The following is a 144,179-nucleotide window of genomic DNA, read 5'->3' as shown; positions in this document are numbered from 1 at the left end:
ACAATGATGTTGGCTTGAATGAATGATTGAGAAGATTCACAAATAGATGAATGCTAGGAAAAGCAGGAAAGTATTGTGGAGTTGTGGATTATAGGGTTGGAATTGGAAGTGCAGGTTAAGATGCAAAGAATAGGGCCTGGTGGATAGTGCAGTTGGAGTTGAAGCAATTGAAGGTGGATAGTGCAGCTGGGTTCTGCCTGAAAGTAGAGCTGTTTTTATGTAGAGCTGTGTTACAAGAGATGATGCTGTAAACTAGAGTAGAAATGAAGCTTAAATGAAGTGCAGCTACTGATGAATTCTGATGAAACCAATTATGGTTTCATCGTATTTATTATGAAACCATAATCGGTTTCATCGTATTTATGATGAAACCAAAATTGGTTTCATCTAATTTTTGGTCAGTGGTGGTGGTGGTCGTCGGCGGGTGTTGGCGATGTTGCTGGTTTTAGTCGGTGGTGGTCGGCGGTGGTCGGCAGTGGTGGTGCTGGCAGTTGATAATATGTGTTTGTAGCATAGAGCATGGATCTGTGTTGTTGTGATGTTGTTGTATCCAAGACAACTGCAACATAAGATCCTTGTTGAATTTTTCTTGTAGTTGAATTCTGATGAAACCAATTAAGGTTTCATCTTATTTTATGATGAAACCAAAATCAGTTTCATCGGATTTGTGATGTAACCAAAATCGGTTTCATCTAAATTGGTCAGTAGTGGTGGTGGTGGTGGTCGGTGGCGGCGGTGGCGGTGGTGGTCGGAGGTGGCGGTGGTGGTCGGTAGCGGTGGTGGTCGGAGCGGGGTGGTGGTCGGAGGCGGCGGGGTCGGTGAGGTGGTGGTGGTGGCGATGGTTGGCGGTGGTGGTCGGTGGCGGCGACGACGGTGGTGGTCGGTGGCGGTGGTAGAAGGTGGCGTTGCTTGTTGATGGTGACAATATAATAAGAATTAAAGTGGGGTTGATTTTTGTTTTTGTTGGGGTGATTTAAATTAAGAGGATAATATAGACCAATTATATTAAATGGGGTTTTTGTGAACAATTTGTTTTGTTGGAGTTTTTGTGTATGGATAGTGACACCTTTGGGGTTTTAACTCGCGAACCGTTTAGTACATGTTAAATATTTCAAAACTTCACTTATTTACTTATTAATCAACAATTTAGATTAACTCCATAAAAAAAACCTTATTTTCCTTTGGGGATTTGGTAATATCCTCCAGAAATGTATTACCCAAGATGTAGGCATAGTTTTAAGAAATAGTCAATCCACTTATCATCACATCTCATATTCGCTACCTTATAAGAGTGCATCAAAACAGCACCATTCACAGCAGAAAAGATTATAGAAACATTACCTCTAAGCATGGAGATTCTTCCTTGTAACTTCCTTCTACTTCTTCCTCTTATTCTCCTTCCTCTATATTTTCTCATTACCTCCAAAACCAGAAAAAGTTATGATCAAAACAAACCCAACTTTCCACCTGGTCCTCGTAAGCTTCCAATCATTGGCAACTTACATCAACTTGCAAAACCGCCTCATGAATCACTATCACAACTATCTAAGATATATGGTCCAGTCATGCTTCTACAATTTGGCAGTGTGCCAACAGTCGTAATCTCCTCCGCTGAAGCTGCCGAACAAGTCATGAAGCCTCTCGATCTTGAGTTTTGTACTAGACCTCCACTTGCTGGACCGAAACGTCTTTCGTATAATTACTTAGACATTGCATTTGTACCTTATGGAGAATACTGGAGGGAGATTCGTAAAATATGTGTGCTTGAACTTTTGGGCGTGAAAAGGGTGCAATCTTTTAAGGTAGTCAGGGCTGAGGAAATCGATATTTTGATTGATTCCATATCATCTTCTTCTTCTAATATTAGTCCTGTTGATGTTTTTGAAAAGTTATCAAGTTTTACACATAAAACAATTTGTAGAGTTGCTTTTGGTAGCTCTACCAGTCTAAGTACGTTTGATGGAAGACTTACAAAAATCCTTTATGAGATCTTGTCTGTATTGAATGGTTTCTCTGCCACGGATTACATTCCTAAGGTAGGTTGGATTATTGATAGGATCAGTGGCAGTCATGGAAGAATTGAAAAATCTTTTCATGATTTGGATGAATTGTTTCAAAGAATGATAGACGAACATCTAAATCCGGTGAGACGAACAATATCAAAGCAATTCTTCTGGTAAGTAACTTTTTTTTCTTTTCATCTTGTTATTTCCAAAATAATCTTCGTCTACTTGAGCTGCATAAACTAATAAGATTTCATGTATCAAACTAAACAATCAGGATATATTTGCTGCTGGAGTAGACACAACAGCTGTAACAATGAGTTGGGCAATGACAGAACTGGCTAAAAATCCAGAAGCAATGAAGAAAGTTCAAGAAGAGATACGAAACCATGTGGGATCAAAAGGAAAGGTAGAAGAATCAGACCTTGATCATTTCCCCTACTTAAAAATGGTAGTTAAAGAGACTCTAAGGTTACACCCAGTAAATCCTTTGATTCTTAGAGAAAGCATGAAAAACAGTAAGATCGATGGGTACGATGTATATCCAAAAACAACGGTCCTAATAAATGCATGGGCAATCGGGAGAAATCCTAAGTATTGGCGAAATCCAGAAGAATTCTTGCCAGAGAGGTTCAAAGATGATAGCTCTATCGATCATTTCGTCACCAGTAATCAAAAATTTGCATACCTACCTTTTGGGGGAGGTCGAAGGGGCTGTCCCGGAATTAACATGGCACTTTTGTTAACAGAACTCGTCCTTGCCAATGTATTGTATGCTTTCGACTGGGAGTTACCAAAAGGACTCAAGAAGGAAGACATAAACATGGAGGTATCATCAGGGATTAGTGTCCATAAGAAAATTCCACTTGAGCTTGTACCCAGCAAGCATATATATGGTTAGGAAATTTGATTGAGAGAAAATAAGAATTGTGTGCTAAACATATGTATATGCATGTAATTTTCTGTGTGCTTATTTTTCTTTTGTTTTTTCTTTGAAAGATTGTAAAGGTGATTTTGTGCTAGGCGTATCTTCCCCTTAAAGGCCTTGACAAATAAAACACTCGAACCTTTAAAGTTTGAATTTGACTAGAAGGGTTGCAAAATCAAGGAGCAAGAAAGAGGTGTATAAAATAAGAACCTAAGCTACAGCAAGAGGACATCATGGACTACACACCAACTACTCGAACTAATTCCCAAGAGGTGAGCTTTGCTCCCCTCCAAAAGCTATAGTAGCAGCTGTTATTCAGTTGGCAGTCACCATCTTTTGTACTACAGCCATCACCACCCCATCCAAGAACCAAGAACCAAATCTCTTTTCCAGTAACAAGTACCGGATCGAGAAGAGATAAACCGCATAACGATCTTATTTTCAGAGATGCAGCTAAAGTTTTTACATTCGCTGTCTGCTGGCCTGGACGCAACTTACCCAAAGGCAAGCCATCACCACCCCATCCATCACTAGGGAATTAAAAAAAAAGAAAAGAAGATTAGTAACTTAAAGATCTATCCAATTCACGAGACTTAATTAGTCTGTTGGTATTGCATGTCATAAATTTTGGTGTTTGTTTAATTTTGTATAACATGAACGGGGAAGTGCAACATCTGTTAGGTTGAGGACTTTATTGTTTGTCTATGAGATGTTATTCAATTTTGAAACATATAAGGAATTTTCGATTAGGTAGTTGCTGTGGACACACGAACTACGTGGGCGTCCGAATGCACACAATCAATCATTAACGTCTAAAGAGATTACGATGATGATACCCTGATGTGGATTCATTGGCTTAAAACCTTCGGGTTTATCATGGCCTCCTCCAACTTCCCCGTGCGTGGCGATCATGCATGGGATACAAGTATTAAAGGAAAACAAAACATATAAGCAAATACGTGCGGAGCTAAATGAATGTAAAGTGCTGAAATGTAAATAAGACCAAGGTTTACGTGGTTCAGCACTAAGGCCTACATCCACGGGGTTTGTTGTTCTACTATATTATTCACGGTTACACGAATAGTTGAATGACTTTGGGTTTACATGTTTCTCTCCACTAAGGGATTAACTTACCCTTACTATTCTCTCTCTCTCTCTCCTTCTCTCCTGATCTTTTTTCCATCCCCTTTCCTCTTTGTGGAGATTGGGTATTTATAAGGTTGGAACGTGGGACCCATCTCTGAAGACCGTTGGAACCTTATCTTCTCGTGTCCTTGCGTCCATCACGCGGAGGTCTGCGTTTCCCCCTCGATCCCGCGGAGGCATCTTCGTTCGTTCCACAGGTTGGTCGACACGTGCACTGCTCAGAGTGTTTGATGCGGGTAGTTGAGGGGTCTGCTCGTGTCAGACAAGTGTCTTCTGCCCCTGTCAGTCCGTGTCAGCTAACTTTCTCTCCACCGTTGATCTTAGCCCCTCTTCTGGGGATGAGATAAAGCAACTCCTCGGGTTTTATTTGGTGCTTCGTGACGCATCATGTTTTGATGTTTTGGCTTGCATGCTTTCCACGTACCTTTCTGTATACACGTGTCCGATAGTGAGATATATGTGTACACAATTTGCCCCTTTTCTTCGGGCTTAAATGGCTAATGGGTGCCTTGAAGAAAAACTATCGTCGCACATTCTTCTCACTCCTAATAACTTCTCCTAGATACTTGGGAACTTCTTTTATTCGTGCATTAACTGCTTATGTAACGGGCACGTTTTCCTATTTCTCCCTTAATTTCCTCTTTTCTTTCGGGTATTTTAAGGATAGAGAGGAAATTTAATTTCATTCTTCCTAAACACTCTCTCAGTTCATTCTTCCTTTAAATTTCCTGCCTGCCTTCATTGAACCTGTGACCTTAAATTCTTTGTCAGTCTTCATTGCACCTGTGATCTTAAATTCTGTCAGTCTTCATTGCACCTGTGATCTTAAATTCTGTCAGTCTTCATTGCACCTGTGATCTTAAATTCTCTCTTCATTGCACCTGTGATCTTCCCCTGTTCGTTTCTTCTACTTGCTGTTTTTGCCGGTGAGTTTTTCTTTTCTTTATTTCACTGTTTTATGCCGTGTTGATTTGTGAATTTTCTGCTACTGTTGTTCCTTGTTTGTGATGAAGAACTTTTTCTGATGCTTGCATACTAGTTTGCCCCTGTTCTTCATCTTAAATTAAGGAAGCCATTACTTCGAGGGTGAAATATTGAGCATGTATCCTAATTTTAGGGTTGCTATGTTATCGTGGTTGTATTGCTATGGATGTGTTTTTTGATTTTTGGTTATCGTGTGTAACTTGTTCTTGATTTTATTCTTTCCGCAGCCATGTCTGACCGTCCGCGGCCTACTTATGAGACTCATGATTCTAGGTTGTCGAGATCTCCTCAGCGTCGAGAGTCTCAAGATGATGTTCGTCGGAGTCGAGTTTCTTCTGGAGCGAAAGCCTCGTCCTCTCGGGAAGAGATTCCTTCGATAATTCCGTCTGGTTCACGAAGAGTCTTTAATCACTCAATGGTGCGTCCTCGTGAAGATACTAGGAGTACGCAGGCTCCGCCCCGCGCTGTTGCTTTTGACGTTCCTCCTTTACGTTCGTTAGTGCCCGAGCATCATCTACGGTCTTCTCCAACTTTTAAAGGGAAGAATACAAAGGGCGTAGCTCCTAGGGTTGAATCTTCAAAGAATCCCCCCGTGAAGAGAAAAGCGTCTGAAGCGTTTGTTAGTTCGTCCGGCCCCGCCGAGGAGGATGAGGCGGCTCCCTTGATACGCAGTGTCTCTGTTAGCAGCAAAAAAGTAACCTTCAAGCATATCGATCTTGAAATATTCAAGGAAAAGCATGAGCTTCAAGCCTTCGGGGTTCGTTTCTATGCCCCGAGGATGATATTACGTATGAGCTTATCTCCAAGTACGAATTCGATGAATTTCATTTGTTAACGACGGTTGGGGCATTCGAGGCTGGTCTGATGCTGCCTTTACAAATCGGTGATTCCTTCTACTACGACGTGCTCGCTAGTCGTGAGGGTTCTTCCACCAATACTCATAGCCGTTCCGTATCCCAACTATCGGGGAATTATCTCGCGCCCTGAAGGAATGCTATCTGCGGAGTAAGGGGGAAACGTCGATGACTTCTACGTCCCCAATCCCTGGAGAAGGAATGGTATACTCCTGAGAATTTCAATAACTCCTTCGGTGATTACGTCAATAGTAGGAATCGCAAGCCGTGGAGTGTCAGCCTTCGGAATCTCCCTGCTCCTCGAGGCGAGATTCGTCTGTTAAATGAGGTCAGCGATGCCAAGCTGAAGTATGTTCCTGGCACGGAGGCGTCCAGTCGTCGGAAACTCTTCCCCGCGAGAAGGATCAAGCGCGATCATGATACGAGTGGCACGCCACCGTTATCGAGATAGTTGGTCCGTGGGCTTACGGTTGGATTCCTGGTCCCCGCGGTTGGCGGCCTACCGAGAATAGTAAGCCGCGCGAATCTCCTCCTGTTCGCTATGGAGATTTCTGCCCCTGGCGTCTGAACTTTGCGGGCATGAATTTTCCTTATGCCCTGGATGTCGTAGAGGGAGACGAGGAGGATGGTTCCGGTGCTATACCCCACCGAAGAATATCTCAGCTGCTCAGGTACGCAGATTCTAGCTGCGCTTCGTTTTTATAACTTCCATCAGACGGGAAAATAATTCTTTTGTGTGGTTTGGTATTGAAGAAGAAAAAGATTAGGCCGAAGCAGTCTTCTACTACGGTGATGGGCGAGGTTGAGGCCCAAGAAGAAGTTACTAGTCCAGTGAACGAAGAGTTTGCTGAGGACGAGATTACAGATGGGGAGGAACGTACTGGTACCTCCCCTATCAATGTCGAAGAAGAGGTCTTCGCTGGTCACGCTGGATGAAGGAAGGAACAAAATGTGGTGGCGATGATTGTCATCGGGGATGTTTCCGTCCCTGCTGGTGATGTCGCGGATACCCTTCCCACTTCTCAAGAATTTTCTTTCGATCGGATGTATTCCACGGGGGAGTTCTTTGACGAAGCCCTCGATTTTCCCGAGGACTTCTCTTTACTTTCCCCAATGATGATTGGGATGTTCTTGGTGGTGATGGTAATGGGGATGCTACTGTAGAAGATGTTGGTGCGGAGGAGCCTGCTGTGCATGTAGGCGCGGAGGAGCATGCCAACATTCATGCTGAGGGGGTCGAGTCAGAGAAAGGAAAATCTGTTGTTGACGCGCCCGCCGATAGTCTTCCCCAGTCGCCGACGTCTGAGGGTGAGGACGCCATCATGGATTGGTTTAAGGAAAGAATCTTCTGTTTGTCTCTCATCCCGCTCCTGTGGTTGTGGGGAAAAGGAATCAACCGCGTATACCCGTCGCATGATGGAGATGTCTTCGAAGGCGCAGGTGTCTGAAGCCTGGGGAAAAAGGTTGACTGTTCCCGAAGCTACCCTCGTGCCGGAGCCTCCTACTTCCGTTGCCGATATGATGGCTATCGCCGACGGGTATCAATATGGCTTTCCGCAGCAGTGTGCTGGAGGTAAATTTTCGTACATGCTTGTACGTGAGATCGACGCTTCGGTGAATAATGTTTTGTCATCTTGATGTGTAGATGATGAGGAGCGAGCATTGTAACCACGTGCTGTATCAGTTCTTCAAAGCGAAATCTCTGAAGCTCGAGGCTAAGCTTCGTCACCGAAAAGGAATTATCTGCGGCTGAGGTGGAAATAGAAGAGCTGAAGAAAAGCCTTAAGGAGAAAGAAAAGCTGGGTGAAGCAGAGGCTGATCTTCGTTCAGAACTTGTTGCAGTGCGCGCTGAGTTAGAGCAAACTCGTAGCCAAGTTTCCACTTTCACAGGTTTGGTTCTTTTCCCTCGCCGTATGTCGTCATTCTTTTATCTCTTAGTTGTTCTGTCTGAGTCTCCCCACCCTATCTCCAGTGGGTGGCATCCCCGAGCTGATATGGCTTCGAAACGAAAGAGCTCGGCAAAAATCTCGTATTAGAGATTTGGTTGAGATTAAGAGTGAGCTAAGAAATGGGATGCTCGGGCTGAGGTATGGCGCGCGCGGCATGTTCAGATGGTCGACATGCAAAATCTGTACAACCATGATCGTGCTTTATTTAATGGCACACTGCTGTGGACCCGTGATAATCTGCGGGAAGCCCGTGAGCGTACTTCCTTGTTGGAATCTAGGATTCAGCTATTGGAAGAAGAATTACAGACGGCTCGATCCATTCCTCTTTCAGGGGTCCAGATAATATGCTCGTCTTGCCAGGAAAGAGATGATGCTCGTGCTGAAGTCTACGCTCTCAGCAATGCTCTTTCCGCGTCTCGTGCCGACGTAGCTCGTCATGCTGAGTCTGAGAGGAATCTTGAAGTGTGCATGTACAGACTCAGCAAAGGGGTCTCAGAGATAAATAAAGAGGTCGACCACCTTCGTCATATGGACTCGATGAAGCAGGTAGAATTAGATGCCTGTCAATTTACTCTCACCAACCTTCAACTAGACTATAAGAAATTATCCGCGGAATATGATCATCTTGATGAAGCGCGAGATGCGGTTGTTAATGAGTATGAAGAGGCTTCGGCTTGTGTCGAAGGTATAATCCCATTCATCGAGTGTGACTTGTTTTTTTCTACGCTAACTCCGTGGTGTTGTCTTTTTCAGAGCTCGAGGGACGCCTTCGCGTCACAAATGAAAAACTTGAAAAGGCTCAATCTTCCTTAGCACAGCAAGAAACAACCAATCACTTCAAGAATTTAGCAGCACCCGCGAGGAGGCCGTTGGTGCTGCTTCCAGAGAAGTGAATCGGCTATCTTCGTTATTATCCCAAGCCCAACAGCGGACAACAGTTATTAAACAAAGGCTCGTTGTCAATTGGCTGAGGAGACGAACAAGATGCTGGAGAGGATAGAACTTGGCCTAAGGAATGAACATGGTCTCGTGAAGAACTATCCTCGTCGTCCCGTTCCTTCTGCCTTGCCCAGCTCCTCGGGCCCCTCTTCTGGTGGGAGCGTCCCATCAAGTCTTCGGAATAATCCTGCACGGGGCCGCCACTAGGTAGAGATCGCAGCGTTGTAGGGTCCGCGGCATATTATACTTTTTGTAATCATGTAACAAGGATATTTTTTGCTGATGATCCTGTAAAAGGAATTTTTTTGATTGTGTATCCTTGACTTTGGCCTTCACTTCTTGTAATCACCCTTTATGAAATGAATCCTCTTCTTGATATACCTACAATGTTGTTTTGTTTTTATTTTAAGTTTGTGAAAAATCAAAACAAAAGTTTTAAGTGTTTTTGAGTGCGATACTGAAGGAAGGTACCTTCGTGATCGTCTTGAGACCTGTCACCCCGCTGGCAAATCCTGGGCCAGAGGATTCCCAGACGGTGGGGGCCGGGGCAACGTTCTAGGATATGGGATTAAAATATTTACGCACCCATTCCGTCGACCCGTTGCCTTAAGATTGGTTGGGTATCTCTTTCTGCTGGGTGCCTTCCCCCTGGTCCTACACTTATGGACACTGATGGGGGAGCCCTGAGAGATTGTAGATTAACTACTTTCCCCAATATTGTAGGTAGATTCCACTGACTTGATAATTTGAAAGCTTGTTTGATTGATAAGTTGAGGTCTGCAATTCCTCTTCCAGAGATAGAAACATGTGGGCGGTCAGGCTCCTTCTTCTTCTGGTACACTCCAAGCAGATTCAAATCTGCGTTGCTTCTATGGGAAGTATGGTTTGAGCCATTTAGCATTCCAAGGATGCCGGAGGACCTCGCCTTTTAGATTACGAAGGTAGTAGGAACCATTACCCGCAATGTCGTGGATCATAAAGGTCCTCCCCATGTAGGTGCTAACTTTCCCCATTTCTTTTCTTGCTGATACCGTGGGATTGTTCTCAACACATACTGTCCCTCTACAAAATTCGTAGCTTTACCTTTTTGTTGTACTCCCTTGCTAGTCTTCGTTGATAATTTTCCATCTTTTGCAATGCTACTTCCCTTCTTCCTTCCAAGTCGTCCAACCTTTCTAACATCATATCTGTTGTGAGGTTTTTCTCCCAGCTTCGGTCTTCGTGGTTGGCATGAGGATTTCCGTAGGTATGACTGCTTCAGCTCCATAAGTAGAAGAAACGGGGATTCCCCGGTAGCGGATCTTCGTGTTGTCCTGTATGCCCATAAGACATTGTGCAGTTGTTCGCACCATCTTCCCTTATGCTCGTCTAATTGTTTTTTGAGTATAAGGGCGAGGGTCTTGTTGGTAGCTTCCGCTTGTCCGTTGCTTTGAGGGTATAAGGGGGTGGACTTGTTCTTTCTTATTTTGAAGGTGTCGAAGAGCATGTCTATATTTTTTCCCTGTAATTGCTTGCCGTTATCAGATACAATTTCAGCAGGTATACCAAATCTGCAAATGATGTTCTGGAATATGAAAGTGAACACATCCGCGTCTCTGATCCTGGCCAAGGCCTTAGCCTCCACCCATTTACTGAAGTAGTCCGTGGCTACTATCAAAAATCGTCTCTTCCTGATCCTTCGATGAAAGGCCCGACGATGTCTACGCCCCATTTTGCAAATGGCCACGGGCTATCGACAGAGTTTAACATTGTTGCCGGCGCGTGGATTTTTTTCGCGAAGCGCTGACATTCTTCACATCGTCGGGACATCCTCGCAGCATCTTGTATCATGGTCGGCCAGTAATATCCTTGCGTTTTTGCCTTGTCAGCTAGTGATCTCATGCCGCTATGATTCCCCGTCACCATAATGGATATCATTTAGAATTCGATGCCCCTCTTTCCGGGACAAGCAGCGTAGTAATGGTCCAGGAAGGATTTTCTATACAGGACCCCCTCCCGAAGATCATATCTTCCCACTTTGGAGAGCATCTTCCTAGCTTTTCCGATCCGCAGGTAGCTTCCTTTTCGAGAAGGCATGTATTGTCACCCTCCAGTCATCTTCGTTGCTGAAGTCTTCGTCTTGATTTGCTTTGACAGATGTCTTCTTCATCAAAGTCATTATGGATGTCTTCTCCTACCTGGTCTTCGATATTTCTTCCATCATCTTGATTGGTAGCGAAGGAGAATTGAGATGCAATCGAAGGCTCGTATACCCTTGCTATTTTAATACCTTCGGCATTTTTATCCCTCAGCATGGATGATATATGCTAGGGCATCCGCGTGCCTGAGGTCCCTTCTGCATAAGTGCCGGAACTTAATGTTCGGGATTTGTGATGCCAATGTTTGGACCAAGCCATGTAAGCTGAAAGGGTCATCGTACACATTATATCGAGCCCAATTTGCCGTATGACAAGCTGCGAATCACTTGTCAGCCTTACATCGGTTACCCCCATCTCTATTATTATACGTAGGGCATGTACGACAGCTTCGTATTCAACAATGTTATTGGTATGCTCTTTGAATTCCAATCTAAGTGCCTGTATACCTTTCTCCAGTTGGGGTGATAATGACAATACCTATTCCTGCTCCTTCCTTATTTTTAGATCCGTCGACAAGACTTCCCATTGTCTATGACTCGCAGGTTCGAGGATATCCATTGGATCCTTGATTTCTTCCTCGGCTTCTGGTATTCCCTTAATCTCTTCGTCGTTGTCTAAGGGAGGTCTGCTAAGAAATCTGCCAGAACTTGGGACTTCTGAGAATGTTGAATTTCATGAATGATGTTGAATTGGTCCAGATGGGTGTTCCATTTGGCTATTCGGCCCACTTTTCCCGTGCTTTTGAGGACTGCTTCCAATGGTGCTTTGCATGGTACCCTGACGAGTGAGTTAGGAAGTAGGTTCTCAGTTTTTGGGTAGCCCATACCAGTGCGAGGATGAGTTGTTCAATCTTAGTATAATTTCTTTCCGCGGAATTGAGTGTCTTGCTGACGTAATAGATAGGCTGTTCTATCTTTGTATTGGTTTGACTAATACCGCGCTGACTGCGTCCTCCGTTGCTGCTATGTACAGTGCCAAAACTTCATCAGGGTCTGGCTTCTGCAGGATGGGATTGAAGCTAGATGTTCTTTGATTTTTGGAATGCTTCCTCGCATTCGGCGCCATTCGAACCTGCTCCCTTTTTTAAGAATATTGAAGAAATGTTTGCATTGTCCGAAGACCGTGCAATAAATCTGCCCAACGCTGCTATGGACCCATTGAGCTTCTGCACTTCCTTCAGATTCTTTGGTGACGGCATCTCTACTATGGCTTGAATCTTAGCTGGGTCTACCTCGATGCCCCTTTTCGTCACCAGATACCGAGGAACTTCCCCGAGGTGACACCGAAAGTACATTTCTCCGGATTCACTTTCATGTGATGCTGTCTCATTGCTTCGAAGATATTCCTCAGGTCCTGGTGGTGATTTTTACGCAGCTTGCTTTTGACGAGCATGTCGTCCACGTAGACTTCTAGGGTTCCTCCAATCCATGGTTGAAGATAGCATCGACCATCCTTTGGTATGTTGCCCCTGCGTTTCGGAGCCCGAAAGGCATTCTGGTATAGCAATAAAGGCCATGTGTATAGAATGCTGTGTGTGGCTGATCTTCTTCTGCCAGGGCTACTTGGTTGTAACCAGAGTATCCGTCCATAAACGACAGCTCTCGTATCCTTCAACTGCTTCAACCAGTTGATCTATGCTCGGCAGGGGATAGCTGTCCTTTGGACATGCCTTGTTGAGATTAGTAAAGTCGATGCATATTCTAACCCCTCCATTTTTCTTAGGAACAATGACCATGTTGGATCCAGGTAGGGTACTTGACTTCCTTGATAAATCCTGCATCTAGTAGCTTCCGAAGTTCTGTTTCTACCGCCTCATGATATTCTGGAGCCACTTTTCGTATTTTCTGCCTGAACGGGGGCGTGCCCGTTTGATGCGTAGTTCATGTTGGATTACTTTTGGGTCAATCCCCGGCATATCTCCTAACTTCCAGGCGAACACATCCGCATATTCCTTAAGTAATTTGGTTAAGGAATGTTCTCTCCTTCGCCATGATGGTCCCAATTTTGACCATCTTCGGGTCTTCTTCCGTTCCTATGTTGATTTCCTTTGGGTTCCACTGGTGTGAACACAGGCTTCGGGTTTCCGAGGACTGGGGCGCTCTTTAATTGCTATTTGCGTGTTTCTTCTCTTGTGGTTGTTGAGGTACTTGTTTCCGAGCCTTGGACATTACCCTTTCGTCAAGCCTTTTCCTGTAGTTTCCTTAAGGAATAGGTCTACGGCTTTCTCTTTCGCGGTTTCTTGATTTCTTACTCTTCGGATTTTTCGCTGTCTTCTTGCTCATTGTTGATATGATCCTGAGTGGCCTGGCATTCTCGCGTAGCGATTCGATCTCCCTTGATCTCCATTATTCCCTCAGGTGTTGGAAATCTGAGGTATGGTGGTATGTTGCCGCAACTCCTTTGAGCTTGTGTACCCATTGTCGTCCAATAATGGCGTTGTAGGGGGAAGGGGTATCCACCACACTGAATCGGGTATCCAGTTTCATGGGCCCTGCGTTAACCTGTAACACATGTCTCCCAAGGGCTTCGTGGCCGCTCCATTGAATCCGTAGATGGTGTGATAAGAGGTCATCAATGTTCATCATGGAGCTTCATCCGTTGAATGCATCATAGAATAGGACATTTACAGAGCTTCCCCCGTCTATGAGGATCTTTTTGAGGTTACATCCAGCTATGGTAATGTTAGGACCAAGGGATCGTTATGGTCTTCCATATCTTCTTCGATATCCTCGGCATCGAAGATGACAGGAATTCCATCCATTTTCGTGTTCGTCCACCGTATCCCATCGACCTTATATAACTCGCAGCGGTCTTCGAATTGCTTCCGTAACCTTTTTCCAATCTGTGCTGTGAGTGAGGGTCCTGTGGCTTCGGAACACGAGATGGTGTTGATTGTTCGGTTTTCTTCCGGAAGTTGGACTGGTTTGGTTCGTTTGGATCTGTCCTCGGTAACCTCCTTCGTATGTAATGTTTGAGCTCTCCCGCATCAATTAATTTTTGGATCATTATTTTAAGGTTCTTGCATTTTTCGGTCTGGTGTCCGTTGAAACAGTGATACTCACAGTAATCTTTAGACTTCTCGGATCTCGGGGGTGCTTTCCCTTAGACCATGGCCATCTAAGTTTTCCCTCCCTTTGATCTCTCGTAGGATACGAGCATAGCTAGCGTTGAGTTTCGTGTAAACTTGATCTTCGAATTTTCGGTCGCCTGTTCTTCGTTCATCCCTCCGTTCCTTCTATCTTCGTGAGGTCTCTCATCTGAGCAACCCCTTTTGGCCCCATTGGTTTGTTCCGCTGAATTGGTGCGGTGAGACCTCTGCGGATATGCCCTCGGGTTTTCCCGTTGAATTTCTTCAAGTCGAGCGTGCTTCTCGATAATTATTCGGAGATCTCCTTCTGTCTTGGGCACGCTCCCGTGAATTTCAACAAATAGGGGACTCATTCGGTCTAAGCCCCATTTATAGCAGTTGATGCTTACCACTGGGTCCACGCTCCTATGGCTTGGCAGATCTATGCCATCTGTTTGTGTATTCCCTCGTGGTTTCCTTGTAGCCAATTGCTAGTGAAAAGAGCTTATCCATCCCGGTGTTTACAGTCTTGTTGTACATGTATGTTCTTAAGAATTTCTCTGCGAGTTGGTCGTATGAGTGGATGGAGTTTGGTGGCAGATTATCAAACCATGATAACGCCGATCCCTTCAAGCTTGACGGGAAGTATCTACAGAGTACGGCGTCGTTCTGACCCCATCTAGCTAAGACACGGTTGTAGTACCGAACATGTGCAGCAGGGTCGCTGGACCATCATAGCATTCGAACGTCGGGACAGGGCATTTCAGGGAATAGGGGTGTTGGCCAAGCGATGCGTTAGGGCGTGGAGTTAGCTTCTCTCATGACCTCTTCTAACCTTCCCCCACCTTGTTTTTTTTTAATTGCCTGATCTCTGCCATCATCTCATCTCGTAGTTCCTCCATTGCGCGTTGGTGCTCTAAATTCTTCAGCTCATTTCCGTCTGACTCTCCATCGTCATAATCCGGGTCGGATACGCTACGTCTCCTTGTCGCGTCTTCATTAGCCGCTAGGACGACTCTACAGTCTTGGTTTGGCTCTGGTGCTTTGGAGCTTGCTTCATCAAGTTGTTGGCTGGTCTTCGTGCTTAGAGCAATCCGCTCCTTTAAATCTTGATTTTCTCTGGCCAACAGAGCTACAGCTTCTGCGTAAACCTGTTGGTTCCCTCAGTTCCTCAGCTCAGCCATTAGTTGGTGTGATTGGTTGGACCCCTGATTGGGAGTCCCCGCGCGTTCCGCTACAGCCGTGGCGCCACCCTCCTCCATGGTCTGTACTAAAGGTGGCAGGGGTTCAGCTTCTGTTGCTGGTGTTTCCAAATTGGAGTGAGCGCCCCTCTGCGGTGCCAGAGCCGCCGGTATGGTTTGATTCTGGTTATTTGTTAGCGGTATTCCAAAGGTTAGCAGATGCGCGGGTTGGAATGTTCTGGATTCATCCACCCTTTCCCTTGGTTGGTTAAGTTGACTCATGGCGAAGGTATTGCTAGCCTCCGCAGCCTTCGGGACTACCGCAGCTTCCCCGTATTTTATCGTTGCTGCTCTGAGAGCCGCCACTGCAACAGAATTAGCGTTCATGGGTGAAGTGATTTCTGCGGTATCCTGCCTTCGATTGGTCATTTTAGTTTTGTCTCCTTTCTGCTTGCTTCGGGTGATGATCGGGGTTGTCCTGGGTGTTTCTTTTGACAAAGCTTTGGATTTTCCTGCTTCCTGCGTCTTCTCCATCACGTGCCCTTTTGTTGATAACGAAATCGCGTAAACTTGCCTTCTTTACTCACAACACGTTCTCTCTGTATAAATTATTTCAAACAGAAACGGGAATATCCGCGTGAAGCGGGTTAGTTGGCGAAATACAATTTTTCAAGAGGGAATTAATACCCGCAGGCTATAAAATACGGGTTAAAGTTTTATTAAAGGCGATCCTTAGTATAAAAAAAAACTACGAAAATTGTAAATCCGACGGATTAGGACAATAACCCCTGCTTGGGACAATAACTCTTATCGAAGGCAAAAGGTGGGTTTTTGAACATAATACAGTTGACGAATGATCTATACGGTCCGAGCTGATAAAATCGGAGCAATCATATGCCAAATTAGAATGAAATCACAGGACAAGATAAATCTTTTACCGGGACGAAGTCCCTGTTTCTAGCGCCAAATTGTGGACACACGAACTACGTGGGCGTCCGAATGCACACAATCAATCATTAACGTCTAAAGAGATTACGATGATGATACCCTGATGTGGATTCATTGGCTCAAAACCTTCGGGTTTATCATGGCCTCCTCCAACTTCCCCGTGCGTGGCGATCATGCATGGGATACAAGTATTAAAGGAAAACAAAACATATAAGCAAATACGTGCGGAGCTAAATGAATGTAAAGTGCTGAAATGTAAATAAGACCAAGGTTTACGTGGTTCAGCACTAAGGCCTACATCCACGGGGTTTGTTGTTCTACTATATTATTCACGGTTACACGAATAGTTGAATGACTTTGGGTTTACATGTTTCTCTCCACTAAGGGATTAACTTACCCTTACTATTCTCTCTCTCTCTCTCCTTCTCTCCTGATCTTTTTTCCATCCCCTTTCCTCTTTGTGGAGATTGGGTATTTATAAGGTTGGAACGTGGGACCCATCTCTGAAGACCGTTGGAACCTTATCTTCTCGTGTCCTTGCGTCCATCACGCGGAGGTCTGCGTTTCCCCCTCGATCCCGCGGAGGCATCTTCGTTCGTTCCACAGGTTGGTCGACACGTGCACTGCTCAGAGTGTTTGATGCGGGTAGTTGAGGGGTCTGCTCGTGTCAGACAAGTGTCTTCTGCCCCTGTCAGTCCGTGTCAGCTAACTTTCTCTCCACCGTTGATCTTAGCCCCTCTTCTGGGGATGAGATAAAGCAACTCCTCGGGTTTTATTTGGTTCTTCGTGACGCATCATGTTTTGATGTTTTGGCTTGCATGCTTTCCACGTACCTTTCTGTATACACGTGTCCGATAGTGAGATATATGTGTACACAGTTGCTGTTTTATTACTTGGGGAAAGATATGTCCGAGATTCATAAGTAACAAGTTGTCATGTGGTAGATCTTTGCATAAAGTTTTGTTGATGTTGTTGTTTCTATAAGGCTTATCAATAGTTTGTGTTCATGTACTTTAATTGTAGTGCTACATGTGATTCAAAATGCAGTCTTCAGATTGCTTTAAACTTATGAGTTTGACGATCTATCCAAGAATTTACTTAATTATTTTGTATGAATGACTGTGTGATATTAGTTTATGAGTTTAACCAGTACTCACTATGTATACTTTTAACCTTTTCCAACTATCTTTTCAGGTCATTGGGCTCATGGTGGTATGATTGTGGTCGAACTGAATTTTTGTACCGAGATTTTGAAACTGCTAAGGTATTTAACATTGTATTTTAATACAGATTTTAGTTGTCAAGATAATATAATAAACCACCCATATCTACATTTCAATATTGCAATGGTGCACTGCATGTTTCGTGTAAAAAGTTTAGGTGAAACTGGAACATGTATTTTAATCACATGTTTGCATTTAATTTATGTATGCGATGGTTAATATTAATGACAATTTCTGTTACCTGACGCCAATGAACTGGATGCTGACATGATGCACATACCTCCTTTCTAGCTCCATATCTATCTACTTTGGTTCAAGATATCACTGTAAAAAAATAGGTATTTGAATAAGGAATGATGCTAGAATGAGGAGATTGTTAAGAACGCATTCTAGGAAATTTATCCTCCCTCGTGCTGCTATATTGACAACTACGTCGTACTATTGGAACACCAAATCAAAAATGCATGGTAAGGCCAAATCCAAAACGCATCGTCACGGGGCGGGGCTAAACCCGGCGCACACCAAATCGAAAATATGATTAAAAGGAATAAAAAAAATGCCTGATGCGTAGCACGGGCACAAATCTAGCACTGATAAATATGAGATGATTGTTAGTTTTTTATTTAATTTTTTTATCTCTGTACAAGCTAATTAATATGCGAACTCCCCTTAATATATACTTGTTGCAAGTTCTTCATCAAATAGGCTCTCACCATCTTTTTGACAAGTTTTTCATTAATATGCGAACAGCATGCTCATAGATTCTCAACTCATGTCTTTCTTTGACAATTTCATTTAACAAATGCTTGTGCAATTATTATCATAATCATTTATATGTAAAATGATTAGTTGTGATTCTGTTAGAACAAAAATGCTGGATCGGCGGACGGGCATTCCATTCAAGGAGTTAGGCACTGTCATGGACTGTGCTTTGACAATATCATCACTCAGGACAAAAGGGCAAACCATGTTTTTCGTCTTCTAAATGTCAAACAGACACAAAAGCTGTCATAAAATATTTATGCGATTTGGTCGATACTAAATAACATATCTGCACGTCTTATGTTCGGCGATAACGAAGTTGTTATTACTAATTAAGATTCTACAGTCTGGTGTATATGTGAGATATATTTGATTAATTAAGACATAAGACTTGGCAAATATGCCATTGTTAGTGGCAGTAGAGACGAGGAGAAACAAAAGCTGGCATAAAATATGGCTTATGTAATTTGGTGATGTAATACTTTCACTTTTTCCTGAAATGAGGGAGTGTATGTAGTTGCAAGAAATCTCACAACTACACCCTTAATAAAATCTATAGAACAATCTAAGAAACCATAATAAGAATTTCAAGAATTTTTATTAAAATCTTAGAACAAGTACAAAAATACGAGAAAATCCTAACTTGGAAAGCAAATATATCTTTCTCTCTTCTAAATTTCTTGTCTAAGCCCTCTAAAAAGATCTCTCCCTTTTACAAAGACGCTCGGTTCCTTATATAGGAGTTTACATAGTGGATGACAGGTAATAAAGCCCCTTATTTCGGATCTGACGTGCGTCACTGTCGCATAAGTATTTACCATTGCCGCACGGTTTATATACTAACGCATAGATTTTCACACCTTATTCGTGATTAGGTGACGTCATTTGGTTCGTCATCTTGAATATGTTGTATGTTATCGTATTCGCTTAACATTTAAGGAGTTACTTCGCATGTTAAATGAGTGTGCGGTATTTTGTACCAACATTTTACCTCTTCTCATATCGTTCTTTTAGTAAAGAGAGCGGTATGAGAAATTCTAATTTATTTTTCCGCACCCATTCATCTTTTCATATTCTTATCAGTTAACCTTTTTCCGAGTTCTCGATATGGTAGTCCACACGTGTTTTCTTCACCATTCATCATCGGACACGTCTTTAAGAACCGCCTCTTCTTATCCACTCATTAATGTTCTTATTGGAAGGAATCTCTCGGGGGTTGGGATGGAAATCCTTTATTTACTTCCACATGTCTCCTCTTTTCTCCTTTTACCTTCTCTCTCCATTTTTTTTCTGTAACTTTCTTCTTTGTCATCACTTTTTCTCCGCATTTTCTTCCAATCGTTTTTCTCCTCTCAAGTTCTTATTCTTTATCATCATCTTGATCATTCTGATCTTGATTAACTCGATTATCTCAGTTAAATTATCACCTTCCATTCCCATTCTAAAATAAACCTGACTGGAAAAACACAAGAGAATTCAACAGGTTAAAAGATGAGTTTGGACGTAGGGGTTTCACATTATCAGTCCCTCATGGATCTAAACCCACTTCTGCGATTAGACCTGAGTGGTTTTTGCCTGATGATCAATGGGATAATGATAGAGTTATTTTTTCTCTTGGCCAACTTTCTGCGGGACTTCCTATTCCTCTATATAATCCTCAAATTCCCCTCTTCTACGAACTACTTTCCCATGAAAATTTAGACGGGCCGTGTTTCAATTGAGCGGCGATTGCATAAGAATAATGGTCGAATACTCTCGTCGTGTGGCCGGAATAGAATCTGCTTATCCAGAGGATGTAAGGAATCCAAATTTCACACAGAAATTATTTCTGCGGAATATACGGTTGAGAACTTCTTTCTTCACTACGATATTGTTATTATGAAGAATGAATCCTTCCGTTGGGGTATTCGCTTAAGTAAAAAAGATGGTGTCGCAGAGGACCAAAGGATCATGCGGTATGTTGACTTTCATGACTCTTCCAATAAAACCTCTCGTAAATCAAAGGATACTCATTGGATGGAGTATCTTATTGTTGTTGAAGGTTCTTATATTACTGGCAAGGATGCTGATGGGTCCGACCTCCCTCTCCCAGAGAAATTTGTCGCTTGCAGACATTGGGAATTTGTATGGCCCGAGGAGAGAGATATGGTGCGTTTCATTGTAACCTTATTAGTTACTTTTCTTCTTTTATTCTTCGTCTCCCTTAATGATTCCTCTAATCTCAGGTTGTGAACCAGAAGAAGAAGGCTAAAAATACGTATTATGCGTCACATTCGCGTGATAATGAAGTAGAAATATTCTTTGTTTAATTTTAACAATATTGTTGCCTCTGTTTCTTATCTCTCATTATGCGTGTAGGTGAGAGCTGGAGACGCTAAAGGTAAGAGTAAGAAAACCGCCTCTAAGTCCGCTTCCAAGGATCCTTCTAGGAAGCGAAAGGCGTCTTCTCCCTCTCCTTCTCATTCTGAAGATAACCCGGGTCCGAGTCTTCGATGGGGCAGCTGTCAAGCATTTTCTCCGACACATTATGCGGTGTTGATAATGTCTCACTAGGTCGTGCGTGTGAGGTGGTAGTAAAAATATGTGACGCCCCTTCTTTTAGTCATGACTCCCTTCACGGTGTTGCCTCTGCCTTAACTCCAAAATTTCAGTTTGCATTTGGATCTTTGGTGAGTTTTCTTCTTGTGCGTCAGTCTTCATTGTGAGTCTGCGTCTTTTTCTGAATTTTTCACTTAATCTTTATTAATGCAGAACGCTCGTATATCTCATGTTGTTACTTCAGATCTCCAAAAAAACTTTATTCTTTTGAGGCGGGCAATATTAAACTTGAAGTTGAGGTTTCCACTTATAAAAATGATGTTACTGAGCTTCGTAAGAGGAATGATCAATTGATTGGTGCGTAACTCTTTGTTGCTTCTGTTTTTGCACTGATGCGTCCTTCTCGCCCCCTTTTAATTGTTTGTCTCTGCAGAGATCTATCACTTAACAGATGAGGAAATTCATTATCCCGTTGATGACGATATTCTTCTAGAGCATCTTAATTCTTCCTTGAATAACCTCTCAGATGATAAATTAAGAACTTTAAATATGGAGGAACCTAGGTCGAAATATAAACTTATTGACCATGATCATAGGAGCGCGTTATATGTTAGTAGTAGTTTTAGACGTCGTTTTTGTGAGTTCAAGGAAAGGATTCAGGTTTTGGAAGCGAAAAATAACGCTCTTACTACTGAGAAGGATCAAGTTTCTCTCAAGGGTGCGAAAGATTTAAAGGAATTTCATGAGGTTAATATCCAGGCTCAAGTGGAGAGACATCTAGCTATAACCGAAAAGAACGCACTGATTGAGCGAGAAAATATGATTCGTTCTCGACTTCTTATAGAAAATGATGCTGAATTTGAGTGGGCTGCTAGGGTTATTGATAATGCTAGGAATGATCAAATGTTAGCTTAGAGTCTGACCATGTTGAATTGGTTAGATCTATTATTTCTGAAAAAGAAGGTTGTTTATAATTCTATGTTGTCTTCACTTTTGTGTTGTTTTCTGCATTTCACTCGCTTGCGGCTTTAATCTTTTTATTTCTTTCAGCTACGGAAAAGAAGAATCTTGATGAGATTGAGAATTTGAAGAAGGATCTTTCCTATAGAAATGATAAATGTCGCAGGCTTAAGAAAAAGTTGGTGACTACTGTGTCCAATTTAACTAAGGATGCGGTCTGTATTCGGGATGCGGTCATTAAGGAGATCTGCACTGATAACAACATCCCCATACTAGATTATAATTTCGCTGAAGTCTCAGATAATGAAGATGGCTCTGAGATCTCTGATAGCGAGGCACGGTATGAGGAATATGAAGAAATTGAAGATTCTAGAGCTGAAGAAAGAGGTGAAGATGATATGGGCAGGAAATAGCCGCATTTTCTGAAATTTGTTTTGCTTTCTCTTTCTCCGCTTGTAAATCCCTACTCTTTGTATCATGTTCTCTTTTTTCATCCTTTGTACACCGGTTTCCTTGTGACTTTTAAAATTTGGATGTACATTCTTTTTTTCTCAATGTATAATTTTTTTTCTGCTTCCATTCTCGCGTACTTTAATCCTACAATTTGTTATTAATCGAAAGCAAAGTGTTCTTGCACAGATAATAGCATATAACACATGTGTTAGAAAGAATAAATTCCAGATAGGAGAGATGGTGTTGAGACAAGAACCACCATTCTAGAAAAATGGAAAAGGAAAATCAAAAGACATGTGGAATATAAATAGGATACTAGTAGATCCTGGCAGTTCAGTTGATATACTGTTTTATCACACTTACAAGACTATGAATAATTTTAAACTTGTTTTTAAAGAAATTCACCAGCAGGGTAGATCAAGGAAAAATTACTTTCTAAGGAATTGAAATCTTTACCAAGAAAATCGTTTTTCTGAGATAAAATCTTCAGTCGAAACTTTTAGTTCTAAATTTCCAAAACTCTCAAAGACTTTTAATGCAGCAATGAAAGACTATAAATTGAAATCATTCCGAGCTGTTTTCTAGCGCCAAAATGTAGTTGCGAGAAATATCACAACTACACCCTTAATAAAATCTATAGAACAATCTAAGAAACCATCATAAGAATCTCAAGAACTATCATTAAATTCATAGAACAAGTACAAAGATATGAGATAACTCTAACTTGGGAAGCATATAATTTTTCTCTATCCTAAATTTCATATCTAAGCCCTCTAAAAAGATCTCTCCCTTTTACAAAGGCGCTCGGTTCCTTATATAGGAGTTTACATAGTGGATGACAGGTAACAATGCCCCTTATTTCGGATCTGACGTGCGTCATTGTCGCATAGGTATTTACCATTGCCGCATGGTTTCTATTCTACCACATAAATCTTCACACCTTATTCGTGATTAGGTGACGTCATCTGGTTAGTCATCTTGAATATGTTGTAATGCTATCGTATTCGCTTAACATTTAAGGAGTTACTTCGCATGCTAAATGAGTGTGCGCTGTTTTGTACCCACAGTGTATATATATGTTTTTTTTATACGTGAATACTGCAAACTTTTCGTTTTTAATGTCTTCTTTTATAATGCTTGCAACAATAATCCTTGAACCAAAAATGAAAAATAAAAATTGTGTTATGAGTTATGATAATCCATACGGTGGACGCCAAAGTTTGTGTTGACAGCATGTATATACATTACACTAGTACGATACATACCTACCTACATATCAGTTGTTCAAAGTTAATGCCTCGTAATGTGGTGGTTTGCTAATCTGCAAAAAAGATTTGCTCTAGAAGCACCGACGCCAAACACTTGGCATTTTATGAGGTCATCAACCTATAGTTGAAACCGCAGTTATATCCATGGTTTAAGAAAAATTGAAGATCTGTTAAATACACTTATTAGCCATATAAATTTACGTTCATCTTCTTTTTCTCAGCAGAAAACCATTAATCCGAAAATTAAGATTAAGAAGTATTATGCGAGTTCTTCTCATAGGCAAAGACTAAATTATCCTTCAACGATTACACCGAAATAGCTGAAAAAATAGAAGGAACTAATTTGCATCAAGCACCAAAGGAATCACACGAGCCCTCATATACTCCCTCTGTCCCAAATAAATTTACGTCCCAAATTGATTTTAAATTTTAATTGAGCTATCTCACTAATCAATGGGGTATTTCTAAAACTATCTTTTCAATTAATTATTGTTTCTATAAGAAATATGTATAATTTGATAGCCATTTTTATATTCGTTAAGTAGGTTTTTTAAAATGCTTTTCAACGGTATAAAGTTTACGAAAAACCGTAGTATAGTTTGAGAGATAAATCATTTCTAAGTTTTACTAATCATTATCCATAAGGGTATAATTGTAAAAAATACTTAAACATACTCATCTTTTCTCCTTGCCTTAATAATTTTACGAACTACAAATAACTCAGTTAATTTGGGACGGAGGGAATAAAAGTTTTTCTGGACTACATAAGATTCGATTACACTCGAATAGATATGTAAGAGCAACTACAGCGTTGAGGTTCTATATTGCCAAATTGCTCTCATATATGACATTTGGTTTGGAAATTTCGTTGGGCGGCGTAGTGACGCAGCAAATTCTCATAACCAACGTAGTTTAAAAATGCGTGTGTATATAAACGTAATCATTAACCCATTGTGACTTAAAAGCGTTATAATTGAACACAATTTAAAATTTCGTGTGCGAGTGGACGTGATTTAATAATACGTCTAGAGGTGAGACGTAGTTTATAAAAGCATTTAACTAAAACACATTTTAAAGGTCGTGTTTCCGAGACGTGTTTTTAAATTGCTTTTTGAAGAGGACACAGTTTATAATAGCGTTTAGAGAAACGTAGTTAATAACTATTTCTTGACTTGACGCAGTTAATAACTACTTCTAGACGCAGTTTATGATTGCGTTTCAATATAAACGGATTTATAAAATGAATTTTAATATGAACGGATTTATAAAATGAGTTTCAATATGAAATGTGTTTTAATATGAAAAGGTTTATAAAATGAGTTTTAACCTGAAAGTAGTTATAACGGATTTATAAAATTTGTTGCACGAAACGTAATTTATAATTATGTTCGAGTTAACCGTTTACACTCAAACGGATTTTATATCTACGTTTATTTGAAAGCAATTTTAAATGTCGTCCCACTTTAACGCATTTATAAATCCCTTGTACCGTCAGACGCATTTTTTAATTGCATTTTCTTAGACGCAATTTTAAAAAATTTCTTCATCACACGCGTTTTTAAATGCCTTGTAGTTTTGAATCGAAGTTAAAAAAATGCGTTTTGTGATAGACTTAATTTTAAAAATAAGTTTCAGTGTAAACGGTTTTTATAAGAACGTGATGCTATATTTGAGAATTGCCAAATACAGTTCTCAAATATGGAAATTTGGTTTGGCAATTTGAGATTTTGGCTACGAATATCATTTTTGACAAACAAGAATGCACTTTGTTTTGTTACCAAATATAGTTTTTGGCAACAACGCTGCGGGTGCTCTAACAAAGCCATGGTTATGGCGTCCATATCTATTTGGATGACCTTTTATTGTTAGACTTTTTTTTTTTTTTTTTGAGACCTTTTATTGTTAGAACTGATCAGCGCAGTTTTAAGTGTTCTTTTTTTTTCTTTTTTTTTTGCTAGTGATGTCATGACATACTTGTATGTATAGTTTATGTATGTTTATCTAGAATATCATGTAATAGCTAGATATCATGTAAATTTTTCCAACTTCAAAACTACAGTGAATCATTTAAAGTGCATGTTCCCTAAAATTAACTAGATTCTAGGAATCATTAAAAAAATTTAGTTGTGAACGCCCATACTCTTAAGTCTGAGAACACTGGAATCAATCTATACCCATCTTCTCATGCTTACAACCTAACCATCATCAATTTGTTTTGATAATCTTCTTGCAATTTTACACGACGATCACAGTATCAACAATGGAGATAGAAAAGATTGTTGTATGGCTATTAGGGAAGCTAACACATATGCAGAACAACCTTTAAAAATCAATGCAACAAACAATTGGCCGGGGGTAACCATGCTTCAATCAGTAGTTTGCTGACATCATGAGATGCCAAATGGTAGGCATTGGTGCTGCTAGATCAATTATGATCTAGTAAATCCAGTCTGCCATATGTTAGAATCCAGTAGATAATAGGGATTAAGATCCAAATTAAGTAACGACAGATAGAAGAAGTAAAAAAATTAATATCTACTTGTGGATTTTTGTGCCCCTAGTTTTTTTTTTCTATCTAGTTTGTTACTCGTTGGTTGAATCCAGTGTTATTAGTAATAACTTACTAGAACACCATTGCCACGGTGGTGAGAGCCGACCGAACAGAAGACAAATAGGCCAAATTAAAAAAGTGAAAGTATCATTATTTTTTTTTGAAACAAAGGGAATACATCGTTTTATTGGTTGCAACGCAAAATTAGTTGATGCATAAATCAAAATATGGTTGCATAATGTGTTATGCATCCTTTGTGGTGGTTATCATAATGGTTATGTATTCAATCTACAAAAATTGTGCTTAAAAGGATAAACAGCTCCGAATTTTTCGTAAAAATTTTAAATTTGATATAGTTGCTTGTACTCGTTGTGCAGGTCTTTTTAAAAGCTTCCCAACGAGATAAAATTTGATATAGTTCTTTGTACTCATTGTGTAGATCTTATGTAGATCTTTTTAAAGGCAAAGATTTTTAGATATGTTATATATTTAAGTTTGCTTTCCAATTATACCCCTGAAAATAAAGAGTTAAAATAATTAGACTAAAAGGAGGGACAATTGTGTCAAGTGAAAAAGTAACCATGGACACTAAAGATTTCCAATCTTTTTATCAACCTGCACATTTGCATGAGGTTTCATTTTACAAAAAAGTGATCATAAAAGGGACTCCCTTCCTTCAGGCCCTCTGGTCGATCCGCCCAATTACCTCAGGCTCAGGTATTTTTACTTCATATCAACCCTATAAAAAGGTAAAAAAACTGTGTAAAAATACAGTACATGTAGTAGACCTGCAAAACTACAACCATGACCTTGCTCTGAAATCCAATGTGGGGTTGAGAATCTAACGGGGTTGTGGGAAGTGGGGGCAATCCTCTTTAGATGCCAATGGGCACTTTGATGCTAATGGCCGGGACCAGCTATCCGCCTATCTGATAGCACAATAATCGTAACTGTATTCACCAAGGAAAAAATCACATCATAACCAGCTTTTTCTCCCTACTTTCCTCTCTTATTCCCAAATCCTTGCTCAGTTTTCCCATGGTTTATAGCTGCTCCTCTATTCCTCCCTCTCTGTGACCTATTCTCACCATTTTACAGCCGTCTGGACTCTGGAGTCATATTTAGAACGAAACAGGAACGGACAGAGGTATGTATTAAGAAGTTTCAAGCATGCGCATTTATACATGTACCACCTTCCATTCCTGCAGACAAGAGTACAAATACTATGGTAACCAGGAACCATGTGAAATAACACCAACACACCGCTTTTTGATCTGATCTTCTGAGCGACTTAAATTGATACTAATAAACAAAATATTACATCATGAACTACATTAATTGGTTGTTGATGCTGCTACAAATTTCTGTCATGTCCAAATTCTTGGAGCAGAGAATAAACGTCTTCAGTAAAGTTGATGCTTTCAGTACTTTTTCTGTATACACGCAGTTCATATTTATCTCGAGCTGCTGAATATTGCAGGCGATACTTGATTCTGCTTAAAGAATAACAAGCCAAGCTCCATATATTTTGCTGCAAAATAACGAAAGAGAAGATAGATAATTCGCACCGAGGATTGCAAGTTCACTAAACACCAACAACGTGTCTACACTTCGATCAATACAAAAGTGTTCAAATAGATGAACAAATAGATAGAAAACCAATTATACATAATACCTACATGATGCCATAAGCTTTCTATCCAAGTCTAAGAATCCTCCGTAGAGAATTCCTCTTGTAACTCCATTTTGAATATTGAATACTCCCTTTCGAATATTAAAAACTCCTGGGAGAAATTGAATGTCAGTCCCACAACAGTTCTTGGTTAATTATCTGCAAACTTCAGAAGAAGACTGTTTCTCCTTTCTTAACCCGAACATCCATTGAGCCACCCATATCTTAGGGTATTGGCAAAGAGTACAAGTGACAACTCTCAGTGTCAAGAAAATAATATGATATATATAAGTAACAGTGGTATTTGTAGCTCATTCTCTTTTGGCTTTACTCAATTACGGTTATCTACATACATATAGTATTGAACAAGATTAGGATTGAGTATGAGGTACCTGCAACTGTTGTTGACTAAACAGATGGAGCAAACCGGATTCGTCGGAAGCAACTAATTCAATCAGCTCATCATGGTTCTCTGGTATACTACCGGAGTCCGCGAGGGAAACAGAAACCTGCCATATTATTTTGCATAATTAGCAATTCTGCATCTCGATTACTGAGAGATAATTTTGCCTCTGAAAAACGTAAGACTACCTGCATACAACGGAGAACAATTTCAGGAAGACAGCATCGGCGACAAAGGCCATGCAAAACATATGTTGCTGGGCCTTCGACAGATCCCTCCTTGGTTGAAAACCAAGCATCCAATCGAGATATCTCCATAGTAACTCCGGCTTGAAATCGGCCTAATTCACCTGCTTCAACCATTAAGCACATTTGTTACAATAAACAAAGAACATTTAAGGCCTGATTTGTTAATTTCCAATAAACTTATTATATGCCAAAGACTATTATGCTGCTTCTTTGTACAATAACAACGAAGAAACAAATTTATCCCCACGTTTATTCCTTATAATAGTTGTCCATTCATAGGAAACAAATGAAGCCTGAGTTCGCGTTCATACCTTTGAAGCCTGCTGCCATGACAGTAGCAAGAACACCACCATCGTTATTCTCATGCCGACCAATTCCATCACCTTCCATTTCCAAACAACGAAGCACTATCTCAATAGAATAGTTGTCTTTAGGGGAGATGGAAACATTAATCTGCCCACAGACATCAGGAAGAGAAGCATCACCAACTTGGAAAGAAAAAAAAATTAAATGCGTCCAAAATCACAGAAAGGAATTAGCCTAAATAAATATTCAAAATTTGGAATTCATTAAACTTAAAAATATATATATACTGATATATATTCAACAATAGGAACAATAGTTACAGATTCTGATCCTTGAGGGCTAAGCTAGAAAAAATTCAGTATACCAGATCTTTCATAGGAACTACAGTAACAAATGGGATCACTGGTTGGATCTTAGATGACCTTGGATTTCTGGATGCATTTGCCATTTAGTGCAAAAGGGGAGAGGACGAATCTAAGCTTCAATAATCAACATCATATAGGGAGATTAGCACATACCATCAGCTGACGTTTTAAAACATCTTCTTCACTAACGGAAGAATAAAGAGCGCTCGCCAATGTCGTGCAGGAAGTGGCATCTGGACGCATACATTCTCCAGTAGGCAAAGATAACATGGCCGTTGCATGTAATTCGAGGTATACAGGCTCCAACAATTCGGTTATGTGATTTTCAGAGGAAGTCAACCATGGTTCTCTTCCTATTCAGAGAAGAAAAAAATCGCAATCAGAATAAACAGAGGTCACATAAATCATACTCCCTCCGTTTCAGGAATAGTGATACTTTCACTTTTTCAATTTGGCCTATTTTTAGAGGAAAATGAAAAAGTGCAAGTATCACTTTTCTGAAAGGAGGTAGTACGTATTTTAAGCTAGCCTAAGAAAATTATGAGAGTTACATCCATAATTTCAAACACACAAAAAAAAAATTAGAGTTGGTTCCTTCAACTCACTTAGTAGCAATGCTAATGATGAGTCTATCGTTTCTTTTCCCGCTGCAATTGCTCTCTCTCTTTCTTCAGAAGAAAGATTATCTGGAGGAATCTCCGCATTTTCCAAGTCTATTTTAAGCCAATTCCTGTATGTTGCATCACAAGAATAGTACTCCCTCTGTTCAAGTGAACAACAGAAATTGAATGGTTTGCAATCTCCGAGTAAAATAATTAAAAACACAGGGATAGAACAATTTGAAGACGGTTTGGAATGCATACCCAGTCTTGAAATTCTAGTAAGTTCTCAGAAGCATTATGGTCTTCAAGCGAATGGAGATTCTCTGTAGGCTGTTTCAAAGGTTCAGCAAGGAAGCTGAGTAGCATGTGCGCTCCAATGGGCATTTTAGGAACTCTCCACATAGAAATCAGAGCAAATTCCCTGAACAGTGTGTTACTACAAAAGTACCAAAGAATTAGTGTTCTCGAAGACAAAAGAATGACACGCCATGGTAGTCGTTAATATATATGAAATGATAAAAGGAGTATAATAAGGTCAACACACTGAGTCCTTCTCTGAAGTTAAAGAATCGATAAATCACTTATCATCAATTAAACTTTACAGAATGTTTCGTAACCTATCTACCGGGTTGGTGCCAGTAATAGAGGTAGTGTGTGGAGATACGATAAACTATTAAATAAATGAGAAGCATCAAGGTGTAGGATTCTTTACCTATGTATCAAAGCTCTTAAAAGAAGTTTCGCCGTGATAACCTCAGCATCAATGATGTGTGACGGAGGCGTGAAACAGAGCCACTGAATTGCCATAGCTTTTTGATGACTCTGCAACCTGTGCTGCTCAGCAACATCTGATGTTTCCTCGTCATATTTACCAGCTTTGATTTCTCGAGACCTCATCAAAACCCTGTTGCCAGTAAATTTAAACTCTACAGTCTACATAGATCTAACGTAATCTCCGGCCCAGAGAAGAAAAATGGCAACAGAATAAATTTATGTACCTATCAATTATCTCCTCAAAACTTCCTTTCGTATCATCAGGAGAAAATGGTAAATGCTCCATTGCAGTGAGAAAGATTTTATATTTGACGTCAACCCTGTAACAGTAACAAAATGCATCTAAAATTGTAAGGATTAATGGCTTTAATAATGGAGATGTCTAAAAATGAGCTAGACTGAAAAATCATAATCATCTTTTAAACTGTGATTGTCTCGAAGAAATGCAGCAAAAGTGTACAGATTAAACAAGAGCACAAGAAGTCGGCTCAAATTCATGAGAAGTCCTCTTGTTATACATCACATAATTCAGGAGCAAAACCATAGTGTTCTAGATATCACATTCAATAAGTTTAGTCTAGGATAAAAAAACCACCTTCTGTTCAGTCGGGCTTCCATCATCTCCACAAAAAGATCAATACAATGGTGGCGTGCAAGCTGAGAAGCATAAACCCCTACCAACTCCTCATGCTGCATCGAAAACAGATACATGGCATACCTGTATTTGCCATCAAGAGACACGTAAAAAAAAATACTTCCTACGTGTCCGTGTTTATGTTTGCCTAGGGTTTAAGACACCAGAAAAGCTTTTCCTTTATTTATATGCTTACTGAAGTCCATATTAACGAAAAGAAAGTAGTAATTGGCTAGCAATAATTTATGAATTTTGGCGTTAAAATCAATAGCAAATCAGCAATACCACATAACCCAGAACCCAATAATACTCACATCTGGAGAATGATGTCACCTACAGTCCTAAGCTTCTCTCTGAAAGTATCCCTCATTTCGCCAGCCAACAGATATCTAAGAACAAGCACTAGATGTGCACCAAAGCGAATCATCTGAGGATCACCATGAGGCCTGAAAACGAAATTGATGCATTAAATGGCGGCCAACTTAAAGTTTCAAAGATGAAAATATAGTTGTTTAAAAACAGGGGACAAGATTTACGGAGGAACACAAAAGTTCCAAACCAAGGTTTTTGTACTTTCACTTCCAACATGATGGTAAGATCCTAAACGAAGATCAATTTCAAATAATATGCCCATGGAAGGTCCTTCTGAAGCACACTTTAAGGGACAGCTACCGGTGCGTAGCTTTTTGACAACAAAATATTTGGTTCCTTGAATTCAGAACATATCTAATTACCTGAATCCGGAATGATCATCATCTGAAGATGATATCCATGACCACAGAAGGTCCAGAACATGCGGAATATCTCCAACCATGAGATTCATCTGTTCCAGTTAGATATTGTCAGGTATGAGAATCATGAAAAAGAGGAACGCAATGGAAGACCAACATGAGTTTTAGGACATACAGTGTCATAGATTCAACCCAGAAAATGACTGATATTTAAATAGAACAAAAAAGTGTGAATTTATCAGGAGATTCGAAATCGTATATATTAGTTAGAAAAGAACATAATATCACCCAGAATTGCAGGATATCAAGATCACAACTGAAATAAGTTTGATAACAACCAAAATTCCAAACCCAGAACTATAATAAGAGGTTGAGGTTATTAGTTACTACCTCAATTTGCCGATGCTGCTCTTTGCATCCTCGAGAGACGGCTTCATGTACCAAATCACTGCACTTGGAAAGTTATGAAATCAGATACTGAACAATATCAAGGTGTTAGGGTAGTAAAAGTGGTCCAAATATTTCAGATAGAGTGCACACCTTGAATGGAGTTTCTGAAGAAGGGCAGGAAGATCTCGTGGTTGCTGTGTGAGAACATGGCATGGCCAGCTTTCTGTACCAAGTGAAGGGGCCTTATATCCCTGTCCTGCATTTTCGTCTATTTCATCCCCATATCTTCTCAGTTGTTCCAGTCTGCCAGGTTCTAATCGGGCTAGCTCTAAATCTACTAAAACATCAAGCCATGACTTTGACATTGCCCAGCATGCCGACTACAAAGCCAGGAGATCAAAAGGACTTCCAACATTAAAAGCATAAAATAAATATAAAGACGAAAAAAAAAAAATACATGACAACGTATGAGAGGAAATGAAAAGAGAAAAGAGAATGGTTCAAATTTGTTTAAATATGGTAGTAGTGTGTAACTGTCTGATGCCAGACACCTCAAGTCACGTTTTGAATTAATCTGTATCAACGTAAACAGATAAGAACTGTTTCATGAGTTAATCCTAATTTACAGAACCATAGGATTCATGAAGTGGCCTTTGGCAGCCACATCAAAGTAAGACTTCACCAGGCATCATCTCACAAGTATCTAACAAAAGAAGAAACTGCTACTTCTCACAGATCGTTACTTGATCTTTGGGTATAGCCTGATCTGAATTAACTTTTCGGTTTCCTCCCACTTCTCAGGATACAGATTTACTTAACACAGTGAAATATTTAATCATAAGGTAGATTGAGGTCCACTAATAATCAACCAATAAAAATATACCTCCCAGTCCGTGCATATAGGAAGCAAGCGCTTCAAGTTACTGCACTGGGCCGCATATATAGCTGCCTCATATTTCCCGACATCTTGGTCCGCCATCTTCTGCATGAGCATATGATATACTAGAATGAGTAAGAATGATAATTAAAAAAAAAATATCACAAAAATTCATTAATCCTGTTTACGCAAGACATGAAATATGGAAAGAACATGGATGTGTTGATAATACTGAAATGCATGGATAACGAAACATGAAGGTTCAAGTGTCAATAAAAGGTGAAAGAACTTATTCATGAAAAACTTGACTCATACCTCAGAGGCACAATAAGAAGCCCATTTCCATAGACGCCATTGGTGACCAACACGACTTTCCAACTCAATGGCTTGCAAAGTTCGATTCTTCCCATTCTTCATCAAAGCTTCAATTGAGGGGAATAAGTCCAATCCTCCAAATGGACATAGAGTTGCAGCTCTCCACGGCTGTCACATCAGGTGGAAGAGTTCAACCTTGCATGGAGAAAGAAAAGGGTCGTAATTCAATTAGCTGAGACTTGTACATACTCCATACCTGCCCAGCAGATCGGCAAAGCTCACATGCCTCCTCCAGTCTACCTGCTCGTAATAAAGTCCAGACATCTTCTAGAAGTGATTCATCTTGTTTCTGATTAATGTAAGCAATAAAAAAATCAGCTTTCGCAGAATGATAAATCTAAAGAGATGGGACTAACATAAACTTTAAAATACTTTGTCATCAGGCATTAGTTGAGCCATTTCACGTGTTGGAGCATCAAAATCCAAGTGCTGAATAATGGAAGTATCAGCAAGCCTCTTCTTTAGACACCTTTGAGTTTGATGCCAAACTCCAGAGCTTGGCAGATGGGTACCAACATGACATCCTTTGACCTGCAAACATAATGATTTTGTCGTATATTACTTCTGAAGATATGACTTCTAAATATGTTATGGTTTCTTCGTGTTTTTTGTTGTTTTGTTTTAATGAAACGTATCAAGAATGTTGTAGTTGAGTATGAAATAATATACTTTAATCAAATCGTTCCCCTAACATGCACTATCAGACTCAGATAACTGATCTTATTTCCATTGACTAGATTTGTTTTTTGCTTTGCTTATGGGTCATAGACTTGCATCAACAACAAAAAGAAAAAGAGCACCAAATTATTACCTTATTTTCTAAATCCAGCGCTTTAGAGGCCAACTCTTCAAGCCATTGGACAATTCGAAGGCATGATTGTGCTTCATGGTCTACCAAGACAAACTGGCATGCCGCCAGGTGTGAAGTTGTTGGAGACTGTCATAAGACAGATAAATCGTTACACCTGATGCTTAACCAGATAAAAAACATGTTGGAAAGAATTTTGAAATGCTACCAAGAGAAATTTACCAGAATCAAGTCTTGTGGAAGCTCTTCATTCCCTGCAAGATGGCCAAAAGTAATTTCAGAGAAACTCAAACAAAAAGGATGAAAGACGTGAAGCAACCAAGAGCAAGAAGCTTCTGTCAAACATATTTCAAGAAAAAAGTTAATTACAAAATACATAGATCCAAAAATAATTAAATGGATAGAGATTATTTCCTTTTCCATATAGATACCACAGAAGAGACCAAGAAGCAGCTTCATCAAGCAGCAAACGAGCCTTTTGCCTTATCAACTTATCTTCTACAACTCGATGCCTTCCGCTCGATCCATACCTACAAGTAGTGCAGAAAATGGAACCAAATAATGATAAAAGCAGACTGCATTTAGATACTTAATCATAACAGTCGGGTAAGAAAAACAAGCATGCCCGGATATGACATTAAAAGACACACTGTGGAGACAAAGAATATCTGTGTTAAAAATAAATAAAAAAAAAGCAACTCGAATGTGTAAGCTCTTCTTCAAACAAGTTCAACAATGTATGTTCTCCGCTAAGGGAAACATCAACTAAACAAGCATACTCCAAAAGTCGTACAAAATGTTATAGTAGTGTTTATGGTAACAGATCATGGTTTTTAAAAAGATTTTAATGAAATCATATCAACTCGTACCACCTGACCTGCTTTTTAACAGTTAGGCATAGAATACACACCTAAGAGACTCTGACACATTTCGACATGTCTCCTCGAAACGCAATATAAGGTCAGGGAAAGGCATCAATCCTGCAATACGAGATACATCGGTTATAAATGAACCTTCTCAATCTAAATAGTATTAAGACAAAGTCGGATCATCCAAGCAGGTAGAGTAAGGATTTCAATAACTGCAAATGGCACATGCTATATCCTTGATAGATCAATTACAAATTCACATGTAATTTGATTTCCAAGTGTGTGGGTCCAATCACATATGACGCTACCTTAAATAATCAGCATCTCTTCTTGATATGTGCAAAAGGGCACGCACTAACAGCTTACCGTTCCATTCCTCTTTCTACTTCAAGTTACTTCTGAGCGATTCACTTTTTCATATAACAGATACAAAAGCGTTTATATTTAATTGAAAGTAAATTGGATAATCAGGGAAAGGCCAGAAAGTATTATTTCATCAGTAGATCCTAAAACGTATGCTACGTCTACTTAAAAATCTCATGATAACTAGTAGTACTTGCCACTTACACAAACTTTCAAGGCTCCAACAGATTGGTAACACTATAATAAGGGAAACCGACAAACTGATAGAGTTCAAAATTGATACCCCAACTCCGAAATACCACTGCATGGGATTCTAAAAGTATAATATGTCGCCGGACCTATTAGACCAACACATCTGGGTCGATCACAACCCCTATTTTTTCTTGTCGTCCCACACCATCCTAAGAACAACTAACAGGTATACTTTCAGTTCCTTATGTTTTATTTGCAGCTCTAGTTTATCATACAGTTCTTTCGTGCCTTTTCCTAATAGTAAAATCTCCAACATTATCAGTATCTACACTCTTATCTAAAGAAATGAAATCTAAAATGCTTATCGAACTAAAACAAGTAAATATATACAAACAGACAAAAAATAAACCTCAATTTTCTCAAATTAAGCAGAGAATGTGAAACACCACCTTGAATCGCAGGATCAAGTAACGAAGCAAACACGGCATAAGTCGATGATTCTCCACTATCAACACCAAACACATCACCAATAACAACATCCTCATTCTTAATTCGTCTAACCCCACCAACATCGTCATCATCATCAACACTACCCAATCGTCTTTTAAACGGTGTCATCCCCATTCTTCCATCAAACCTATTATAATAATCCCCTCCTCCTTCCTCAATTTCTTGTTTAATTTCATCAAGAAGTAATGCCCCATTAGGTCTACTCTCTTGGTACGGAGAAAAATTCCTTTTCCTAAACAAAATCAATGAAAATTTTAGGGTTTCTTTTGGCTATTAATTAGGGTTTTATGCATCAAAATTGGAAAAATAAAATAAAATTACTTACCCGTATCGACGGAATGTATCTCTGGAACTAAGATCTTCTGGATCGAAATAACTTGGAGAAGTCTCCATTTCCGTATCCATTCTGAAGATTAAGATGAGAACAAGTTGAAGGTTCAGTTGATTTTTTATTCTAGTTTGGATTTGAGTGGGTAGATTCAGAAACTTAAAACCCCCTTTTGGACTAAGAAGGGAGGAGAAGAACTAAAACCCTAGAGGGCGGGAATTAGTATAGAAGATTGTAAATATCACTCCGTGTTTAGACTTTAGGTTTTTAACTCGTGGACCGAATCGGGACTCATTTTTCGTCTGCAAGAGACAATTTGTATATACTGAATCGTGAACCGAAGATTTATGGTCGATTTTTGAATCATATCAGTTTTACAAAAACAAATGGTTTTTGTCTCATCCAACGGTTGTGGAAGAACGTATTATTGCAATCCATGGCCATCATTTGCTCTCAAAATTAAAAAACAAATCTGAGAAACAACCCAAGCTTAACGCTCACATCCAGCCACTCAGATCATCGTCTTCGTCGGTTATCAAATCATTTTAATCCACATTAAATCAGCACCGATTAGGGGCATAAATATGCGCTCCTCTAATCTTCCGTTTCAATTTATCTCTTCTCATGTCTTTTTTTTCGACCAGATCTCTTCTCATATCGCTCCTTTCATCTGTTCTAATGGAAAAAAAAAAATCTTTAAAGACACGGTAATAATTCCTCATACATTACATGCAAAAGTATCCCTTTCAAAAAAAAAAATCCCGCTACATAAACCCTAGACGAGGTCATGTTTCAGTCGCATTTTTTCTCGTTCAGTGATACCCTAGGTAAGTACCAGTTATTTTTAATTTGATTCGTCAGTGATAGTTTCATTTTTCAATTTTAGTTCCTAATAAGGTTACTGTTGTATTGTAGGATACGATTGTTTAATTCAGAAAATCATCAGAGTTCCAAAAATCTTAGGTAATTCTATTTCAATTGACTGTGTTTATTACTCTATTGGTGGTTATCTGAATTGGGGTTCTCCTAATTTTCGGCTCTGAATAATCAAGCATTCCTCATTTTGTCATTTTCTTAATTCATCATATTGTTTTGGTAATTCTTTTATGACTATGTTCGTGGTTATCTGAAATTGGGGTTCTCCTAATTTTCGGTTTTGAATACAAGCATTCCTGATATTGTCTATTGTTTTTTAAGACTAATAAAGTCATGTTTTACATTCATCATATCGTTGTGTTCATGAGAATTTACTTTTGTTCTGTAATTAATTATAATTTTGTGCAGTCCATTCTCTTTAAAAAAATTTCAAATAGGTTCCCAGATTGTCATCAACCCTTCCAAATGTCCCTCAACCACCTATAAAAATTTCTCGAAGTAGGCAGAAAATGGATGACCGGCGTTCAAAATCAATTGCAGGACGTCTTCATGCTCCGATGGTAATGTAAGCACACGAAATTGTATCTGAATATTGGGTCATCCGTCACTTATTTGTTGTGTATTTTCAGATATTCAGAAAATGTTGTTAGCATAATCAGAATTTACTTGATTCATTTTTATGATTTTATTGGTACATGGTTCTTACATTTGTATTTTGGTAAACCACAATTACCAAAGCATTGCAGGGATAAATGTTGTTGTTTACGTGTTCGACAAAATGTTTCATCCAAAAATCATTTTTACTTTTCAAAAATCGTTATCTGCTGCTTAGTGACATGTATCATTGCTTTTGTATCTGTATTTTCAGAGTTTGTATATATGATTTTAGTTGATATCTTTTGATGGTTAAAGAATCCACCAAAAAGATAGGTATGTGTTGTATGTGCATACCTTATGTTCAAGGAATTCTAATTTGCGTTAAATTGTTTGTGTTTTTGTTTTGTTTATTGAAAGTAGATCCATATCATGCTGATGAGTGCCAAATATTGTATATATTTATCCCTTTTTGTTGGCAATTTAACTCATCTTTTATGCATTAATTCTACATTTTATCCCATATTCTGTATTTTCATTGTTTTCAAGAATAAATATTTTTATTAATTAATTTTGCATTTTTAGGTAGTAAATAAAGTTCGGATGAGTCGCGGAGCGAAAAGAGCAGAAAAGTAGTGAAAAGCCGGGAGAAATTACGCAAGGAAGCCGCGAAGAATGGTGCGCACAACCTCATTTTCTACACACAAAAGCGCCTCCGTTCTCAGCCGTCAGATCAGTTCCCAGAAGCATCCGACGGTCGCTCCTTGCTGAGCATCAAAATCTGATGTCTCTGCCAAGCACCACAGCGCTGAAATTCTAAGCCTTCAGATTAGATGGTAGTTGAATCCAACGGTCGCTCCCTTGCTGTGCATCAAAGTTTGATATCTCCGCCTAACACTACAGTACCTAACTCCATCAAGTACCGTTCATTTTGTTGTATCATATAACCAACGGTCGCTCATCGCTTGCCTCCACATCACCGTCCGATCTACCTACCAGCTTCGCATCCAATGACTCAGCGTTGCAGAACATCAAATTCGATGAACCCACCTAACACCCTAGCGACCGAGCACCTACACCCCAACCAAACGGACCCTTCTCCCATTCTATCGCACCCATCTCCACCACCACCCACCCCTCTGCAGAACCATCACCCTGCTGCAAACCATGTCCGCCACCGTACCACCACCTTCTCCACCTCTGTCACCACCTACTCCCTAACCACCTAACCACCCCTACACAGCTAAACCCATCATCATTATCGAGTTATACTTCTCCATCAACAACCAATTTCTTCTCCTCTCACGCCACTGCCCTAGGTGTGAAGTAGGTGAAATAGGTTGATGAGAATGAGAAATTGAAGGCATGGAAAGGAGCAGGAGAGCCATACAAAGCATGGGTCGACATCAAACGGGAGTTGTTGTGTCAAATTGGGTGAGTAATCTCAAACCCTAGCCTCAACTGTTTTGGGGGAAATTGGGGGAAAATGTGTAGAACTATAAATTGAGCGCTGGGGTGTTGTGGAAAACTTTATGTTGGGATTAGCCCACATCCAGGACTCTCATGTCCTGTTAACTGTTAATTTTCAATTTTCAATTTACAAGCTCATTTCAGTTCATGTTGTTCTCAATATTGTTTCTTGTTAATTGCTGTGCTCTTGTTATGTTTGTGATGTTGTGTTATTCACTGTTAATGTGTTAAGTATCATGTTAGGTTAAATTAATTCTTGTTAGTATTTCAGTTCTGCTCCTGTTAGTTGTGCTTATGTTCATGTTTGTTTATATGTTTATCCTCATTGTTGTGTCATGTTTAATTCACTGTCATTTGAAGGAATGTTAGGCTAGATACATTTGAAGCAATGAACTGATTGTGTAATGGAAGAAATCAGTGCTTAAAGCAAGCTGATTTTCTTGCCATTCCCTGTGTATGCTTGTATGCAATGTGCTGATTGTGCATTGGGGGAAATTAGTGCTCACTAGTGACAATGAGCAAGCTAATTTTCCTCCCATTCTTTTAGTTTGCCTGTATTCTGCCTAGCCTTGCTTCATTTCAGTTTCTTTATCGCCCCTGCCCTTGGCTTAGGCCTTGGTTCATCTTGTGTTGTTTTCTGTTGCTGTTGTGTCTTCCCTGTTGCTGCCCTGTTAGTTACCCACTACTTGTTTTCTTGTTGCTTCCCCTACTGCTGTTGTTTCCTTGGCCTTGCTGTGCATTTGCCTCTGTCTTGCTGTTCTTGCTGCTACTTGCATTGTCTTGTGCTGCAATACTGCTTTCTTTTCTTGGCCATGTGTACAGCTGCTGCATTGCCTTCTATGCCTCCCTCTGCAGCTGCTGTTGCTTTTGCTCTGCAGTTGCTGTTTCTCTTGCACTTGCCCTGCAGCACTTCTGTTGCTGCTGCCAAGCTGCTGCCTTCTTTTTCCTGCCTGCTGCTGCTGAGCCCAAAGCTCAGTTCACTGCCAAAGCCAGCTGAGCCCAATCTGGTCCACTATCAAGTCCAAAGCTCAATTCAAACTGAAGCCCAATTCAGTCAACTGTGGGCTTAACCAAAGCCCAGTTGTTTAAGACCAAAGCCCAAATTCATTAAGGCCCAATCCAATTCAGGCTTAATCAAAAGCCTAAGTTTAAGGCCTAAGCCCATTTGCACTTCAAAGACCAAACTGAGCCCATGCTCAGTTCCTTTTATTGTGAACAAACCCATTAGCACTCAAAGCCCAATTTAAGCCAAAAGGCTTCAAAACCCAACAACAATTTAGGAACCCAATTAGCTAAAACACTTCCAAAACACACCCGATCTCTGTGGATCGACCCGTACTTGCACGAGCTACAACTGACGACCGTGCACTTGCGGTATTACTGTAGGCCCCCGTTTTTATTTGCGCTCAATTTCTATACCCTTTCGAGGCCTGCCAAGTTTTTGGCGCCGTTGCCGGGGAGCTGGCTGCCTTATCTGTGAAGTTTTCAAGGTCTGCTGTTGGTGTGCAAGTGCTGGTGCTGTTGCAGTGCTGCCAACTTGCTGCTGCTGGTGTAGAGCTGCTGCTGCCAAGTCTGCTGTTGCCAACTGAAGAGCTGCTGCCAAGCTTGCTGCCAACTGCTGCTGCTGCTCTGCTGGTGCTGCTGCTGCCAAGCTGTTGTTGTTGCCAAGCTTGCTGCCATTTGAAGCTGCCAGGCCTGCTGCCAATCTCTGCTGCTGGGCTTGTGCAACTTCCTCTGAACTGGGCTTGAATCAACTTCTGCTGGGCTTGAATCAACTTCTGCTGGGCTTGTGCAACTTCTGCTCTTGGGCTTGCAACTTCAGCTGGGCTCCTTCGCTGCTTCTGCTGGGCTCTGCTACACTTGCTGCTGCTGGGCTTGGACGTGAGCTGCTAGGACGATCCTAAAGCCCAACTGGGCCTTGCAACTAAAAGGGGACTAAAAGCCTATTTTTGGGCTTCCCTCCAAAAACAAGTAAGCCTAACCCATGAGTTAACCCACTTGGGCCTCATTTAAATTCAAATTTGGGCTTGTAATAATTTATTTAATTATTTATTTTGGGATTGTAATAATTTTTATTTTCTTTTTCTTTTTTTTTATTTGGGATTGTAATAATTTTTTTTTATTTTCTTTTTTGTTTTTCTTTATTTTTCTTTTATTTTTCTTTCTTCTTTTATGGGTTTGTTTAAATTATTATTATTGTTTTTATTTTCTTTTATGAGTTGTGATAATTTATGCTAGGTTTAGTTCAAAAATTTTCAAAAACCCAAAATTTTTAAACCAAAAACAAAACCCCTTCTTTAAACCAAAACCCATTCAAAAACCAAATCTTCATAATCCTTGGGCCAAATTGTTTCCGATTGCTCTGTCTGACCAACATGTTAGTTAAGGTACCTACTAGGACATGATTGTGACCTACAGAGACCAGACAAACAGACTTGTTAGAATTAACCCAGACGAACCTATCGAAATTCTAAGTTCTGAGGGAGACAATCCAGATCAACCAGAAACAATGGGAGAACCCCGTACCCTCAAGGATTATATGTACCCAACTAGAGCCAGTCAACCTTCTTGTATTGTGCTACCCGAGGCTAATGGCCATTATGAGCTGAAATCAAGCACAATACAGATGCTTCCTATTTTTAGAGGTGTTGAGAATGAAAACCCTTACCACCACGTGAGAGAATTCGAGGAAATTTGTGGAACTCTGCGTTTCACTCAAATGTCCGACGAAACCCTAAAGTTAAGGCTTTTTCCTTTCTCCCTGAAAGATAAGGCAAAGGCCTGGCTTTATGCTTTACAGCCTCAATCCATCATGACATGGGATGACCTCATAAAGGAGTTTTTCAAAAAGTTTTTCCCGAATCACAAGACTGCGACAATTCGTCAAAGTCTGAATAGCTTTGTGCAATTAGAGAGTGAGACCTTAGCTAGATACTTGGAGAGATTCAATGAATTATTGCTCCAATGTCCCCATCATGGTTTTGAAAAATGGAGACTTGTGCAAATTTTGTATGAAGGTCTAGATGTGTCCACCCGAACAACGGTTGAGTCGATGTGTAATGGTCTATTCGTAGACAAAACTGCTGATGCTTCTTGGGACTTCTTAATTGAAGTAGCTGAAAAGACGCAACAGTGGGAATCCATCCGTGAAACCAGAAAGACTACATCCGAAGCAAAGGCTTTTAGGATTGAAGCGGATTTTGAGGGTAGAGCAAACATGGCATCAATAGTTAGGAGATTAGAAGAGTTAGAACTACATAAAAATTCAAAACCTTCCACCACTACTCTCCGAGAACATGTCGCTTCATCTATTTGTGCTGCTTGTAACGACCCCAACCATCAATTCCAAAATTGTCCAGATTTGCTTGCAATCCAGGAGTCTAGGCTTGAACAGGCACATGCCATGTTTCAGAAACCAGAGCATAACCCTTACTCTCAGACCTACAATCCAGGATGGAGAAACCACCCTAACTTTTCATGGTCAAAAGGGCCCACTCAAGGAGGACCATCTCAACCCAATCAGAGCTATCAGAACAATCAGGGATATCAGAACAATCAAGGTTATCAACACCCGAGAAACCCCCAACAACAATCAAACTCTCAACAACAATCATATCCTCAGCACAATACAGACAAGAGATTATCCACCTTAGAGGAAATGTTTCAGAGTTTGATGCAAAGTCAGAAAAATCTAGATCAGAAGATGGATCAAATATGTGAGAGAGAAAAGGGTAAACTTCCGAGCCAACCCCAACAAAATCCAAAGAGGATATTTCAAACAGGCACAACATCCTGCACTGAAACCTCACCTGATCAAATCCATGCCATTACCACCCTCCGAAGTGGTAAAGTCATCGAGAACAACGTAGGCGAACCTAATGAGTCTGATACAAATTCCACGTTGTCTCCACAACCCCAGAAAACCAAAGAATCTGAGCAAGTTGGAAAATCTGACAATTCTACTGCTGTGAATGTCCCTTTGCCAACTCATCTTCCTGTTGCTCCATTTCCTCAAGATTGATCTATCAACAGAAAATACCCATTACAATGAGATGTTAGATCTGTTCAAGAGAGTCAACATCAACATTCCTTTTCTTGAAGCAATCAAGCAAATCCCTGCTTATGCCAAATTCCTCAAAGACTTGTGTACTCAAAAGCGCAAGCTCAATGTGCAAAAACGTGCTTTCTTAGCTGAGCAGGTGAGTTCCATCATTCTGAACAAACTCCACCCAAGTTTAGGGATCCAGGATGTCCAACAATTTCTTGCACTATAGGAGAACACACGGTCAATAAAGCGTTATTAGACCTAGGTGCAAGTGTTAACCTACTGCCATATTCTGTTTATGAGCAGTTAGGTCTTGGGGAGTTGAAACCAACATCTATCACTCTACAACTGGCAGACCGATCTGTCAAGATTCCTCGTGGAGTGGTGGAAGATGTTTTGATCAAGGTTGACAAATTCTATTTTCCTAGACTTCATTGTCTTAGACACTCAACCTGTACAAAACCCAGACTGTCACATTCCTGTCATCTTAGGACGTCCTTTCTTGGCTACGTCCAACGCGATCATCAACTGTCGGAATGGAGTGTTAAAACTGTCTTTTGGTAACATGACGGTAGAATTGAATGTGTTCGATATTAGTCAACAACCTGTGAATCTTGATGATGATGATGATGCATGAAGTTAATATGATTGAAGGATTAATGCAAGATTCGTTGACTAACATTCTATCCGTTGACCCCTTTCAAGCATGTATGGAGAACTTTAACCCTGATTTCTATGATGATGCATACTGTAGTGACGTCCTATCTCTGCTCGAATCTGTACCTCAAATGGACGTCACGAAAGGAAATATGAAGTGGAACAACCCCTATTCTCTGATTCCAAGCTTCCATCCATTGTTGAGCCACCCAAGCTTGAATTGAAAACATTGCCTAGTACGTTGAAGTACGCATTCCTAGGTTCTTCTGATACTTTACCTGTCATTATTTCATCATGTTTAGACACGGAACAGGAAAGTAAGCTTTTAGAAGTACTTAAGGAACACAAAGAGGCCTTAGGATGGACCATCTCAGATCTCAAAGGAATTAGTCCCACCATTTGCATGCACCACATTAACCTTGAAGAGAATGCCAAACCATCGAGGGAAATGCAAAGGAGACTTAATCCTAACATGAGAGATGTAGTCAAAGGAGAGATCCTGAAACTACTTGATGCGGGTATCATATACCCAATTCCCGATAGCAAATGGGTTAGTCCCATTCAAGTTGTGCCTAAGAAGTCAGGCATTACTGTTGTTCAGAACGACAAGAATGAATTAGTCCCTACTCGTACAACCACAGGATGGCGAGTATGCATCGACTACAGGAAGTTGAACACAGTAACAAGGAAGGATCACTTCCCGCTCCCTTTCATTGACCAAATGCTAGAACGTGTGTCTGGACACAGTCACTACTGTTTTCTAGATGGCTTTTCCGGTTATAACCAAATTCACATTGCTCCGGAAGATCAGGAAAAAACTACATTCACGTGTCCATTTGGGACGTTTGCTTATAGACGTATGCCCTTCGGGTTGTGTAATGCACCTGCTACTTTTCAGCGTTGCATGATGAGCATTTTTTCTGACATGATAGATAGTTTTCTCGAGATCTTTATGGATGATTTCTCTGTTTTTGGTTCCTCGTTTGACGATGTTTGAAGCATCTTGCCCTCGTGATATCCAGATGTAAAGAAAAGAACCTTGTTCTAAATTGGGAAAAATGCCATTTTATGGTGAATTCAGGAATAGTTCTAGGACACATCATCTCAGAAAAAGGAATTGAAGTGGATAAAGCTAAAGTTGACCTCATTCAACATCTACCACAACCTTGCTCTGTGAAGGAGATCAGATCATTTCTAGGTCATGCTGGTTTTTACCGGCGATTCATCAAAGATTTCAGCAAAATCTCCAGACCTCTGTGCAGTCTTCTCTCCAAAGATGTTGCCTTCAATTTCGATGCTGCCTGTGTAAGGCATGGGAGGAATTAAAAACCCTTCTCACCACCGCTCCTATAGTCCGACCACCCGATTGGAAGCTTCCGTTCGAACTTATGTGTGATGCCTCTGATTATGCTGTTGGTGCTGTTTTAGGACAGCGAGTTGATAGACTACCATATGTGATATACTATGCTAGCAAAACCCTTAATGATGCCCAACTCAATTATTCAACTACCGAGAAGGAATTGCTTGCCGTCGTTTTCGCATTAGACAAGTTTAGATCTTATCTGATAGGGTCTAAGATCATCATATACACAGACCATGCGGCTTTGAAGTATCTTCTTTCCAAGAAGGATGCTAAAGCTCGCCTTATTCGATGGATACTCTTATTACAGGAATTCGATCTCGAAATCCGTGATAAGAAAGGTTGTGAGAATGTGGTTGCTGATCATTTGTCTAGATTAACTTTAGAGTCTATTGATGATGTGAGCTGATTAGAGAATCATTCCCAGATGAACAGCTGATGTCTATCTCAGACCTTCCTTGGTTTGCTGATATTGTTAACTACCTCGCTACAGGTAGGATGCCCTCACGTTGGTCGAGACAAGACCGCTCTAAATTCCTGGCTGAAGTCAAACATTTCCTTTGGGATGACCCATATTTGTTCAAGTACTGTCCAGACCAAATCATTAGGAGATGTGTCCCCAACACTGAACAGAAAGATGTGATATCTTTCTGTCATGACCAAGCATGTGGAGGCCATTTCAGTGCCAAGAAAACTGCAAAGATCTTGCAGTGTGGATTCTATTGGCCATCATTGTTCAAGGATTGCCATGATTATTTGTGTTGCTTGTGAACGCTTGTCAAAAGCTAGGAAGCATTTCGAGGAGAAACATGATGCCATTGAACCCCATTTTGATTGTGGAGATTTTTGATGTTTGGGGGATAGACTTCATGGGTCCATTTCCCATGTCTGACAGCAAGTTGTACATCCTAGTCGCAGTTGATTACGTTTCTAAGTGGGTAGAAGCCATAGCAACCAGAACAAATGACCACAAGGTGGTACTTTCATTTCTAAAGGAGAACATATTTCACGTTTTGGTACCCCTAGAGCTATCATCAGTGACGGCGGTTCACATTTTCGTAACAAGTACTTTGAGTCTTTAGTACGCAAGTATGGCATAACTCACAAGGTTGCTACTCCGTACCACCCTCAGACTAGTGGACAAGTGGAAGTGTCTAATAGGGAAATTAAGCACATTCTGGAGAAGACGGTCAACCCGTCCAGGAAAGATTGGTCATTGAGATTGAATGATGCTTTGTGGGCCTATAGAACAGCTTATAAGACACCAATTGGCATGTCCCCCTATCGTCTAGTGTATGGAAAGCCGTGCCATCTACCTGTGGAATTAGAACATCGTGCCTACTGGGCAATCAAAGAGCTGAACTTTTCTCTGGACGAAGCTGGAATTCAAAGGAAACTTCAACTCAACGAGTTGGAAGAATTGAGAAATGAGGCTTATGACAGTGCCAAGCTGTACAAGCAGAAGATGAAGATGTTTCATGATAAGCGTATTCTGCGCAAATCCTTCACTCCTGGTCAGAAAGTCTTGCTGTATGACTCCCGATTACATTTTTCCAGGAAAACTGCGTTCCAGATGGAAGGGTCCGTACCTAGTACGCACAGTTTTTCCTCATGGAGCTGTAGAGCTGGAGGATGTCTCCAACAAGAACGTTTTCAAAGTCAACGGGCAGAGATTAAAGCCATTCCTTGAGCCATTTCCACCCGACATTGAAACAACCAACCTGGAGGACCCAGTCTATGTGGACTAAACTGGTCCACTCTTTCCCTAAATAACCAAAAGTTTTCCAAATGTTTCCCTAAAAACCAAAATTTTCTTTTTCCCAACAAAACCAAATTTTCCAAAAAGTCCAATCCCATTAAAAACCAAATTTTCTTGTAGATAATGTGTTAGTTAAATTTCCTTTTGTATATTTTGTGCTCATCCATTGTGACTCCTAATATGATGGATTTTTGCCTTGAATAACGGAGTTTTAATCGAGCTCCACCGTACAATCGGGTATTCTCTCTCCTTTTACTCTACTCAGCATGTTCCTCTTCATATATTGTTTTATAATTCTTTCCATATTTTGAAACATTGAGGACAATGTTTAGTTTAGGTTTGGGGGTATAGAGTAGATACCACGATAATATGCCATAATTGAAAAAACTCCTTCTTCTTTTTGAAAAAAATTAAAAAAAAAAAATTCAAAAAAAATTAAAAAATAAAAAAAAATCATAAAAATGGAGCTCATTTACCTTGAAATGTTGACTCTTGTGCAAATATGTATTTTATTAGGAGTCTTAGTCTAGATATTTAGGCACCCTGATTCTAGCACAATTCACATAGTGATAAGAAATTTGCACGCGCACGATCTACCAATACATGTATGGCCTCGATCTTCAAGGTGTTGATAGGAAGTTACGATTGCCAATCACTTTAGAATACTGAACGAAACTTGACTAGCTTGTTCTTTGGTTGGTTGGGATAGAAGGTGGAGGTTACATTAAGAAAGACAACCATCGAATTTAACTGGGTGCATCAAAAAGGGCTACCTCTTGCAAAGTGTCATGTAATCTTTTGTTTCCTTTTGTTATGTATCAAAAGTTTCTTGTTAAAAAAAAAAAAAAAAAAAAAAAAAAAAAAAAATACAAAAAAAATCAAGTATTTATCAATTCCATCTCTCTTGTTCCAAAAATAAAAGAGATAGTCAATGTAAATAAGAGTCATGTAAAGAGTCATCTTTGTTGTTTCGTTGTAATAAGCAAGGAGGGTGTATGCCATTGATGTACAACGCGAGTAATTGTGAAATACCTCCAACTCATTCACAATTCTCGTAAAGTCCGGACAGCTAGCTAGATTTCGACCTCAGTTCTTAGCCTGAGAAACTATCTCTTGGTGATTAGTAGTCATAACTTCAGATCTTTCTTTACACATGTGTAGATACACTTTACACTCTTATCACATGTCTTTTTTGTTATCAGTGCTAGGATTGTGCCTTCGATAGCTAGATTGACATCTCCATTTTGCTGTGAGCTTAAACTGTTTTGCACATGTCACATTTGATGGAATCTGAGCTTATATTTTGACCTAGAACTTTGTAGGTACGTTCTAAGCAAACCTTCACGAGACTTCAACTCGTCCACTAGGGACACTTAGTGGTTTAAAAGGCTTAGTGCATACGCTAAATGCATTCGAGAGACCAGCGACAGTGGTATAGTTAGGATTTCCTTAGTTTTGTTTTACTTGAGGACAAGTAAAATTCAGGTTTGGGGGTATTTGATGAGTGCCAAATATTGTATATATTTATCCCTTTTTGTTGGCATTTAACTCATCTTTATGCATTAATTCTACATTTTATCCCATATTCTGTATTTTCATTGTTTTCAAGAATAAATATTTTTATTAATTAATTTTGCATTTTTAGGTAGTAAATAAAGTTCGGATGAGTCGCGGAGCGAAAAGAGCAGAAAAGTAGTGAAAAGCCGGGGAGAAATTACGCAAGGAAGCCGCGAAGAATGGTGCGCACAACCTCATTTTCTACACACAAAAGCGCCTCCGTTCTCAGCCATCAGATCAGTTCTCAGAAGCATCCGACGGTCGCTCCTTCTGAGCATCAAAATCTGAGTCTCTGCCAAGCACCACAGCGCTGAAATTCAAGCCTTCAGATTAGATGGTAGTTGAATCCAACGGTCGCTCCCTTGCTGTGCATCAAAGTTTGATATCTCCGCCTACACTACAGTACCTAACTCCATCAAGTACCGTTCATTTTGTTGTATCATAACCAACGGTCGCTCATCGCTTGCCTCCACATCACCGTCCGATCTACCTACCAGCTTCGCATCCAATGACTCAGCGTTGCAGAACATCAAATTCGATGAACCACCTAACACCCTAGCGACCGAGCACCTACACCCCAACCAAACGGACCCTTCTCCCATTCTATCGCACCCATCTCCACCACCACCCACCCCTCTGCAGAACCATCACCCTGCTGCAAACCATGTCCGCCACCGTACCACCACCTTCTCCACCTCTGTCACCACCTACTCCCTAACCACCTAACCACCCCTACACAGCTAAACCCATCATCATTATCGAGTTATACTTCTCCATCAACAACCAATTTCTTCTCCTCTCACGCCACTGCCCTAGGTGTGAAGTAGGTGAAATAGGTTGATGAGAATGAGAAATTGAAGGCATGGAAAGGAGCAGGAGAGCCATACAAAGCATGGGTCGACATCAAACGGGAGTTGTTGTGTCAAATTGGGTGAGTAATCTCAAACCCTAGCCTCAACTGTTTTGGGGGAAATTGGGGGAAAATGTGTAGAACTATAAATTGAGCGCTGGGGTGTTGTGGAAAACTTTATGTTGGGATTAGCCCACATCCAGGACTCTCATGTCCTGTTAACTGTTAATTTTCAATTTTCAATTTACAAGCTCATTTCAGTTCATGTTGTTCTCAATATTGTTTCTTGTTAATTGCTGTGCTCTTGTTATGTTTGTGATGTTGTGTTATTCACTGTTAATGTGTTAAGTATCATGTTAGGTTAAATTAATTCCTGTTAGTATTTCAGTTCTGCTCCTGTTAGTTGTGCTTATGTTCATGTTTGTTTATATGTTTATCCTCATTGTTGTGTCATGTTTAATTCACTGTCATTTGAAGGAATGTTAGGCTAGATACATTTGAAGCAATGAACTGATTGTGTAATGGAAGAAATCAGTGCTTAAAGCAAGCTGATTTTCTTGCCATTCCCTGTGTATGCTTGTATGCAATGTGCTGATTGTGCATTGGGGGAAATTAGTGCTCACTAGTGACAATGAGCAAGCTAATTTCCTCCCATTCTTTTAGTTTGCATGTATTCTGCTAGCCTTGCTTCATTTCAGTTTCTTTATCACCCCTGCCCTTGGCTTAGGCCTTGGTTCATCTTGTGTTGTTTTCTGTTGCTGTTGTGTCTTCCCTGTTGCTGCCCTGTTAGTTACCCACTACTTGTTTTCTTGTTGCTTCCCCTACTGCTGTTGTTTCCTTGGCCTTGCTGTGCATTTGCCTCTGTCTTGCTGTTCTTGCTGCTACTTGCATTGTCTTGTGCTGCAATACTGCTTTCTTTCTTGGCCATGTGTACAGCTGCTGCATTGCCTTCTATGCCTCCTCTGCAGCTGCTGTTGTTTTGCTCTGCAGTTGCTGTTTCTCTTGCACTTGCCCTGCAGCACTTCTGTTGCTGCTGCCAGCTGCTGCCTTCTTTTTCCTGCCTGCTGCTGATAGCCCAAAGCTCAGTCACTGCCAAAGCCAGCTGAGCCCAATCTGGTCCACTATCAAGTCCAAAGCTCAATTCAAACTGAAGCCCAATTCAGTCAACTGTGGGCTTAACCAAAGCCCAGTTGTTTAAGACCAAAGCCCAAATTCATTAAGGCCCAATCCAATTCAGGCTTAATCAAAAGCCTAAGTTTAAGGCCTAAGCCCATTTGCACTTCAAAGACCAAACTGAGCCCATGCTCAGTTCCTTTTATTGTGAACAAACCCATTAGCACTCAAAGCCCAATTTAAGCCAAAAGGCTTCAAAACCCAACAACAATTTAGGAACCCAATTAGCTAAAACACTTCCAAAACACACCCGATCTCTGTGGATCGACCCGTACTTGCACGAGCTACAACTGACGACCGTGCACTTGCGGTATTACTGTAGGCCCCCGTTTTTATTTGCGCTCAATTTCTATACCCTTTCGAGGCCTGCCACATGCCACTCTATATGGCGTCCCGGTTTAGATGGCATGCTTGGTACAAAAAGTAGGTTTATCTGCCACACAAGAGAGCTTCATGGGGTTACAGGCCTTCGAAGAAGGTCAATCAAACGTCTTTACATATTATAGGTTGTGCAAAGTAGGGTATCTTGAATATGGTTGTGACTAACCTTTTATGCGATTATTACAGGGAAATTAACCTTATTTTTACACCGATGCTACAAGGTGTACCCCAATATAGACATATATTCACAGATGTTAAATAGACACGTGAAAGGTTAGTATGTACCTTTTTCTCCTATTCACCATATCTAATATGGATTGTACTTTAGAGAAATACTTTGAGAAACAACCATGATAGCTTATATATTGATGAGTAGTGCCTTCCTTTTTCTCCATTCTCATATCATGTAGTGTTGTTTTGCATATTATTTAACTACTACATTCCTAGCTGAGTAGCTTGCTAAATTTTTAGGACAAGAAAATCTCCGATTGTTGAAACCAAAACAGAAAGGAATTACCTTTCTAAAATGTGTGATTTAGGTCCAGAGGATTTTATATACTTCCTTTTATTTCAATACCAAATTTCTTTTGCACATTGTTCATAGGGGATTCAAATACTGACCCAATGCTTTATGTAGGTACCTTCTTCACTTTGAGGCGACAGATCATACCTGCAACACCATATTTGCTGCGATGGATAGTGAAATCTAGCGGATTTTCTTTGCCACTGCCTTGGACGTAATTAGGATGTGAGAGGTATACCATTGCATCCTTGAGTTAGTTAAAACAAATTCCATACCATTCACACTGGAGTCCCAAAGTACCCAATTTTGTGCTGATGCCTGACCAGGAAGAGAAAAAATGTAAGGTAGTTGCAGTTTTTTAATGTTGAAATAGAATACCAAATAATCTTAACTGCATTTAGCGCCAAGAAGCAAAGCACTCCCAGTTACACGGTTACAAGGTTTCCTTTCCCAGCGGAAGCCCCAACAACCCCTCCCTCGAGTCATAACTGCCAGAGATCAATTTGACCTAACGCGAATGATGAAAAACCAAGCAAAAAGACCCCACTATAGCATAATAAATCTACCTCCACTGTGATTTTCAATGGTGGTGAATGAATGGCGAGACTTTTGGCGGCAGTAGGCGCATCATGAACCATATGAATAACATAGATGTGTTTTTGCTCTTTTTATTTGATATCCTCAAGTTTTTCTGTTTCTGCAGTTTATGTTTGTATATGTTAGCAATTGTAGTTTGGGCCTACAAAAAACTAAAGAACTGTTGTTTCTCCAGGTTCTTCAACAATCAAGAGTCTGTAATCCTACATCTATAAGACAACTTAACTTTGCAGGCTAGAACTTTCAAGATCAAAGTATTGTATCTACAAGATGTTCCATGAATCCCACTTTCTTATTTTAACTTTGAGCCTCATGATTTCAGATCAAAGTGTTCAATTAATGAAGCAAAACAGATCAATGTTATATTGATGACTTAGAGAACGACGTACGTGCAAAAGATTGTAGTTTTATGTTAGTTGCCCATTAAATGTGGATTTACTAAAAATGATCCCCTTTATGCCCTTTTATGCAAAGATTACTGGGGCTGGTGAGGCTGTATTTACTCTTATAACAGTTTGATTGTAAAAATATTATAACTAGCAAGGAATTCTCATGTGTACAACAGTTTGATTGTAAAAATACTATAGCCAACAAATTCCAAATTTTTATGCCCATCTTAGTAAGCACCATCTGCCAACAACAAGAGAAAAAGAGAGTCTGCCAACAACAAGAAAAAAAAGAGAGTAGGTGTTTTAACTATGCACAACACAAGCAAAACTTCAACAGTCAGTTATTACTGACAACACTTAATATCCCGGGCCGTTACGGAACTGGTCATATTCTAGTATCATTAGTACAAAACAAAGCTAGGCTAAGTTAGCCTGTGTTAGTGATGGTCAGGATTTGTCCAGACAAAGATAAATCAAGGGTTGTGGTTCTCCTGACCACCCCCTACAACTCGCACGTGTGGCATTAAATCCAATATTATGAATGAAAAATGAATACTCAAGTCAAGATATGGATTTTCAAAAATTATAATATGGAGGTTTGGACTCATGACCTATTGTGTCATAAGAGTGGCCTCTAACCAGTGTTCCACCTTGGTTGGAATTAATTGAAAAGATAAATCAATGGTGGTGGTCAAAGCTAGGCTAAGTTAGCCTGTGTTAGTGGTGGTCGGGATTTGTCCAGACAAAGATAAATCAAGGGTTGTGGTTCTCCTGACCACCCCTACAACTCGCACGCGTGGCATTAATTCCTATATTATGAATGAAAAATGAATACTCAAGTCAAGATATGGATTTTCAAAAATTATAACGGGGAAGTTCGAACTCATAATTTGTTGTGTCATAAGAGTGGCCTCTAACCAGTGTTCCACCTTGGTTGGAATTAATAGAAAAGATAAATCAATGGTGGTGGTTTGTTCAACTTAAATATCGTAATTGCTTTATTAATTAGTGTTTCACTAATTGCATATAACAAATAATCTATTCATTATAAAGTGTTTTCACTACAAAACAAAAGGGCTCTTGGGATGGTCAGAAAACCGTCCCAAGAGGCAAAAATCCGTCCCAAAAAGGTATTAGGGACGATTTTGTTAGCGTCCCCAGATCCACCGTCACTAATACTTCTGGGGACGGTGTGGAGTTTTAGGGACGGATAAATAAAAGCCTCACTAATACTTTTTGGGACGGATGTGGGGATGTAGGGACGGTTTCATAGTCCGTCCCAAATATATTTCTAACGGTCATATAATGACTATTAGCAACATCTGAAAGGCGTTGCTAAATTTTGAAATATTCTAAGTTTTCTTTTCAGTTTCTTTGGCAGGATGCCTATCCCTTTACCCTGTTAAACATTCATTCAGATTGCATTTTATCCCAAAATAGATTCTCATTCATGAAATCATGTTGTTGACAAAAAAGATACAGTCATTTACACTACCAAGTCTCATACAAAAAAAACAATCTGAAAAACAACCTAAAGGTGATAGTTTCAGACTACAAAAGTTAATCCATGCTGAGATGAGTTGACAAGAAACCACCAGTATGCAGGTTCCTTTGCAATGTGCACAAGAGATTTAAGGCATTGGTCGAAATTCTGCAACAAACCAAAGTTAGTAAAAATGTCATTGATCGATGTAAAGAGGACAAAGAAAGCAAAGTATTAACCAAACAAATTGCATCTTAACTTATATACTTGGTTCATGTTTACTCTTAAAATAAAGTGGAAATGAATAAACCAAATAGGGCAATGTTGTGTGCATTACCACGCTTAATTGCTTGGTGTATCTCTTCCCGAGGAGGGTCCTGGAGTTCAAAATACAAACATACCAAGTTAGTTTGTCGGTATATGGCTAAGGTCAATCAATCTAACCAACGACGTCCATGAAGATGTAACCAATTTGAAATATTGAATGATGCAGTGTACTGTAATTCACTCTCATGCCTCCACCAAAGAACTTCGCATTTCCTACACAGAGGGTTGTCACTTGAGGAATTAATTCCCAGTCGTCCCCATTGGCCTAGAATGTTTAAAGCATTTAATACATTTGTTAACATCTTACAGCCTAAACATTGGCATTTAGATCACCTTCCATGTGTAAATAGCTAATTTTAGAGCATCATATACTGACCTTGATTCTGAGATCCCGATTACTGTGCCCCATGAAGCTCTTCAATGCACCAGTAACATAGCAAAGGTTCCTAAATTGTTTGTACTTCGATGCGTAATATCCAGCCTTTGCACTCCTATAGACTTCCACAAAACACTAGGGTGAGCTGTTCAGTAAATACTAAATGTAGCTTTCTCAACTTGATCAAGGAAGATGGCCTTACAGGTGAACATCAGCAACATTAAAAGAGTAATGAGGTTCTCCACTTTCACCACTAGCATCCCCAATATCTATTCTAGTCCTTAAACCTAGAAACACAGAATTGTAGATGTTAAAAAAGAAAAACAATATACACGTAACGATTCTTTAGCAAAGCTTGTGCCATATTTTGCCTGGTCAAGAATGAAAGCACATAATTTCTCAAACTATTAGAACAGAGAAGATAAAAGGTGTAACACCTTTAGATATATGTTGTACGGCTTCATGTGGGTCATTTTTCCTGATAAAAGAAACCATAAGGATTCATATCATTCGACGAACAAGGGCTAATTGTCAATTATTCAAAGTAGGAGAAGCAGCAACCAACCAGCCAAACGTTCTGGCAAAATCAGATCCAGTACCTAGTGGAATAACCTACAAAACACATGTCTATAACAGCTGCTTAGGATGCTTATGAAGAGTACCATCGCCTTCAACAGCAACCACATCATCAGCTCCCTCCCGTTTAGCCTGCATAAAATGCGAAGCAACAAAATGAAAAAATGTAAAAAAGATAAAACAATTTTGCGGCTCATTCAAATCCTAGTATCCCAAATCATAGCTCAAAGAATAAAGAAAAGAATTCTCACCTCCCTTGTAATGTCAATGGCATGAGAAGAAGCTGAGGTCAAACACTCAAACAAGTACATATTTCTGAAAGTGTTAAAACAAAATTGTTACCCAATTCAAGTAGCCTAATTATGACTTCTCCATTAACCACCAATTTCACTGGAAGCATACTAGTGCAATGAGCTTCATCAAATGAATTAGCTTTAACAAAGAAGGCAATACAACAAAACCAGAATCAAATGAATTCTAAGAAATGAAAACCAAAAATTTCTTCAAATTTTCAACCCTTGAATCCTAGCAAAACTCTACCCTAGATTCAATAAATCCTGCATTATAACAGATTCAATTCAAACTTATCAAACTCAATCATTAAAACGCTCCAATTGAACAAAAAAATAACAGATTCAACTCAAATTTTTTTAAAATCAATCAATAAAATTCTCCAATTGAACAAACGAATAACATATTCAACTCAAAATCGAGCAAATGAGTCGATAATACACTGCGATTTACCGAAAACAACCTTAAATTCTTCGCTTCAAATAACATATCGAAAAAAATTCAAAGGGAAGGAGAAGGAGAATGAGATTTTTACCCAAGTTTGCATAATGAGTCCGCTAGATGTGAACGACCTCGCGGAGATGGAGATGAAAGTGAAGATCGATTTCACAAAAAGAGATCTGGAATTGAGAAGTTTCTAAAGAAAAGTCTAGGTTTAATTTTAGGGATTTCAAAACTGGTTTCAGAAGAAGAGAAAGAAGATGAAATTATAACCATGAGAGAGAATTGGTAGAAAAATTGTCGAAAACTAGTGGACCAGTAATGGCGCTCAGATACAAACCGTCCCAACTAATGGAACAATAGGGATGATTTGTGCTTACCGTCCCAAATACACGTCACTTGGGACGGCTACAATGTGGTTGTCCCAACTACTACTTTCTAGGGACGGTTTTTCAGAAATGGCCGTCCCTAGAAGCCTTGTGTTTTGTAGTGTTTATTAACTAGTGTTTCACTAATTGCTCATAATAAATGACAAATCATTTGTTAATTATAAATATTTTCTTAATTAATTATAATATTTATTTCTATTAATAAGTAATTCTGATAAATAATATCAATAGACATTTTTAGCGACAATGAGTAGTAGAAGAGGTGGAGGCCGAAAGATTAGTGGTGGTTAAGGGCGGCGCCAAGCACAATTATATTTATTTTTGTTCTTTTATCATAAAATGGGATACAAAGTCCATTTTTCACATGTATCCAACTTTCCAAGAGTTTTTTCTCCCTCTTTCCTCAAAATCCTGGCTCTGCCCCTGGTTTGTGGTGGAAGAAGTAGTGATGGTGAATAATGGTGAGTAGTGATGGACAATATTAATTTTATGTTGTCGTTACAACATCGATAACATCGTAGTGTGGAATATGTGGTTGGTTGTTTTTTACATTTTTGATAAAGGAAGGTACCATATATTTCAGGGATGATATCATACGAGATAATATTTTCATGATCGTAGTTGGATCACCCAAATGGTACCCCTGTTATCTTTGGTACTATATCGTATAAATCATGATTTTTTAATGATAAAATAAAATTGATTGCAATACAAAAAAGAATATATACACGGAAAAAAAAATGAAACTAATCAATTGACGACATTTTGTTCAATCAAAACCTCATACATGGCAATTGTGATTGAAAATTAGAATTGCTTCCAACAACCTACATGGGGTGGGCGGCAGTGGTGATTGACATTGAGGAGGCCTACTTTTAAAAAAAAAAAAACATGTGAACTTTGGTGGACTGAACCATAAATATATATAGACAAAGTACTATTTATAAAATAAACTAAAACATTTATGTAGTTATTAAAAATTTAAGGGGTTAGAACCAGGTTAGTCAACCCTTGGCTCTGCCACTAGGTGGTGGTGGATAAAAAAATAGATTCATATGGTTTTATGGTGGTGGCGGGTATTAGTGAACAAAAACATATTATGCTAATTTCGTAACGCCACAAAATATGTAACGTTATATTATAAAGTATAAAACGTGGTTGATCATTCTAATGTTAAAATAAACTCGATAAAACACATGTCCATTTTAAAAAATTGGTGCAATCAATTGCCTTGTTATATAATAACTAAACGAACGACACGAATCAAGATCAGAACATATGAAATTATTTATTATCTATTTGTCTATGTAAAGAATGGTCAGGATTTGTCCTTGACAAAGATAAATTTATCGTTGGGGTTTGTTTAACTTTACCATTTTTAAATGTTTTATTAATTAGTGTCTCATTGATTGTTCATAATGATTAATTAAATTTCTATTATAAATGTCCTTTTAATAATCTAACATAAATACATAGTTTTATTAATAAATAATCGTAATAAAAGTTATATTAATTCTAGTGGTGGTAGTGGAAGTAGGGTTAATATAAACGGTGGCGGGTGTTTGTAAATGGTGGAGGCGGTAACATTACTATTGGTGGAAGAAATAGTGGCGGTGGGTGTTGGTAATAGTAGTGGATAATAATAGTTTTGCTTTTTCGTGAGTTTTATTGACCGAGTAAAAAAAAAATTCGCAAAACATGCAACATTGTATTGTGAAAGATGTAATTGGTTGTTTTTAGCACTATTGATAAGGACAAAAATCAAATATTTCAAGGATGACACCGGAATGTATAAGACAATATGATCATGATTGTTGGATCACCGAAACAGTATCCGTATTATATAAAGGCAATTGGTGTACCCGCGTAAGAGAACATTATCGCTCTCTCAAGTACTATTACATTTTTTTTATCTTGAAAGACCACCAATGTCGAGTTGTTTCGCGACAACTACCTACAAAGACAACAACTTTCACTCAATTCCCGATATAAAACATTATTGACCGGGAAAATGTATTTGCATTCTAAAATATTTGTTTGAAAATTATGTTTGTTCATCAAAATCATCATAAAAAACTCTAAATCATAAATCTAAATTTCGCCTCCGATGTTTATAGAATATTTTTTATATTTTACATTCTCAAATCATGCGACCTCTTGATTACAAATCAACAATATCAAATTACGAACCAATATGTATAGGTTTCATTCACTGGGTTAGAAGGTAGAGTAGATACAGATTGGTAGATCACACAAAGCAGAACATGACTGAGAATACTTCAATAATTTGGTCAAGAAATAAGGTCAAAAATTTAATATTAACTTTCTTCTATTTCTGTTTTCGGTTCTCATCATATTTTATTTGTTGAAAATTGATGTAGTTCATAGTCCACATACTTGAGTTTCTATTTTTCTATTGGAAAACCCCCGCGATTCATGAGATTTAAGGTATATCTCTCTGTTAGAGCACTGTTCGGTTTAACCACCAAGCGTTGGTATGTCAAATTTGGTTGTCATATTTTAGTGAACCAAAACTCATTTAAAGAGTCGCTTGATTATTTACTAGATTCAACTTCCAAGATTGAGGCAGAGAGCGACATTATGTTTATCATCCTATCAATATGTGCCAACTAACAGAGGCAAGAATGGGAATGCAAACATAAAAAGAATGTTATTTGCCCATTTGATAGTCTCATGCACATGCGAGAAAGAATGAAATTTTGCTATTTTTCGAATACAAATGTAAATCAAAGGGAACTTATATTAAAGGAGAAAAAATTAATACTTAAAAGGTGTACATTGAAGAATAAATTCCAAAATACATGAAAATATACAAGAGGAAGAAAAAGAATTTACAGCAAGCGAAAAATGATTAATTTTTGCCTGAATTATCTTCATCATTTCGCTCAGCCTCAGAATCACTTATTTCTTCTTCATATTCTTCATATTCTTCTTCACTATCAGAAATATCAGGAACAACTTCGTTGGGAGGAACGTCTGCGAATGTATACTTTGAGAGAGGAATGTCATTATCAACAGAGACTTTCTTAACAGCTGCATCACGAGCACGGGTGGCATCCTTACCATTATTCAAAACAGTGAGGATGTAATTCTTCTTTAACTTCTGATACTTGGAGTTACGAGCAGATAACTCCTTTGATAACTTTTCGTCTTCCTCAAGACGTTTCTTCTCTTTAGCAACTAATTGTGTCTTTAATTCTTCAATTTTCTCAAGATGGTTCTTCTCTTTCTCTGTGAAATATAAATGAGCAGGTTAGAGTTAAAAAAGATATCATCCTCGAGAAATGACAAGTACGAAAGAGCAACAAATGACCTTCATGATTGGAAATAATGTCTTTAACCAGTGCAGAATGTTCAGATTGAAGGCTCACGTTTACGGCTAAACCCTTCCTAGCATCATTCAGAACTCTAGCAGCCCAACTAAATTCAGTTTCACTTTCAATGAGAAGTTGAGAACGGATTAAATTTGTTTCCTCAACAAGTGCGTTCTTTTCGTTCAAAGCTAAGTCACGTTCAACTTGAACTTTAAGGACAGTTTCTTAGAATTTTTCTAGTGCTTTCGCACCCTTGAGAGCAACCTCATCTTTTTCACTAATGAGTTTGTTCTTCTTTGCTTCCAGAACCTGAATTATCTCTTTATTCTCATGAAGACGACGTTTGAAGTTATTAAGTGTAGTCAACAGGGGTCTATGATCCATTCTAAGAGCAGCATACTTCAATCTTATTTCCTCTAGATTAATATTCTCAAATCCTTTGGTAGGACAATTGTTTAAAAAAGAATTAAGGTGTTCTAAAATAATTTCCTCGTCAGGGAAGTTAGATGCCTCATCAGAAAGGTTATAAATGTCTGCAAATATGAAAAAGTAAGAAGTGTGAATTATCACATAAAGCAAAGAGAATGAGAAATTTCAAGATTACGTACCAATAAGTTCATCATTCCTTTCTCGGACCTTGCGAATCAATTCAAAGTTGGTAGAATTTTCAGCTTTAAGTTTGGTATTTTCTTTCCACAACTTGAGAAGTTTCCTTTGGTAATCTGAGGAAACCGCATAGGATAAGCGAGATACCTGCAAAAATATAAGGAAAGCATTATGTAATGAAAAGAAAGAATAGAAATAATATTAAAGATAATACGAATATATGAATATTACCAAAGAGCCAATTGCATATTGGAAACTTGGATTTATTACAGAAGCAGCTCCGCGAAGAGATGGATCATTCAAAATGGGAGCATCGCATACTTTTGAGACCATTACAAAAGTGTGTTGTAATTCATCATTATTAATAGCCGACATTGTATCAGAGAAAAGGGTGGATAAATCTTTCAGCGAAGAGGAGATTGATGGATCTTCGAAAGCGAGAATATCATCATCACTAGATTCAGGACTTGAAGAAGGGTATAAATCTTTACGCTTCTTGGAAAGGTCCGAAAAAGACGTTTTAGACGAAGATTTAGATACAAGTCTTCGAGTTAGACAAATCTTGACCACTCTTTACATAGGAAGAGTTAGCCAAACTATGTTTTGAAAATGTCTTACGTGGAAATTATTATTAATCCATATTTTAGTCGGCTCTTATGTTTGTTTAACTTAACCATTTTTAAATATTTTATTAATTAGTGTCTCATTGAATGTTCATAATGATTAATTAAATTTCTATTATAAATGTCCCTTTAATAATCTAACATAAATACATAGTTTTATTAATAAATAATCGTACTAAAAGTTATATTAATTCTAATGGTGGTAGTGGAAGTAGGGTTAGTATAAACGGTGGCGGGTGTTTGTGAACGGTGGAGGCGGTAACATTACTATTTGTGGAAAAAATAGTGGCGGTGGGTGTTGGTAATAGTAGTGGATAATAATAGTTTTTGCTTTTTCGTGAGTTTTATTGACAGAGTAAAGAAAAAATCTTCACAAAACATGCAACATTGTATTGTGAAAGATGTAATTGGTTGTTTTTAGCACCATTGATAAGGACAAAATCAAATATTTTGAGGATGATACCAGAATGTATAAGACAATATGATCATGATTGTTGGATCACCGAAACAGTATCTGTATTATATAAATGCAATTGGTGTACCCGCGTAAGAGAATATTATCGCTATCTCAAGTACTATTACATTTTTTTTATCTTGAAAGACCACCAATGTCGAGTTGTTTCGCGACAACTACCTACAAAGACAACAACTTTCACTCAATTCCCGATATAAAACATTATTGACCGGAAAAATATATTTGCATTCTAAAATATTTGTTTGAAAATTATGTTTGTTCACCAAAATCATCATAAAAAACTCTAAATCATAAATCTAATTTCGCCTCCGATGTTTATAAAATATTTTTTATATTTTACATTCTCAAATCATGCGACCTCTTGATTACAAATCAACAATATCAAATTACGAATCAATATGTATAGGTTTGATTCATTGGGTTAGAAGGTAGAGTAGATACAGATGGGTAGATCACACAAAGCAGAACATGACTGAGAATACTTCAATAATTTGGTCAAAAAATAAGGTCAAAAATTTAATATTAACTTTCTATAGGACTAATTAGATTGGCTTCGATAGAAGCCGACTAAAATATGGATTAATAGTAATTTCCACTGTAAGAAAATTTCAAAACATAGTTTGGCTAACTCTGCCTATGTAAAGAGTGGTGAAGATTTGTCCTTCCTCAATTGCTATGTTATGTGAGAAGAAGGTGATATCTAAGATTGAGGTACAATTCAAATCTATTAGATTCATACCATTTACAACTGGACGCCTTGAAAAAAATTGACATGTTGTTATTATTATTACAGGTAAGGGATACATTGACCACACTTGCGCAAATAGATCACTTTGCAAATGATTGTTGTTGCATGTACTGTCTAGAATGCAACGATGAATTTGAGGAAACAAGGCACCAGAAGCAGTGTCCGAAGTATTTTGGATATAGTAACTTAGACCCGATGCAATACTTATGTTCTTTTCTTCTTTTTTTTAAGTTTTTCCACAATCTATTTATTTAAGAAAAATGAACATTGCAAATACATAACATCGACAAAAATTAGAAAGATTGTGTTTGATAATAATGGCCACCGATGGTCCGGAAACGGCAAAAGAAGTGAATTGTTGTAAAATAATTGTTGGGATATACGACAGATTACTTGATACGAATGAAAGAGGTATAACTATTTCGATTCTGAAATCACATAAAGTTCACAGTAGAAGGTGACATCAAGTTTAAAGTTAGTAACAAACATAATATGGATAACTAAAATGTTAAAAACAAACATGAAATATAAACTTAGAAAGCCGTGGGACTTGAAGAGGTCAATTTTGAAAACTACAATTTTCGAAAGCAACAATCCACAATACCATAATTTTTTTTTATACATATTCAATGTAGAAGATGCCAACTTTTGGTAAAGGATCTATTGACAACCTATAAATTTGAAATAGGATCAGGGAGTACAATATGTGTTCAAGGTTCTTTATGAGGTAATGTGTCGCCAGATTGTGTTCCAAGTGAAGGTATGAACATATGGAAGTGACAAAATGTCCAAGACTTTTGAAGTTACCAAAGCCTTCGTTAAGACGAACTGCTGGGCACAATACTTTGTTGAAGATTTAATGGCAGAGGTTTCCATATATACAATCCCTTCGAAAAGGTAATTGGTACACATTTTAAACATTGTCATCTAATGGGTGTTGAAAAATTACAGGAAAATCATGTCACATTGGAGAGTTTGTATCATCCGTTCGATGCAAAAAATATTATTCTTTACCTATTTGTAGGATCGACAACATGACCATGATAGATGAGTCAGCTGGAGCGAAATAGGAGCATGGGGAGACTTTTATGGACGATATTGATTAGTTGATTTCACTGAGATGAGCGCTGCTGAAGACATATTTCCAAAAAATATTTAAACTTCCATGTTCATGTAGAGCATTATCTCATTATAAGCAATGAACCTAAATAAAAAAGTGTTTGGAAATTAAGATTATATTTCTTTCGTTTGAGCAAATCTCCGGCGGTAAAATATTAAAGGAAAAAAAAACAAGAAAAAAAAGAGAGGAAAGTCCCGACTATTTTTATGACAAACCCATATTAAATCATAAGGAGTTGATAAGTATTCGGGACAAATTATGCGATATATTAAAAATGAACCAACATCATGGCCCGTGCAAATACCTCACGGGTTAAGCGCTAGTTTTTCCTAAAAAAACATTGAATTATGAGAAAAGTTTAACAAACATATATCCGCCAAGTTTTATATAAATAACTAATGAGAAAAGTTTAACAAAAATTGCATATATCTGCCAAGTTTTATATAAATAACTAACATAGCAACATCTCCTCAAGTTCGATTCTTGTCAAGACTATTTTTGTAAAAAATAAAAAAATTGAAACATGTACTGGATTTAGTCCGAGTGTAAAAACTATGGTCGATAACATTCAAGATTATAAGTTCAAAAAATTTACTTGTTAGGGGTAACTTGAAGTATAATTTATTTTCACTTCTTATATAGAAGTATTCTCCTAACATCAAAACTTCTTTTTTTTTTTTTTTTTTTTTATTTTACCTCTGGAGTAACTAGTTTATCGTACTCGGGAGTGATGATCGAAAATTATACTTTTTACAACTTTTATTCAATTTCTTTAAATTTATTGGTTATCTAAAGTTATTATAGTCAACTTTGAGTAACTTATAGTTTGTTTATGGTGTAATCAAAAGATTTTCGCTCCAATTTGAAGAAATTTGAGTTGGAATTGAAGGAATTTGAAAATCAAGAAATCAAAATAGATGTAAAAATCTTTTTGCGGCATTGTCGTGACTTGTTTTGACAATTCCTAATATCTTTTAAACTACATCAAGTTTGAGATAAACAATAAGTTAAGTATTTAATTTTATAATTTTCGCTCCAATTTGAAGAAATGTCATTTGGATTTGGAGATATTAAAAAAAAATGAAGATTTAAATAGTCGCTAAGAGTATTTGCATTTTTTCTTCCCATGTCACCATAGACGGACTCCCTTTGGTTGTCCATAAGTTAATCTAAGAAGTATAAGATTTTGATAAATGAATACTCTTACTCAAATTAAATTTCTAGGAGATAGAATCAAAATCCTATATATATAGTTGATGTAGGATAAACATCGAGGTTTAGGAATATATTTTGTTTTATTTTGATAATTTTCATCCTGCATCTCGCTTATTTCCCTTTTTTGATAGAAAAAGAAAATCTCATTCTTCACAATTTTCTCACTACGAAAACATCTTAATTCACAAGAAACTTGATTTAGCTAAATATAAGAAAGGTTTAATTACAATAATGGATCACAATTTTTTCACAAAATATAAGTTTTTATATTTGATAGCGAAACAACCAATAATTTGATTAGTCATATGCTTAATTAATATGTGCCATAGCACAATTATTGTGAACTCAAACATGTTTCAATAGTCTCCTCTCAAAACTTAAGTAAGGGTTTTGGTTTCAAACATTCTTTTACAATTAACTCAGTGTGATGCTTAGCGAGATAAAAAAAAAACTAGAAACAAGGGAATTTCAGAGTTAGGTTATAAAGGTTTTTCGGTTTGGACGCATAAATCTTTAAATCTAATAGAAGGATCTATACTGAGGATAACAATAGAGAAATCTTTTACCAAGAGAGCTTGGTTGTATTCTTCATGAATCATGTTAGTAGAAATCCGATGAAACAAAGAACCGATATTATTGGAAGCGATGTAATATAATTAAGAGAATAGAGATAAATAGACTTTGGTGCTTTTTTTGCTTTGACACAAAATCTGTTGGTTTAATTAGGACTTATAATTTTCAACCATACAGGTAAAAACACTAGAATGCGATGATGTCGAACAAAGGCTTCAGACAATGAGCAAGTTGAGGCCAAAGATTTTCTGGAGGCAATCTATGGGCAAGGAGAAAGGGCTTAAGAAGTATCCGTACGAAATGAGATCTTAAGATTAAGAGACACTTAATGAGAATCAGAATGTTATCAAGTGGACTATTAGAACTTATTGGAAGGTGCTTTAATTGATAACCATAATACTGGTGTACATGAATCATCCAGACGAAGATCTAAACAAACAGATTACTTTGCAAATGTATCCGGTTGATCGACTAGAAGTTATAAATTGAATCAAACTGTATCAAATTTGATCGAATTTAATCATCTGATAGCACGTGTGACCTCAATACCTTGATAGATATTATTGTAAATGCAAATGCAAATCAATAACGGGCGAAGAGAGATGGCAATTATATGAATATATGGATAAGCATTTTATTTCATCTTATGCAAATACTATAGTGTCAAAACTATAGATAAGCATTTTATTTCATCATAAATTTTGATGTAACAAGATTTATAAGTTTCCAATAATGACAATTATATGAAAATATAGAGGTAAATTCTTTATGGTGGGACTAGAAAAATCTATTAATATTACAATATGTAGGTTATTACTATTTTTAACTGGCCCAAGTTGGGACTATGGTTTTTATTAATACATACAGTTTATTAATATATGGAGTTTTACTGTACCAAGTTGTGGTTATTACTTGTAGTGATACATCTCTATAATCACACATGAATCATAACCATTGTTAAGCTTTTACACGTTCGTTTGCATTGATTAGTTTTATTTCATAGAACTTAGTGCTCTTGGGAATTTAAACTTAATTTTGCTTTTACACTTTAAGTTGCTTTCTAGGTAGAATTCACATGTGCATCTTTCAATGTGCTTGTGATGAAATCAGGAAATTAGCAAGATATTCTTGCGATCAAGATATCCCAAGAATTTTAATATATGAGAGATTAAATTATTAATTATAATCGCTGATGAAAATACATGTTTGTGAATGATACAATCCCTTGACCAATATCTTTCTCTTATTGGTTATCTTTTACTATTTACTTCGTTTTCGATTTACCTTTATTGCTTGCATAAAAATCAGAAAAATCCCCCTTGGTTACTAAGAAACTGGAATTACTTAACAACAAAAGTCTCAACGAACTCCTTGTTATCACATACTTCATTTATATTTTGTTGAAATGAAAAAGTGAACTTATTTTTGACCCATACCATAGCGATCATAAGAAAAAAGAAATTAAAGAAGGAAAGAGAAAAGGTCAACGAGAAGAAAAAAAAAGAAATGAAATATTTATGTGAGAAGGACAATTGTTGTATTATTAGAAAATAAAAATAATCTAATTTAAACTATTTTAAAAAATTGGAGTTTTGGTTTCATTTTTGTTGAATAGTAAGTTTCTATAGATTCCAACTTATAGTTGGATATTTTGTCTAGTAAATATGATCACTTTGGTGTTGGAACTAATAATCCCACGTTGACCAAAACAACAGCCTTCATAGTTCATACTTAATATATAACATGAATAAGGGTAACTTTACTCATTGCCAAACAGATTTTGAGTCAAAAGATTAGACATGTCATACATTGAGTATGAAGGCTAGTGTTTTGTCCAATGGGACTATGCTAATAGTGGAGTTGGACATAACTTAATATTTCCATTTTTGCGGTCAAAGTTAGTCGTACACTCGTACTAGGCATGAATGAATGATCTCTCTTTCCGGGAGCTTCACCTAGCTAGCTAGCTCACGGATGATTGTTACAACGGTTGTCTTTTGAGACAATAAGTATGTGATTGATTAAGATTTAAGAGTTTTAACAACTTCGTTAATTACATGTAGTACAAGGTGTTTGTGCATGAAGTTAGCTTAGCAGCTCTCAACCACCCAGCAGATAAAAGAATTCATGGATCTCTGACCTCTACTTTCTTTCTTTTTCCAGCAATAAATCCTTTATTTTTGTTATACTATAATTATCAGGACTAGTGGAATGAAGATTTCATGTTTTTTTTTATTCGATCGAATAACTCGTGATTATTGCAGGGTCCCTACCGGCCATGCATGACACCCTGCTTAATAAAAAACCTATGTAATGTAAGAGTCTGATTTAAGCCATGACTGATATATGGTATGCCATCTTTTGGTATGTCTGTTCTTAATTTGGTAAAGTTTGTTTAGTTTTGGAACTTCCAAGTTGTAGGTGTTGTGCGCCCTTCTTCTTAGACTTTGTTTTTTTGGTTCTTTTTTTCCTTTTAAGTTCTTAAATTAATTAATTAAAAAACTAAAGCTAGGGATCACTTAGCTGTTCAAACCAGAAAACATACTTAGGATCAAAAGATTATGCTAAAATTGAACAAAAGATTTGTTAGCCAATCATCCACCAGCATAGTCTAATCAAGAATCTATTATCATAGGATCAAACCTTTTTTACTTTGTGCATGAGTTTAATAATTAATTTCCTAATTAGAGTTAACCTTTAAACACGTGGGGGCCTGATTAGCACTTTGCCGGGGCCTTAAACCATCTTTAATACCTCCATCATCACAATCATCGCTGCAATAAAACTAGATCTCCCACTCTTAGATAAGCTTTGACAGATCTTGAGTAGATCATTAGATTTTACTCAACAACTAGCTAGGAAGTGTTTTTGCTCAGTCTACAAAAATCCTATATTGATGATTATGGCATTATCATCATCGTCGCACCAAACTCTAATGACAGGTATCTTCATTTTCCTGCTTGTAGTGTTGCAGCAACACTGTTACTCAGCATCCGCTCGCAAACTAGAATTACATACCTCCGTAGCTGGAATACCAAAAATCAGTTCTTTGAAGAGCATAAAGTTACCTCCATTTCCTACTATAGAGATTAGACAAACTTCACCGATCATCCACCGCTCCAAGAAAATGATGGATGCTTTTCGGCCCACATCCCCTGGTCACAGTCCCGGAGTTGGTCATGGAGAAACTCCTGGTCAAAAGGTATCACCATAGTGGGGCAAATACCATTCTCTCTCTATATCTATAAATATGCATGTCTTAATTATTTAGGTATAGCTAATTAAGGTTATCGAGTTTTGGGAAAGTGAAGGAATGCTTGGTTAATTAGTGAAGGAACACTGATATGAGATTTGCTGATCGATGATGCACATGAAATATACAAGCTGTCAAGTCTTGGAGTTTATATCTGTTTACAAGATCAAGACAGGATCATGGTAAGAGCCGAAGCTATGCAACATGAATCATATAAGGTAATAATAGCGGATTATTACTGGCATGATGAGCTTTGGTTATGCATGGGATATATACGGATCATCATCGTATATATACATATGCTATTGTGTTTTGCAGAACTTCTTTTTTTGGTTGTTGTTGTTGTCGCAGGAACATCATCATCCTGTATATATATATGCTATTGTGTATTGCAGAAATTATTAGTTTTTTTTTTATTATTGTTGCAATATTATTTCAATAATGATGGATACCAGAAGTCATAAATCAAAAGCAAAGTTGGCGGAAAAAAAAAACTTATGTTGATTCTCAAAGTCACTGTAGAGAGTATTGTCAAATTAATTTCTAATTTTCCAACATAAATAAGTTAAAAATCAACTTCCGGATGCCTATCCAAATGTCTATTTCGAAATAGGAGTGGAATTAATACATACAGTGGTAAAAATAGTCGAGAACATTCAGGATTACAACTCATCGACGTCCTTCATTTGGAAAAGTTGATTCCATCAAGCAAAGCTATTTTTGGGAGAATTGGGTCAACGAATTGAATCATGGTGTTTTTGGGGCTAAACAAACTGGCTCCGGACCTCTGTTCCACAGAATCTTAAACAGCCATGTGTCCATACTACAACGACCAAAGTTCTAAACTAAATATACTTGATTAATCTAACGTCCTACATATCTAGCTCAATTCATCTTGTTCTAGTGTTGAGTTTGGGTCTCGGTAAGTTATATTATCATATTCAAGAACAAAAGTTCTTGGTGTATCGTGAAAGAAAGAGAAAAAATCCCACCCACCCTTTTGTACTGGGAGTAAACTACATAATGGATAAATCTAATATAAGGTACGGGAATGCTTTTGATGACAAATTTTTTTCCCTTTTTTTCCTTTTTTTTTTTTTGTTGAAAGGAAGAGCAAATTACGTTGAAAAGAGAGATCATAGAGAGTACTAAGGAAAACAAAACAAAAAGGCCAACAATAAAAACGAGTCATTGAACTCATTGGGTAACAATACTAGTGATTTGAGTTCGAAACTCGTCACACCAAATTCATTACCCATCAAAAAGAAAAATGACTAGCCATTAAGTTCAAAACTCACCGACACCGAATTTTATACCGATCCAAAAGAAGAAAAAAAATAGTCGTTAAAAACAACTTCCCAATCGTAGATTCCAATAAATAAAGATAACCCGGCCCTCAAACAATTTCGTATATCAAACAATCAAAAAATTAGTTACCTTTTAATTGCACATTAGAATGAAAAACAATTTCATTCTAATGTGCAATGATGCTTCGCCAATGTGCTACCCATTAAAGAACACTTGGTCGTACAATCCCTTTCACCAAGACGACAATTGTGGGTGTTAAAAAGTTGAGTCGATAAATATACACCCCCAGCTTACATATATTCTCAGCTGGAACTGGTGGGGGTGGTGATGGGGATGGAGATGGACATGGAGGTGGGGGTGATGGGGAGGGTAGAGGGGGTGGCGATGGGAGTAGTGTATTTTCTCTACAACAGCAATTGCACACATAAATTTCTTCACCTATCATAACGCATGAAATAGCACATCTCCCTTGCAACTGTAGTATCCCAGAACTCACATTTCCTTTTACAACCATCTTGACAACGACCACAATCCCATGGTGGGCTAGCAGGTGTGGGAAAAGACTCATCTGTGTCCCCGGCTTGACATTCACGGGTTATAGGTGGTGGAGTTGGGAGTGGTGGACACTGGTCTGCCCAGCAACATACATTGGCTTTCTATTGCACTGTCCTGTAAAGTCAGTAGTTGTATTTCTTGCTACGTAAGTTTCACCACGGCCGCATGAAATGGCTGCCACCCCTGACACATGAAACACCAAATCCAGGTAATCAGTTAATAACAGATAGAATAAAAAATGGTACAATAACATTGATCAAGTAATAACATTAAGAAAATATCACAATCTCTTCATATAGACATGCGTGGCCCAAAACCTACTCTACCTGAGCAAGCAGATAGGCAAATGAATAATGCAACAAGATAAAAACCAGCAGCAAGAAAACATGAAGATCTCTCTGTTATTGCCATCTTCATTACAGAAAAAAAATAAAAATATTTGAACACTACTTGCTAGTGCTAATAGGTAATTCTTATTAAGGTGAGATCAATCACATGTAGTTATGGGCTCATTTATAGCACATTAGCACCAAACCACTAGCCTACTTCAGAAAAGAAAAAAAAACAACAAAGCTGCTACTTGTCATGTTTTGAATAGACAAATCAAGGTCAACGACAAAGTTGGCATCTGCTAATTTTTGTGCTAAGTTACTCGGCATCTACTACGCATATATGTAGGAATATAAACTTCAGGTTTCGACAGTAAGGTTTTTTTTGGTGCTTATCTACTAATGTTTAAAGGCCCTTTAGTGAAACCCATTTGCTCATAGTTACAAAATCAGCAAGAGCGCGCAATTTTGATGCCTGTAAGGTTTTTAGGTCCTCCCTTTCTTCACAAGAATCGAATAATTAACTTCACGCGCAACATCTATATTATTAGGAGTCTGGCTCTTGAAGAGAAAAGGCGGATTGATAAGAGGAGATAGCGTTGGGTAGTATATATACAATTGGTTTGAGTCCATTGAATTGATAAATAATTTTGTGAAATGCTCCCGTACGTGCGCCTACAACATTTGTCCCCCATTAATATGATGATAATTGCCAGATAAGTATCTTTCATGAACTAGGAATTCAGTTAGATAATACTAAGTTAATTTAATGGAACACACAAAAAGAGAAGGGACTGAATTAGTTACCTGATTCCTTAATTTATTCCATGCATTCAGTTCTTGTGAACCTGTGCACTCGCTTAACTTTGTAGGAAGTTAAGAATATTGTTTGGTGGCATTATATACTCTAGCTTCTTAGATGGGTTGTGGTTCATACTAATTAATTAAGAATGGACATCGATGTCGAAACTGAAGTAGGGAAATTCATAAGGATATGGCTAATAGTTCTTGCATCACTAACCTATTGCCATTTTATCTCCAAAATCATTCCAAAAGGATTCAAAAGATTATTTTCGTTACTTCCCGTTATTTCCATTTTCCTTTACCTCCCACATACACTTTCTTCTGTCCATTTTATTTTCATCGTGGGGTTCACAGTTTCATGGGTTGTTAATTTCAAACTTCTCCTATTCGCATTCAATCATGGTCCTCTATCAAACACATCAACAGAAAACCCATTATCATACTACTCACTCAAACAGTTCGTTTCCGCTGCTTGTCTTCCCATAAAAATCAAACAAAAAAGTCGCTCAGCTGAAGAACCTACTATCCATGATCAAACCATTAGTAGACGAAATCCCAAATCAATAGTTCGTCTACTGAATAATTACCCGATGAAAGTTTTAGCAATGTGTCTACTGATTCATGTTTATAGTTACAAACAATATATACACCCCTTGTTTTTAGGGTCCCTTTATGCTTTGCACATGTTTTTCATCTCAGAAACGTATCTTGTCGTGTCTAGTGCCATCGCTGCATTAATTTTAAGATTAGATGATTTGGAACCACAGTTCATAGACCCATTCATTTCAACATCCCTACAAGATTTTTGGGGTAGAAGATGGAATCTTATGGCTACGAATATTCTATGGCTCACGGTATACGTACCGATACGGTCGGTTTGTGCGCATGTTATAGGCAGAAAGTGGGCAACAGTACCGGCCATATTGTTCACATTTTTGGTCTCAGGGCTAATGCATGAATTGATAATATATTATATCACGCGATTATATCCTACTTGGGAAGTCACTTGTTTCTTTGTGATACAAGGGATTTGTATAGCATTTGGAGGTATAATGAAGAAGACAAATATAGGAGGTATACATGATAGGTTTCAACTGCATCCATGGATATCTGGACCTTTGATTCTGCTGTTTATAGGTGTTAATGTAATTTGCTTCTTCTTCCCACCAATTTTGAGAAACAACATCGATGACAGAACAATCGAAGAATACCATATATTGGTGGACTATTTTGTCAAGAAGTTTGCAAGAAAACAGACTTGATATTAATGGTTTCTGTGAAATAAAAATGTTTCTGTTTTTATAAGTTAATGATTTATTGGCGTCTACTTATAGCCAAAATCAATATTGAAATGAGATTTCAATACTAGGAAATTTTCGTGCTTTCGACTATAAAAAATAAGGTTATGTCAGATTGAGAGGAATTCTAAACAAAAAATCTAAGGGAAAATCATAACTCCTGCCTAATAAGAAGCAACATTTCCAATCCACTGGCAACCAATACCACTTTCCAACTCAATGGCTCGCAGAGTTTGATCCCCCAAATCTTCATGAGAGCTTCAATGGAGGTGAATTCGTTCATTCATCCAAATGAACTTAGAGTTGCATATAGTTCCCTTGGTATGGCGAAATTGATTCCTCAATTTTTGTATCAAAATGGAAAAAAACTTGTCCGTGTCGATGAAATTTCTCTCTGGAAGAAATAAAAACTAGAAAACTTCAAGCGCGAGACAACTATGATCAAGTGATTAAAGTAGGACTCATTTTTGAGGTGTTAGCAGAGTGCAACTTTCAGTAATGTTTGGCTTGGTAACTGAATCCCTATCCGGTAAACTGCCAAAATAACACAAAATTGGTCAATTAATCCAATAACAATAATTCCTGAGTGAAAAATACATGTAAAATTCGATATTGTTTAAATGGACGAGAATGTAAAAATAACCAGGATGAAAACAGTTTATCCTACCCATTTTCAAATATTTTTTCTTATTTTTAATTTACATCTGGATGCATTCAGTTTCACCCTCGCTATTTTTAAAATTTAAGCTAGAATGAATCCAGATTCATCCTTGCTATTTTTTTGGTGTCCATTTCACTCATACACATTTATCCATTAGAACCATGTTTTAAAAATATTTCGACAATTAATCCAATTTCTCCCAAAATAATTGTTCTGGATATAGAAATCGAACCTCGTCTACACCATGATTCCGGATGCGAAAAAAAGAAAGAAATAAGAAGAATCATTTATATATGTAGCGTGTTAATAAACTAGTATTTTATACACTTGTTGAAAATCCATTTTGTTGGTGACTTAGTTAGAAATTGCCGATATCTTTGGGCCAGATAAAGTCCCGCTAATTTTTCATATTGTGTACATTAACAATATCTTTGGGCCAAATAAAGTTCCGCTAATATTTCATATTGTGTACATTAACAATATCTTACTAGCTTCGTTGTATAACCAATGACTATATCAATTTCTCTTGTATAAACCACAAGATGAAACCATTGACATCAATACATAATTGGTCATCGCTGCCTCGTGAAAAACCTTTTTTCACTAATTAGTTTCCTCCAATAGTTCACTTAATCAACTGTTTGACAACATTTTATTCCCGTTTTTGCACTGTGTAAGGTAAACGTCGGATTCTTTCTATGTAGTCAACTTAATAAGCAACATAAAGATGGTTTAAATAAGATATATGGCTAGTTAGATATGAAAACAATTCACGAAATTTGCATTCAAATGAAGGTTCTGTGTTTTATAAGTCATATACTCGATATGTGCCGAAACACAATTAGCGTGAACTCAAATGTATCCATTAATAGACCATGTTTTCTGTTACATGGGTATTTAAACCCTTTATTACGTGAAAGAAACCAAAGGGTAATGGCTGGGAAAAGAAGAAGAGAAGCCAAAGTGGCCATTGATGAAGTCAAAAGCACCATATACCTATGGACATCAACATCAAACTATTCAAATTCATACAATTCAGTCAACTCATAACACACTGGAATGTCAAAATGGAAGGTAAAGTATAAATGTTTTGTAACTGAACGAGGTACTTATGTAATCTATTTTCCTTTTTATTAATAAAATTATAACCTTTCCTTTTCAAAAAAAAAAAAAAATCCCTTTATTGGATCACACGGGGACGAAGTTATCCTAGTACCAAAGAACCCTATTCAACCAAATGAAAACTGCTGACTTCTCAGAATTTCTTTATGAAATCGATAATATGTGGCAGCTGATTTCATATGCCTTTTCTTCCATAATGAAGTGACCGACTCCTTCAAGTATGACTACTTTCTTACAGAAATGGTATATCTTTCTTCATTAAACCACTTTGTATATACTCCTTCATACCTGGAATATGATAACTTAAATCCTGGAATATGATAACTTAAATCCTGGTCTCCTACCATAAACTTAACTGGTACCTTTATTTGTTCCCCTGTCCATGGTGCAGTCAACTCCCAGTTTCTGCCGGCAAAGAAATAAATATTAGTTTAAAATAAAGCAAAGATAAAGGTTGAATATGGGAGATGCTATTTGACTCCCTCTTTCTCACCTCCCTATTCACCTCCCTCCAATCTCAACCACACATCTAGATTTACAGGGTGTTAGTCCTCAAAGGAGTTGGGGGAGTTGGGTGTAGTTGTGTTTTTTCCCGTTAATCGTGAGGGAGTTCGAGGGAGTCTCTTAAAATCCCCGTTAGTCGTGGGAGAGTTTAGAAGAGTCTTCCCAACTCCCTAGAAAACCCCGTTAGTAGTGGGGGAGTTTGAAAGAAACTCTTAAACTCCCTGTTAGTGGTAAAAATTAGAATGATATGGAGTTTGTTTTTTTTTGGGAGTTCTGGGGAGTTCTAGGGAGTTTATAGTGTATTTTTGCCTCACTCCAAATCTCTCAAAAAAGTAGAGATTTTGGGAGAGTCTCTCAAACTCCCTACACTCAACACACCAAACTCTCTCAAACTCTCAATACTTTCTTACACTCCCTCAAAATCCCCAAGATTCAAAATACATTAAACTCCCTCCAACTCACTCGTGGACTAACCCCCTGTTAGATTCACATACATGTACTGGTAGGGTTCACCATCAAGTATGTGCTAAAATCTGTTTTTTTTTCTTTTTTCTTTTTGATCGGTGAAGAATTTTTTTTATACTGGCGAGTTTCGAATTTAGATCAATGGTATCATCACCCAGTAACTTTACCACTGTACTACAATGACACCTGCTATAATTTGTTTGTACATACGCATTATATATAATTTCTATAATAGTTGAATCCTCTGGTGAAGCCTGACTTTTCGTATTTAGTAGTGTAGTACTGAATGTCTTCTTCCGATAACCATGAAGGCAAGGTAGATGAAACATCGGTTGGGAACCCCTCATCTTTAGGTATCATTAGTGGAGCTGGACTATGACGGGTTAGAAAATTCCTGAGAACTTTTTCAGTACCAACACCGGCGAATTCGGCTTCCATTTCTCCAGGCTCCTAATGTACATAAAGGAATTAAAATAAGTGAAACAAGAGAATAAACTAGAGCATGGAAATTCGGAACATATATATTGACTATCTATTCCTTTGATCAGTCAGATTATAGTTATTTTTCTTGAATTCTTTCAAATCTGCCTCCTTACAAAAACATGCACATGAATTTCAAGGCCTAAGGAATCAAACCTGAAAACGGATTATATAGTATTCATTGCCGTAGATAGCTTTTAAGGCGTCAAGTGGTTTCATGGTAGATCTTCGGGGAGTAAAGGCAACACTTAGGTTCACTAAAGCCTTACCTTTTCTGGCCTAAACAAGCAAAGGTACCAGCTAATAATGGCACCCCAATCATGTCCTGCAACAAACACCTGCAACAACCAGGGGCCGAGTCAGAAACTCTACCTATGTTGCACAGACACGGACATGGGACACGATTACAGGGACACGTCAAATCTTAAAAAAATTGGTTACGAGGACACGTTAAATGTATTACACACATTTTTAAAATGAGATTCTACAACAATATACTCAAGATGACAATTATAGTTATTTTCAATATACTTGATTATTAATAAAATAAAATTAATAAGTATTTTGATCAAGTTTTTCATAAATAATGTTTGGATTTGACTAAAAGATGACTAAATTAGTTTCGCATTTAGTTTATTTTTATTTTTTGTACCAAAATTAGTCATTTATGGTGTGTCCGAAAGTATCCTAATAGTGTCCGCAAAATGTCCAATATCGATATTTACACGACACGTGATGTGGCGTGTCCATCACGTGTCGTGTCCAATCGTGTGTCCGACACGGTTACTGCATCTTTCTAGACGTGTCCGTGCAACATAAAACTCTACTAAGGGGAAGCAAAATATTTTTAGGGGTGCAAGATAACAAAAATAGGCTTTAACTGCCCCCGGCTCTGGCAACAACAAGAAAAAATCATCATATTTTTTCTCCCATCATAACTTTGAAATTTTCAAGAAATCATCCAAACCTTTTCTTGACCAAGCGTGTTAATGTGAGAAACAAGATCACCAACTATGTGAAAACATGTATAAGATTGTGGAGAAGTGGGTGCATCAGTATCCGAGTAACCGCGTAAATCAGGAGCTATATCTCGGTAACCAGAAGCAGCTAAAGAGAGAATTTGGTGTCTCCATGAGTACCAAAGTGATGAAAACCCATGAACCAGTAATACCGTTGGACATTCCCCCTTTCTCTGCTATGTGCATTTTGATTCCATTCACATCAATCATTCTATGGTTTATTCCCATATCCTCCTCCATCTTCACTGTTAGTCATATATAACTGATATATATGTTAGTTGAACAAATCAAATGCGGAAACGGGTTATTAATTCATACCTTGTAATAGCTCCAAATACGGATGAATTAGGATCGGTGGATCACTTGCGTTTCACGTTCTTGAACCTTCAAAGTCGGCGGTGAGTAGGTGCCACAAAAATGAGCACAAACTATATTTCCACAAACTAAATACCCTATAGAACTTCAACTTCTTCTCCAAAAGACACTAAGGGATTTGGGTGATTCTTCACAACTAATGTTTGAATACTAGAAGACTTTCTCACTAACTTGGATGCTCACTTAGAACTCTCTAGATTAATCTCCGTACTTGATTTATCTCTTGCTAAACTCAATACTATTGAGTTGTAGTGTTTTCTTCTACTTCTTATGTTTCTACAAATGAAACTATAAGCCTATTTATACTTAAACTTCAAGTATCCTCCCTTGGCAAGTGTCAAGGAAGAATCAAACACTTGGAGCAAGTTCTAACACTTTTTTAGCATGGATTAAACACATGGAGTAAGAATTAAAGTCTACGGGAATCCAACTCAAAACCAATTGGAAATAAGTGGAGTAGCTCCACACCTTATATGGACCGCTGTATGGTTGTCCTGCCTTCTTGGGTCTTACTTGGTCTCACATCTCATACAAGAGTTGGATGTGATAACATATTAGAATACGGGCATCCAACTCACAACCAATTGAAAATAAGTGGAGTAGCTCCACACCTTATATGGACCGTTGTATGGTTTCTCTTCCTTCTTGGGTCTTACTGAGTCTCACGTCTCATACATGGCTTAGCTGTGATAACATATTAGAATACGGGCAACTCACAACCAATTGGGAATGAGTGGAGTGGCCCTTCCATATTATATTTGAAGTTTATTAAGGGGACATTAGCAGTGTGGGACTATTATCCTCAACACGCCCCCTCACGTGTAGCCTCGTTGGGTCTAACACGTGGACCTACGTTGTGTGGTGACCGTTTGCCTACTCACACACGAGCCTAGCTCTGATACCAAATTAAATTCTGCGGGCTTCCAACTCAAAACCAATTGGCAATAAGTGGAGTAGCTCCACGCCTTATATGGACCGTTGTATGGTTTCCCTGCCTTCTTGAGTCAAACTGGGTCTCACGTCTCATACAGGGCTTGACTGTGATAACATATTAGAATACGGGCATCCAACTCACAACCAATTGGCAATAAGTGGAGTAGCTCCACACCTTATATGTACCGCTGTATGGTTTCCCTGCCTTCTTGGGTCTTACTGGGTCTCATGTCTCATACAGGGCTTGGCTGTGATAACATATTAGAATACGGTCATCCAACTCACAAGCAATTGGCAATGAGTGGAGTGACCCTTCCATATTATATTTTAAGTTTATTAATGGGACATTAACAGTGTGGGACTATTATCCTCAACAATAAGTGATCAAACACTTGTTAGCATCATGCAAACACTTGGTGGCAAGAAACAATACACATGTTTCACCATGGCTTGGTTAGTTGGAGAAGAATTTTTCTTTTGACAAAGTCAAGCACATGACTTTATATAACCATCCAAGATGGACTTTGGGCATGCACACACACAATGGATGCCCAATTTTTAACATTCACAAATTCTCTAGATCTTTGTGTTGTTAGTTTTAGATTGGTGTACTTTTGGATGGGCTATTTAGTGATGATGATTTATATAGGCCATTTATGTTTAAAAACATTATATTGATTGCATTACCTTATTCCCTTCTCATTCAACCACCTTTTATGGATGGATGAATAATATTTTGAAAGTTTCTTCCTATATAATCTCTCTAATCAACTTAGAACTATTAGTGGAGATTTAAGTATGCATGAATATTGGTGGCTTTCAAGTAAAAAGCCTATAGTTACTTCAATTATGTATCTAATACTCCCTCCATCCCACTCCTAAGTGACCTATTTGAAATTTGCACAATTTTTAAGGCAAATAGGAGAGAGAGATTTCCAATTGTATTTTACATATTTATCCTTAAAAAATATTCTAATATCCCTTCCCTCCAATCTCCAACTTTTCAATCACAACATCAAATTTCGTACAGAAAACAGAAACCCACCATATCCGTTTGGTCGGGTTTTCGTTCTCATTCGTTTGAGTTTGAAAAATTCTAAAAATCACTTTGATCAATTTAGTTTTTAGAAAATCAAAAGTATACTGAACTTTCAAAAACAAGGTTCCAAAATCAAATTGAGATCTCTCTTCACTCAGGAGATTCAATCTGAGATCTCTCTTCACTCATAAACTTCAGGTGATTCATATGTATGCATGTACTCCATCTGAAAAATCAACAAGAAAAGTTCATCAAATCTCCACCTGGAGTAAATTTCAAATCTGAAAAATATCAAATCAAATTCTCAAAGCAGGAGTACTGTACAGCAGGAAATCAATTTGAGATTCAAAATAAACAGAACTTCTAAGGTAAATCTCTAAATCTTTACCTCATTTTGAAATCATCTTATCCAATAGTTATAGAAACTGCAAGTGTATTAGAACTATTATGACAATCGATTACAGACTACAGTACATTGATTACATTGTAACCATGGAGCCAAGCCAATTGTTGTGAATTTTAGACTAAAAGCAACTGCCATGTGTGATTGCTCAGATATTTATTGTGGTTACTTTGAGAGATAATCCTAAAGGTTTAAATCAACTACATTATCGTTTAATCTTCAACTGTAAGCAGCTTCCGAAGTTTTCGAGAGATAATCCTAAAGGTTTAGACCAACTACACCCTTATTTTACATCAAAGATTTCTATGATCAAACATCAGACTACTTGTCCAAGGTTGCATTCATAAACTAATGACCTCTAACTGAACTAATTGGCAATACCTTTTGAATTAATTAAGGTGATGGTGATAATCAAGGAGCTGGAGGAAATAGAGTTCATTACGAACAACGAAGAACTGGAGGAGTACATGATGAACAACGAGGAGATGGATGAGATTGATTTCATCACAAACAACGAAGAAATGGAGGAGTACCTGATGAACAACGAAGAGCTGGAGGAGATGGAGTTCAGTATGAACAACGAAGAGATGTAGGAGATGGATTTAAACCCTTATTTTCCAGAAACAATCACACATGTAGGAGAATCAGATGTTCCAACCAGAAATAAAAAGAATCTCACAAATGAACAACGTCTAGATATTTTCCATTTCTTATTGAAGGAGAGTAAGAAGGGACGACCGCAAAAACGCTCAGTCCCAATGGAAGCGCAACTATTTTCAACATCAGAATCTACAGTAAAACGTATATGGAAACGAGGAAAAGATTGTGAAGCAAAGAAATTACCTTTTGACGTGTCTTCACGAAAACCAACCAGAGTTCGTCCTAAACCCAAGAAGGTTGATTTCAGCAAGATAATGGAAATACCATTGCGAAGACGCACCACCATAAGATCCATTGCCGAATCTTTGAACATGCCCAAGTCAACTGTCCATAGATACGTCAAGAAAGGAGCGATTAAAAAACACACGAACGCAATAAAACCAGCCTTCACAGTGGACACGAAGAAAGCACGGTTAGAATTCTGTTTGGGAATGCTTGAGCTTATCCCTTACAAGGATAATATGATGACCAAGCCCATGTATGATGTTATACACACAGATGAGAAGTGGTTTTTTATGACAAAAGCAACAGAGAATTACTACCTTCATCCGGAAGAAACCGAACCATATCGTACATGCCAAAGTAAAAGATTCATTAAAAAGGTAATGTTTTTGGCAGCAGTAGCTCGTCCTAGATTTGATGAGTTCGGAAATGAAGTTTTTAATGGAAAGATAGGTATATTTCCTTTTGTAACAAAGGAGGCAGCAAAACGAACGAGCAAGAATCGTCCGGCTGGAACACTTGAATATAAACCAATTGAATCTGTGAACAAAGACATTACAAGAGCTTGTTTGATTAACAAATTGTTACCAGCCATTCGGGAAAAGTGGCCAAACTACAATGGGGAAACTATATACATCCAACAAGATAATGCAAAACCACATGTTAAAGTGGATGATGAAGAATTTTTAAAAGAAGCGGCAAAAGAAGGTTTTGATATTAGATTGAGATTTCAACCTTCACAAAGTCCCGACATGAACGTTCTCGATCTTGGGTTTTTCAGGTATATACAATCATTACAGCACAAAGAGGCGCCCACTACTGTTGGCGAACTTTTATCGGCTGTGGATAAAACATTTAATGAATTATCGGCACAAACTCTGAATGACGTATTCCTCTCGTTGCAACTATGCATGGTAGAGGTTCTAAAGCTTCGTGGAGGAAACAATTATAAATTGCAGCATATAGGGAAAAAGAAACTTGCACGCATTGGTGAACTTCCTACTCAAATCTAAGTGGATAAGAATTTGGTGAAGGATACAACTAATTACCTTTCATGTTTAAGACATTTCTGCAAGGATGAGAGTATTGCTGGCGAAATACATGGAAACAATATCATTATGTAGTTTCTGCAACAAGCCTTCCAGCTGCTAGCATACATTGTGTTGGAGACTTGGAGTAGAATGGTTCAGTCAAATTTTTCATGTGGAATTATCAAAACAGAAAAGAAAAACAAACGTGCATACTGTATTATTCAGATTTTTGGACATACCAGGAACCCGGCATCTGTAACATATGTAGCCTTCTCATGGTACCCTGAAATTTCCTTGCCCTATCAAACAAACTTAAATGCGAAAAAAAAAAACACTTCGTAATGCCAAATGCCATATACAGGCGATTGCTACTAGGGAGGGTGCTAACGGGTTTATTACCTGCTCCACACGCGGGAGAGAAAGTATCACATAGTGCACGAACCGTAAATGCATTAATCAAGACTCCTTTCATCACATTCCTCCAATTCAGAAGGTGCAGAAATCCTGACAAAAGTGTTGTCCCTCTTTTGAGCAATATTTTCAGCAACTGGGTTTAAGCCACGAAGCGGATGAACAACTTTAGTGCCAGCATTACTTAACCAACACACAGATGCAACTAGTTAGAGTACACAAATTGTATTTACAGTATAAATACACACATAGAGTAGCATGTTCAACTCACAATCCCATATAAACACACAAATTATATTTACAGTATATACCAAACCAACATTCTGGTAGTATTGGTTTCTTCCCTTTCCAGTAACTTTAGAGCTACATTAAGACAAGTCATGGAATCAGTAAGAATACAAATAAGTATCAAAGACAAACATAACCAAAATACAGAGTAAAAGATTTTAGTTCTTCTCACCATTGAGAAAACTTGAAGTTGCTTCAAATAAGCCTTCTCTGTATCTATAGATCAAAAAATAAAAACCCAATTAAAACCATTAGTGGATACGGACAATCTACAAACTTAAGAATCAAGAGCTTCAATCAGGAAACAAATGAAAACCCAATTAAAATCATTAGTGAATACAGAGGATTTATAAACTTAAAAATCAAGAGCTTCAATTAGGAATCAGTTGAAGTAAACCAGAAACCAATTCAGGAAAAACAATACTTAAATCAAAACTATTACAAAAAAATCAAGAGCTTAAATTTACCCTAAAAAATTACATTTCTGAGATTGAAGATGACGAGACGGATGAGCCAAATAATTATCCAAAAGGGTAGTCACCCAATCACTAATCCAGAGATAGGGTTTGCTATATCATGGATTTCTTTCAAGCAGCAACAGCAACAACCTCTGTGAAGTAAAACCGACAAGACTATTCAGATCTGATATCAACTGACAGAAGATGAAATAAATTCAGAAAAAGAGCAGAAGAAAATTTAGCTTCACCTCAATTAGGGAAGAGGTTTCATGGTGGAGATTTTCTTCCTAGTCATTGAAGAGAAAATACAGTACAAGTTTTTCTTCGGAGAGAGTATTTCATAAAAGAGAAAATACAAATTGTATTTACAGAATAAAGACACACAGATGCAACTAGTTAGAAACAACATTGGATGTCAAAAATGTTACCTCATCAAGATGAATCTGAGTCACCATGCTGCTGCATCTATTAGCAAATCCAAATACCCTTTTTCACCTTTCTTTTCCATCACTCTGTTAAACCATTTCTTCTCCATCTTTCTCTGCATAATCTTCGATTTTTATTGTATCCAGATTCGTAATCCAGATAGTTTTCTCTTTTCTTCTTCTTTTTAAACTTCGATTATATCGACCCTTTTCGAATCAAATAAAGGTTCGAAAAATCATCAGACCACCAAACAAAAAGGGAAAAAAAAAAACAAAAACCCAAGATCGTAAAAAACGCACCTTTGGAGTTAAGATCATTCCTTTGAGCTTGTAATCGATTTAGGTCACTAGTTTGCTGTTTTGGTCATAGTATCTCTTCAAACCTTCACCAAAACTGCAGATATATCAGATTCAGCTTCAATCTTTGGAAGATCTATTCATAAAATCAGAAACCCACACAGAATAGGTTGAGTAATCTTTTTATCAGATTCAAATAAAACTGAAGATGAGAAGATGAAGATGAGAAAGGTGATGGCGGTCATCGTGGTAGAAAAAAGATTTTGTTTCATGGTGATGGTGGTGGTGGAGATACAACCGATGAAATGGAGAGTGAGAGTAACGAGAAATGGAGACCGAGAGAGAGAGAGACGCGTGGAAAAATGCGTGAGATTTTGTGAGAAGGTTATTTTTGGAAATTTGTCCCATTTATTTACAATAGGTCAGTTAACAGTGGGACAAAATTAAAAATCAAATAGGTCACTTAGGAATGGGACGGAGGGAGTATTCAATTAAACAACCACAAATATACTATGTAAGTGCACTCAAATTTAACCAAAAAAAATCCTGCTTAGAATATAATCCAAACACGTTGGGACGATAGTCGATGTGAAATGTTTAAAAATTATGTTTGTAACTTTCTATTATTTAATTTATTGGGTGATGCTAAAAATTAAATAAAACGTGTGACCGAACGAATTTCGAGCTAGTTGAATGGCTCTACATTTCACATATCCGATCAAGACATTGGAAGAAACAATATTTGCATCCTGACATCCTCCATTCTATTAACCATTTTTCAGCCTAAAACTCAGACAATCGGGGACGAAGTCAGATATTTATCAAATTATGAAACATTTTAATTAAACTAAACATGGTGTTTATATAGTTTGTTTTATTTATTAATATTTAGGTCATACAATTGATGTCTTTTTATTTATCTTGTACCGGTTCTTACAATTTAGAACCCACTAGGAGTCAAATTTCAGTTCTATCATACATATTTGCCCTCAGGAAACATGTACTTTTTAAAATTATTATGCATAAAATAGCCAACGTTTAAAATCAAGTGGAGTCTACCGACTCTGCTTGTCTCTGTATCCCTCCATTCCTTAAACAATATAAAAACATTTAAAATTCAAAAAAAGGAGTTTCAATTTAATTTTATTAAATTAAAAATGAACAAAACATTTTAGAACATTCAAAGTCAAAATGCTTTCTCTACTATTGCTTCATTTTTCTTTTCCGTTATTCATGCAATGAATGAGATCACAAAAAAAAAAGTAATCTCTCGTGCTAATTCTGGATTTTCATCCAAAATTTTGTGAGAGATCTAATGGTGGTCCGGGAGCGTCTCTCACATTTAAAATATGGAAATCTTATTTTTAAAAAGTGGATCTCCTGATTTTCCAATCACTTTCCAAAATTCAAATTCCATTTCATGTTCAAGATCAGAAGATAGTAAGTTTTCAAGCTGACATTCTCAAAAACAATTTTGACAGAAAATCATGATAGCAGATACTTCCAAATTTATTTTGTTACTTCTCAAGTAAACCTATCCTACCCTATTCTAGAAACACAAAATTGGTCAATTAACTCAATAACGACAATTTCTGGATGAAAAAGATATGTAAAAATTGATATTGTTTAAATGGATGAGAATGTAAAAACAGTCAGGATGTACACAGTTTCATCCTACCCATTTTCAAATACTTTTTCTTATTTTTAATTTACATCAGGATGCATCCAGTTTCACCTTCGCTATTTCTTAAGTTTAAGTCAGCATGAATCCAGATTCATTTTTGCTATTTTTTTGTTGTCCATTTCACCCATACTAATTTTTACTCGTCCATTAGAACCATAATTTAAAAATATTTGGACAATTGACCCGATTTCTCTTCTAGAAAAACGAAAATCTGTTCTGGGGTTTCTAAGAAATCGCTCTGACACCTAGCACTTGTAAGAAGCCTTTAAATCCTACCTAGTAAACGGGATAATGCAGATGTTAAGAAAAATACCTTGTTTCCCGTTCTATTTAAATTTTTGATGGGGCGTTTTTTGAAGGGGGCATGGGGGACAAATGACATGTTGACATGTGTCAAACATATTAATGAATTCTGTTTCCAAAAATACCAACACCAATTAAGAAAACAAATATTCTCTCCAAAAATACACTTCTTTTATATTTTTGGAAACAAAATTCATTAATATGTTTGACACATGTCAACATATCATTTGTCTCCCATGCCCCCTTTAAAAAACGCCCCATCAAAAAATTTCTCATAAACTTGTTGCCATTTCTTTCTTTACTTGTGTATTTGATTATTAGGCCCGTTTCCATGGGGGTGGCTAACTCCAACTGGCCGCGCTACTGAGGTAAAAATGTTAAGCGGTCGAGTCTCAACTTTTCGGTTGATTTCAAACCTCCAATGACTCTTTCTTCACCGTTATAAAAATGTGACATTCACACACAAAAATGACACCAAATTTTTTACATAAAAAATTTCTATCTTATCTTTCAAAATGGCAAAATTTGAATCCCAACTTGACTTGGCTACCCTACTTGATTTTTCCGGAGTGGTGCTTGAAACCGCCGTTAGTAAGATATGTGAAGGTTATAAAGAAATAGGTAAAATCCAAATAAGTCTACAAGTTTTGGATATTAAGCAAATCAAACCTCCAACTAAGAAAAGACAAAGAAAAGTTAAAGGGAAAGAAAATTTGAGGAAAAAAAGAAGATAAACAAATGAAACTCCATTCATGAGCGCATTGATTGGAAGTTTGGTGAAATGAAGAAGATAAACAAAATGAAGAACATTGTCCCAAATTTTTACTTTTAAAGTCTTTATTGTAAGTTATGTCATTATCTAGATGAATGAAAGAGACACTGATATGTAAATTAAAATTCTAAACTTTTAATGAAAGATGCACTAGTTTTATATTAATAATATCTTAAAATTAAAATTTGATACAAATGAAAGATGCATCGTAGAAATGAAAGATGCATCATATTTGGGCAACACCCTCAGGATAAGATAACAACCATCGAATTGAAGATCTTTTCCCACTCAGTTGCGCCATTCGAGCCGACACATTTGCTCCACATCAAATGCGTTTTGGCCATTTTGTCGGTTTCGATAGCTTTCAGTAAGTGCAGCAACAAACAACTTCACATTCTTGCTGATTATTCCGAAGCGATAACATAATCCATTTGCATTTCGATTATTGAGGTTCAATATTTCTTCTTGAAATCACTGAAATATGCTACTCCATACAGACTCTTATTGTTGATGTTGTCCATCATTGACCATATCCAACAAAAATATAATGCCTGCAAGTGGATTCATCTTCAGATATGCTGCGAGCTCGAACTCGAACTGACATGTTGAATTTTTGGAGTGAAAGAATGGAGATTGAAGAAATGGTGTGAGTTGAAATGAAAGTTGATATTATATTTATAGGATGATGAAATGATGACCGTTAGATGAGATGATACAAGCAGTCGAGTCTAGATCGCTGGCGGTGTAAACTAGACCTACTAATTTTTTCTACACCGAACGGTCGAGTCTCGACCGTTCGGTGGAAACTTGATCTGGCCTGGCTAAGTGGCAAGTTTACTTGTTTGCCAGCTCCATAGTGGGTGCAAAACTGACAAATCTTCATTTGCCACACCCATAGGAACCGGCCTTACAGATAAATAACCTTCTTTCCCCCAAAGTATACCTTGTTTCTCGTTCACTATAATTCTATATAAACGTGTTGCTATTTCTTTCTGTACTTGTGTTTTTGATTATTAAAGCAATATAATTAATCCCCTTCCCTCCCAAGTATCGAAGGGAGAACAGTTTGGCTGTGTCCGTATCTTGATACCGTGAACCAGGAGAAAACCAAATATACGTTTTTGACATTACTAAGGCTGCACAAGAACCGGTCAAGAATACATGTACCGGACTGGAATCGGAAAAAACGGATCGGAACCGGTATAGGCGGTACAGGGACCAGTATTAAATTTGAGAACCGAGATAGGAATAGGTACAAGAAACGGTTTTGTAAGAACCCTCAAGCTCGTCAACGCTATTAGACTAGTCAAGAAACGTCTTAGCCGTTAATTACTCGATTAGTGTAACACGAACGTTAATTAATAGAAATTAATCTAACAACGATTCATATATGAAACTAGTATCGTTAGATCTCGAAAGTTGTGCGAAATAGACTACTCGAACGTGTCATTAAGATACTAGACGAAGAAGAAATCATCTGAGCTATGTGGAGGGTAAAATGGTCATTTCACACTCAGACTTATCAAGGCGGCCGGGTTATCTTCTATAAGCACCGAAGGTCTTCCCTTATCTTTTGGTTGGATGCCTTTATGATGGGTAGCTGGACTTATCACCAAGACGTGTCGAAGAGAAACCCATTCTCTTATCTTCTTTCTCTTTCTTCTTCTTTCTTATTTCTCTCTCTTTTCTCTGTTCTTCGTCTCTGGTTCTTCTGTGAGAGGATTATGAGGTTGTGAAGCCGCTAATCTTAATAGAAACTCGAGGTGGTGACTGATGTTTGTGGTTTTCTTGTTGGTTGATCGTGAGAAGAAGGAGAGATGATGATTTGTAGAGAAAACATAAAGTTAGGGTTTCTGAGATTTGGGAATCGATTGAGGATTTAAACAATAGAGGATGGAATTAAGTGATTAAAGGGGGTTCTATGTATTGGAAGCAAAGAAGATAAATTAGATTTGGTTCTCAAACTTCAGAGAAGAATCAAGAATGAGGGTTTGAGGATTTGATTATTATTTCGAAGATTTAGAAAGATTTATAGCTATGGCTAGATGAAGAACACATGGGTGATGTTTAATTAACGTTCTGAGGTTATGTTGGTGCTAGAATCAGATATTTAGGGTTTCATGTTCCTCCCCAAGTTAAGAACGGGGTTCTGATTATTGAATGAAGATTCAAGTTGGAGTTAGACAAGAAGAAATTGAAGGCTGGGTGTGGTGATTTGGGAGGTGAATCGAAGTGTATAACTCAGATTATCTAGATAAAGGAATTGGGAAGTTTTAGGGTTCTTTTGAACCAGTGAGGGTGATGAAGATTATTGGGTGTTTGTAGTTTGGGATGACTGTTCAATTGAGGCAATGGAAGGAAGAATTCGACCTCAGTTACCTGTGGAGAATTAATCTGAGGTAATTGTTCGTCTTACTGAATCTAATAAAGTTATTTGGTTTCTATTTTGAAGTTGTGTGATTATTAATGAACTCAAAGTTTAGTTAGTTGTGATGGGGATGTGATGGAGATATAGATGTAGTTAAGGGTTATGGTTGACATGATTTATAGGCGAGGAAGGTGAACTATGTGGAATGAGATGTGGTGTTGTGTTGCAGGTTCTATAAGAATTGTAAATTGAATTGTATAAGTGTCGCAGGGGCACTGATTGAGTTACTGTTGTTGGGGTTGCAGATATGTTGGACTGTGGCAGGTTATTGTAGTTTTGTTGGCGGTATTGAACTGGTGGTGCAGAAATAGATGAGAAAAGAATGTGCTTGGTGTTGAAGTGGTATCTAGGGATGGTGGTGTTGTTTGCACAGTTGGATTTGCTGGTGATGGTGTTTTATAAGTAACAGGGCTTTAGAAATGAGACTGTTAGTGTTGTATTCACAAGTGCAGGGCTAGCTGGAGTTGCGGTTATTGAAGCCTTGGGATGCTGGTGTTAGTGAGATGGAAATGGAAACAAAAATGGTGGTAGAGATTGTGGAAAGTGCAGGCAATGTATGAAATGATGAAGGTATTGTCTGAATTGAAGTTAGTAAATGCAGATGGTGTTATGATTGTAGCTTAGTCTTATGATTGAGTTACAAGGTTTTAGTATATGATTAGATGATACAAATTATGGGTGATAATGAAGTATCAGATTGTATTTAGTTGTTGAAGGTAGTAATATTACTGTTGGTGCTGAGATAGTGGGGTAGGTGGTGGTTCTGTAGTTGGTTGTGAGTTGCAAGGAAGTGTTGTTGTTGTAGTTATGGCTTGATAGCAGTCTATATGAAGGCTTGCTTCTGCTCTTGTAGGTGATGTATTGTCTTTGTAAATCAATTTAGAGATATAAACTGAAATGAAATAGATTGTATTTGAGCTGATGTTAGAATGGTAGTTGGGTAAGAACCTTTGATTTGTCTGACTGAATTTATTCAGTCTGACTCGTCTTGCTTAGATGACTCAGTTAATCTGACTGAGTCGAGTTGACCTTGTTAACCTGAGTTGAATCAGTTTGACTCAGTGACCAGACCAGTAGACTGTTGACTTAGACATTGACTGTTAGTTGACCTATTACCGTCAATTTGACCGTTAGTTGACTCAGATGGACTGGACTTTAGTTAATGGGTTTGTCTAGTGACCTTGGGCTTAGGGCCAGTTTCTTTAGTTAGATGTTTTGGACCTTTTGTGGTCTGAATTATCCTTTGGCTTTTTCTACAAAGTTGTAGACACTCATAAGACTTAACCATTGGATAATAGAACCAACCCATTTCAGTTAGTAAACCTTATCTATGCTAAATATAGATAAATAAAAGATGTAGAACCTTAAATGAGACTAGAATCATTAGAAAAACTTGTATGATTCTTGTGTGAGTTTTTTGGCTAGATTCTTAGACTTCTTGTGTGATTCACAATTAGTTTATATTAACAATGATCGATTCAAAGGACAAACCAGTGGATCGTGGATCTCGAGGTAGGCGTAGCTGATCATCAAAAGAGGTGGGAATACATTTGACTTTCTTGTAACCATTGATGTTTTGTTTTACAAAGATTTATGTTTATCAAATTCATGCATTGTCTAGTTATGCATTCCATGCTTTGTTTGAATTGCATTACGATAATTTTGTTGATTATGTTAATCTTTTCATGGTTTAGAAAGGGCTTGTAATGTTTTGTTGTAAATATGAATTGTTATGGGAAATGAGAATTTCCACGTGTGGTATATAGGATACGCTCCTTCACATATATATCTACACAAATTCTGCTTTTATGCTTATTATTGGTCAACAGGGGTGACATCAATAGCTATTAGGTGTGTAACTGGTTGACGCCATATTATACATTGTTTGAAGAAGGAGTTTGTCCATATACGTGTTTGTTTATCTCAGTGACTTGGTCGCTTTTTAATGTTTGGGAAAACATGTTTTGTTTTCCAACTCTTGCATTTGATTACTTGAAAGTTAAGTGTTATTCTTGTTAGGCACCCCTTTTAGGGATGATGTGCTCACCCATTCCCACTTTCAGTTTCAGAGACAGATCAGAGTTGCGTAGCGAAATCCTCGAAGAGTTGATTACGTTATTTAGATTGCTTCCGCTATGTTTATTTTGTGTGTATATTATTTGTAAATCAAATCAATATTGAATATGTATCATTTGAGAGAAGCTTTATATATATATATATATATATATCAGAGTGGGGCTGGTTTTTGGGTTAAGTTCTGTAGAAGATTTCTCATTGAATGCTTAAGTATATGATTTGGATTCTTAGTGCCTCTGTATTTAGTTAATCTCTTGGATTAGTCAGCTGCTAGCTTTGGGGGCGCTACAGGGTCTTGGAGTGGTACTGGCTTGTACATGATCAAATAAACCGGTTAATATGAGTCGTTGATCTTTTTATTAGAATTTAATCATAGCCGTCCATAGTAGGTTCTAAGACTAATATTATCTATCGAGCAGAATTCACTCATCATTCTTCTTCTTCCTTTTTTTTTTTTCTCTTGACAGCAGCCGAGTCTCGTCTCTTCTTCTTCTTAGGGTCGAATTGAGATCTATGTTCACTTCTTCTTCACCGTCTCTAGTAATCTACTATTCTTATTATTCTTTTTCTCTGAAGTATTTGTGTACTTGCATGTTTGAATCTCAGTTGTATTGGTTTAGGGTTTTTGGAATTGAAAGTTATGGTTTTGAAGGAAGTTGTTGTTAATGGAAAATCGATGAAATTGAAGATAACAAAGGAATGTTAAGAGTCTGCTTAAGAATGGGTTTAAATTGATGAAGAATTAGCGGTTCGATTTGATAAGATTCAGTTGAGGATTAGAAGACTTGAAAGAGATGATTATTGCTGATGCACAGATTTGGGGTTGCTTTAATGGTGCTTCAGTTTGTAATTTCGGTCTTGGTAGTGATGAATGAATGGATCTAATCTTACAATTAATGGAGAATCTTTGTTTACTTTGATGAATCTCAAATTTAGTTTTGTTCATTATGCATTTTTTTAAATCTCAATTTTGACATCTTTGATTTTGAGTGCTCTTGGAATTGGATGATGAAAAAAATTAAGGTTTGTATCTGCTCTTTTGGTTTATTGAGAATTTTGATCAGAATTTGTTTCCCTGATGATTTAATGGAGTTGTGTGAGAAGGTTCAGGTAAAAACCCGGTACCGGACCGGTCTTACAAATATATGTACAAATTCAGATACAGGTACTGGTCCTTAAAATGAGGTACCGGTCAACAGCAAGTACAAGGACCGATTCCAACAGAAAATCGGACCGTACCGACTCATGTGAAGCATTAGACATTACTAAGCTACATTCTCCCTTTTTCTCCTCGAGGTCTTGGCTCTTTGTTCTGCCTTAGGTTGGGGGTCTTTCTTTGCTTTTTGTTTGTCTTGGGTGTTCTGTTTTGGGGTTTGCAACCTTGGTCCTCCTTTATTTATAAGCTTTCCTTTTTTTCCATCTAAAAAGGATATATAACAAACAAATGAACTATCGAAATACTAAATCTAGCAAACAAACGAACCAAAGTTCAAAACACTATCCAAACGCACAAGTGAGTTCATAAATATCTACGCCTCAAAATGTGCATATGTGTGTCTGGTCACAGAAATATCATCTTATTAAGCTCAAGATAAAACGAACTGCTACATTTCGCCTCGATTTCTACCTAAACACAAAAATATATGTCACTCAGGTATGTGAGTAGGAAGGAATCAAGTTAAAAAGGAAAATGCCACTACAAAAAAAAAAGTCGCTAATTATATTGTTTGAGAACTCACAACCACTTCATTTGTTTTCACCTAATCTAATCTGCAATCCGATCCTCGTTTTTCTTAGTATCAAAGTATTATATACGAAAGTCGAATAAAGTTGGCTGACAATGGTGGATATTGGTGGTGTCTTTGGAAAAGAAGAAGGGACATCGACCTGTTTATTAACTTATACACTGACTTATTTACGGTTCCAAACTTATTTTTTTATTTTCTCAACTTTTTTCTCTTTATGAACATTTATTTATTGCTCTTTTTTTATTGCCTATTCGAATTCAAATATTGAATGTATGGGGTACATCAGCTGTGCAATTTGCCCATATAAACCCTGATACTGAATCTTAAAATGATACAAATACTTACCAGGGCGCCATCCGTTATTTTCTTAGTTCTTTGATTCCTCCAACATGTCTGGTTTTTCTGCTACTTCCAGTAATCTGAGTGCTCTTCAGAAGCATGTAGCGTTCTTCGATAGAAACAAAGATGGTGTAATATATCCATGGGAAACATTTCAAGGGTGTCGTGCAATTGGATTAGGTATAGGACTATCAACTCTTGCTGCTGTTCTAATCAATATGGGTCTCAGTAGAAAAACTCGTCCAGGTAAATCTCCTAATCTTCTTTTCCCGATTGAGGTACAAAATATTGCCAATTGTAAGCATACCAGCGATTGTGGTGTTTACGATGCTGAAGGGAATTTCGACCCTGCAAAGTTTGAAGAGATGTTTCACAAGCATTCACATGCTAATGCAAACGCTTTAACAGCCGATGAGTTATCAGGTATGCTGAAAGCCAACCGAGTTCCTAAAGACTACCATGGATGGATTGGAAGCTGGGTAGAATGGAAAATCTTCTTTTACGTTTGCAAGGACAAGAATGGATTATTGCAGAAAGAAACCATTCGAGCATGTTACACTGGTGACCTTTTTGAGCAGATGGAGCAGGAGAGAGCTTGCGAGAAAAAGCGTAATTGATTAAGAAAATAGCATAATATGTTCCATAGTGCAAGCATGATGGTTTAAAGTGGTGTGTCATGTTGTCAGACTCTCATAGTTGTCTAGTGCGACGGTATATTTTATCTTAGAATTGGAAAAGAAAAGAAAAAAAAATTTGCATCTCAGATGGGTATTATTATTGTATCCTTGTTTTATTAACGTTAAGTGTGTGTTTTTCTTTCTTAACTTTGAGAGCAAATGAGCAAGTGTTAGCAACTTTGCTCCCTTAATCATAATTCAAAATGATATTGTATTAGGCCGTTAGGGCCTCAATGATATGCATTATACGAATGTTTTTATTATGTATTTCTGCAACAACAAGTACACACATAAATTTCTTCACCGTCATAACGCATGAAAGAGCACATCTCCCTTGCAACTGCAGTACCTAAGAACTCACATTTACTTTTACACCCATCTTGACAACGGCCACAATTATACGGAGGGGTAGCTGTTGCTGGAAAAGACTGATCTATATCTCCTGCTTGACATTCACGCGTTATGGTGGCGATGGATTTAGAACCATCCGTCCACAACATCCCTCGCATACTACCCTGGATGCTCCGGCTGAATCCCACCAGTTACACTCTATGGTAGACACTTGTCTTCCCTGCAACTTGCATTTTGTTTCGATTTCCTTTGGACAATACTTGCACTGTCCGGTATAATCGGTAGTCGTATTTGTTACCACGTAAGTTTTCCCAACGCCACATGAAATGGCTACCACTGATGGCATCTCTACATGTACCAAAAAAAAAAAATACAGATTAATAACAAAAAGTTTGAGTACCACAGAGCAAGAAAACAAAATCAGCCATTTATCTAACATCTTCTTCATCATAGCATTGAAGAACGAACTTCTTTAAATCACTGAAGTTTTTCCAAAGATCCGTACAAAGCCGGAATAGAGAAACACGAAGACCTTCTTTCTGCTATTGCCATTTTCAATATCAAGAAGTACTTGCTAGTGCTGCCCTATCTTAGTTGTGTGTAGGCATATACTTGTAGCCTCATTTATAGCACTTATTTACTTGCCCATTTAAATATTAGAGGTTAATTGACAGCCACCTCTTTATGGTTGGTTGAAAACTAATATAGACGGGTGTTCCTAGGGAAATCCGGGTCTTGCTGGTTATGGAGTTATAATTCGAAGTAACAATTGCCTAGAAGTTGGATGTCTGACCGAATCAGTTGATGTTGATAATTCAGTTATTGCGGAATTTTGGGCAGTTATTTATGCTTTCAGGATTGCTCGGACAAGAAGAACGACTCGTATTTGGTTTGAATGTGACCTAACGTATGTCATTAGATCAGAATACTCTTTGGTACCCTGGAAATTAGCAATTTAATTGGCTAATTGCATGAATTTTTTATCAGTTCAGATATTCTCACATATATATAAACTAGCGACAGGGAAACTCGAAGACCTGCTTTGTTCATTCTGCTATTGCCATTTTCAATATCAAGAAGTACTTGCTAGTGCTATCTTAGTCGTGTAAGGTGAAGCCAAAAATCATTCCATGTGGGTGCAACATCTCTTCAGGGGCGCAACTTGGGAGCCAGTTGGAGTTGCACACCAATATTATACACTGGCTCCGCCGCGCATATTTGTGTCCTCATTTATATAGTACTTATCTATTTTCCTATTTAAATACTCCTACTTGTAATGTTTAGCATCAGGAGTATATGAGTGGAAAGCCAGATACGTTAATGGAAAACTGCGTGTGAGCACTCTGCATATACGAAAACTATATGCTTGCGCACAACTAAACTAAATTGCCTCTATCAGTAAATTAACATATCCATTTTGTACGCAATTAAGATGCTAATTGCCAAGTGAAAACACTCAAGTGCTGTGATTGTATTTTGCACCCAAAGATTTAGATACTAAGTAAGATGAGTCTACTGAACAAGCGAAACGTGTTAGCATTCCTTCAATAAAAGAAAAAAAAATTGAAAATGAAAAGATTATTGTTTGGATAGTAAAATATTTTTACCTCCAACACGAATCCGATGATGATTTTGATATTAATCGAACTACTACCTTTTTCTCCACATGAACAGTGTTTGGGGTACCTGCAAAAGACCCTCCAATGCTTAAGTTAACTAGAGTTTTTCACAGGAGTTTGTGTAGAAAAGATTGTGTACCTTTTAGGGTTGTAAACCCATCTATTTATATGTTGCATATTAGAGCAACTGTAGTGGTGCGAGTATAACCAAAGATCAAAGACCAAAAAAAAAACGATCAAATTTGAGTTTAGTCCGTAGCGTCACGCTACGGTAGCCGAGTATATTTAGTGGAGCGGTTGTATAGTGTTAGTTTGCTGTGGAACGAAGTTATAAAGTTCGTCCCACTGAGGCGTACGTATAGATTACGCGGGTTGCGGGGCGTTGATTAAAGATACGTCTGATGTGGGGCGTACATATAGTTTATGCCGGGATAAGGGACGGAGGTATTACCCACGCTCGATGGGGCGAATGACCATATAAACGCCTGAAACCCGGCGTACATTTATTTCCCTTCAGCATAGCCTTTTTTAATTTTTGTGCAAAGGAATTTTATGAAGAGAAACAAGTTGCAGAGGTGGACAAATGGTGGTTCAGGAATTTTGTCGAGCACTTAACATACGTCTCGCAAATTAATGAGGTTGGGTGCTTGCTGCATCTTGGAAACTATACAGATCAATCCCTTCCATGAAAAACCCGAATTTGACACATCTATTCATCAGATTTTTCTCCATGAAATTCAAACCCAGTGCAAACTGAACTTCCCAAATCTTGCCCATCAATGACTAATTTTCAACGGCGCATAGGTCTTCTTCATCTCTATTTTGTCCTCAAAGCAGACTTTTCCCCAATTCCATAACAAATTCAAACCCAAACTCTGTTTACAACTTCGATTAAAATTCTGTCTTTGTCAACTTGAATTTGGAAACAATTTCATCATTGAACGACAATAAGTTATGTTTTTGTTGATTTCATGGCTTGAAACTTGCCTCAATCCATATCAAACCCAAGCCATCAATTTCGCTTCTCACATGACTGCAACAATCTCCCATGAACTGATGATCCTACTTGACTTGCCATATAAGATCGACCAAGCTTTTAAACTTGTGATATCAGAGTGGTTGCTGGGGCGGAGTTATAAGGTTCGCTCAACCTCAGGCGTGAACTTTATGCACGCCGGATTGGGACGTTAATTTTATGAACGCCTGACTGAGGCGTACATATAATGTTTGTCTCACTGGCGCGTTAACTATATGAACGTCTGGCATGTTCGGGCGTACATTTCAGCACCACTCCATTGAGGTGTAGTTTATATACACGCCTCTTCGTGGGACGATGACTATACATGCGCTTCATGTGAAGCGTAGTTTATATACAGGCCCGGTGACAAACGTACATTATACATTCGCTCGACTATATATAGTTTTGGTCTTGGTCCCAGCCCAAATATAGCCTGGAATTTGGTTTTGGTCCAGCTTTTAGTCTTTACTCCGTCCCGCTGTGTCTCGTCTCTGGACCATAGTTATAGGTTTGATCGTCCACTGTGGTTGCTCTTACGGTTTAACCCTAATTTCGAAATAAGCATAACTTGCCCTCCAAGCCTCTTGGAACATTCCAGAATATTCGTAATGTGACTTGGCCAACAATCCTTCCAGATATTTCCAGAAACTTCCACTAGGGTTATGGAATTAACAAGGTAATGAATCATATATATAACCAAGGCCCAAAAATAAGTGTTATAGGCCAAGCCCACATAGCGGGGCAGAAACATCATCAAGCCAAATGAGGATGGGATGAAAATCAATGAGTCAATCGACTCAACTCTGTTGTGACTCGATGAGCCAGCTCAACTCGTCCGGGCGTAAACATCCTCCAGTTGTAACATGTGGGATGGAAATATCCGAGAAGTATGCTAAAGTGGTATGCCGCGAAGCATCGAATCATAACCGACTGTTCCCGGCCGGGAATGGCGGACGGAACTGACGGTGTCGGGAAAAGCCACCGGGCATGGCCGCCGGCGACCTGCTACTGTCGCCGGAAATGATGAACACGCTGGAGAAGTTGACTGAAATGGAGAAGACGATGATGTCGTCATGATGACGCAACGCTGACGCAGTTAACGGTGGTGCTGATGTCGTTATAGTGAACGGTCCAGATTGGCTGGATTGTTAAAGGTGTTAAGATAAACAGACGTCGTTAGCAGTTAACGGTGTATGCTAACGCTGTCGGTATATTTTAACGGTGTTTCTAACTTTAATGGAATATGTTGACCGTACGACAGAATATGCTGAATGTTCCACCATGTCACCTGCTGACTGTATTGCTTGTTGACGTAGTGTTCATGTTGTTGATGTGTCATCATCGTACTGACGTGGCATTATGTTGATACTCCGATTTTCTAATGTGGCACAAGTGCTGACGTGGCACCAGTGATGACGTGGCGTCGGTGCTGACGTGACGCCAATGCTGGCGCCGCTATAGTCAACTGGCACCTCTTTGTCTTGACTTGGATATTTTTACATAGGCTTCTATGTATAGTGCTTGTGAGACCTAGCTATCCATACTTTTCTAATAAGAGGATCATACTAAGCCCAATGAGCCTAGCTAAAAGAAGAAGCCTTTTAGGCCTAAGTTAGCCCATTTTTGGTGTACAATATTAGGGTACAAACATCGCCCCCTCTTAATCCATAACCCATTATGGGTTAAGAAGTTCGGTTTCCCCAATTCTGTTAGCAACTGATCTTCGCATCGTTCTGAAGTGTTGCATAACTCGCCCCCAAACGTGTTGTTCAGAGTGTTATGCAACTCGCCCCCAGGTACTGTAATGTTTGCTCTGAGGTGTTATATGTCTCTCCCCCAAGTAATTGAGGTGATATATAACTCGCCCCCAATATGAAGTTGTGTCATGCTTCTCAATGCTTTCGCAAGGGTGCACCTCCTTGCTGCATTTCGCTCGCGCATGGAATGAGTATTTGAGTTTTTCTGCTATCTTGAATTCGCGCAGGGGGCCTATCCTACTATTCAAGATACGTGTAGATTTGAGATATGTACATTTTCACATGCCTGGGCAGGTGAAAATGTTCGCCACATTTGTTGACGTCCCATATGATGGGTATATGCTTGAGAAAAGGCAAAAATGCTCGAACTGTGCATTTACCATATTTGCCAGGTGTTGGAGATGTTGTTGACAACAGGATCAAACTCCACTTCTTTGCGATTTTGGGACTGACTGCGGATTCGATCCATCCACAATAACTTAAAATTAAGTAACGAACAATATTGATATAGTGTGGAGTAGCAAAATAATGTTGAATTAAATTTCTGAATAATAAGATAAGTACCTACTTCCCGACAACAACTGCCTCGTTAAAATATTTGCGTGGAAAACCCAGTGGGATAAAACCATCATAAAAGAAAAAGAGTTTAGCAAAGCAGGATTTGAACGAAACTACTCCTATGTGAATGTATCTAATGATAAAATTTCTTCAAGTAGAACGAATTCCACGGCTTCCAGGGTTTTGAATCTTGAGTTCCATCGAGGTACCTTAAGTAGTATGAGCCACGAGATGTGGGCCTATCTACTATGTATGGACCTTCCCAATTTGCTCCGAGCTTTCCACAGTTTGGTTCCATCGTGGCTACTCGATTTTTCTTCAAGACATATTCCCCTGGTTTGAATGATCTTTCTCTGACTTTACGATCATAGCTCAGATTGATTTCCTGTTGGTATCGAACCAATTGCTGCAAAGATTTTTCTCTTTGTTCTTCTAACAGCTCTTTATCCAAAGCCATTATGTTGTCGTTGTTTCTAGATTTGACAGCACAGGTCTTGGTAGTCTTCAGATGTACCTCAATGGATATGACTTCTTTTGTCCCATAAGCCAATATGAATGGATAAAATCCATTGGATATTTTTGGGGTCGTTCGGTAAGACCATAAGACTCCTGGGAACTCTTCTGTTCATTTTCCCTTCGCTTTCTCCAACCTTTTCTTGAGGTTGTCCATAATAACACGATTTGTCGATTCTGCCTGCCCATTGCTCTGAGCATAATACAGAGCAGAGAAGTTGTGGCGAATGCTCAGGTTCTCGCATAATTTTTTGATAACTCCAGAGTCGAACTGCTCTCCATTGTCTAACGCTAACTCGTGTGGGATTCCGAATCTGCATACGATGTTCTCCCATATGAACCTTTTTACATCATGTCTAGTAACATGTACCAGCGCCACTGCCTCGACCCATTTGGTAAAATAATCAGTAGAAGCCAAAACTAATTTCACTCCTCCAGGAGCTTTGGGGAGTGTTCCGACGAAGTCTAGTCCCCACTTAGCGAATGGCCATGAACTTAAAACTGGACGCAATTCGTTGGCGGGCCTTCTAGGAATTGGAGCATGCTCTTGACATGGCACACACTTCTGCGCGTACTGTTTGGCATCTTTCTGCATGTAAGGCCAGAAGTACCCCTGGGTAAGTATCCTGTGTGCGAGACTGCGCCATCCAGAATGATTGCCATAAATTCCTTCATGAGCCTCTGCCAATATCTGTTGTCCTTCCTCGGCTGATATGCATCGCAAAATGGCTCCAAAGCTACAAGTTTGCGGTATAACTGTCCCTCAATCATTGCATATCTCCATGCATTCTTCTTCACTTTTGAAGCGAGATGATCATCTTCTGGGAGTTCACTGGTTGTCAAATACCGAATATATGGTTGACGCCAGTCTGAAGTGTTTTCAGCAGGATTGCCTGAATTGTCTATCACTGGATTGTCAACATCCATATTGCTGTCGATGTTGCCGATATTTTCATGTGCTGATATAGTTACTCTCTCGCTCCCACTAGCGTGTTCGAGATCCATAACAAAGTGGTTGTCGGAGATGCTTGGTAACTCTTGGAAATCTACTACCACGAAACGAGTGGTGTCAGTATCAACTGGGAAGACAGATATGCTAAAGCGTCTGCATGCCTGTTTTCCAGTCGGGGTCGCTGCCCAATAGAGAACTGGTCTAACTCGTTTGCCAGTTTTCTCATGCAATCCAAGTATAAGGCCATCCTCTCGTCATTGGCTTTGTAGGTGCCCAGAAACTGATTGACTACTAGCATAGAATCAGTGACCAGCTTTACGTTATTCGTATCTAACTGTTTGACATCATTTAAACCGATAATTACATCTTCATATTCAGCTTCATTGTTTGGTGCGCTAAATTCCAATCTGGTTGCTTTCTCAATCCTTGAACCTTCGGGAGTAAGGATGACACAACCAAAACCAGCTCCACCAACATTTGATAACCCATCAGTAAACACGGTCCATATTGGCTCATGTGTATCGACTTACATAGTGGATTCGCCACTACAAAAAAACGGTTCTATTGCCTCACGTATTTTGTACTAGGTGTGGCAATATAAGCGTTATTGCCGCATGTAAGCTTAGGTGTAGCAATAGGTAGTTTTATACCCACCGGTCTTGTGTGTTGTGGCAAAAGAGCAATTTCTTGCCACATATGTTTAAAATGGTGTTGCAAGAAGGTATATAATTTACCAGATTTACTATTTCAATTTTAATCACATGCAAAATATTTTGAAAACCGTCCCAAACAGAAGATTTTGACCAAACATAAATGTCTCCATATCAGTTGAATAAAATATACTATATAATTATTTACATTATCTCTCAAAATAACCGCATGATCCGTAAGTCCAGTCTTATAATTTCTTTTCTTTTGATTTGGAGCTAGAACAGCCGCCCCTTAATCTCTCTTGCACTCTCTCGATGAGAATTATTTCTTCTTTACGATACCTTATCATCATATACAGACTACAGGCACTAGTTTTCCTGCAGCATGTTTATGTACAACTTGATCACAAAGGTCTTTCATAATTCATACTTAAACAATGGACCTGTGGTGCTCTTCCGAAAGAAGCTTTTGGTTTCTCTTTTACTACCATCAAAGGCCGTCATTTTCTTATGGTATAAAATATTCTAATACCATATGAGGTATATTTATTATTCATATACAATTCCACTCTTAATAAAATGGTTAAATCTTAAAGTCATTTTTTTTTCTATTGGCGATCTTAAAGTCTTTACCTTCGGTTGCAACTTCCATGGACATTGAAGGATATTTGATCTCATGGTTTCTCTTTGGTATCTAGTAAGTTTAATTTCAATAAATTTGATTGAACTTTGAGACGGAAGTCTAAACGTTTTTTAATGTTATGTTTTTGATAATCAATTTTGTTCAATTGTTTCTTTCGCAGGAGGACCATTGAACCCGATGAAAGATTCTGTTTGGAGATCAATTTTTTTTCTTTTTGATTTACATAGTTTGTAATTAGAGATCTAAACGTATTACGAGGATAATTATTGTAATCAATCAATGATTCAAAAACGCCGCAATGAAATGTTTCTGTTTTTTGGAAGAATCCTTTTTGGAATGTTTTTCATTTTTTTTTTGCTTTATGTTCTTAAATTAAAATTAGTACCGTGTAGAAAAAAGAAAAGAAAACAATATTCTTCTGATAAAAAAACGAAATCAAATATGGTAACCCCAAATTGACTCACCAGTTCCGTCATATGCGTGGAAACAAATTTTAAAAATATAATAATATTGAATATAAATAAAAAATTAAATCAAAAATATAATTTTTTCCCTCGTGCTATTGCCTCACTATCTGGAGTGGCAAAAGACTCAGCTTTTTCTACAGTATAATAGAGGTGTGGCTATAACTTCTTGCCACCCAGGTTGTTGCCACAGGTGTGGCCAAAAATAATTATGTGGCAATAGGATTTAGCCACACTAAATATATGTTCTAGCCACATGAATGACGTGTTGCAATACACCATCTTCCTTGTAGTGCGCCTCCAGGCTGATTAGTGGTTGACTCTTCGGGTTTGTTCAACAACTCTTCTTCTTCTTTAACTGTTTTTATGTCGTCCACAGGGAAATATGCTAACAGGGTAGCCAGTGCGTGTCCCTTTTATGCAGTTATGGTTTCGTACTTGATTACACACGCTCCCAGAAAATTTGACCATATTGCCAGTCGGCTGGAATCATCAGCACGCTCCAAGATTCTCTTCAACGGATATTCAGAGTAGACTACGATCTGTCTTCCCTGGAAATACGTCTTGAGGGGTCATGATGCATGCAACAGTGCAAGTGCTATTTTTTCAATCTTTTTATACCGTGTTTCCGCCCCTGTGAGAGATTTACTGACGAAGTAAACAGGTTTTTCATGTTCTTCAGTAACAAATAGTATTGCACTTACAGTGTTATCTGTTGCAGCTAGATAAACTCTGACAGGTTTCCCAGTTTTTGGACTCACCAATACTGAGTGGGGGTAGATAAATACAGTTTGATTTCATCGAAAGCTCTTTCACACTCTTCCGTACAACCAAAGTTCACTGCTTTCCTCAAAACGTCAAATAATGACTTGAATTGATCTGACAAGCGCGAAATGAAACGACTTAAAGCTTCTAATTGCCCTGCTAGCTTCTGGACCTCCTTCTTTGTTCTTGGGGAAGACATATCTCTGATGGCTCTGATTTTCTCCGGATTCGCCTCGATTCCCCTGTGGGTCATCAAGTATCCAAGGAATTTTCTCGAGGATAACCCGAATGAAATTTTTGCTGGGTTGAGCTTCATGCGGTATCGTCTCAAGATATCGAACGTCTTCTGTAGATCGAGAAAATAGGACTCCTTTTGCTCAGATTTCACTACCATATCGTCGATATATACCTCCATCGTCTTCCCAATCAAATCTTTGAACATATCGTCTACCAAATGTTGGTAGGTTGCTCATGCGTTCTTTAGCCAGAACGGCATCACAATATAGCAGTAAACTCCTTTGTCAGTCACAAAGGAAGTATGCTCTTGATCTTCATCGAACAGACGTATTTGGTTATACCCTGAGAAATTGTCCATGAATGACAGTTTCCCGTACCCTGAAGTTGCATCCACCAAATATCTTATCTGCGGTAGTGGGTATGGATCACTCGGACATGCTTTATTTAAATCGGTAAAATCGATACAGACACGAATTTTACCATTTTTCTTTGGAATGGGCACAATATTAGACAACCAATGAGGATATTGTACTGGTCGAATAAAACTTGCTTCCAAAAGATTCTCGACTTCTGCAGCAACTCCATCTTTTTTGCTTAGCGCCATTTTCCTAACTTTCTGACGAACTGGATGAAACTTCTCATCGATGTTTAACATGTGATAGGCTACGTTCGGATCTATTCCAGACATTTCAGCAAAACTCCATGCGAAAACGTCAACATTTGCCCTTAATGGTGTAATCAAACCATCACGTTTGACGCGGGAAGATATGCCCCTAAGAACGTGGTTTTGTGCTTCTCATCCCCAATCTGGACCTCGATCAGTTTCTCGACTGTTGGGGGTTCAGCCGCATCCTCTCCCATATATGATTCTGGAGGGAGAAGGCTCTGTAATTGCTATTTTTGTTCGACTCGCAAGATAGGATTCGCGCTAACTTCTGACTTTCGGTATTCTTCCATTGCGCTCTCGTGACACTTGTGAGCAGCCATTTGGTCGCCTCTCACCTTTACGACCCCTACAAATGTAACAAACTTCAGACACTGATGGTATGAGGAAGTGACTGCACAGATCGCATGCATCCAGTCCCGTTCTACAATTGCATTGTAGGGTGCTCGACAATCCAGCAACAAGAAATTTCCCAGAATTGGCTTGTTTGCTACTGTAATCGGCATTTTAACTTTCCCAACAGCTTTGGTTACTTCGCCACTGAATCCGATAATTGGATTTTCGTCCTCCTCGATCAAGTTGTATGTGAGATTCATAGATGAATAGGCTCCAGAAAATAGCACGCTCACAGAGCTTCCTATATCTACAAGAATACGATGTACTCGGAACATCCCTATCCAGGATGATATGACAATAGCGTCATTGTGGGGAGCGTAAACATCTCTCAAGTCATCTTGAGTAAACTCAATCTTTGTGCATCCAATCTCCAGAACTTCTGATCCTTCTCCACTAGAGAAATCGATGTGATTTGACATGTACCGTTCTTTTAAATGCCTGAGCTTTCTCCTGGTCTCGTCTTCGGATGCCCGCCTGGTCATAGAGTGGATCTTGGTGTGACTGACATTTATCACATGTGATGTGCCTAGCTATCTAGATCCTTTGGAAAAATCCTTCTTCACATACTCTTGCAGCTTTCCAGTGTCGATCATCAGCTGGACTTCGATCTCTAAGGTTCGAAAATTCTCGGTCTTGTGACCTATATCCTTATGACAATTGCAGTATTTTTTTTTGTCACGTTTATCACGCGTCTCTGCTGGCAAAGGTCGAGGGGTACTCAAGTCTTTTCCAATTTTCACATACAATTCTGTTAGGCGTACATTCAATGATGTCAGCTTTAAATCATGCTATATCTGATATCCTAATTCTTCCCGTTCTCCATGAGTCTTCTCTCGAACTTCACCTCGATCGTTATTCTGTCCACTCGAACGGTTCATTAACTTGTATTTTTTCCATCATTTGGATGATTGGATGATCTGTAAACTTCTCTGGTTTCCTGAGCTTTCGAATCATCCTCAACTCGAGCATATTCTTCCGCTCGATCATACAGTTCTTTCAGATGCTTTGGTGGTCTCTTGACTAAGGAACCGTATACACATCTATGATCATACTAGTACGCTTGTTTATAAGCCTCGATGGTGACTTGATCGTTAGCTCCATCCACCTCGGCCAACTCTTGCTTGAAGCGTCGAGTGAAATGTCTAATGCTGTAATCTTTCTGAATTCCCAGAAGAAACAACGAGTGGCATCCCTTTTGGTCGCGTATGTTGTATTTGTAGTTGGCACGGAATTTGTTAACCAGCTTGCGGTAAGTCCCGGTCGACTGTGCCCGGAGCTGATTGAACCACGTAATTGCTCCGCCAGTTAGTGACAGTGGAAACATTTTGCATATCAATTCATCATTGAACTTCCACAGGATCATGGCGGTTTCATAATGTAAGACGTGCTGATATGGATCATCTGTTTTCTAATCGAATTCCAGCAGTTTAGGGACTTGAAAATTCATTGGTGGACTGAACTTTCTGATATTCACCTTGAAAGGATCCCCGACGTCTCGATGCATCATGTCCAACTTATCCTCTCTGGAGTGTTTCTTTGATATTATTTTCTCGATCATCTTGTGAAGGCGAGCATCAGTTACTTCCTTAACGTCGCCGTCAGAAGAACTGTCTTCCTGCTCATACTCACGTTCATCTGGAACATCAATTCTGGATCTTATTTTTCTTCTTTGAGAACCATTAGATCCGTTTCGGCTCCTATCTTGCTCCGAACGAGCATAATAATCCTGCGAAAATTCTCTCTCATCGTACTGATCTCGGATCTCGTCTTCGTCATCCATGCGGCGTTTCGAACCGGTGATGGTTCTTGGTGTACTTTGCTGAGTTGCAGCTGGCCGGGCACGGTCATCTTCTCGCTGGTCTCGTACACGCCTCCGTCTAGGTAGGTCTCCAGTGACCACCTAGTGGTTTCTCTATGGAGTTTTCTATAGTTCATCCAGATCGATCACTTTCCTGGACTGGTCAGCAGCATGCAGGTTAACCCGGTTTCCGAGGCGCTCCTTGGTAGGCGAATATAGATGTGTAAATAAGATGAATAAATGGATGCCTACAGTGATATAACCGCAAGTGCACGGTGTCGGTTGTAGCTTGTGCAAATACGGGTCGAATCCACAGGGACTAGGGTGTGTAAGTTGAAGTTTCCTAAACTGTTTTCTAAGATGTGAACTAACTAAACAAGGATATGAAAACTAACAGTGAATTGAACTAACAGAATTAAACAAGACACTAACAGGACATGAAACAACAAACTAAATGAAGATGAAAGAAGTTGTGGATTAAGAAGATCAGTGAAATAAGGGGTTTGATTTCACCCTAGTTCATGCTATGCATTCTCTTATTGAAATGTTAAGCACAACTATAGTTCTTTCCAAAGTACTAGTTGTCTTTTTAAGGTACAACTAGTCAAAGGTATGTGAATTCAGCATGAAGTTGCAGCTTAAACTAAGTTCAAGTGTTCCTAAACTTGTTTAACATTCTAAGGCTTTTGTCAAATTATTACACAGCAGGGCTAGGGCAAATGAGACTATCCTAAGAACAAATCATAAGAACAAAAAATAACATAAACATGAACATGAGCTTGATGTAAATTGTAACAATCACACAATCAAATTCAATACATGTTGGAGTTCTGAACAGCTAAAATTAACAATGCATTTGAATTGAGAATCATGGAATTGAAAAGATTGATAACCCTCAAAGCTAACAGTTCATGGAAATAACAAAACTGAAAAAAACTTAAACTATTCTACTGATGCTCTGGTTAATCCAGGCATAGCGCTACAACAACACCCACAAGTCCTATTTATACCCAATTTACATAATTAGGGTTTACAATTTTCCCCCAAATTCAAAACAGGGCAGTTAGGGTTTCTGATTTCTCACCTAATTAGATGGGACAATTGCTCCATCTCTTCGACCCACTCTTCTTCTGCTCTTCCTGCTCCTCTCCATGCCTTCCAATTACGTCTATAGACTCACCTATTTCATAAATTTCTCACCTAGGGTTTCAGGGAGAGGTGAGGTGAGAAATCGATGAAATAGATGGCTAGAGAAATAGGGTGATGATGGGTTTTAGTGGTTGGAGTGGTTGTGATGTTTCGGTGGAATTTGGTGGCTGGCAGAGACGAGGGTGTGGTGGCGATGGAGTTGGTGGATCTGTTGCAGAGGGATGGGGGAGAAGATGGAGAAGAAGGTGGTCGATGGAAAATTGGGTAAGGTCTGTTTGGCTGACGGGTATAGGTGTTAGGTGCTCGGGTGTTGGGCGGTTGTAGCAAATTGGATGAACAGCGAGGATGAGCCGTGGGATGTGGAGATGATGGATCGATCTAACGACGAGATGGAAGGAAGCGAGGAGCGACTGTTGGATGCGGAAGTACAACGAAACTGACGGTTCAAGATGGAGTTAGGTGCTATAGTGTTTTTCACAATCTTCAGATTTTGATGCACTATGATGAAGCGACCGTACGATGCTGAGATGATCCAATCCGACGGCTGAATATGAAGGCGGGTATGGATATTGGAAATGGGTTTGGGTGAGGGTTTTGGGCCTTGGGTATGCCAAGCCCATATCTTCTTTAAGAACAATTCTTCCTCTTCAAGCCCAGTTCTAGCCTTTTGGTCTTGCGCACAACATTCTTCGCGGCTTCCTTGTGTGATTCCTCTTGGCTTCCACCACTTTTCTGCTCTTTTTTTTTTTTTTGCTCCGCTATTCATCCAAACTTTATTTATTACCTAAAAATGCAAAATTAGTTAATAAAAATATTTATTCTTGAAAACAAAGAAAATACAGAATATGGGATAAAATGTAGAATTAATGCACAAAAGATGAGTTAAATGGAATCAAAAAGATATAGAAATATGCACTTTTTAGCACTCATCAAATACCCCCAAACCTGAATTTTACTTGTCCTCAAGTAAAACAAAACTAAGGAAATCCTACCTATACCACTGTCGCTGGTCTCTCGAATGCATTTAGCGTATGCACTAAGCCTTTTAAACCACTAAGTGTCCCTAGTGGACGAGTGAAGTCTCGTGAAGGTTTTCTTAGAACGTACCTACAAAGTTCTAGGACAAAATATAAGCTCATATTCCATCAAATGTGACATGTGCAAGACAGTTTAAGCTCACAGCAAAATGGAGATGTCAATCTAGCTATCAAAGGCACAATCCTAGTAATGATAACAAATAAAGACACGTGATAAGAGTGTAAAGTGTATCTACACATGTTTCTAGAATGACCTGAAGTTATGACTACTAATCACCAAGAGATAGTTTTTAGGCTAAGAACCGAATTCTAAGCTAAGCTAGCTGTCCGGATTTACGAGAATTGTGAATGTTCACCCAATGAGTTGGTGATATTTCAGTTTACCCGTGTTATACATCGATGGCTGCACCCTCCTTGCTTATTACAAGACTATTTACAACAAAAAGATGACTCTTTACATGACTCTTATTTACATTGATTACTCTCTTTTATTTTTGGAACAAGAGAGAACTATTATATTTAACATGACAAAACATGGAATAAATAAATAATTGATTTTTTATTTTTTTATTTATTATTTTTTCTGATATTTTTTTTTTTTTGATTTTTCTGAATTTTCCTTTTTTTTTTTTTTTTTTTTTTTTTTTTTTTTTTAAGAAATAACTTTGATCTTTACAACATAGTGACACTTTTGATACATGAACAAAAAGAAAAACATAATTACATGACTCTTAGCAAGAGGTGGCCCTTATCGAATGCATCCGGTCAAATTCTATGGTTGCGTTTCTTAACGTATCCTCCAACTTCTATCCCAGCCAACCAAAGAACAAGCTAGTCAAGTCTCATTCAGTATTCTAAAGTGATTGGCAATCTAACTTCCTATCAAACACCTTGAAGATCGAGGCTATACATGTATTGGTAGGTCGTGCGCGTGCAAGTTTCTTATCACTATGTGAATTGTGCTAGAATCAGGGTGCCTAAATATCTAGACTAAGAATCCTTATGTTTACATACATGCACAAGAGTCAACATTTCAAGGTAAATGAGCTCCATTTTTATGATTTTTTTTTTTCATTTTTTTTTTTTTCAAAAAAGAAGGAGTTCTGTTTTCAATTATAACATGTGATCGTGGTATCTACTCTATATCCCCAAACCTAAACTAAACATTGTCCTCAATGTTTCAAAAGATGTAAAGAATTATAATACAACATATGGAGAGGATTATGCTGAGTAGAGAAAAAGGAAAGAGAATACCCGATTTCGGCGAAAGCAAGATTAGAACTCCGTTATTCAAGGGAAAAATCCAACATATTTCAGTTAAGAGTCACATTGGATTAGCAAAATATGTACAAAAAAAACAAAAGATTTAATTAAGAAACTATCTACTAGATTATATACAAGAAAATATGGTTTTTAATGGGATTGGACTTTTAGGGAAAAGTTTGGTTTTGGCGGGAGACATTTGGAAACTTTTGGTTTTTTAAAGGGAGCAAAGAGCTTTGTGTTTCTTGGGAATTTTGGAAAAGAAATTTGGTTTTTTATGGGATGAGGAAAAGTTTTGGTTTTTAAAGGGAGCAAAGCCTTTTGGTTTTTAATGGGTTAAAGAAAAAACTTTTGGTTTAAATGGGACGAAGAAACCTTGGTTTCTATTCGGGAAAAAGCCCAGATAATGGGTAGATCTTTTAGTGCTTTTGGAGAGGCCCAACTGTGAGTTCTGAAGAAGAAGCCCAGATGACGTTTTTGAAAAATAAGCCCACTGCTCGCGTGTAAATCCCAGCTGTGAGTTTTGAAGAAGAAGCCCACCGCTCGTGAGTAAGGCTCACTGTTGGTTTGTGGGAATTTGCACGGCCCAGCTGAGAAATTTGGACGAAGCCCAGCTGGTTTTTTGAAAAACAGGCCCAGCGTTTGAGGGTTTTAAGTTCGTTTGGCCCAGTTAGTTAAGGTCCAGAGTTTGTTAGGAACTGAGCCCAGTATTTGTTCAATAAGGCCTAAGGTTCAGTTCTGTTAAAACTACAATCCCATAAACAAGTTAGATAAGCCCACAGATGGTTACCAGTTCAGCTGGGTTTAAGCCCAGATTTCAAAAACACAAACTTATTACAAACCCAACAAAATGGATAAGCCCAGTGTCTAAAAAAAAACACACAGTTGTTGGGTTTAGGCTTACACTCTTAGCACAGCCCAGCTGCTCAGAAATTTCAGTTTGCACAGCCCAGTTGGGCTTGGTTCTCAGCAGCAACAAGCTTGGCCTGGCTCACAGCAGCGGCAACAGGACAGCAAGGGAAGGAAAGACAACAGCAGCAGCAGCAGGGGACCAGCAATACAGGCTCATCTCAACAACAGCAGTTGTAGCAGCTCAAGGCAAGTTGCACAGCACAACAGCCTTTGAACAGCAGCACAACAAGGTACCTGGACAGCTCAAGGAGAGGATTAGTTTCTTGCTAGAAGCTAAGAAGTTCAGCTGCACTACACAGCAGCTACTAAAACAGCAAGTTACACTAAAATGCAAGAATGCAATGCATGATGAGTATGCTAGAATGAAACAATATGCAAAAGAGTATGCAATGATGCAAATGCACTAACATGCAAAAACAACCAAGAAAAATTCAACACAACACAACCAAGTCCCCGACAACGGCGCCAAAAACTTGGTAGGCGAATATAGATGTGTAAATAAGATGAATAAATGGATGCCTACAGTGATATAACCGCAAGTGCACGGTGTCGGTTGTAGCTTGTGCAAATACGGGTCGAATCCACAGGGACTAGGGTGTGTAAGTTGAAGTTTCCTAAACTGTTTTCTAAGCTGTGAACTAACTAAACAAGGATATGAAAACTAACAGTGAATTGAACTAACAGAATTAAACAAGACACTAACAGGACATGAAACAACAAACTAAATGAAGATGAAAGAAGTTGTGGATTAAGAAGATAAGTGAAATAAGGGGTTTGATTTCACCCTAGTTCATGCTATGCATTCTCTTATTGAAATGTTAAGCACAACTATAGTTCTTTCCAAAGTACTAGTTGTCTTTTTAAGGTACAACTAGTCAAAGGTATGTGAATTCAGCATGAAGTTGCAGCTTAAACTAAGTTCAAGTGTTCCTAAACTTGTTTAACATTCTAAGGCTTTTGTCAAATTATTACACAGCAGGGCTAGGGCAAATGAGACTATCCTAAGAACAAATCATAAGAACAAAAAATAACATAAACATGAACATGAGCTTGATGTAAATTGTAACAATCACACAATCAAATTCAATACATGTTGGAGTTCTGAACAGCTAAAATTAACAATGCATTTGAATTGAGAATCATGGAATTGAAAAGATCGATAACCCTCAAAGCTAACAGTTCATGGAAATAACAAAACTTAAAAAAACTTAAACTATTCTACTGATGCTCTGGTTAATCCAGGCATAGCTCTACAACAACACCCACAAGTCCTATTTATACCCAATTTACATAATTAGGGTTTACAATTTTCCCCCAAATTCAAAACAGGGCAGTTAGGGTTTCTGATTTCTCACCTAATTAGATGGGACAATTGCTCCATCTCTTCGACCCACTCTTCTTCTGCTCTTCCTGCTCCTCTCCATGCCTTCCAATTACGTCTATAGACTCACCTATTTCATCAATTTCTCACCTAGGGTTTCAGGGAGAGGTGAGGTGAGAAATCGATGAAATAGATGGCTAGAGAAATAGGGTGATGATGGGTTTTAGTGGTTGGAGTGGTTGTGATGTTTCGGTGGAATTTGGTGGCTGGCAGAGACGAGGGTGTGGTGGCGATGGAGTTGGTGGATCTGCTGCAGAGGGATGGGGGAGAAGATGGAGAAGAAGGTGGTCGATGGAAAATTGGGTAAGGTCTGTTTGGCTGACGGGTATAGGTGTTAGGTGCTCGGGTGTTGGGCGGTTGTAGCAAATTGGATGAACAGCGAGGATGAGCCGTGGGATGTGGAGATGATGGATCGATCTAACGACGAGATGGAAGGAAGCGAGGAGCGACCGTTGGATGCGGAAGTACAACGAAACTGACGGCTCATGATGGAGTTAGGTGCTATAGTGTTTTTCAGAATCTTCAGATTTTGATGCACTATGATGAAGCGACCGTACGATGCTGAGATGATCCAATCCGACGGCTGAATATGAAGGCGGGTATGGATATTGGAAATGGGTTTGGGTGAGGGTTTTGGGCCTTGGGTATGCCAAGCCCATATCTTCTTTAAGAACAATTCTTCCTCTTCAAGCCCAGTTCTAGCCTTTTGGTCTTGCGCACAACATTCTTCGCGGCTTCCTTGTGTGATTCCTCTTGGCTTCCACCACTTTTCTGTTCTTTTTTTTTTTTTTTTGCTCCGCTATTCATCCAAACTTTATTTATTACCTAAAAATGCAAAATTAGTTAATAAAAATATTTATTCTTGAAAACAAAGAAAATACAGAATATGGGATAAAATGTAGAATTAATGCACAAAAGATGAGTTAAATGCCAACAAAAAGATATAGAAATATGCACTTTTTAGCACTCATCACTCCTACACAGATCGACCCTTCCTGTTTTGATAAAAAAATTTCAATCGGTTTTGACGGTTCAGATCAACAGTCCTTGATAGAGACTGGCTCACACGTTCTAATCTCAGGAGAGCGTTCTCTTTCTCCACCTCATGCAGATCTTCCTCCGTACTAGGAGTTGCAGTTTGTCCATCTCGTATATCTGTGCTATCGTCATTCCTCCTTGACGGGATGCCAAACACCAGTTCTCTATTCACTCGAGCTCGCGGATTTCCTCCATCAGGTATGGGGTCAACATCCATCTCTTCGTCTTCGATCACCGGTCGTTTTTCTCTTCTCCGACTATTCGGATCTGGGGATCTGTCACGAACTCGATCAGATCTCGATCTCTTCTGTTTCCAGTAGGAACAACGGGTGCTGATTGAACCTCGTCTAGTTCAGTTACTGTGCGTTGCGGATTGCTAGCAGAAACGATCCTTCGTGTAGTTAGCTTTAGTTTTTTCATGATGTCGATCCGGGAAAAACACGATCTCTTTTCTCGAATCCCCTTGGAGCGGCGCCAATGTTTGGATAGTAAAATATTTTTACCTTAAACACGAATCTGATGATGATTTTGATATTGATCGAACTGTTACCTTTCTCTCCACGTGAACAATGCTGGGGGTACCTGCAAAAACCCTGTGATGCTTAAAGGTCGTAAACCCATCTATTTATATGTTGCATATTAGGGTTTAACCCTAATTTCGAGATAAGCATAACTTGCCCTCCAAGCCTTCTGGAACATTCTAGAATATTCCTAATGTGACTTGGCCAACAATCCTTCCAGATATTTCCAGAAACTTCCACTAGGGTTATGGAATTAACAAGGTAATGAATCGTATATAACCAAGGCCCAAACATAAGGGTTATAGGCCAAGCCCACATAGTGGAGCAGAAACATCATCAAGCCAAATGAGGATGGGCTGCAAAATCAATGAGTCAATAGACTCAACTCGGTTGTGACTCGATGAGCCAGCTCAACTCGTCCGGGCGTAAACATCCTCCAGTTTTCACGTGTGGGGTGGAAATATCCGAGAAGTATGCAAACTTGGTAAGCCGTGAAGTATCGAATCATAACCAACTGTTGCCAGACGGGATTGGCGGACGGAACTGACGGCGCCGGGAAAAACCGCCGGCGACCTGCTAAGATAAATAGACGCCGTTAGCAGTTAACGGTATATGCTAATGCTGTCGGAATATTCTAACGGTGTTTCTAACTTTAACGGAATATGCCGACCGTACGACAGAATATACTGACTGTTCCACCACGTCACCTGTTGACTGTACTGCATGCTGACGTAACGTTCTTGTTGCTGATGTGGGATGTTGACGTGTCACCATGGTGCTGACGTGGCATTATGTTGATACTCCAATTTGCTGCTATGGCAGAAGTGCTGACATGGCACCAGTGATGACGTGGCACCAATGCTGGCGCGGCTATAGTCAATTGCCACCTCCTTGTCTTGACTTGGATATTTGTACAAAAGCTTCTATGGATAGTGTTTGTGAGGCCTAGTTAGTCATACTTTGCTAATAAGAGGATCATACTAAGCCCAATGAACCTAGCTAAAAGGAGGAGCTTTTTAGGCCAAAGTTAGCCCATTTTTGGTATAAAATATTAGGGTACAACCAATTATATTAAAAGGAAAAAAAAATCTAGTTATCATGTCATTGGAAGACGCTTACAATTTTCTCAAACTCTATTAGAATCCATGTTAAAACACCAGAGAACTATAGTTTGTTTAATCAAAATTTTGATCTCAGAAGCATTCCTTTGGTCGAGCTCCAAATTAATACTCCATTGTTCGAAATCTAATTTCTGTCAGCGGCATGGTCTGCCAGGCCGTCTACTGCTTGAATTACATCTTTATACATGTGTTAGAGTGTTTTCTGTAGGATCGCTTGCTTCGAGTGGTTATTGCATATTTCTTAGGTACCAGGGTGGTTTTTCTCTTCTAATGATGTACAATATTTTTCGAGTATGTTTCAAACCAGACTCTATTCCATTAATTGACGCATCCTCACCTTTATGGCTGCCATTAGTTAGCAATGCCGAAGTCTTTTCCATTAAAACCGCGACGATCCCTAAAGGTTGTGTCATCAATATGATTATTATTAATGTCCCCGTATCTTTGCAGAAAACCTCCTTCTGCATGATCTGGGTGTCCTCTAGTCTCTCCATCAATATTTTACTTTAATGCATTCCGGGTTGGGTGATATCCATCCCACTGAAATTTTTGTTCATTTGTCCCATGGTCGATTGGTGTTTACCTATGGTCGCATGCTTGGTAGTTAAGGAGGTAACGCGGAGTTTGCGCAAGTGAAATCTTGTTGTAGATAAAGTGTTATCTTAACGACGGATGCTGGTAGTTGTGGTTGTCGACGATAAATAAGTTCATTTCTAGCTTACCAAAGTAGGTGGTGATGTAGAAAAGTACTTTTCTTTTGAAATCTGTTATAGGGGCTGATGAATCTATTAGAGGGGCTACTATAATAAGACAAAATAGGGTCACTAGTAAATAATTCTAAAAGACCTTTATCTAAAGCCAACCGTAACTCATTAATCCAACCGTAACTCATTTTTTTGGTTTTTAGAAACCAACCGTGACTCCTTAAATCAAACCGTAGGTGATATGTTTGGTTTTTCGGAACCAACCGTAACTCACTTACGGTTGGCTTCTGAAAACCAAAAAGCCAACTGTAATTAGTTACGGTTGGCTTGTGAAAACAAAAATGCAACTGTAACAAGTTACGGTTGGCTTCTGAAAACCAAAAAAGCCAACCGTAACTCGTTCTGAAATCGTTTTTTTCGAATTTGATTAAGAAAATAACATACTTCAATCTCATTTGGAATAAATTGATTTTGGGTCGTTGATTAGAGTTAGAGAATTATGTTTGTTTGTTTTTTTTTTCTTTTTTAGGTTTGATTGATAAAAGGGTTATTGATGATGATTGATTTTGATTGTTGTTGATGATGACTGATTTTGAGTTACTGTTGAATTGTTGTTGATGATGATTAATTGTTGAATTTTTGCTGATGATGATTGATTTGGTTTTTTTTTTTGAAGGAAACAGATATTTATTAGTATTAATCCTCAAAGAAATTGAGACGTTGCATAATACAATAAGGAGGTTCATGATGAACCCACCATCTGTTTTGAAAGTTTGAAATTGCAAATTGAACTAAGTCATGAGCAATTGAATTTGCGTCTCTAAGAACAACTATGAAACTAATCTCGAAATCCTTGACGCGGTCTTGAATTGAGAGAACAGTGGAACGAATACTCCATGGAATATCATTCGTTTTCCCTATGATAGCTTTAGAAATGTCCTCAACATCCCCTTCTATAATGATCTTTGATCCTTGTCTTCTTCTCACCAGTTGAGTACCAATACCATAAGCTTTAGCCTATGCAACCATCGATGAGAAAGAGTCAAAGCAAAAAGCTTCGCTGCCCAAATGCCTACCGGACGAGTCTATTGCTACAGCCGTTGCAGCACCTTTTCCATCTAAGTAAGCTGCATCTACATTAATCTTGATATGGTATGGTGGAGGAGCTTGCCATTTATTTGCATTCTGCAGGTGAATTGGAATTGAAGAACAATGATTTAGAGCATGATGTAAATCAAATTCTTAAAGTCTTGTAAGCTTTATGAATATACAGAGGCACTGACGGTTATAAATTGTTAAATACTTTGTCAGTCCGTGTTTTCTATATATTCCAAAAGATGCACAAACCTAGGTTTAGCATAATTACCTGATCAGTTTGGCTTAACCAAAATTGAATAATGTCCATCGATGAAGTATCCATTGGAATATCGATATGCAAAGGGCTAGCTTGAAAAACTGCCTTAGAGAACTGACAGGAGAACAACAAATGTTGAACAGTTTCCTCTTCAGAGTTACAAAGAGAACAAATATTTGAAATATGAGTGTTGAACTTTGTTAAGTTACCGTAAACTGCCAGCCCATTATGAAGAACCTTCCATATAAAAGTATGAATTTTTTGTTCAGTTTCCATCTTCTTCCAAAATTGTTTCCAATGAAAAAAAGAAATCAATGAAGTTGTTGCCACATTATCTATAAGGACTTTATAGTAAGATTTTGCAGTGAAGATACCTGACTTGGTTTTTAACAAAACGAGTTTATCTTCAATTGATTTGTGTTAAGGGATATAAATGTTTGGTACTGCTTCTACATGCTCTGGCTAAAATATCCACGACAACAACTCAATATTCCACATTCTTTGGCCTTGGATAAACAAATATGAAACAACTTCTACTTGAACCGTTGACTGATCCAATCTTGTTGGTCTAAATCCCGGTATATTTGGAATCCATGGATCGTTCCATATATGTATCGAGTTACCAGAGCCAATAAACCAGCAACAATTATTTGTAAAAATCTCTTTTATTGAAAGCATATCCTTCCAAGTGTTTGAATCTCCAGGTTTTGGTTCACAATCCCAGAAAGACACAGAATGAAGATATTTGGCTTTAGATAATTTCACCCAAGCAGCATCATCAGTTGTTAAGAATCTCCAAACCAGTTTGGAAACTAACGAAATATTAATTTGTTCCATGTTTATGAGACCTAAACCTCCATCTTCCTTTGCTCTTGCCATTTTATCCCAATTGATGAAGTGACATTTTCTTGTGTATATGTCATGACCCCACCAGAATGCTCGTTATATATGAGATATATGATTAATAACACCATTCGGCAGCTTACTAGTTCCCATTGAGTAGATAAGAATAGCAGAAAGAACGTTTTTGGACAAAACTGTTCTCTCAGTAGAGTTGACAAAGAACGATCTGTAGCCTGCCAGTTTGTTATCAAACTTTGAAATCAAAGGTTCATGAGTTTCATTGTTGTAATCCAACTTCAACGGGTATGAACCTAGATACTTTTCACTCACATCCATTTCTCTAACTCCAAATTTCTGAACAGTTCTCCACTTGTGAAAAGAAGAACAACCAGTATTAAAATGAATTGAAGATTTAGAGTAAATTAAAAATCTGAACTGAGAAAGAGGAATAGATATCTAGGATTTTCTTCAGTTGATTGATATTCATCTCTGAGTTTTTCCCAAAGAAAAATAAGTCGTCAGCAAACATGAGATGACTAATTGAAGGTCCTCTGTTATTAAACCGATATCCACTATATAGATTCAAATCTTCAAACTTAGCCATAAGGAAAGACAACCCTTGAGAACAAATAATGAATAATGCTGGAGATAATGGACAACCTTGACGCAACCCTCTTCCACTTTTGAAATTTCCATAATGAGCTCCATTCACAAGAATTGAGAAAGTAGTATAGTGACACAATTCATTACCAGATTATGGGAATGATCATGAATACCCATTTGATGAAGCATAAAACTAAGAAAAGACCAAGAAACTCGATAATATGCCTTTGACATATCCAGCTCGAGAGCAAAGTATCCCTGTTTCGACTTAGACTTATGCATTGAGCGAAAAATTTCTTTAGCAATGACAATATTATCAGTAATTTGTCTGTTTTTCACAAAAGCATTTTGATGACAAGAGATAAACTTATCCAAGTAAGAGCTCAGTCTAATAACAATTATTTTGGCAACAAATTTATACAAAACATTGCATAATGAGATTGGTCTAAACTCCATTGCAGTAGTAGGAGTTTTGACTTTAGGTATTAAGCTGATATGTGTATGATTTAACTTACTCGGTAGAACACCTGTGCTGAAGATGGATTGAATGAATTTTGTAGTGTCCTCTCCCACTATGAACCAACATTTCTTATAGAAGATTACTGGGAATCCATCCGGACCAAGTGAACCAAAGGAATTCATTTCTTTGATTACCTTCCATATAAATTCAGGTGAAGGAATTGATGATATAGCATTATTTGCAGTTTCATCCGGAACAAATGAAGATTCTTGTAAATCAGAAGGTGGTTGGATACTTAAATGTTCTTGAAACAAGTTTTTGAAAAAATAAATTAACTCATTTGCTATACCACTCGTATTAGTAAGCCATTGTCCATTGTTAGTTTGAAAACTGGAGATATTGTTTTTCTTTCTTCTTTGTTGAAACGACAGATGAAATTGTTCTATATTTTTATCACCCGTTTTCAACCAAATTTGTTTCATCCTTTGTTCCCGGTATGTAGCTTCCATTATTATGTATTCATTTAGTTGATCAGAATTAATATACTCTTGTTGTAACGTTGCCACCGTTGGGTTGAGACCTTGAAGAAGAATAAGAAGCTTCCTTTTTAACTTAATGATAATGTTTTTAATGCAACCAATTTTATGTTTGCTCCAACTTTGAAGGAAACCACCCAAAGACGCCATCTTCCCAATTAAATCCCCAGATAGATTAATATTCCAAGAATCTAAAACCACCTTAAGAAAATCCGTATGAGAGCACCAATAAGCTTCAAAATTGTATGATGGAGGATTCCGAGCAATATTTCTACAAGTATTAAGTAAAATTGGCGAGTGATCACTAAAAATTCTTGGAAGATGCAAAATACATGATCTCTCGAACATCAAGCACCAATCAGGAGAAGCTATTACCCTGTACAACCTTTGCTTTATTAAACCTTGGATTTGTCTTCCATTTGTCCAAGTAAAAGCTGGACCAGAAAAACCCAAGTCTAGAAGATGATTTTCTCTGATGAAGTTATTGAAATGAGTTATTCTGCAGTTCAAGGATTGATCACCTCCAAACTTTTCTCTTACTGAAGAGATTGCATTAAAATCACCAATATAACATTTAGGGCCTTGTATTTGTTGGGAATAGAATGAGAGACTCTGCCAGAAGTTTCCTCTATCCAATCTATTTGGTGAACCATAAACACACAGCAGATTCCAACTTCGAAACGCACCATTTTTTTTTTACTTCAAGATAAATTAAGTTTTTAGACGAAGAGATAACTTCAGTTTGAATATAATCCTGCCATAACATCCAAAGACCACCACTGCATCCTAGAACCGGCATAACACAAGAATTAGAATAACCAAGTTTACGAAGAATTGGACAAGAATCAGCTTCAGATAATTTAGTTTCTGATATAAATACAATACTTGGTTTTGTACTTCTAAGGAATGATTGCAAAGTTTGAATTGTTGGGTCATTCCCTAACCCCCAACAATTCCATGCAAACACTAACATGGACCGTGTGGCCAATTAGGGCTAGCCGCCACCGCCCATTGATCATCTGAATCCTCCTCGAGTCTTGAATCCATCTCTGATTGTGTGGATCCATAATCGATGCGTAGTCCATCCTGCATTCGTCTAGTTCTACTTGAATCTCTGTTGGTAGTTGGTTCCGAAATATTGGCAATGCGAAGTTCTCTAGCCATCGATTTCCATTAATGCTTTCTGGTAATCTTGGATGATTGTCTGAGATTCCGTAGAACCCATACACTGTCACTATTCTGTGGTTTATGGTTTGGCCTGGATAAAAGTTGATGAAGATTCTCATTGATAGATTTACTAGAAACCTCAGTTGATGAAGACTTTAACTTTTTAGTAATAAATTGAAAAGATTTTGCTACTTGGAAAGACTGTGAACTTTTGTAATTAAATTGAGAAGAATCTTGTTGTTGTTGAAAAACAATTGACTTTCCTTTAACCAATTCTCAGTTCATGTGTTGAAGACAAGGAATTGAAGTAGCTTCTGGTAACGTATATCTTTCTCGATGAGAAATAACTGGAGAACCATTAACTGGAATGTGTTTATCAGTTAAGGATGTAATCGAAGATGATTCCTGATTGGATACTTTTGATTTGTATTTGAACTGTTTAGTAACCGTTTGATTTTTATTGTTCAACACAAATCCACATTCTGGTAACCGCTTTTGCAAGTTATCCCCAGTTTTGGACGATAGTTCAACTGATGACGTGGATTGTAAATTTCCTGTCATTGATGAGTTGTAGTGATGACTCATCATCCCTGCGATCTTTGCTGATACCGAACTCCGATTAACCAAACATTCAATTATTTCATCTTCCTGACCAATGTCTTCTCCAAGTTCTTCAAGATTATTGGCATAATTCTTTACCGAGGCATTAATTGATCTCTTATATTTTGGAATAATAAGATCATAAGCCTGTTGTTGAAGTTCTGGAGGAAATTCCTGGTGAACTTTATCCTTAAGTTGATGAACCTTTGGGCACATTTTCATCAGGTGACCTAGAAGACCACAGAACAAACAGAACCTAGAGAGTCTTTCGTATCTGATTTCAGCAGTTATCTCCTGTCCATTTGATGTAGGAAATTAAATATAATATTTGAGTGGTTGTTTGATATTCACCGTATTCTTGCAAATTTTACGCAATTGCGAGCCTCTTGAGTGGTGATGGTTCTATGGCTTCTAGTGTGTCTTATTAATCCTTGGATAAATTTTCTATCCAGATAATTAACCGGTAAACCGCGTAGTTGTGCCCAGAATTCTACTTTATCAGACAAATATTCTTGGGGTAGTTTATTAGGAATAATCTCTCCAAAGCCAGTAAATCATCTCTTGTCACCCAAGGGGATGATTCCATTATAAATTCAGAGTCTGAATGAGATTCGAATTTGATAACATTCGTTTCAGAAGTGAATTCAGATACATAGAACTTTTGGTTAAACGAATTCCATAATTTATGAAGAAGTTCTCTGACATTGGAGATTTGAAATGTTCTGGGAGAGAGGATCTGTAGAACTAGACAATTCTGATAGTCCTTCGATGGGTTTTGTAAAGGAATATCAATACAAATTTTCTTCGCTGGTGTGTTTTTGTTAAGAAGATTTGCGAACTGATTAAACATTTCAGAGTTTTGATTTTGTTGAATTGTAGAATGTTTAGAGATAGACATGATAGAAGAGTAGGAGTAGTTTAAAGAAACAGAAGATTGCTAGAGGCTATTAAAATTGAAATTCTGAAAATTTAGGATTAAGGAAATCTTCGCTGAAATACGAAGAAATCCAACAATTTGTTAAATCACAGAACTTTGAGAAGTTTAAGAAACAATGAGAAAAAAGATTTTGATTAAGGTGAGATGATATATGATTCTAGAGCAATTCATATTAATGAAAGGTCACCCCCTAACCAACTAACTAAAAATTAGGATCATGGTTGAGCCCCTCCAATGGATTCGTCCGCACCTATAATAGGTTTCTTTCTTTTAGGGGGATTAACGATGTTTGGTTAACATTGGACAATAAAATTATTATTTATGAACGGCCGATCCCTTGAAAAATGGGTGAAAAGTGGCTTCCAAGGCCCTACGGTTATCTAACACCCACTTTTTGATGATGTCGAGAGCTATTAGAGCAACTGCAGTGGTGCGATCAAAACCAAAGATCAAAGATCAAAAAAAAGACCAAAATTTGGGTTTAGTCCGTGGTGTGACGCAACGGTAAATGATTAAAATTTCGTCAGGCGGACTTTAAAAGTCCGCCCCATTAAAATTCCATCAGGCGGACTTTAAAAGTCCGCCCCATCCTTTGTAAATTTTAACAGGCGGACTTTAAAAGTCCGCCTCATTAAATTTCCATCGGGCGGACTTTAAAAGTCCGCCCCATTCTTTGCACATTTTAACAGGCGGACTTTAAAAGTCCGCCTCATTCCTTTTTTTTTTTATTTAATTAAAATTTCATCGGGCGTAATTTAAATCTCCGCCCGTTAACAAGCGTACTTTAAATTTACGCCCAGCATCAAGCGTACTTTAAATTTACGCCCGACTATATTAGAATTTGGGATTTGGTCGCGACCATATTTGGTCTGTAATTTGATCTTTGGTCCAAATTTGATCTTTACTCCGTCCCACTGTGTTAGGATCTCATCCCATAAATTTGGTTATACTCGTCCACTGTGGATGCTCTTACGAGAGTATTGGGAAATAAAATGATTCTGGGCCCACATTACACCGTTTATAAGTGAACAAAACCCACCCCGCTACACCCACTCTTTTGTTTTTCAGCGACTAACAGCCCCACTTCTGTTTTCCCCGTTAAGAAACGAAAATCCTATACGCCCAACCCAAATCTATTCTTCATCCACAACTGCTCGATCACTCTGAATGATCTCCTCCCAAAAAAAATTGTTCTACAAATTCCTGGATATATTCTGCGAAACTCAACAAATGATTTCCAATGTAAGTTTGTCAAAGTTCATTTGCTTGCAATCAGTTATGCGTTTCAGGAATTTCAATTTAGAGCCTTATATGTTTGTGGAAATGCTTACGAAAAATTAATGTTTAAGTTTTCTACTGAAGACTGAAGAGTTATAACTGATGGCAACTAAATTGGTTACTTTGAGGTTTAGAATTTTTTTTATTAGGAGTTGAGAGATCAACATTTAATTTTCATTTTGTTTTGTTTGGCTTTGCATAATTTAGATAAATTGTTCTTCCATTCAAATGCATGAAGTTGGGTGATTTTTCCATTTATGCCTTTATGGGATTCTATTCAGAAACAGATACAAAGAAACATTGTAGTTTCATTCAAATCATGAAGCTGGGTGATTTTTCTGTTTTCGAAATTTGTAAGCATTAAGCAGTGACATTGAATGCTGTAGTCATTCTTTGTTCTACCATTGCAACATTTTTTTGTATGAAGAAATGTATGCCAGAAATCCCCACTTTTAAGACTTTCAATTAAGCTCCGTCAACATTTCTTACTCACAGTGCATTTGTTGTTTTAATGTGTCCATATTTTATATTGGAGTCATTGAATTAATACTATCTTGCTTTACAGGTTTGATAAGGACCTTAGAAGAATGAAGTATCTGTTATTGATTGATGAATTGGTATATTTGATAGGTTGTGGCAGGATGCATAGGATAAAGTATATTTGATTAACGACCGTGACAGAATCACTGGGAAGGTAATTTTCATGTTAATACTATATATATAATGGTAAGTATTTTATTGGAATTATGGTATAGAAATTTTTTGTTAAATGTTGTTGTTTCAGGTATTTTGATAGTTAAATATAAAGGGTGGCCGAAACTAGAGAAACCAATAGAAGTGGGAAAGTTTCTATTAGCTCCACTTCAATTAAACACAAAATTAACTGCGCCGTAAACACGAATTTAGCTGCACCGACACGACGTACAAATCCTGTTTTGCTTAGGCAGGGGTAAGTTGTCATTAATGTATGATTTCAAAATTACAGTGAAGATGCAAAAAATCCAGATTCTTAAGTAGCTTATTTGTTTTTTGGATTTCTACTTCTTCTAATCAATTAAATGTTGTTTGGTCAGGTATATGAAATGCCTAATATTTCCCTCAACTTCGTTGTTTGTTTGACATTCATTGTGTATACTCCTTATCTTTGACACTAGCTTATAAGTGATAGTTTTTTTTATATTTTTTTGCTGATTTATGCCACTTGAACAGGTTGAAATCGTATATGTCAGAACTGATCTGGATAATGTGACGGCGTCCTTCATACACTCGACGAAGATGAGGAGGTCTGAAAAACATCACATGAAGTTTGGTAAAAGTTTAGCTTAATTTTCAGCTTATTGAAACCGAGAATGACCTGATGGAAGAAAGGAACCTGACCGAAAAAATGGAATTTGAGCAAGCATACTTAATCGAAGAGTTGAATATTCCAAAGAAGGAGAATTCACAGTATGTAAAATTACCGAGGAATGAAGAATTTGCTTCACAGCATGAAAATTTATGTGAACCTTCATAGAGGGACCATCAATTTAAGAATCCGGCTCAATTTGATTGTATCCTGGCTATGGAAGACAATGTTGCAGGGTTTTTTTTTCAACAATGTAAGTTGGGACAGGGACTTGAGGAAGCCAGAACATTGATTAGGTGATATCAAGATGGCTAGGAATCAAAATTGCACCAAGAGAATTTTAATTGAGTTACCAAACACACAAGGAATTTACATGAATCCCAGAATTTGTAATCTCATGGGATTATGAATTCCTGGAAACAATAAATTCTGCAAACAAACCCACCAAAAGTGAAATCTTTAAACTAACACCCTACCGATTTAGTACATTTAATAGCAAATTCTTTCGGGAGAGTAAAGTTTGCAATAGTGTACGTGTTAAGATGGTTGCCAAAATGTTCAATTCATAGAAGCAAAGAATCTTTATAGACATCAAAACTAGATTTTGTGGCACCGGGCTGACCCGCAAACCATCTACCATCATTTTATTTTGCCTTTTAACCATATTTTTGGTTTGGTGTGATGTGGATTCGCCTCACCCCGTCCTGCATTTTTGTTTGGTGTCGCGTGGCTTCGCCCCTCCCAATCTCTCTGGAGTTTTGATTTGGTGTGGCTCGGCTTCGTTTGGTGTGACTCGGCTTCGCCTCGCCCCGAAGGAAAAATCTCCCCTTGGAGATTGAACACGCCCAAAAGTGAAGGAAAAAGAGAAACATAAGTTTGCATTCAATCAATAATAGTTAAAATCTTACGGTGGTTAAAAAAACTAATCAAAGGCACGATATTACAAAGTTTTATGCAAATTACAAAATTTCCATTTTTGGTACCATTACACTAAAATGTATGTTTATCATTGAAAACTTAAGAGCATTGTTTTCTTCATCAACTGAGTGAACACCTCCAGAGAAAAACTAAGGACAAACTCAGGCTTGTAAGTAAATCACTTTATTTCCACTTAGTGCTGGGAATCTTGTCGAACAACTCTGGGTGGTCATGGCTTTGGTATATGTAACTGTGCAAATACTTCGCTGCTGTTATCTTATTGCGCTGGGTGTCGGACACATTCTTTAGCATCATTTGTGTTCCTTGACGTCTTTGGTAGATGCAGTTATGGATATATTTTACCGCACCTACATCCATATCCCCGTCTTCAACCACAAGAACAAAGTGGTCAAGAGAGGAGACCAATAATAACCCAGAAAAAAAAAACAGAAATTCCTAAAAATTGAAATTTAAAAGGAAAATCACTTGTAACTAACAATCAACTTCGAGCTATAATGGGAGCAAGATAGTAAAAGCCGAAAGCCAACCAAGAAACAGTAAAAGCCTAAAAGCAACCCATTGAAGCAACAATACGGGGAAGCAAAATAGTGAAATTTACTAAAAGGTTAGAAAATCAAAGCTTGATTCTTCCAGGTCTATAATTTTTCTCTGAACACCGGCGGTACTGTCTAATTCATTCAGGTTCCTTGATATATATCAATCGAAAACAGAACAATTTGCAAACAGCAAAGAAACAATCAACAAAACCTTGATCATGTTTTCAGTTTTCTCCTTCTTTTGTACCCCTTTCATCGCAGTTTTCTCCCATACAGGATGATTTAAATTTACATAAAATGAGCACAATTACGAATGGGTTCTTCCCTTTATTTCCTACCCCATTTGCCTTGGTAGCTTCCACACCCCCAGTGGCAGGTTTGGCCGTGGATATGATACTGGAAAATAACAAAGTAAAGCTGCTCCTCTACCCAGTTGGAACAACAATATCATTTCGTGCTTCTATATTATTTAAAGTACCAGCTGCCAGTAGGAGAACAAATCCCAGAAGCAAAACCCAAATATGTTATTTCTAAGAATCATGTCCTTTTACCAAGTACGCACCGGGCTTAACAATCTTCTTACGTGCAACAGAACCTTAGCCCAGTCTTAGAAATGTTAGGATTGCTCAGTCCTGAACAGTAGTATTCCACTTGGAATGTGTAAGAGCAGTTGGCATAGATTTCGTATAAAAAATATTTGCGTCTAACAATTTGTTAGCTTCAACTTCTCCGTAATATGGATGGCATGGAGGTCGCTTGTCGCAGTAGGGTAAGGTGATGATGATAAGGTAAAGAGAAAATAGTTATTTATGTACTGAGGGACACTGAAGGACCTGGAAGTACTTATAGCCAACTTTTATCTTTTCCTCTTCCACTTCCAATTAAACTTCTATCCTGTAACATATGATCTCAAGTAGCATTCCACCGAAATTATAAACATCCACTTCGTTTTTAGATTCCTTTCCACTTTCTCCAAACAACTTGTGTAACTTCTTCACTGCAATTTAATTTGCTATATTCATTTCTCAATGACCCATTTAGACGCAATGCCAAAAGCACCCCTTTCCTAATTGTTCCTTGAACTCATTTGTAGCCTCTTCAAGCCCCCCGTTAAGTAACAAACACTAGATCTCAATACAGAAATAAGAACGGCAGGTTTATTATTTTCAGAAAGAAAATAACCTAACTTGAAAAGCAGATGATTATCTAAACAAAATTTATGGGAAATTGAGCCTCTAAAAAATCACACATTCTTTTAGTAGCATCAAATTCTCTAACACTTGAATACTTACCGATGTAGGTAGCATGACATTGTATTCACTGAAAGACACTCAAAGTTGTATTCATCAGGACTACGAAAATCATCTCTAGGACCCCTACTGGAAGATAAACTTGCTCGGTGGGAGCGCATTGTATCCCTTCTAGTTGATCTATAGTGATCTTAAGCTACATGACCAAGACAGAAAAATAAAAATTCGCAAAAGTAAATCACCTGTTAAATTATCTTGCCAACAGTAATGTTTTCACAAACTTAGCAATGGTGCATCTTCCAATATCTGTGTGTACCTCAGTGAGAATTAGGTCGGGTTTGCCGTATTGGTAAAGGATTGTTCATTGATACAACTGATATACTCCCTTCTGCCGATGCATGCACCAGATGAAGCTCCAGAGGGAAACTAAATATATATGATTATGCACTTAGCGTTAATTAAGCTGACTACTCTGGAAAGATTTTGGGTCCTCTACGAACCTTGTACATCTAAGTTATAATCAAAAGAACTAAAGAAGGAAAATAAAATTATGTATACCGAGTTCCATCAATGGTGTGTTTAGATGGTGAATGCCAATGCATCGATTTCAGGGGGGATTTCTTCCCATCTACCATGGCGCTTCCACATCCACTAGAATATTTCAACTACGTGCACAACAAATGAAAGTCTCCAACTTATTAATCACTTTACTGACGGGTTGGTGCCATTTCAGTAATCGGCAAAAAATAATTATGAGTGAAATATCAGTGAAGTTTTGAAGGAAAGTACCCCCAATGTTATAGCCATTGTTGATTAATGTACCGCTGGTGGAGCTGAATTCTCTAACCAGTGGTCCTAATTTTGCATTAGACATACAATCTTTTGTCACAATGTTTATCGGGGATTTTGCTTTCCCATTAGCACACATCCTGAATGTTGGATTCAAAACTCCCCATTTTTCTGGCCCCATCGCGCCACTATAACTACAATTCAACAGTCCGTCCCATCCTCTTGATCCTATTGGTGTTAATGGAGTTGATGGAGTCGCGGGAGTTGGAGTTGCTCGAGAACCAAACTCTAAATCCCCAAATTTCCAAATGAAAAGTAACCAATAGACCTATCATTTTCATCAAAATATGACACCATAATATCCAAAAACTGATTCGATCAAGCTAAAAAAGTAAAATATATCTTGTATCAATGAACAAATAAAAACCCTAAAGCCATCATACTTTGAATTGAACACGAAGAACAGAACCCTAGCCTTGCAGGATGAAATAGAGAACATCATAAACACCACACTCAGTAACTAAACTCATCCAAAACCCTTCAACTGCGGAAACAGAAGAAAAGGAATAAGACACAAAAGATTAGAGATGCTTGCACTTAGTGGGATTATCGGGCTCCTTTGAATACTTCGCTAGTTAAATTAAATCAAAACAAAGATGAATCAATAAAGCACGGCATTCAAACCAAATAATTGAAATAAGGTTCATCGGGCTACTTTTTATGCTTGCACTTTTGATTGGGTATTCGGTTATTTCTTCATCTTTTTTGTCTGGGGAGCCCGCGAAGGAGAACAGAGAGAATAGGATAATAGAAGGAAATCGGAGGTGGAAGTCGTTTTAGGGTTAGTGTTTGAAGGAAGGGAAAGCCCTAATATGTTAGATTTCTTACGGGTGTATTGTACACTTAAGAGACGTTAATAACGTACAGTTAAGTTTTCGGTGTAGACCAAGTGTAAGTTATTAATCAGCTATAAATGCTCACATAAGTGTTGTATACCCACGTTTTTGTTAATGGTGTTACTAACGGCCAGTTAAATACTGGGTGTAAATGGAGTGTAATTCAAATTTTAATACCCCCAACAATAGAGTCCCGTCACTTGTCCTCTTCAGAATTACTCCAGTTCAAAAAAAAAATCTCACTTAATTTAGGAAATGTCACATTCACTATGTGGCGTGGGAGCTCATATGACTTAGTGTTTTAAAGGAGGGGAGATATGAAAAATAAATAGAAAAGTCCTTAACATATGCAAACAGGTATTATTTTTCCGCATGTATCCATATTTTTTAATAAAAATTGACCAATGTTATAATGACCATATGATGAAAACAACATGCACCCGGTGTGGAGCACGGGTTGTCATCTAGTCTGGCATTAAGGAAGTAGGTGTTCAACAAATTCTCGGGAAGTGAGGCAACTTGGAGAAATATTTTGATGGCATCTTCCTATTCGTCCCTCTCACGCCCCAATTTGGGAAAGTAAGTAATCAACAAATCGGTTGAAATCCTACTGTTAAAAGACAAATGGGGTCTTCCTATTCCTCCCTGACCCCCCCATCAAAAATTACACCCCATCAAAAGATATCTCCGCAACTCGGGCGAAGATGGGCAGAGGTGAGGCGCATTCCATGTAGGATAGTAAAGGCGCTTTCCAGAAGAAGGGAAAATAAATAAATTAGGGGGCAAGAGTTGTCCATAGATAATTGGTGGCCGGAGTAAAGGTTGTTGAGGTTGATTTGGTCTTGGATGAAGTATTTGTAACCTCAGCTGGAGCCTGGAGGTATATCTTCCAGAAGATTCTGTGCGTGGCCGGATAATAATGTCCGGTGGTCCATGCTGATGTAGGTGCTGATCAAAAGTTAGTTTAAATCTAATATTGTTTACATTGGTTTGTGTCCAGTGGCGGGTGATTTGGTAATACTCTCATGCACGTCTTCACTGGCCACAAATGGTTCTTACTGGCAAGCACATATTACAACTTCATTGGTTAAAAACTAAAACTAAAATTAAAAATCCATCGAAAAATCAAATGGAGATCTGCCATGGATTTATTTTGCTATTCCGAATCTTTTTAACAAATTATTCAGATATAATTAAGTATTAATTAACGGAAAATGGATCATTTATCCAAATATTTTTAAAACATGGTTCAAATGGACGAGTAAAAATTATGATGGGTGAAATGGACACCAAAAAAATAGCAAGGATGAAACTGGATTCATCCTGACTTAAACTTAAAAAATAGCAAGGATGAAACTGGATGCATCCTGATGTAAATTAAAAATAAGAAAAAATATTTAAAAATGGGTAGGATGAAACTGTTTACATCCCGGGTATTTTTACATTTTTGTCCATTTAAACAGTATGAAAATCTAAATGTCCTTTTTACCCAGGAATTGTTGATTTTGATCTTTTTAACCAATTTTGTGATTAATTAATTACTAATCAGTTTGAGTTTTCTCTCTGATCTATTTTTTCTTTTGGAAATTCCTAAAGAAAGAATCTCGGACAGAAGATATCAAGTAGTTTCTTCATAACATTCACTGACTGACAGATACATTCACTTATCTTCTTCCAGAGAATAATGGCATCATCAAATCTACTTCCGGAGACGTTGCAGCAACAAGAGATGATATTCTAATTCAATTGAAGATGGTATTTGAAGTACTAAAATGGCCATTAATCATATCAGTTCTCAAAATTATGTTGTTCTTTTGTTTGATTATGTCAGTGATGTTGTTTGTTGAAAGAGTTTATATGGGCATTGTTATAAGTTATATAACACTGTTTGGAAGGAAACCAGAAGTCAGATACAAGTTTCAACCTATTACTAAAGATGATGATGAAGAATTAGGGAACTCCAACTATTATCCTATGGTTCTTGTTCAAATCCCAATGTACAATGAAAGAGAGGTTTATCAACTGTCGATTCGAGCGGCGTGTGGTCTGTCATGGCCATCTGATCGGATTATAATTCAAGTCTTAGATGATTCAACTGATCCAGCCATTATGGATTTGGTACAGTTGGAATGCCAAAGATGGGCAAGCCAAGGAATAAACATTAAATATATAACTAGAGATGATAGAGTTGGTTACAAAGCTGGTGCACTTAAACAAGGAATGAAACATAGTTATGTTAAGCAATGTGATTTTGTAGCCATCATGGATGCTGATTTCCAACCTCAACCCGATTATCTATACAAAACAATTCCTTATTTCATCCATAATCCCTTGATTCGTCTTGTGCAAGGTCGTTGGAGATTTGTGAATGCTGATGAGTGCTTGTTGACAAGAATGCAGGAGATGTCATTGGATTATCATTTTAAGGTTGAACAAGAAGTTGGTTCTTCTTGTTGCGCCAAAGCATGCGGAAGCCTTTAGGTTTGCACTACCACGAGGTAGCTCAATATCGCCAAGAACACAATCACACACACAAGAAGAACAAGTATTTAACGAGGTTGAATCCTCGGGAAGGAATAGCAATTTTATATATCACCGTATAAGTTGGAATATACAAAGCTCAAGCAGAGAAGAAAAGAACTCTTTGTAGATCTGGTGCGTTTTCTCTACTTCTCTCTATGGCTATTTATACACATCAATAGGAGTGGACACATTTCTTAACAAGGATTACTTTCCTACAAGTATATGGTTTCCTAACTTAGCTCTAAGAGACAAACCTCTTAAGCTTCTATACTTAGGACACAAGTACTTGGTTTCCTTAACCAACTAGATTTCCTAATCTAGTCCTTGACCGACCTACCAACAATTCTCCACCTCGGATCATGCATTCATGCATGAGACGATCAATAGATAAAATAACCTCCATCTTCCAATGTCGATTGAACCATCACTGGATGCCTACGTATCCTCAATAGGAATCAAACCCGGCAGTAGTTCTCTCAAATGGCCTTGCTAGAAGACCTCCACCAGGTTCCTAAGAACCTCTACCCAAAATGGGCCTTTCACCAAATCGGAAGGATGTGGATCAATTTCAAACAATGTCGAAATTTGATCCCAGATACTACTTTAGTCAACATATCAGCTAGATTGTCTTTGGTATCGATCTTCACAAGTGCAATGTCTTCTTCTTCAAGAATTTCTCTCAAAAAGTGAATCCGTACGTCTATATGTTTCGTTCTAGCATGATGCACTTGATTCTTAGCCAAATAAATTGCACTTAGACGATCACAATGCACAGGCAGTTGGTCTTGTACAACTCCTAAGTCATCTAGTAAACCTTGTAACCATGTAGCCTCCTTAAATGCCTCAGTCACTGCCATATACTCCGCCTCCGTAGTTTAAAGCGCCACAATAGACTGCAAGATTGATCTCCAACTTACTGGTGCCCCTGCTACAGTTAATACATACCCTTTAGTTGAACGTCTCTTGTCCAAATCACCAGCATAGTCAGAATTCACATACCCAACACACAACTGATTGTTACTTCTATCCTTCACAAACTCCAAGCCAACATCAACTGTACCATAAATATACCTCAAAATCCATTTCACATCATGCCAATGTCCCTTACCAGGACAATGCATATAACGGCTGACATACTAACTGCATGTGAAATGTTCGGCCTTGTACATACCGTCGTATACATCAAGCTACGAACAACCTCAGCATATGGGACTTGGGGCATATACTTTCGCTCTTCTTCAGTAGTGGGAGACATACGAGCATTCAACTTAAAATGAGCAGCAAGGGGAGTACTTACAGATTTAGTTCCTTCATAGACACCAAACTTCTGTAACACTTTCTTCAAATATTCCTTCTGAGATAAACAAACCTTACCCTTCTCTCTGTCACGTTGAATCTCCATACCAAGAATCTTCTTAGCCTCTCCATATCTTTCATATCAAACTCAGAAGACAACTTCCACTTCAAATTATTGATCTTTTTCTTGTTATTCGATGCAATCAGCATATCATCGACATACAAGATCAAATATATGAAAGATCCATCACGTAGCTTCTTGAAGTATACACAATGGTCACAGTGACTTCTTGTGTATGTCTAGCCAATCATAAACTGATCAAATCGCTTGTACCACTGTTTTGGAGACTGCTTCAGCCCATACAACTTGCATACACAATCTTCTTTTCCAGCAACTTTGAACCCACTCGGTTGAGTCATATAGATCTCCTCTTCTAGATCACCATGTAAGAACGCCGTCTTAACATCTAGCTGAACTAGGTCTAAATCATATTGTGCTACCAAGGCCAACAAAATACGGATTGATGAGTGTTTTACCACCGGAGAGAACACCTCATTGTAGTCAATCCCTTCTCTTTGGTCATAACCTTTTGCAATTAACCTTGCCTTGTAGCATACTTGATTCGCCGAAGATCCTTCTTTCTTAGCATATACCCACTTGCACCTTATGGCCTTCTTACCGTTCGGAAGCTTCATAAGAATCCATGTACCATTCTTGTAAAGAGGCCCCATCTCATCCTGCATTGCACCTTCTCATTCTTTACACTCTGTACTACGTACAACTTCTAAATAGGAAGTAGGAGTACCATCTTCAACAACTGGTAATGCATAAGTAATGTAATCATTCATCCAACCAGGCTTCCTGGTTGATCTTCTCGGTTTTTTGGTTGCTATGGTCTCCGTGACCGTAGCTTCTGTATCTTCTACTGACTCTTGTTCCTCTTCCTCAACAGTGTCACTATCATTTGGAACTTCAGTAGCTACTTCTCTTGCAGACCCACTGTCTTTAGATGTATTCTGAACAGATACAGACTGAACTGGAAGTGGTGGAGTTGCATCAATCTCCACCTTATGCAAAGGCTCATTAGTATTGGTGCTTCTGTTCTCCACCTGCCGAAAACCCCAAGACTTTACCATAGACATCTCATCAAATATGACATCTCTATTCATGACTATATTCTTCTCAAATGTATTCCAAATCTTGAACCCTTTTACCCACTCTTCATACCCACAAAGATTCCTTTCACAACACGGCTATCAAGCTTGTTTTCACTAACATGATACCACGCAGGACAACCAAAAGTATGAATTGAGTCATAATCATAAGCTGGTTTACCAAACCACTTCTACATAGGAGTTTTACCTTCTAATGTAGCTGATGGCAACTTATTAATGAGGAAGCACGCATATGTAACTGCCTCATCCCAAAACGCCTTACCTAATCCAGCATTAGATAACATACATCGTACCTTCTCCATCAAAGTACGATTCATGTGTTCAACTACCCCATTCTGTTGCAGTGTCTTCTTAACTGTGAAGTGCCTCTTTATCCCCTCATCCTCACATACTTGCAAGAACGGATCACTCTTGTACTCTCCACCATTGTACGAATGTAGTACTTTGATCTTTCTGCTAGTTTGAGTCTCAGTTGCCTTTTTCCACCTCACAAATATTTCTAAGACTTCATCCTTATGCCTCATGGTGTACACGCATTCGATCCTAGAATAATCACCAATGAATGATACAAACCAATGTTTCCCTCCCAATGATGCATTCTTGGAAGGACCCCAAACATCTGAGTGAACATAGTCAAGAACTCCACTAGTATTGTGGATAGCTGTGCCAAAGCTTGTTCTTGTTTTCTTTCCCTTAACACAATGTTCACAAAATGCTAACTTGCAGGAAATAGCACCTTTCAACAAGTCTTGTTGAATCAACCTATGCAACGACTTCTCACCTGGATGTGCAAGTTTCATGTGCCATAGCTTCGTCTTCTCGGTAGATGCTCTCTCGATGTGTTTAGAAATAGACACATCCCCTGTTGTTGTACTCCCAATCAAGTAATACAAGTTATGATGACGTGTTCCCTTCATGATTACCATAGATCCAGATATTACCTTTAGAACACCATTTTCATCGATTATCTTATATCCCTTAGCTTCTAAAGTTCCGAGTGAAATCGGATTCTTCTTTATGGCAGGTACAAATCTTACCTCCTTCAGCTCTCTAACCATACCATCATCCATATTGATACGAACACTACCAATCCCAATCACCCTGCAGGTATGATTGTTTCCCATACGTACTTCTTCATCAAGCTCTTCAAAACTTGAGAACCAGTCCCAATATGGACATATATGATATGTTTCTCCAGTATCTAATACCCATGTACCATCTGTAATAGCACAATCTCATGGTGTCACCGTTAGCGAGAAATCAGAAGCATCATCTGATTCTTCATTACCTTTAACAATGTTCACCTTGGTATTACCGTTATCTCTTTCTCTCGCCTTACGCTTGGTACAATCCTTAGCCAAATGACCAAAGTCATGGCACCAAGCACACTCATCTTTCCGCAGTCGCGTTCTACTCTTAGAACGTCCTCTACCTTTACCATAACCACCAGTCTTCATTCTCCTGTCTGTTGAACGACCTCTTGCAAGAAGCACATCATTATTAGCTTCACTTGCAAGGTCTTCACGGTCCATCTTCCTGAACTCCTCACTACGCAATGATGTAGTGACCTCAGCGTATGTTATCTTATCCTTGTCGTGCATTAATGTTTTAATCATGGGTTCATACTTTTCAGGAAGAGAGTTTATCAGACACAAATCTTGTTCCTCGTCGTCGATTATCTCATCGTAGTTAACCAACTCAGCAAGAAGTTTATTATATGAATCTAGGTGCTCGGTTATGGTTGCACCTCTCTTCATGTTATAGGGATACAAATTCCTTTTAAGATGTGTCCTATTGGCCACGTTCTTCACAAGGTATTCCTTCTCTAGCTTTTCCCAGAGATCCTTAGCTGAAGTCTCGTGCTGATAATTAACTATTATTGTAGTTGCTAAACACCCTCGTATCGAAGCAAGACATAATTTATTCATCTTGTTCCACTGCTTTTCAGACATCTCCACTGGCTGACCTTCTAGAGCTTCTTCTAGGTCAAGATGAACAAGAGCATCCATTACGTCCGTTCTCCATAAACCAAAGTTATTGGTTCCTGTAAACTTTTCTACCTTGAGTTGTGATCTATGTGAATGAAGTATTTCTTCTTTTGTTTCTTTATCTTTATTTGTGGAATCCGAGTGTTCTCCTAAAGGATTTTTCGGATCTTCGTCCCCGTCAACCATTGTTCACAAACAACCAAATATAGATAAAAATAGAACATTTGAGATTTGTATTACCTCAAGCAATCTTCAGAAAAATACCTTTACTTCAACTGCAATTTGAGTATCCGTATCCAAGAGCATCTCCTTGCTCTGATACCAATTGTTGCGCCAAAGCCTGCGGAAGCGTTTAGGTTTGCACTACTACGAGGTAGATCAATATCTTCAAGAACACAATCACACACACAAGAAGAACAAGTATTTAACAGGTTGAATCCTGGGAAGGAATATCAATTTTATATATCACCGTATAGGTTGGAATATACAAAGCTCAAGCAGAGAAGAAGAGAACTCTTTCTAGTTCTGGTGTGTTTTCTCTAGTTCTCTCTATGGCTACTTATACACATCAATAGGAGTGGACACATTCCTTAACAAGGATTACTTTCCTACAAGTATATGGTTTCCTAACTTAGCTCTAATAGACAAACCTCTTAAACTTCTATACTTAGGACACAAGTACTTGGTTTCCTTAACCAACTAGATTTCCTAATCTAGTCCTTGACCGACCTACCAACACTTCTACCTATGCTTTCTTCGGTTTCAATGGAACTGCTGGTATTTGGAGAATTGCTGCTATCGGTGAAGCCGGTGGTTGGAAGGATCGTACAACTGTTGAAGACATGGATCTTGCTGTCCGTGCTAGTCTTATGGGTTGGAAATTCCTGTACCTTGGAAATGTGCAGGTAAAAAGTGAGTTATCTAGTACACTCAAGGCGTTCAGATTTCAACAACATAGATGGTCATGTGGACCGGCTAATCTGCTTGGAAAATGACAATGGAGATTGTCAGGAACAAGAAAGTCACATTGTGGAAGAAAGTTTATACACTCTATAGTTTCTTCCTTGTCCGAAAAGTCGTTGCTCATATAGTCACATTTATACTCTACTGTCTCGTAATTCCAACAGCAGTTTTCATTCCCGAAGTCGAAATTCCAAAGTGGGCAGATATTTATATTCCCTGCGTCATTACCATTCTAATTGCATTTGGAACACCATGGTCTGTGCACCTACTGGCTTTCTGGATCTTATTCGAGAATGTCATGCCAATGAATCGTACCAAAGCTACATTGATAGGTTTGTTTGAAACGGGAGGTAGAGTAAATGAATGGGTTGTCACTGAGAAACTTGGAGATATTACCAAAACCAAAACACCTGCAGCCAATAATGCTATACGAGCAGCAGTCAACAAAAAATCTCGATTTGCTAGGATCGGTGAAAGACTTTTTGTGTTAGAGCTTGCAGTTGGCACATACCTATTCATTTGTGCTTGTTATGATCGGGTTTAAGGAAAGAACCATTTGTTCATATACTTGTATATGCACAAGCAGTTACTTTCTTCATTATGGGGTTTGGCTATGTAGGCACTATCATTCCTTCCTTTTAAAAGCATTGTCATCTCTTTTTCTCTTCTAAAGCATTAGTTATTGGCAGTTATTGCCGATCTGAACTTGATTAGTTCTGTCTGTCGTCTTTATTTTCTTTCTTTCAAATGGAAGTTTTCTCAACGTTTAGAATGAAAAACAAACAACAGCCTAACAGGAAAGAAATTGAGTTTGGCCATTTATATTACCTGGCATTTTTAGGGGCGACCCTAAAAGAATTAGGGGCGACTAATAAGACAAAAATGGGTCACCCAAATTTAAAATGAAGCCAACGCTTATCTCAAATTTTTCGAAATGATAAATATGCCATTTATAATTGGTAGTTAATAATGAAATAGGTAGTTTAGAAACTCAAATACTCATTTTGTGTGCGTTTGTAAACAAGAAAAATCGATTTCTACATGATTGAATACCATGAACAACACAGACTCGGTAGAATCGGTAGATAATGGAGTATCATATCTACCGATTATAAACTACTGAGCCAAAATATATCTATAATCGGTAGTTTCGTGATGTTTATTATCTACCGATTGTACAATTGGTAGTTTCGTTATGTTCATCATTTACCGATTGTCGTAGTAGTCCCAAATTCAAAATTTTCAAAAACCAATGGAATTTTGAATTTCTCTATTTTCATAATCGAGAGGTTCGTGATGTTCATTATCTAACGATTGTGGTAGTAGCCCCAAATTCAAAATTTTCAAAACTAATAGAATTTTGAATTTCTCTATTTTTATAATCGGTACTTTTATGATGTTTATTTTCTACCGATTGTATAATCTGTAATTTCGTGATGTTCATTATCTATCGATTATAGTAGTAGCCCCAAATTCAAAGTTTTCAAAAACTAGTGAAATTTTGAATTTCTCTATTTCCACAATCGGTAGTTTTGTGATAATAATTATCTACAGATTATATAATCGGTGGTTTCGTGATGTTCATTATCTACCGATTATGGTAGTAGCCCCAAATTCAAAATTTTCAAAAACTAATGGAATTTTGAATTTCTTTATTTCCACAATCGGTAGTTCTGTGATAATAATTATCTACTGATTATACAATCGGTAGTTTCGTGATGTTCATTATTTACCGATTGTGGTAGTAGCTCCAAATTCAAAATTTTCAAAAACCAATGGAATTTTTAATCTCTCTATTTCCACAATCGGTATTTTTGTGATAATAATTATCTACCGATTATTTAATAGGTAGTGTCGTGATGTTCATTATCTACTGATTGTAGTAGTAGCCCCAAATTCAAATTTTTCAAAAACTAGTGGAATTTTGAATTTCTCTATTTCCATAATTTGTAGTTTTGTGATAATAATTATCTGCCGATTGTGATAGTAGCTCTTAATTCAAAATTTTCAAAACTAATGAAATTTCAAATTTCTCAATTTTCAAAATCGGTAGTATAGTGATGTTCATTTCTACTGATTGTGATAGTAGTCCCAAATTGGAAATTTTCAAAACAAATAAAATTTTAATTTCTCTACTTTAACAATCAGTAGTTAATGATGTTCGTTATCTACCGACTTGGACAATATCCCAATTTTAATTTTAGAGGAACAAAGTTATAATTGGTAGCTAAAACCAATATTTAACTACCGATTGTGGTAGGGCATTTAGGTATTTTTCGAACCACTAGGACATCCCATAACCTTTTTTATGGGTTGGGAATAAAAAAATCGCCCTAATTCTTTCAGGGTCGCCCCTAGAAATGCCAGGTTATCTTACTTCCTATGTCTGTTTAAAAAGAAAAAATAGTACTCCATCCTTATTTAGTTTGATTCTTTTTTATTAGGAAATGCCTAAATATTAATTTAAAAGAAAAATCTTTATTGGGGCCATTCGACCTGAGGGCTCGAACGGCCCGAAGGAAAAGAGTCGCTTTTATGCAAATTTTTTATTTTAAAATGAAGAGTAACGCGAATGTGCAATTTAATAAAAAGATTGGATTTGATAGAAAATTCCCACACAGATTCCCGTCACAAGTAAAAAAAATCCCGTGTGGTTTTTTTCTTCTTCTTTACTCGACGATAATATCCCTCCATCTTTTCCTTCTGCTATAGCTTTCTCAAATGCAATAACTTTTGAAAATTGAATACATAGCCGTTATGCAATCAGGAAAATGGAAAAGTAATACTTTCAATCCATTTCAGGAAAAGTAATACTTTCACTTTTTCAATTTGGCTTATTTTTAGGCAAAAATGAAACTATAAAAGTATCTCTTTTTCTGAAACAGAGGTAGTATATGACTAAAAATATCATTCCAACAAAAAAAAGATGCATAACGAATCGTAGAGCCACCACAAAGGATGCATAACAGTTTATACAATCGTATTTTTTCCATGCATACACTAGTTTGGTTATGCAACCACTAAAATGATGTATATGCCTCAAAAATAACATTCCAACAAAAAAAAGGATGTATAACTACAACGCGTTATGCAATCAACAATGTTCCGTTTTTCTTCGGTCAGCCTTCCCCACCGTGATAGCGATGTTCTAGTAAAAGTAAGCGAAGTACAACAAAAAATGAAAAGGAAGGAGTTCCCGCTAATCAATTTTGTTTTTCTCACGATAGATTTTCAGCTAAACATCAAATTTATCTTACTTGGTTAATGTTGTTTGGAGGAAACGGTTTTCATTAGTGTCATGGACAGATTTTGTGAAACTAAAGCTTTTTTCAATTGTCTTAACTGATGGACAAAGGCATAACATAGCTCCTTTATAGAGGAGATAGTTTGTAAGACAAGAAACCAAAAGATAGACATTACACTCAGCTGACACTAAATAAAAGATAAACATTACACTCAGCATATTGGATAACGCAAAAGATGCAGTAGAAGCATGAAGGACTGAGTCACCTATCAAAGTGATATGGATAAAGTTGTTATTTCCAACCATTACTTGTGTAAACCCATTGTAATTGGAGGTGTTAGTGAGAACAGTATGGTCATCGGTAAGATGATATGAAGCTCTTGAGTCAAGTAGTCAGTCATCTGTTGCACGGTAAACTGACATCTCAAAAAAGGAGGCTGCATTTACCTGAATACAAGCATTAGCTTGAGGTATAAAGGGTGTTGATGGTGGTAATTTGGGTTGAATGTTCTACCTAAATCCAATGTAACGATATCTACATTTACTATCAGAGTAACCAATTTGTTTGCATATTTGACACTCCATAGAAGCATAATTAGTAAATGTGTATGAGGATTTGTCAGATATGGTTGGTTTTAGATTAGAATCTGGATTGAAGGTATTTTTAGCAAAGAAAGCAGATGAAGTAAGATCTAAAACAACCTTAGCTTGAAGATCTCGATTCTTCAGCCATTTTTCATGGTTTATGAGTCTAGATTGTAGAGAATCAAAAAAAAAATTCAGTATCATGATTTTGAATAACAACAATAAAATGATGATATTCTCGGCCCAAACCTTGTAAAACATGCATAATAAGATCACTGTCAGAGACAACTTCGTTTATGGCAGCTAGAGACTGTGTAATCGATTTAATTTCTTGAAGATATTCAGTTATAGGTTTAGACCCTCTACAGATATTGTATAATTGATTTTTAAGCATGGATTTGTGAACAGAGGACTGATTTTGAAAGGTAGTAGCAAGATAAGACCAAACCTTAACAGAAGTATGACATCCAAGGACATCTGATGTAATGGGTGGAGAGAAAGCATCAATCAAACAGTTTTTTACGAATCTATCCCACTTGAGCCATTTCACAAGAGGGGTTTGGAGTTTCACCATCTCCAACACCAATGGTTTCTACAAAAAGAGGTAAAGAGCCATCTAGATATCCAAATAAGTCTGTACTGATTAAGATCGATGACATCTGAGAATTCCATACCAGATAATTATTGTCATCAAGTTTAAGAGAGATGAAGTGAGTGATATTTGTAAAAGGTAAGATGGTGGTGACTTCGTAGTGAAGAGGTGATGATGGCGGCGCCATTGAAGTTTAGAGAAAAAAAGATAGAAATTGTATTGAAGATGTAGGGTGACTGTTCTTATCCCGTATGACAAGCAAGTAACAAAGTTTCTGATTCATCTTCTTGATCTTCTGCTAAATTTGCTATGTTGTTATAATTAATAACTTTCTTCTTGTTATTTCACTCATGTTTGAAGTGACCTAAACGTTGACAGTTATATCAACGGATTTTAGATTTATCAAAAGGAATGCTCTCTGTGTTTCCTTGACTTTGATTTGAGTTGGCTTCATAGTTTGACTCTCTTTAATGCTTTTTCAACCAGCTTTACAGGTGTTTTCTCTAGCATTCTTTTTTCATAAGATTGTAGTGAACCAAATACTTCGTCAAGGCTCATAGTAGATATTGTATTAAAATATTCTTCTATTGTAGTTACGTTTGATTCATATTTTTTTAGGTAAACTATGTAAGATATTATCTACGATTGAGGAGTCTTTTATTTTATCATCATTATCTTTCATGTCATTGAAAAGGTTTAATATCTTTGAGAGCAAGTCTGAAATCAATTCGTTTGAATCCATCTGCAAAATTTCATATTTCTCTTCTTGATATCTGGAACCTTACAAACTATCTCCTCTAATAGTTTGACAAAACATCCCAAGCCTTTTTTGACTTCTTTGATGTACACAACCCTGTCTATAATAGACTCATGTATTCCTTGGTGAAGAAGATACGTCTCCTTAGAATTCTTATTTCTGTTTTTGTTTAAAACAGTTCTCTGAGCTTTAATGAGTACAGCTCCTTCTGACAGGTTCTGTGCAGCATGTGTCTAATATATCCCATACCTCCTGGTATGTAAACAAATTCTCCATCTGAATTTTCCGGTGTTCAAAAATTTCACTTTCAAATACTGGTGCTTTAATTGAACTTGAACTATTCGCCATCTTCTTCTTTAAAACTTATATCACAAGCCTAGGATTATCTTTCTATGACACAACACATCCTATTTGTAAGAGAATAAAGTAGATTCTATTTTAATCCATGTTTAATATCAATATGCTTTCTTCGTCCATGAAAGACGGGATTTCTAGTCAGTGCAATAGTAGACCTGTTATCACACACAATTCTTGTTGGATTTTCTTGTTTAGTAAAGTGTGAGAAGATTTTATAAAAGTTAGGGTGACGGCGGAAACAAGATGAGGATAACCCTAGATTTTGATAACCCTAATGACCATAACTGATAGATGAAGGCATAGCATAGCTCCTTTTATATGGAGGCAGTTTGTAAGACAAGGAACCAAAAGATAAACATTACACTCAACTGGACACTAAAGTAAAAGATAACATTAACAAAACATTTAACTCTAACATGAATTAAATGGACTATATAGATCTTTGATTTTAGGTTTAGAAAATTTACTTAACTCAGTGATAGTGTGTTTCTATCAAAACTCATCAAAGTAAAATTTTAAAACATCTGACTTTAGGTAGTGGAATGTTGGTCAAAACACACTGACCCAGTCTATGGGTGAGTGAGAAATCGATGAATCCCTTACCTTTTTAACGTAGCTTACCATACCATTCAGAATCATGTTGCAACGCTTAAAATAAAAATAAAAATAAATCATGCGGTAGATGAGGTCGAGGGAGGGTAGATGTGTAAATTGAGATGTGCCAGCACGAGCACAGCCCAACACAGCACGCTAAAATTTGAGCCCGGGGCAACACGTGATTTTGTTTAACACGTCCCAGCATGTTAGTTCCATGGGATGTGTAGGGCTAGCATAATCGGCACAGTGGCCCATCACATCACGCGACACGAATAAGCACACGGCCCATCATAGCACGTCATAACATGCATAAAACACTACACAACATAGCAAATACATCATATTTTGTATATATTTCACAAAAGAGTCTTTATTCTAGCCAGTTTTTTACATTAATTTTATCATCATTATGTTGACTTATTTCTATAACAACACATATTACCTAAATATTTGGAAAATATTTTCTTTGAAAAACATAAAATATATACGCCCGGCACAACAAAACACGGCATAACACGCTTATTTTCCTTGCACAGCACGCAGTCTAGCACGACACAACATGACACGCCTTAATCTCCTGAACAACACAGTACAACACGAAACACGCTAAGCACGTGACTACGTGGGTCGTGCTATGCTGGGCCGGCACGTGTTACACCTCTAAATATTTGACAATGGAGTTTCCATCTGGCTATAGAGACTCCATCGCTCGATGGTCTCTTTATATCCTAGTAATTATATATATATATAATCTCTCCTTCCCTCCTACTTTCTCACTTTTCTAATATATTTATATATCTAAAGGGTCTCACTGAATATATTATAATACTAAAAAATTTGTAAATACCCCACTGTCCCCACCACACAAATACAAACATATTTTTCATTCATCAGGGTCCCACCCAACGCAACTAAATATATATTTTTAATCAAATTTGTTATATCTACCATAGTGGGGAAATTAATTTGGCATAACACATCGCATATCAAATAGAATTTTTGGACATGATGCATAGGAATATGCCTAGCAACCTAAGAGCATCTCCAATGCTAGGGTGGAGGTCATATAAAGGCATGACACATAGGATTTAACATTTTTTTACCAAAAATTTATCTCCAATGTTAGGGTGGAGGTTAATTAAACATGATGACATGACTGCCATCTCATACGAAAGGGTAAACCAGAAAGTCACATCTTCACCTTCTCTATGACCCCAGATCTAAAGACGCGTCATCATTTTTTATTTCAATTTTTTTTTTCTTAGTTAGGAAACATTAATATTCCAAATTTTAGGATAATAAGACCTTAGCATTGGAGATGAAAGTTTAAGGAAAAGCTCTAATTTTTATTTGTTTTATCCACTTACAAATGACCCTCAACCAAAAAAATATTATCAAGACCTCCACGTAGGATGATCTGGTTGATGCTATTAGTAGATGATGTTAGTATCATTAAATGTTCATTGGTATAGTGATATTTTCACATGGATGCTTATCCTCTCCTAGAACAAAGTTCCACAATTTCTGAATCCAAAATAACCA

The 144,179-nt window shown here is 37.9% G+C and overlaps 7 protein-coding genes, 2 long non-coding RNA genes and 3 pseudogenes across 11 annotated transcripts; 7 read left to right on the top strand and 5 right to left on the bottom strand.

Annotated features, from left to right (window-relative positions):
• The first annotated feature begins 1,349 nt into the window (after positions 1 to 1,349).
• LOC113326524 lies at positions 1,350 to 2,904 on the top strand (annotated as a pseudogene).
• Positions 2,905 to 26,476: 23,572 nt separating this feature from the next.
• Positions 26,477 to 36,571, bottom strand: LOC113326697 (nuclear pore complex protein NUP107-like). 2 transcript variants are annotated; one of them, XM_026574376.1, is made up of 25 exons: positions 36,337 to 36,571; positions 35,951 to 36,243; positions 34,988 to 35,057; positions 34,492 to 34,607; positions 34,300 to 34,331; positions 34,081 to 34,206; positions 33,642 to 33,800; positions 33,466 to 33,558; positions 33,210 to 33,377; positions 32,901 to 32,999; positions 32,168 to 32,397; positions 32,018 to 32,075; positions 31,631 to 31,719; positions 31,211 to 31,342; positions 30,858 to 30,980; positions 30,487 to 30,582; positions 30,201 to 30,392; positions 29,750 to 29,924; positions 29,492 to 29,648; positions 29,040 to 29,239; positions 28,527 to 28,668; positions 28,156 to 28,316; positions 27,957 to 28,073; positions 27,568 to 27,676; positions 26,477 to 27,423 (listed from the first exon to the last, which is right to left on the bottom strand). In XM_026574376.1, exons 1-24 carry the CDS (start codon positions 36,414 to 36,416, stop codon positions 27,599 to 27,601), a joined length of 3,186 nt encoding a protein of 1,061 aa, XP_026430161.1. In that variant the 5' UTR covers positions 36,417 to 36,571; the 3' UTR covers positions 26,477 to 27,423; positions 27,568 to 27,598. The 2 variants fall into 2 exon arrangements, with proteins under 2 accessions (XP_026430161.1, XP_026430160.1); XM_026574375.1 differs by having other exon boundaries at positions 27,572 to 27,676.
• Positions 36,572 to 71,520: 34,949 nt separating this feature from the next.
• Positions 71,521 to 72,707, top strand: LOC113326071 (probable long-chain-alcohol O-fatty-acyltransferase 1). The gene has a single exon (XM_026573876.1). The coding sequence runs from the start codon at positions 71,544 to 71,546 to the stop codon at positions 72,657 to 72,659; it is 1,116 nt and encodes a 371-aa protein (XP_026429661.1). The 5' UTR covers positions 71,521 to 71,543; the 3' UTR covers positions 72,660 to 72,707.
• A 1,904-nt stretch (positions 72,708 to 74,611) lies between these two features.
• On the bottom strand, positions 74,612 to 77,186 carry LOC113326599 (annotated as a pseudogene).
• A 3,106-nt stretch (positions 77,187 to 80,292) lies between these two features.
• LOC113326523 lies at positions 80,293 to 81,591 on the top strand. Its single transcript, XM_026574236.1, has one exon. The coding sequence runs from the start codon at positions 80,293 to 80,295 to the stop codon at positions 81,589 to 81,591; it is 1,299 nt and encodes a 432-aa protein (XP_026430021.1).
• A 6,288-nt stretch (positions 81,592 to 87,879) lies between these two features.
• LOC113326796 lies at positions 87,880 to 89,597 on the top strand. Its single transcript, XR_003348544.1, has 2 exons — positions 87,880 to 88,646; positions 88,921 to 89,597. It is a non-coding gene; the product is annotated as an uncharacterized LOC113326796 (long non-coding RNA).
• A 3,163-nt stretch (positions 89,598 to 92,760) lies between these two features.
• Positions 92,761 to 93,778, top strand: LOC113327002 (probable peroxygenase 4). The gene has a single exon (XM_026574651.1). The coding sequence runs from the start codon at positions 92,889 to 92,891 to the stop codon at positions 93,453 to 93,455; it is 567 nt and encodes a 188-aa protein (XP_026430436.1). The 5' UTR covers positions 92,761 to 92,888; the 3' UTR covers positions 93,456 to 93,778.
• A 6,602-nt stretch (positions 93,779 to 100,380) lies between these two features.
• Positions 100,381 to 101,437, bottom strand: LOC113326522. Its single transcript, XM_026574235.1, has 2 exons — positions 101,377 to 101,437; positions 100,381 to 100,808 (listed from the first exon to the last, which is right to left on the bottom strand). Exons 1-2 carry the CDS (start codon positions 101,435 to 101,437, stop codon positions 100,381 to 100,383), a joined length of 489 nt encoding a protein of 162 aa, XP_026430020.1.
• Positions 101,438 to 103,936: 2,499 nt separating this feature from the next.
• LOC113326521 lies at positions 103,937 to 104,584 on the bottom strand. The gene has a single exon (XM_026574234.1). The coding sequence runs from the start codon at positions 104,582 to 104,584 to the stop codon at positions 103,937 to 103,939; it is 648 nt and encodes a 215-aa protein (XP_026430019.1).
• An 11,459-nt stretch (positions 104,585 to 116,043) lies between these two features.
• LOC113326519 lies at positions 116,044 to 117,985 on the bottom strand. The gene is made up of 2 exons (XM_026574233.1): positions 116,393 to 117,985; positions 116,044 to 116,211 (listed from the first exon to the last, which is right to left on the bottom strand). The coding sequence occupies exons 1-2, from the start codon at positions 116,654 to 116,656 to the stop codon at positions 116,044 to 116,046; spliced, it is 432 nt and encodes a 143-aa protein (XP_026430018.1). The 5' UTR covers positions 116,657 to 117,985.
• Positions 117,986 to 122,599: 4,614 nt separating this feature from the next.
• Positions 122,600 to 124,472, top strand: LOC113326145. 2 transcript variants are annotated; one of them, XR_003348332.1, is made up of 5 exons: positions 122,600 to 122,768; positions 123,435 to 123,498; positions 123,589 to 123,753; positions 123,878 to 123,933; positions 124,014 to 124,472. It is a non-coding gene; the product is annotated as an uncharacterized LOC113326145 (long non-coding RNA). The 2 variants fall into 2 exon arrangements; XR_003348331.1 differs by lacking the exon at positions 123,878 to 123,933.
• A 5,771-nt stretch (positions 124,473 to 130,243) lies between these two features.
• LOC113325972 lies at positions 130,244 to 137,147 on the top strand (annotated as a pseudogene).
• Positions 137,148 to 144,179: the final 7,032 nt, after the last annotated feature.

This window comes from Papaver somniferum, unplaced genomic scaffold, assembly GCF_003573695.1.
Source record: "Papaver somniferum cultivar HN1 unplaced genomic scaffold, ASM357369v1 unplaced-scaffold_10, whole genome shotgun sequence".
Taxonomy (NCBI): Eukaryota; Viridiplantae; Streptophyta; class Magnoliopsida; order Ranunculales; family Papaveraceae; genus Papaver; species Papaver somniferum.
Note: the sequence above shows the minus strand (reverse complement) of the source record. Positions and strands in the feature narration are given on the sequence as shown.

Bases quoted from the DNA above. Each gene is read 5' to 3' on its own strand.
- LOC113326521 (XM_026574234.1), bottom strand. From the start codon at position 104,584: ATGACCAGGCGGGCATCCGAAGACGAGACCAGGAGAAAGCTCAGGCAT.
- LOC113327002 (XM_026574651.1), top strand. From the start codon at position 92,889: ATGTCTGGTTTTTCTGCTACTTCCAGTAATCTGAGTGCTCTTCAGAAG.
- LOC113326519 (XM_026574233.1), bottom strand. From the start codon at position 116,656: ATGGAAACTGAACAAAAAATTCATACTTTTATATGGAAGGTTCTTCAT. The intron at 116,212-116,392 runs GTAATTATGCTA...ATTCACCTGCAG, and splicing joins GGTTAAGCCAAACTGATCAG to AATGCAAATAAATGGCAAGC.
- LOC113326522 (XM_026574235.1), bottom strand. From the start codon at position 101,437: ATGACGGCCTTTGATGGTAGTAAAAGAGAAACCAAAAGCTTCTTTCGG. The intron at 100,809-101,376 runs GTCCATTGTTTA...CCACTATGTAAG, and splicing joins CTTTCGGAAGAGCACCACAG to TCGATACACATGAGCCAATA.
- LOC113326697 (XM_026574376.1), bottom strand. From the start codon at position 36,416: ATGGATACGGAAATGGAGACTTCTCCAAGTTATTTCGATCCAGAAGAT. The intron at 33,378-33,465 runs GTATGGAGTATG...CTGATGTGACAG, and splicing joins TTTGCCGATCTGCTGGGCAG to CCGTGGAGAGCTGCAACTCT. The intron at 31,343-31,630 runs GTAATTAGATAT...TTTCGTTTTCAG, and splicing joins GATGATCATTCCGGATTCAG to GCCTCATGGTGATCCTCAGA.
- LOC113326523 (XM_026574236.1), top strand. From the start codon at position 80,293: ATGGATTTAAACCCTTATTTTCCAGAAACAATCACACATGTAGGAGAA.
- LOC113326071 (XM_026573876.1), top strand. From the start codon at position 71,544: ATGGACATCGATGTCGAAACTGAAGTAGGGAAATTCATAAGGATATGG.